The sequence below is a fragment of the Doryrhamphus excisus genome, chromosome 14, assembly GCF_030265055.1.
Source record: "Doryrhamphus excisus isolate RoL2022-K1 chromosome 14, RoL_Dexc_1.0, whole genome shotgun sequence".
Lineage (NCBI taxonomy): Eukaryota > Metazoa > Chordata > Actinopteri > Syngnathiformes > Syngnathidae > Doryrhamphus > Doryrhamphus excisus.
Genome location: NC_080479.1, coordinates 13973285 through 14117463, shown reverse-complemented (window position 1 = coordinate 14117463; position 144179 = coordinate 13973285). Strand labels below are relative to the sequence as shown.

Sequence of the window (144179 nt, the reverse complement as noted above, 5' to 3'; positions counted from 1 at the left end):
GGATTCGATTTTTGACAAAAATCATTATATCTCAGCTTTAGTACGCTGTCTTAGTACACTATAGACAGACTTTGGACAGGGAATCCTTCAATCTTTATTATGTGTGAAGTGTTAGGTGACTACTCTAGGCTTGAGACAGCCTCTGCTATGCAAATAATGCTTGTAAAATAACCTACCATGGGGCTGAAGTGCCAGAATTTTGGTAAAAAAAAATGCCACCGACGTTTGTTATGAAGTGTTTCTGTTGCCTAATTGAATGATAAGTGATCCAAAACAGGAAGTACTATCTGGGAATAGTTAAACTCAGTGTGTATTGTAGTTTAGGTTTTTGTAGGATTTGATTTTTGGCAAAAATCATGATCTCTCAGCTTTAGTACGCTGTCTTAGTACACTATAGACAGACTCTGGACAGGGAATTCTTCAATCTTTATTATGTGTGAAGTGTTAGGTGACTACTCTAGGCTTGAGACAGCCTATGCTATGCAAATAATGCTTGTAAAATAACCTACCATGGGGCTGTAGTGCCAGAATTTTGGTAAAAAACGCTAGGAAAATGGTGGAAAACGATGGAATTCATGAAAGAAGTTGTAGCAAAATATGGAGCTAGCATCTGTTTGTAGGATTGTAATGTAAAGGTTCCTAGGTAACAAAGGTTGCAGGGGGAATACTTTAAGGGAGCTGAATTATAGAAAGCAATCACTAAGAGTCATGTCTTGACATGGAGTCTTCTGCTGGAAAATGTTGAGTGAATTGGCTTGTGAGGCAGCGCCCTCTGCTGGATTTATAGCTGTAGCACCTAGCTGCCATTTGTTCCTCAATGGGTGTTCCGATCAAACTCCACCCGTCCCTGTCTCTACTTAGAGTGGTTACGGTACTGGTGCTCCAATGACTCTATACTCGCCTCCGTTCAGAGCTTGTATAAATCCAACCAGCCTCAATTGGGCAACAGATGCTCTGCACGTGCAACCAGATCTATTGGAGCCTGCTGGAATGCCCCCCCCCCCCCCTCCTGTACTTCCCCGGCTGAGTAGATGGCTTTAACAAAGCAGTGAACTACCAGCGTGCCACGCTCGGCCACACAGGACAAAGAGCTACTGTGCTTCCAATGCCGGCATGTCGCTCTCTGCCACGGTCCGACGGCTAATTGCAGGATCAATAAATAGATGGAGGCGCTTGTGCGACTTTAGGACAGATCAAATGGTCCTCACTCTAATTGACCATACACAGTCATTTCTCATTCTATTTTAATATTATAATAAAGTACTAACGCACTATAATACTTCAATTTGTCATGTCAATGAGAACAAATGTGTTCCATATTCTATGTGTCTGTGTTTTGAGCTTATCGCTAATGAGTTGGATGTGTTTTGTTTCCTTTTTTTTTTGTCAGAGATGTGGTACTGGGTGTTCCTGTGGTGTCTCTTCTCCTCACTCTTCGTCCACGGGGTGGTGGGGCTGCTCATGTTTGTCATGCTGCAACGCCACAAGAGAGGTCGCCTCATCACGCTCGTGCTGGTCAGTGTGGGCTTCCTGGCCTCCCTCTCTGGAGGCGTCATCACCAGTAAGTCACACTTTTTTTTGTTGTATTTTTTTTAGTCTTACATCAGCAGTGTTCAGCATCTGTTGGGCCTGAGGATGACAGCCAAGGGGATTTGCTGGATTATGTCAGCCGCAGGTGGAGCTGACGGGCAGTGGCGGCTGCTTGTGAAAGATGTTTAGATGTAGGACTGATTGTTGTTGGACGATTTTTTTTTTAATGGCATGCGATCGACCCACATTATGTTCAAGATACTTCCAAGAGCAAGGAATGTCTACTTTATTAAGTAATACAAGTATAAAGATGACTATAGGGGTGTTATTTCATGTCTACAGAGCTCTAATAATGTTACAAAAAATATTTTTAGAAGGTCAAACATGCTTTCTGTGTTCCTTTTTTTTTTTTTTTTTTTTAATTTATTTGGGCAAACGCACGAAACACCACAGTGCATCTCCCACACCAATCAAAATACAACTCTCCATAATTTACATTTGTATTCAACTATCTGATCAAAAACCCAAAAGGAGTAGGCTGAAGCAAAAGCTTATAAATGCCTACCCCTTTTTGCAAGATATAATCATGTTCATGCCACAGTCTTGTTTTCCCCTGTTATTATTGTCATTGTAATATTATTATTGTTATTATCATTATCATTATTGTTATAATCTTTATCATTATTACCATCATTATAATCATCATTAATATTACCATTTTCATCATTATAGCTAACAATTTTTTTATTTTTATTTTTTTTAATTTTTCATTTTACAGACTCCATTGCTTCTCGTAGAGTGCTGTATCATTCCATCTGTTATTTTCTGAAATCCACAGTATTTGTGCTTTTATTGTCAATTTATTAGCACACTTTTTTGTGACATTTACATATCATTGTCTGAATTGCATGTGTCTAATCTTGTGCATTAAAAAACAAGAACTTGAGACTTAGAACAAGAACTTGTTCCAACAATACAATTATTCCATCATATTGAATCTTACTCTGCAGAAATTGTCCTGGAACCAATTATCCAGGACAGTTAACGAGGGAGTGGACTCCTGTCCCCACTAGGAAAAATCCTTCATTATCGCATGTTCTTCTTAGGTCTTGGGTGAAAGTGACAAGGAAATGTTGACGTTACCCAGCCAGTCCGAAGGGCATGGAGATAAGCAAGCCTTGACAGTGTCAGTCAAAAGTTATTTTATTTTCTAAGGTAGAATAAATACATTAGCTTTTGTGTAGGTGTGTTTAAAGGGGATCTATTTTGCTTTTTCCATATTTTTGACCTATAGATATTGTTACAATGTTGTATTCTCATGTTAAACGATGCCAAAGCTATTGAGATAATGAGGTTAGATCAGGGGTGGGCAAACTTTTTGACTCGCGGGCCGCATTGATTTAACAAAATTGACAGGGGGCCAGACTATATATTTTACGCATATAATTCTAACAGTCCACCTGGAATGATTGTATCTGTAAGTGTCATGCAACCTGCTATGTATATGTGCTTGTGTCCTTTTTTCAGGAGCACTTTGTAAACAGCAGATCACATCAAATAAACAAATTGATTAAAAAAAAAACTACCTAAACCATCAAAAGGTTGGCTAAAGCCATGATGTCAGGTTGTATGTTAAGTTTGGAAAGAACGTGCGGGCCATATTTAAACACTTGGCGGGCCGGATGTGGCCCCCGGGCCGTAGTTTGCCCACCCCTGGGTTAGATCTTTCTAACTCCTGAGTTCTACTGACATCAATGCGATCCGGACTTCCTTATATGGCCTGCAGATTGCCTGTATTCAGTAAACGTGGACCTACGTGTCCAGAAGTACTTGGGAGCGCTTGGGAGTGTGACCAATCACAGCTCAGTGCGTGTAGCTAGAGGAAAGCAAGAAGGTGGAGTAAATTGAACAGAACATTCGACTCGGAAGCAGGAAGTCCTTGGAAACACAGCAAAAAAACGGTGCAGAATCTGGAAGATCTAGAAAGCCTTATTGTGTAGCTTCTCTATAGGAGGCCACAACTCAATACTAAGCACTGAAAACGAGTATAATAGGTCCCATGGGTTGTGTGTGGAGAGTATATAGTACTGTATTTACTATGTGGGCCTTTTAAAAACAACAAAACATACGGTGATGTCTTCTATTTGCTAGCCTCACTTTTTCAACACAGGAGTGTATTGTGTAAATAAACCTCCATCTATTTGATTGTAGGTGTGCACCGATCGATTGCTTTCATTGATGCAAGCTCCACCCCCACCAAAATAGACAAGACGGTACATTATTAATGTGTAACAATCAGGATGGGCTGACTATTGACCGTCTGAACCCTCCCTTATGTGCACACACAGCTACAACACAGGTTGCTGGTTCCTGTAGAAAGATGTGAGCATGTCGTCTGTGTTTCACTAAATTGATTATTCCCATGCCCATCTATTTATTACCGTATTTTTGGTAATAACGACGGTAAGTCGCACTGGAGTATAAGTCACATTTTTTGCGGGTAATTTATTTTATAAACTATGTGACCAAAACAGACATTATGTCATCTTGGAAGGCAAGTTTTAATAGGCGTAATATATGCTAACACAATGGTTATTCATTCATTCATTCATTCATTCATTTTCTACCGCTTATCCTCACAAGTGGGGGTGCTGGACTGGTCACCAGCCAATCACAGGGCACATACGTATAGACAAACCATTCACACTCACATTCATACCTATGGACAATTTGGAGTCGCCAATTAACCTAGCATGTTTTTGGAATGTGGGAGGAAACCGGAGTAGACACGGAGAAAACCCACGCATGCACGGGGAGAACATGCAAACTCCACACAGAGATGGCCGAGGGTGGAATCAAACTTGGGTCTCCTAGCTGTGTGGCCTGCGTACTAACCATTTCTCACCGTGCAGCGCCACAAAATTGTTCAATAAATTATTTTTAGTGCAAATTAACACAATTTTTTGTATCCTAGCCTTTAAAAGAGTAGCAGCTGTACCTTTACACAATCCCTTTTCAAAATGACTTATCACAAACAGGAAGTCTGGGCCTCATGATTGGGAAATTCTGTGAAATTCTGTGCAATGGAACAAAATGAAAAGGCAGCAGCTGTACAATTACACCACCTGTGTCAATCACTGTGGCATCAGATTTGTCTCTTTCTATCTTGCGAGGGTGGAATTGAACCCTGGTCTCCTAGCTGTGAGGTCTGAGCACTAACCACTCGACCACCGTGCCGCCCTCTGTCATATTATATATATATATATTTTTTCATTTATAAGTCTCAGGAACAGCCCACCTATAGGAAAAAAAGTGCAACTTATTGTACGGGAAATACGGTATATGTAAAGGTCGCAATGATGCATTGGTTTGTAGTACTAAATCACAGTTGGAGCTTCTCCCTGTGTTTGAGTAGCTTTTCCTGACTTCTCCGTCTCGGGCTTCCTCCCAGATTCCCAAAACATATTTGGAGACTCTAAATTGTCCGTAGGTATGAATAAAAATGAATGCTTGTTTATCTGGCAACCAGTCCAGGGTGTACCCAGCCTCTAGCCTAAAAAGTCTGCTGGGATAGGCTCCAGCTCCCCTGTGAGGACAAGCGGTATAGAAACCATGTGGTGGTATCATCCTGTGTGTTGATTGATTGATTGATTGATTCATCCCCAATCAGGTGCAGCAGTGGCGGGCGTGTACCGCGTGGCAGGGAAGGGCATGGCACCGCTGGAGGCTCTCATTCTCGGCGTGGGTCAGACCAGCCTCTCCGTAATCATATCCTTCTCACGCATCCTGGCAACACTATGAAGGACGCAGACTGGGTGAACACGGCCAGTCGGACTTAACGGCGCTCATGTGGACCTCAGCTCATATCTACCTACTGCCACAATTACAGGAGCCCCTTCTTTGCAATGACGAAAGGAACTCGATTCAGTGCAAGACGCGCCGCCATCCTCAGCTGCTGGACTGAAAGCCATGTTGGGGTTGATTTTTCCAGAGGTAACTTGGTGCCAACGGTCTTCTCTGGGATGTCCTTACATGCCTTTGTGGACACTGACTCTTCAAGGTTTTATGCTACCCTTAATGGGAATGATGAATTGGAAGGTTTTTTTTTTTTTTTTTATAAGCGGAAACATGATTACCTGTCCTCTTAATCTGTTGAAACTCGGCTTAAAGAACAAATGTTGCGCACTGATGACTGAACAGTCTTTATACAGTATTAAAATTCTCCTAAGCATTCCAGCTTAGCCAATTCCAGAAGTTAGAGAGGTGTGAATTCAGCAAACATGGAAGAGAAAACAAGTATCAGTGCCATAACGTCTGTTTTTATGGGAACGATGTAATGCCAGTTTGCCTCCCAGAATGTTTTTTTTTTTTTTTTTTTAATAATACTAGTTTTGCAACGGTGAGTGTGAATGGTTGTTTGTCTATATGTGCCCTGTGATTGGCTGGCGACCAGTCCAGGGTCTACCCCGCCTCTCGCCCGAAGACAGCTCGTGAGGAAAAGCGGTAGAAAATGAATGAATGAATAGTTTTGCAACGTAAGTTTCTTTGAAAAAGACTTTAAAAGGCTTGATTGACATCCGACACATCAACAGCAATGCAGTTGTTTGCTTCGTCACTGAGTGAGTGAGTCCTAATTAACACGTCAGGGTCAAAACGTATACTTAAATCAACAATCCCTGTGGTTGGCGGCTGACGGGCATAATGTGAGGAGGAAGTAGAAGAGGGAGGAGATTGTGGTCTTCCAGCCAAAGCATTAGCAACCTTTCTATATTAATTTCATAGCGGCGGATCCTTTCACATGTTCAAGGACATCATCTTCAGCCTTGATTGGAGAGAACCATTTAGGCTCATCGGGTGAAAACGATGTAATACATAAGGCACACCTACGCATGGTGCGGTAAACTGACCCACAATCATTTCTGTTGCTCTCCTCTTTCGTTATTTTTCTTTTTCTTGTCCCTTAAGATCTAAAGTTTTGATTTGGCACAAGTCTGAAAAAGCTAACATGTCATACTACACACTCCAAAAAAGTAGGGGGCAGCATGGTACTACAAGAATGCATAAGAAACATGCTAACTTCCTTAGCATTAGCTTTCTTAGCTGTGTTAGACTGACTGCTGCTCCAAACCAGTATGCGGCAATGTGTTACTACAACACATACAAAACATGCTAACTTCATTAGCATTAGCGTCCTTAGATGTGTTTAGGACTGACTGCTGATCCAAACCAGCAGGGGCAGCGTGGTACTACAAGAACGCATAAGAAACATGCTAACTTCCTTAGCATTAGCTTTCTTATATGTGTTTAGGACTGACTGCTGCTCCAAACCAGTAGTGGGCAGCATGGTACTACAACACATAAAAAACATGCTAACTTCCTTAGCATTAGCATGCTTATCTGTGTTAGGACTGACTGCAGATCCAAACCAGTAGTGGGCAGCATGGTACTACAACACATAAGAAACATGCTAACTTCCTTAGCATTAGCTTTCTTATATGTGTTTAGGAATGACTGCTGCTCCAAACCAGTATGGGGCAGCGTGGTACTACAAGAACACAAAAGAAACATGCTAACTTCCTTAGCATTAGCTTTCTTATATGTGTTTAGGACTGACTGCTGCTCCAAACCAGTAGTGGGCAGCATGGTACTACAACACATAAGAAACATGCTAACTTCCTTAGCATTAGCTTTCTTAGCTGTGTTGACTGGCTGCTGCTCCAAACCAGTAGGGGGCAATGTGTTACTACAACACATAAAAAATATGCTAACTTCCTTAGCATTAGCGTTCTTATCTGTGTTAGGACTGACTGTATGGTACTCTAACAACACACAAGAAACATGCTAACTTCCTTAGTTCCCAGCTGCCTCCTTAGTTGTGTTAGGACTGGATGTGGCTTCTTGATGAACAAAGTGTTTGCAAGGTAAGGTAAACCAATGTTAGCTTGTTCAGGCGCTTACAAATTGACCCTTTAACTAACTTGGCATTATGCACTGAATTGAATCTGCCTTGATTTACACAAAAATGAGTGATATCCGATTTTTTTTGTTTGAAAGAAACTGCTACACTGGTTGAAATATGTGCCTGTTTTACTCAGTTACTTACAAACAGGAACATGTACGTAGAATTGTATTCAAATGCTCACTGAATGCCCCCCGAAATGTCAGCACCCAACTCAAGGAGGAAGGAGACACCAAAGTATCTCATATACTAGCTTTATTTGCGTTGTCACCACATTTTAGATAGAGTTGGTGCTCCCACTTTGGCTGTAAATGTATTGAATGTGTGATTCGCAGAATCGGTATTTATGTGTGAAAGGAGTTGTGTAACTGACATGGCTCCCCTTCACTACCAATTCTCTCCGCAAGAGGGCGGCATTGCACTGTTATTAACGGGATGGACAGCTTTTCCTTAACCCGTGTTGTCCATAGTGCAAAATATCGTATCATAATTGACAAATCCACTCCCAACACCCCTTTTAGTCCACTGAATATTGTACTTAACTGTCCATTTTGAATGTTTTTGCTCTTTTTCAGGGACCAAAACATGACTTGGTAGTGATGACTCACTTGCTTGTCTTTTCATGTGATTGCTACCAATAACAGTATTCATTTTAATATGCTTCACATTTTCAAAAGGTGCCCTAAAACATGAAATCTGGATGCGGACCTAACTGTTAGAGGCTCACAATGGGTTACATAATGTGTTTGTTTTTGTGGCAGTACTGTAAGCCGCTGTTTCTATCCTGACCTGCAGCTTGAAATAGTGTCACATTGTCATTGGATAGCATAATAACACACACATGCATTCACACTGTGCCATGAGAAATTAGGAGTTTTCATTCTGCTGCTGCACCTTGTGTGTCTGTGTGTGCGTTGTGTGTTTACTGCAATATCTAAGGAGACACCCAGCAACTATTAATCCCCTCCAGACATTAAAATATCATTGCGATGCTGTGTGATGCCCATGCAGCTTTAGTATTCTTTTCATGTCATGTCAGCCCTGTTTACCTGCTGTGTGTGTGTGGGTGCAGCTCATACCATGTGATCGGACTATGGACAATCTTAAAAAGAGAGACAGTGTTGTCCCAAAACCCAAAGTGGCACTTGTCAATAATGTACAATATGTTTTTTTTTTTGTTTTGTTTTTAAATTTTGTACCAGCCAAACAGCTGATATTTATAACAATGACCTATTTATGTGCAAATGGTTCTTCTGTAAATATTCAACTGTCAGTTGAAATTAAAAAATCTTTTTAGTATAAATGTTGGACTCCCTGGAGTGTTAGAACAGCTATATCAGGGAAAGTTACAATATTCAGAGAATACACTTGTAATATTATGAGGAAAAATAATGCAATTTTAGTAGCATAGAGTTTAAAAAAAGCAGAAAAATAGACCCTGCGTTGTGCTTTGTCTTCATTGGGCAAGAGGAAGTAGACTGTTTGCATATGGTGGCATGATACCCCCCAAAAAAGCCTCCAGTATACAGTACGTGATCGGTATCATTGTAATGACAGCGACGTGCGGCCTCGCCCTCCTCAACCCAGACACTGGGACTGAACAAAACCGGACCCGATTGTTTGGCGTGGCATTTTGTTTGACATTTTGTTCCTATTTCAGCAGCGTGGTGCATTTTCTGAGACAGGATGTGCGCTTATTTATTTTTTTGAGGTTATTCATACCCTCATCAAAGTGATGACTTTAATACAATGGGACATGGTGGATATATGAATGAAGGTAATGGAATTTAGTCAGCCTGAGTGGAGATTTGATAGGACAAAACCTGCACGTTATCATCAGTGTGTTTGTTGGTGTGGGCCCCTGATTTATGTCCACCATTAAAGTGGCAAGTCAGGTTGAGGCAAGAAAGAAAGAGACAAATCTGATGCCACAGTGATTGACACAGGTGGTGTAATTGTACAGCTGCTGCCTTTTCATTTTGTTCCATTGCACAGAATTGCACAGAATTTCCCAATCATGAGGCCCAGACTTCCTGTTTGTGATAAGTCATTTTGAAAAGGGATTGTGTAAAGGTACAGCTGCTACTCTTTTTAAGGCTAGGATACAAAAAATTGTGTTAATTTGCACTAAAAATAATTTATTGAACAATTTTGTGGCGAACGCACAGTGAAAAATGGTTAACACGCAGGCCACACAGCTAGGAGACCCAAGTTCGATTCCACCCTCGGCCATCTCTGTGTGGAGTTTGCATGTTCTCCCCGTGCATGCGTGGGTTTTCTCCGGGTACTCCGGTTTCCTCCCACATTCCAAAAACATGCTAGGTTAATTGGCGACTCCAAATTGTCCATAGGTATGAATGTGAGTGTGAATGGTTGTTTGTCTATATGTGCCCTGTGATTGGCTGGCTACCATTCTAGGGTGTACCCCGCCTCTCGCCCGAAGACAGCTGGGATAGGCTCCAGCACCCCCTGCGACCCTCGTGAGGATAAGCGGTAGAAAACGAATGAATGAATGACAGTAATATGCTCTTTTAACTGTAACATATACTCTCACACTCCCAAGGACTTCTGGACAGCTGCCGAGCTCATTTTGTCACTGATACTGCTAAATGACACTGACAAATAGTTACTCACACGACCAAGTAACTTCAGCATCAGTTTGAACAGTTCAGCTTCGTATAGTCCAGCTTCGCGCATGTTCAAAAAAATAATCATGTGTGCTGTTGAGAGATGAGCATGTTTTTCTTTTGCTGGCCAGGAATCAAAAACAACTCCAACCACTTCGGCCTGATGTTTGCCTTTTTAGGAAGGCTAAACAAAATGATCTTTCCCTTACACCGGAACAAACATTTCCTCTGTGCTATTGCTAACTAACACGGTGAGACCACAGAAGGGTGAGGGTGGGCCTACTACGTATCTGGGCATGCCCATTAAAGGAAGTGCGGGTTGTATTGACATGAGTAGAACTCTGTAAAACAGAGCTTGCACGTGTGACTAAAATAATGAACGTGGTATGTCTTTCTTTTGAACAACACCCTCCTTGATGCGGTCATCGGAATGTTTCCAGCTGTTTTGCATACCAAAATGACAAAAGTAAAGAAGCCCAACTTAACATAGCATGGTCCCCATCATGCTGACCCGCCGGGCCACTCGCTGCTATTGTCTTATTGTTTCCGCCACAGGAAATACTCAAGAGTTTAGCGTGAGTGCAGACAAGGGGACTGCATGCCTTCTTTGTAAAAAAAAAACACCTCCAACAATGACTGGACGTGGCCCAAGTCTTTTGACCCACAGATCACTTAGCATTATTGACCTTGCCTTTGTGCTCCATGTACAGTATATAAAGAGCAGACAACAGACAAACAGTCCGCAAAGACCGGTCTCCAGTACAGGCTCGGCATGCTTGTCAGATCAGCGCCGGCTGTCTGGACCTCACTGTGATCTCTGAGTCTGGGTTTACTTTAGGAAAAAAAAAAAAAAAAAACTCCATCCCGACCTCCTGCGCTGGAGTATCCTACACATTTTCCAGCAGTGACAACAACACAATGAAATCTGAGTAAAGCCGGGGAGTGGTGATCAGATGAATGCCATACATGACCTTGTTTTCCATTGGTCTAAATTTAGATTCTCATCGGACATGGGTTTTAGACCATTGAAGAGATTTTCCAGGGTGGTAGTGATACGCGCTTGCTGTGGTGTTTCTTTATGAAAACAATTGTTGGGGAATTAACCTGCATGTGTTTTAAACTACAATTCACGAGAATGGTGTTGTAATATAAGGAAAAATAATATTTCAGTACCATAAAGTTGAAACATTAAAGTAAAAAGATGTTTGTTTTTTTTAAGTTGGAATATTATGAGAAATAAAATAATGTAATTTTTGTTAAAAAGTTACAATATTATGGAAAAAAGTAATTTTTAACCACAGTGTCAGAAGTTCTGTCTCAATAGAACTCTGTTGAAATCTGCCCCCCATTGCCCTTCCACTACTTACATCCCCCCGCTGATCTATGCCCCCCCATCACTTCACTGTACTACTTCATTGCACTATTGTACATATTACTGTAATATCTTGTTGCATTCATAGATCATACTGTTTATAATTTATATAATCTGCATTAACCATACTCTAGTCACTTCATTGCAATACTGTACATATTACTGTTATTATATATTGTCACATCCATACTGTTTATAATCTGTATAATCTACAATAGCCATATTATAGTCATTTATATCCCTGTACATATCCTCACTGTATTATAGTCATAGTATTATAGTTTGTACATAGATCTGTCCATTTTTCTACATTTATTTACTACTAAGGTACTTATAAAATTGCACTTCTGGTTGGATGCTAACTGCATTTTGTTGCCCTGTACCAGTGACATGAGCAATAACAATAAAGTTGAATCTAATCTAAAATAGACATTCGGACATGGTGTTCTCTATATGTGCCACAAGAGGGCAGCATCACACCCTTTTTGCAGAGGCACCCAACACATCACTAATAGACTTCCCACAGTGCCTTAAGTGAGATCGGTATCGGCAACACGATCACTCATTATGACAGTCAATATCACTTCCACGCAGAGATGATCCCTTGTAAATTGAGACATTAGCCTCATGTTGACCTGAGGCACAGACGGAAGTCATGGCCTGCTCCCATCTGTAAGCTGTCAGTAGCACCGTGACACAAACTGGATGAATTGGAAATCAAAGTATTGTAGATATTAGAGCCGAATGACCCCCCCCCCCCTTTCCCCTCTCCCAGTCACAAAACAATGCAGGTTCATTTTTAAATGTTCAATAACTTTACAGTTATAGCTGTTGCAACTAAATCATTTCTGTTGATTTGTACTTACTGTATGCAGTTGCCAATTGCAGTAGATTAGCTTTATGTTCCCATGATGCTTAGCGTGCCATAGCAGGAAGTAGGTCCGAATTAGACTCCATTATCATGTTTTGATCTGACAAATCTTAAGTAACTTTGATCAAATGTAGAATTAGTACTTCTTCTTATGCATGGAGCTCAACGTTGAACTCTGGGGGAAAAAAACGGTCTCACATCACGACTTAGTGATGCTGGGAATTTATTCTGTGCTAATGTGCAGTTCCAATCCTGCCTTGCACATGGGCACTTCCATATTACGTGTATTATCATTGCCATAGCTCACAGTCTAATCTCACTACACCAATAGTAGTTATGTTATTTATCTTTGTTGAAACAAGTACTTAGTAGTGTAGTTGTAGTACTGTTGTGAAAGAAAACAGCTCTATAAAGCCAAAGTTCAATTGTTACTTTACTGTAGCTTTAAGTTCCCATGATACTTAGAGTGCCATAGCAGGAAGTAGGTCCGGATTAGACTCTACTATCATGTTTTCATGTTTTGATCTGACAAATCTTAAGTAACTTTGATCAAATGTAGAATTAGTACATCTTTGGGGGGGGGGCGGTCTCACATCATGACTGAGTGATGCTGGGAATTTATACTGTGCTAATGTGCGGTTCCAATCCTGCCTTGCACATGGGCACTTCCATATTACGTGTATTATCATTGCGATAGCCCATAGTATGATCTCACTACACCACAAGTAGTTATCGTATTTATCTTTGTTGAAACAAGTACTTAGTAGTGTAGTTGTAGTACTCTTGTGAAAGAAAACAGCTCTATAAAGCCAAAGTTAAATTGTTACTTTACTGTAGCTTTATCTTCCCATGATGCTTAGCGTGCCATAGCAGGTAGTAGGTCCGGATTAGACTCTACTATCATGTTTTCATGTTTTGATCTGACAAATCTTAAGTAACTTTGATCAAATGTAGAATTAGTACATCTTTGGGGGGGGGGGGGGGGGGGGTCTCACATCATGACTGAGTGATGCTGGGAATTTATACTGTGCTAATGTGCGGTTCCAATCCTGCTTTGCACATGGGCACTTTCCTATTACGTACGTGTATTATCATTGCCGTAGCTCAGAGTCTGATCTCACTACACCAATAGTAGTTATGGTATTTTTCTTTGTTGAAACAAGTATTTAGTAGTGTAGTTGTAGTACTGTTGTGAAAGTACTAGCTCTATAAAGCCAAAGTTAAATTGTTACTTTATTGTAGCTTTAAGTTCCCATGATGCTTAGAGTGCCATAGCAGGAAGTAGGTCCGGATTAGACTCTACTATCATGTTTTCATGTTTTGATCCGACAAATCTTAAGTAACTTTGATCAAATGTAGAATTAGTATGTATTAGTACTGAGTGATGCTAGGAATTTATACTGTGCTAATGTGCGGTTCCAATCCTGCCTTGCACATGAAACAAGTACTTAGTAGTGTAGTTGTAGTACTGTTGTGAAAGAATAAAGCCAAAGTTAAATTGTTACTTTACTTTACCACGTATTTGTTATGTTCTTGTGAAGTATCCACTTGCAGAATGTTGCCATGCGTCCCTTTCTCGGTGAAATGTCGCAACCATTTTTCCTTTCGAAGGGTTGAAAAGTACGACGACGCGGCCGATAAGAATCTTCCATCTAAGTCACAGAAGGTGGCAGAGACATGTTTTACATCAAGCGATAAAGACCGGCCTTGGGTCAGAGCCCAGATAGCATCAGCTCTGCAACACAGCGAGCGCGTCGACTACTTTCAAGTCACAAGACCAAAGGATTTCCTCCTCGGTGCACTCTGCTGCGCTCTTATGTAATGTGTTTGTGTCAGTTGTAACTCTGAGGCGTCTGGGGGTTTCTTGATGCAGATGAGTTTTGATATAAAAAAAAAAAAAAGCTTCTCCTTCATCAATAATGGATTTAGAGTGAAAACGTCAAAACTCGACATACTACACCAGAACAGTTATGTAACACATTAGATGGCGGTCTAAATACTGCAGAAAGGCATGTTGGCATTTTTTTCACCAAGTAGGGGGGGGGGGAGACAATGACAACCTGCAGACCTGGCGGCCTCCCACGTCAGCCTTTACCGCCCTGCCCCCAGGTCGTGACATTTTGATGGAGCACACCAGGTCTGTGGCGGTAACAAGCCACCGCTGAGATGTCGCCGCTCATTTGAGCACCGGCGCTCCATCCTGTGGCTTTCAGTGAACCAGGTGACGGATACGGGCACTTTCATCTCACCCATTACTTTCAGTCTGCTGCCTGGAATGGTGACCTTTTCCACAAATGTTGCTTTGGAAGTAAATAACGCTTAGCTAATTTGTACCGAGCAGGAATGTGACAGTGATGGCTGGCAACCGTTATCCGAGTCCACAGGTTGCTGAGCACTGGATGAGAGCATTTCGGGCAGGTGGAGCATTATGTAATAAAACAAAGGACTAGACTGGTGAACATGCACAACTGTTTTTTTACGTTTAACATCATGAAGTCCTACCAGAAGATCCGACAAGCTAACTGAATCAATTGTTCTGATAAGAAATACATCGAACACAGGACGTTTGTGCGGGATTTGAGTGCGCTGACCGCTCACTTAAAAGCCGGGACTGTCAGCTGAATGTTCAACGCAGCTCTTACAGTAGAGAGAGTGTGGTTTGCTAATGTGCTAATGCTTGCACAGCTTGGCTGGCATTTGTTACAGTAGAAGCAGGTCGGTAGCGTAGAGAGTGGCCGATAGCAGCTCCTGTGCATGTGAGTACAGTATATCGTAAGATGTCCACCATAAACAGCGGCACTAGAGTAGTATTGTACACTGGTCTCTAGGTGTCAGTAACGTTACATTGATTAGATACCAATAGCCACTGGGAAGTACGCTGTCAGGAAGTGTGCTGTCAATGCTAACTCAAATTTATGTTGATGGCTTCATTCATTCATTCATTCATTTTCTACCGCTTTTTCCTCACAAGGGTCGCGGGGGTGCTGGAGCCTATCCTAGTTGTCTTGGGGCGAGAGGCAGGACAAACAACCATTCACACTCACACTCAATTTGGACAATTTGGAGTCACCAATTAACCTAGCATGTTTTTGGAATGTGGGAGGAACCCGGAGTACCCGGAGAAAACCCACACATGTACGGGGAGAACATGCAAACTCCACACAGAGATGGCTGAGGGTGGAATCGAACTTGGGTCTCCTAGCTGTGTGGCCTGCGTGTTAACCATTTTTCACTGTGCGGCGCCACAAAATTGTTCAATACATTATTTTTAGTGCAAATTAACACAATTTTTTTGTATCCTAGCCTTAAAAAGAGTAGCAGCTGTACCTTTACACAATCCCTTTTCAAAATTACTTATCACAAACAAGAAGTCTGGGCCTCATGATTGGGAAATTCTGTGCAATTCTGTGCAATGGAACAAAATGAAAAGGCAGCAGCTGTACAATTACACCACCTGTGTTTGGAGTCGCCAATTAACCTAGCATGTTTTTGGAATGTGGGAGGAAACCGGAGTACCCGGAGAAAACCCACGCATGCACGGGGAGAACATGCAAACTCCACACAGAGATGGCCGAGGGTGGAATTGAACCCTGGTCTCCTAGCTGTGAGGTCTGCGCGCTAACCAATTGGAACAACTAGGGAGACAGGCTATCAGCAAGCCTCTGCAAGAAGGCGTCATCAACAGGTGTCTCCAGTCACACGTTCCACCTGAAACTCCTCATGTGTCTTCATCCAATACGACATACAGTCTATCTCCCTCTCTAGATAGGGTGTGTGTGTGTGTGGGTGGCAAGATAGTGGGGTAAAAATAAGGAGCAAAGAGAATGAGTCACCCTTCCCTCAATCCCAGTCTGGATATAAATAAATCCACGTAGACACGCGTACATGCATACGCTTCCACACGCGTGGCTGGCATTACATAAGCCTGCGTGGGAGGTGTGATGTGAGGCATGAATAATTCATTGACGTGGGATTGAACTCAGGGGAGTGGGGGGGTGTGTGGGTCTTGTACCCCCCGAACACACCACCTTTATTTTGAGAGGATTTCAATCTTAATTGTGTAAAGTGAATTTTAAATCAGCACGGCGGTCTAGTGGTTAGTGCGCAGACCTCACAGCTAGTTCAATTCCACCTCCCTCGGCCATCTCTGTGTGGAGTTTGCATGTTCTCCTCGTGCATGCGTGGGTTTTCTCCGGGTACTCCGGTTTCCTCCCACATTCCAAAAACATGCTAGGTTAATTGGTGACTCCAAATTGTCCATAGGTATGAATGTGAGTGTGAATGGTTGTTTGTCTATATGTGCCCTGTGATTGGCTGGCGACCAGTTCAGGGTGTACTCCGTCTCTCGTCTGAAGGCAGCTGGGATAGGCTCCAGCACCGCCCGTGACCCCTGTGTGGATAAGCGGTAGAAAATGAATGAATGACTGTTGGAGTGCTTTGGTCCTATTGACTCCCATTGGAACCATTGTTATTTACATTTTTCCCACTGGAAAAATATCTGCAAATGTTTAAATATATACAGTATCTACCAGTAAAGTGAAGAATATAACAGTAATATAAGATAACACTTTCATGAGAAGGACCATTTTGGGGCCCAAGGCTAAGAAGTGTAATTGGAGCTTCAAAGATGTTAATATTGAAAGCTCCCTCTTTGCATGTCACAAGACAAAATTTGTTCCACGAGACAAGATGAGGCAATTTTAATATTAATTAAGAAAATTACAATGAAAACATATGACGGGACAAACATTTTTTTTATTTAACCGCGTTACAAAACAATGCATGTGCATTTTTAACTGTTTATTGTCCCACAAATTGATTTTTTTTAGACCAAATTACCGCTAATGCTATGGTAGTACAGTAAACCTCGGATATATCGGATTCAATTGTTCCCACTGGTTTTGTCCGATATAAGCGAAATCCGGTATATGCGTAAATCGGATTTTATCTGTTATAAAAAGGCACTTCCTTGACTATGTTTCCAATGTACCTGGACTGGGCAATGAAAAGAGACGTAAGGTAATGAGAATTGAACTTTATTGGACTCTGAGCATAACAAATTGTTAATTAAGCTAGGCCCTGTTACGCCCGTCAGGCCTACGTTATTTTCCAATAGTGAGGTTAAGATCTCATTCACTGCTGTGCTAGTATTATTGACGTCACTCACTTTTATATTTGTCCTAAATCTGGAGCCAGGAGAAAGACAATAGCCAGTGACATCAACAAGATTAGCATAACGATACGGCCATCCGATATATGCGAGGGAAATTTAATGGAAATGCATTGGAACGGGACTGGAGATTTTGTCCGAAATAGGCGAAATCCGTTATAAAAAATCCGATATATGCAATGAATTTTTATTGGAAATGCATTACAGAAAAATCAGTTATTTTTTATCTGTCCGTTGTGAGCGAATTTCCGATATATCCGAGTCTGATATATCCGAGGTTTACTGTATAATCAATAATAATAGTAAATGATATTAATGCAACATTTCTGTTAATATGCCACCTCACACTCTGTAAAGTTGCAATCCTTACTGTCTGTCAAACTTTTGCAGCATTTCTCGAAATGCTGGCTTTTACACTTAAAGAGCAGCATTTCATTTTGAGCTATCAGTTTGTATTTACTTGTTGAGTGTCGGGAAAAAGGCTCTGCATTTCGATGTGTCTTTTTTTTTCTCAGATTTGAAGTGGGCAAGTTTTGTTTTATTGCCTTTTCTGTTGCTACCACTTTTGAACAAATTTAGCATATTTGTTCATATTGATGCGCTCATCACGAATATTCCTGCGCAGGGATTTGGCATTAGTCTTTGCAAGCATCTTTTTCCCCTCCTAACTGTCACGAGCGGGCTTGCGAGCTTAGTGATGCGACCCCAGGATGCAGAGAGCAGGACCAAAAATGCAGTTAAAAGGAATTTAATGGCACTTAAGTTATGTAGACAGCAACTACCAGGTAAACCAAACACAAAGACAATGACGCCAAACGAAAGAGCACACACCTGAACTAAATAGGGAGTGTGGAAATTAGAGGCAGGTGTGTGAAATGAGTCAGAGAGAAAAACGAAAGGGAACAAGAAAGGAAGGAAGTTACAAGAAGTAGTTACAAGAATAAGAGCATGAAAACCGGAGAACAGAGGCAAAGAAGGAAACTAAAGGAGCTGTCACGAGAGGGAGACACGCCCACATCGTGACACTAACTACATTACCTTGCATCACTCCTCACACAGCTCCACTCGCCCCGCCTTGAAAGTGACTGTATGACTGACAAGAGGTCTCACTCTGTTCGCCGTTGTTCTAAGAAGCATCTAAATGCAGAACCAAAGAGGGCGAGAGACAGGGGAAACAGACACAAAGTTTAATGATGTAAAGTAAGTAGTTTCTACTACAAATCTTAGGATATTAATATGGTTTTTCATGCCAAATGTCTCTGTGTAATCTGTCGGTGTCAATCCCTGCCAGTCAAAGCACATACCTGGAAGACCCAAATATAAACACTTTTTATAGTTAGAGTATAAAAAAAAACTTATTCAGGCCTTTCTAAATACAATCTTTACCGTTATTAGAGCCCAGTAAACATTAAATAGCATCCCTATAGTCACCTTTGCACTCCTGTTATTCTTTGTATACACCACATTGCGTCACTGCAGGTACACACGACGGCCATGACTTATATTAGCAATATTAGCAAACTAGCAAGGTAACCTATTAGCCTCTAACTTATTTACTAAATTCTAAACTTAAAAAAGGGTTTAAAACTTAGTAAGGAAGAAGCCAAACGAAGCTAAAAACGTACCACTTCCACACTGAATGGGAGGAGAACTTTTATCATGTCAGACTTGCCATGGCTGACTCCATTCAGTGCGACGGTAAGCTAATGTCATTTCTCAATGATGGAACATGACTGACACCCAGTGGCCAGAATACTACAGATCAGTCAATCACTAACAGTCAATCATGAAACAGTGACAGTAAAAAAAAAAACAAAAAACGAGAGAGCAAATCGAATCGCAATCTAACGGGACACACATGCACATGTCAATATATGGAGACCGGCAAAATTATTCTTTATTTTCAGTCTAATAGCATCTTATAGAAGGCCTTCCTTACACACACACTCACATAGCAAAATCAGAGTTGTGCAACACTTAGATAGGACGGAAAAATACCGGGACAAAAAGCAAACTCATGAATTGGCTTTTTGTATCATTCATTCATTCATTTTCTACCGCTTTTCCTCACGAGGGTCGCGGGGGGTGCTGGAGCCTATCCCAGCTGTTCGGGCGAGAGGCGGGGTACACCCTGGACTGGTCGCCAGCCAATCACAGGGCACATATAGACAAACAACCATTCACACTCACATTCATACCTATGGACAATTTGGAGTCGCCAATTAACCTAGCATGTTTTTGGAATGTGGGAGGAAACCGGAGTACCCGGAGAAAACCCACACATGCACGGGGAGAACATGCAAACTCGAGGGTGGAATCGAACCCTGGTCCTCCTAGCTGTGAGGTCTGCGCGCTAACCACTCGTCCGCCACTCGACCAACCTCTTTGTATCACTTAAGCTTAACTTTCACTTTCTGGGGGAGGGGCTGCAACCCTTATATACGTACTGTAGACTCTGTGGACTTGGATAGAGTTTAAAAGTTGACACCCTTGACCCTTGACCCTTGACCAAGGTAAACGCTAAAAACGACTAAACGAATGAATGTCAAAGCACTCCATTTCCATAATTGGCGTTTAGTTCGCAGCACTCAAGTTAGAAGAGCTGTGAAGACATGTAATGGTATGCATTGGATGCTGGAGGTGTTCTCCAACATGCTGGCCTCAGGTCCCGTTTCTCTCAGCCTCGGGTGGCGTCTGCACCGCTGTGATATTCCCCAGAGCCCAAGCACGCAGGGACAGGAGAAGGTTTATTAAGTGCTGCATGCAACTCATAAATCAGCTGATGGATGAAGCACCACGGGAGCTGCTTCCGACTCCTTCTCTCCTCCTCACCTCCCTGACTAATACGGAATTTTTTCCAATAAACCCAGTCTTTTTTTTCAACCCCCCCACCCCCCCTCTTTTTTTTTCCAGTTGAAGGTCTTAAAGTAGAAACAATGCAGCTGACTGGATTTTTCCTTGTGCCCCCCCGACTCCTTCCTGCAAATGTTTTCCACGCGTTTAATGTGTAAACAAGCAGAAAGAGTGGAAACTTCATGAAGGTTTTACTTTTACATGAAAGGATCTTAATGGTTTGTGTTTCTTTAAAACGATACGACATAAGAGCGATATTTCACATTGTGCATGAGAAATTCTAAACACCTGTAGGGATGATGCGGTGCAGTTGTGCTCCGACCACCATAATACCTGACAGCTAATATTTCATACAGTTCTTGTATTGTACTTATTATTGTGACGTCCACAACAGTCGCCAATAATAACATTTACATATGCAGAACTATAGATTTGTTTCAGCAGTTCAATAATAACCTTATAAAGACTTGAGAAGAGGAAGTGATGTCACACAGTCCCACTCAGAGCTACGCATGGAATACATTGGTTTCATATTGTTGTGGTGCATTTTACATTTTTTTTATTATTATGCCCACTCTTTGTGTGAAGGGCTCTTGCTCAGATACCCGAGCAGATGGAGTAAGCCTATTCACAATTCTAAAGACGCCATTTGCCACTTTAGATTCTTTGGTATTATATTCGGCACATTTTCAAGACAGCTGTTTTGACACTGTGCCTCAGTTAAAGGAAAGTCGGGGACGGACTGTGTATTACTGCTGAGTGCTTCTACCATCAGACTGTCTTTCTTCGATTATTATTTATTCAAAATTATGTAAATTATGTATTAGTACAAATTACTGTTTACGCTGTACATTGTTGTTCATATTTGATGTCATTTATTTATTCTCCACATTATTATTATTATTTATTATTATGCGGGAGCCAGGCAACGACATTTCATTGGCAATTTCACTGCTATGATATTGTGCAATGACAATAAAGTCCATCTATCTATCTATCTATCTATCTATCTATCTATCTATCTATCTATCTATCTATCTATCTATCTATCTATCTATCTATCTATCTATCTATCTATCTATCTATCTATCTATCTATCTATCTATCTATCTATCTATCTATCTATCTATCTATCTATCTATCTATCTATCTATCTATCTATCTATCTATCTATCTATCTATCTATCTATCTATCTATCTATCTATCTATCTATCTATCTATCTATCTATCTATCTATCTATCTATCTATCTATCTATCTATCTATCTATCTATCTATCTATCTATCTATCTATCTATCTATCTATCTATCTATCTATCTATCTATCTATCTATCTATCTATCTATCGAGCTATCTATCGAGCTATCTATCGAGCTATCTATCGAGCTATCTATCGAGCTATCTATCGAGCTATCTATCGAGCTATCTATCGAGCTATCTATCGAAATCTTTACCATTATTAGAGCCCTGTAAATATTAAATAGCATCCCTATAGTCACCTTTGCATTCCTATTATTCTTTGTGTACACCACATTGCGTCACTGCAAGTACACACGACGGCCATGATTTATATTAGCAAATATTACCAATATTAGCAAACTAGCAAGCTAACTTATTAGCCTCTAATATATTTACTAAATTCTAAACTTCAGAAAGGGTTTAAAACTTAGTAGGAAGAAGCCAAAGGAAGGAAGACAAAAATGTACCACTTCCACACTGAATGGGAGGAGAACTTTTATCATGTCAGACTTGCCATGGCTGACTCTGTTCATTGCGACGGTAAGCTAATGTCATTTCTCAATGATGGAACCTTACTGACACCCAGTGGCCAGAATACTACAGATCAGTCAATCACTAACAGTCAACAGTAAAAAAAAATTAAAAAAAACGTAATAGAGCGAGGGAGCAAATTGAATCGCAATATTGCGAGGGACAATTGTATTGGAATATATAGTAACACTGAAATGAAGGTGCATTTAACACAGGCCTCTGATGAGCACATTTAATGCAAAAAACACATCAAGAGCATTGCTGGACATTTGTCCTCCAACCACAATGATTTTTTTTTCTCACACTGGACTAAAAATGATTTCCTTTCCGCTCCTTCCACTCTTCTCCAAATAATGAGCCAACAGGCTCCTGTCATATAAGCATTTTCCCTTATTAGCACAGCCAGGCCTTCCCAACAGTAGGAATTTTCCTCCCTGCGGTAACGTCACTGGAAATGTTGACACTGAACCAGGCTGCTCCTTCAAAACACTCTCCTGCTAGAATTCCAACCTCCTCTTTCTCATCCTTCATCCAGTTTTGTGATGATGATGAGATCTCATCAAAGCTTAATTCATCACACTGCAACAATGTGTAAAATAATAATAGTAATAATAATATTAAAGACTGCCGTCCATTGCATTTTTAAGTTTGGAGGATATGTGGGTCAAATGAGAACCTACAAAAAATTAATTTCTTTTCCAAAAAGCATATTTCCAATGTCAGGACTGAACCACTTGGGTCAAATGGGGTTACCTCAGTGCCACTTTTCCGAGAAGTACTGCATTTAAAGCTGGCATTGGGCAGAGTAATTTTCTCTGTGCTGGGCACAGGATTCTTCCACTTGGTGTAGTCAATGGAGTGTTTCCATTTCTGCTCCACTCATTTAACCCCAAATACCGCATAAAGCACAGCACCGAGGCTAAAAATGCACTCAAAATGTGCATTTTGGCTTCCAGTGTTAAGCCACATTTACATATGTCATTTTTTTAAATCCAGTTTTTCATCACGATTGTTTTTGAGGTAGGTTCAGTCTTGAACCTGCATACACTTTAGCATCTCTTAGCGCACAAGTGTTTTGTGGTTGATTATAGCCTGTTGTTGTATTGACAGACATTACATTACATCACCTTTTGCATCCATGCAATCCTAGTTCTCCCATTATGTGTGGAAGTGGTAAGTTTTTAGCTTCTATCTCTTGTGTCACTTCAGAGATCCTGTAGCCCACGCACAATGTGATGTAAACAAATGTAGCAGTATTGTCGGAGTTGTCATATCAATCAAATGAGGATGGTTGATAAGCTGATGTCGATCTTTTTTTTTTTAATGCCAGGCGATCGACCCTCATTAAGTTCAAGATGCAAGAAGGAACTAAACATAATGCTGAAGGTGAGTTGTTATTGACTTATTATTGTTTATTATGTCTATAGGGGGGGGTGGCACGGCGGTCGAGTGGTTAGCACGCAGACCTCACAGATAGGAGACCAGGGTTCAATTCCACCCTCGGCCATCTCTGTGTGGAGTTTGCATGTTCTCCGTGGGTTTTCTCCGGGTACTCCGGTTTCCTCCCACATTCCAAAAACATGCTAGGTTAATTGGCGACTCCAAATTGTCCATAGGTATGAATGTGAGTGTGAATGGTTGTTTGTCTATATGTGCCCTGTGATTGGCTGGCGACCAGTCCAGGGTGTACCCCGCCTCTCGCCCGAAGACAGCTGGGATAGGCTCCAGCACCGCCGCGACCCTCGTGAGGAAAAAGCGGAAGAAAATGAATGAATGTCTATAGGGGTGCTATGTCATGTATACAGGGCTCTAATAAGGTCATAAATGGTTTTCTTGTGTTCCAACTATGAAAATATTCAATTTATTAATCCTTAATTTATTATCCTACATCCATTTTCTATGCCGGTTATCCTCACTGGGGTCATGGGTATGCTGGAGCCTATCCCAGCTGTCTTTGGGTGAGAGGCAGGCTACACCCTGGACTGTTGGCCAGCCAATCACAGGGCACATATAGACAAACAACCATTCACACTCACATTCATACCTATGGACAATTTGGAGTCGCATAATTTGGGGATTTGGGAGGAAACCGGAGTACCCGGAAAAAAAACCCACGCATGCACGGGAACGACATGCAAACTCCACACAGAAATGCCCAGGTCTTCCAGACTGGGACCAATTAAACCAAATAAACAGGGTATGACTTTATATCAGTCTGCAAGTAGCCATCTTTTTTTAAAACAATATACACCCCACCAACCTTGTCGTCGAGGAATGTACTGATGCCTGAGCATCAGCGTGTGTTTGTGGGGTTGGCTTGGGGGGGCTGGTGGGTAAAGGGGGGGTCTGAGCATTACCAAGGCAACAGCCCGAGTTATGTAACATCGTACGGTGTTGTGAAAACAAAGCATCCAGCAACGTGTACCCCCACAGCATGTATGCAAACAGAAAAAATTGGCTGGAAACGCAGCAGCTTAATTTCACAGTCGCTGTTGTCATTAATTAACACAAGCATTCTTTATGAATATGAATCACACCAAGTACAGCGAGCGTTATTGCTTCATAATTCACCTTCTCTAATCAGAAATGCCAACTCTAACTGAACAACAATTTGGATCCGCTTACTGCAGAGGCTGTTCCCTCTTCTTTGTTTATATTTACATAAGGTGTTCATCATCACCGGTCCTGAGGAAACATGCTGATGATGATAGGATACTGCATCATAAATATAAAAATATGTGGGAATTAGGACACAAAAGTACCCGATTCCTCGTGAACATTGCATAGAAAAACATGATCACAAGTGCTGTCCCTTCACACAAGAGGCTTTTTGTTCTGCTGGGCAGCTGTGCTTATGTTCTTTAAGATATTATTAGCATGACTGTCATTCAGTCACTGAAAAAGTCCCCCTTCTTATCCAGGTTTGGGACAGATGACTTTTTGATCAGGAAAATCATAAGATCATCCGAAATATTTGTAGCTCACAGATGAAACCCGTAGAAGGGCAATGGAAGAGACACATAATTCCAATGTAAACAACAGCATGGAAAAACAACAGTAAGAAGATAACATTTTATTTCACCAAACTGAGACCTTGGCAGTCCCGGGGATGAAATGCACGCAGTATTGGGTAACTACTCTTTTAGAAAAGCACACACTATACTTAAAGACCTTACACTGATTGGGCCAAAATCTATCGTACACCATACCAGCAGCCGCAGATCCTTTAAACAGTCTCATTATCCAGCCATTTTCTGTAACTCTGTTCAGCGTTTATGAGTAGCTGGAGGCTAGTCCGGCTCGATGCATCCTGCAGTGGTTAGTCAGTCAAGGACAATTGTCCCAAATTTTCTGGAAAATACACACACACACAAAACCTCAGTTTAGCGAACGCCAAAGGAGTATGTATCTTGTGTGATTTGCTATTTTGTTTTTTTTTGTTTTGTTTTGCAAAAACAGGCATATAGCAGCATATATGGTGTATATCTTCAGGGAGGAACTAAATTTGAAACACTTCTATGCTAGGACTACGTTAAAAAGCCATAGCATTTCAGTATGTGGAATCAAACTATGGAATGGATTGAGTAAGGACCTCAAACAATGCACAACGATGAGCCAATTCAAGAAACAATACAAGCAGTTGATGTTTGCTAAATACAAGGATGAAGAGTCTTGAACCAGTCATGATGTGCTATATATATCACTATATTGATACTTACTATGGTACCCATTATGTCATTGGATGGTCATATCACCTTGTACTTCGGTACAAGGTGCATTATTTAAAAAAAAAAAAAAACTTAAAAAATGTATTATGGAAAGCAGGAAGTGAACAAATGTAACAGTTACTGATTGTAAAAGTACCAGATGGAGGGGTAGGATTTAATAAGCTTTGCTTCTTCCTACTCCTTTTGGACATGTGGAACTGTGAACTGATTATGTGATGCATTCAATTGTAATCTGATCCATGTTCAATAAAACCATTACCTTATAAACATGGAAGCTATCAAATGATTAGACTCTCATCTTTCATCAGGAAGAAAAACTTTCTTTCTATCTTCTTCCGTTCTTTAGCAAACAGCAGTAGAACATTGGTGAGTTTCAGGAAAATATCGGCTCCCAACAAAACAACAAAGGGAGAAAAACAGCTTTTTTGTGAAAAGACACATGTCAAGCCTAACTTTTGCTATGACACAATTTTACATAAAGGACACAAAAATATAGATTTACTTACAGATGAGTGACAACAATACATGTTTTGCTAGCAATTCACGTCGAGAACACTTGCATGTGACACCGGCAACCATGTACAAACACAGCAATGATTGCAGGTGAAGACAGTGACTTATACACAACAATAATAACATTCACTAATATTGTATTGTGAGGGGTAGATATAGATGTAGACAACATATACCGCATAAGTCAGTTATGAATTAGCATTGCATAAGGCTGGCTACTATTGAGCATGTTATGGAGCTTTTCTTCTTTTTACACATATAACCTTTACATTACGCCTTCATTATTTCAGTTTTTGAAACTTGAAAAAAATTGCTTTTTAAATGTGCAGAACCTCTGCATCAACCGTTGTCATCTAATATTATTTTATACGATACGAGTCAGATGTATAAAGTCACTGACATCCCTTATTATGTCTGAGAGTGCAAAGACAACCTTGCTCCTAAAAATGAAAATAATCAACTATCTCTGTTATTCAAATGAGCTACTTGAAGCAGGTGAGTCATAAAGTGAACGGTGAGCCAGGAGTCCCACTCTGCAGGCTGCAGGAAGGCAAAAATATGACAGTGGGTGGCTGTCGTACAATGACTTATTAATGGTAATGCCTCACTCGCCACATTGCTGCTTTGAAATGCTTTAAGACTATAAAAATGGATAAAATCATCTTTATTTCTCCAGTGTTTTGAACCTAATTATCTACAGTGGGGTTTTTTGTTTGTTTTTTTTCGATGGATAATCCTAATTTTCCATAGCAACATGCTAAATTATACTTCCACAAATAATAATATTACAAAAATTGTGTATTTTTGCGTTAATATTCAACTCTATGCGACTGATTTATTTTTTTTTAATATGACTTTTTGGAGTTAGAATATTTTTTTTTTCTGTTAATATTTTGACTTTACTCTCACAAAATTACAGCTGGTTTTCAATTTTGTTCCATTTTGCCGTTTTCTTTCTATCCTCATGTAAATTTTCTTCTCATAAGTATGATATATTCCCATTATATTTTGAGACGATAATAATGGCTAAAATCAACTTTATTTCTCCAATGTTTTGAACCAAATTATCTTCAGTGGGTTTTTTTTTGTTTTTTCGATGGATAATCCCAATTTTCCGTAGCAACATGCTAAATTATTCTTCCACAAATAATAATATTACAAAAAAAATTTATTTTTGGGTTAATATTCAACTCTATGCTACTGATTTATTTTTTTATATGACTTTTTGAGTTAGAATATAACTTTTTTCTGTTAATATTTTGACTTTATTCTCACAAACTGACAGCTATTTTTCAATTTTTTCCATTTTGCCATTTTCTTTCTATTCCCTCTTGTAAATTTTCTTCTCATAAGTATGATAGTCAGTTTTGGTATTCTCATGATATTTTCACTTTATTTTTGTAACATTCTAATTTTTCTGCAAACTAATTTTCAGAAAAAAGGACAACTTTATTGATTGTTTTGTATCTCTCTATTTTTTCTTTCTCTTCTCTTAATATTCTAAAAACAGTTTGACTTCATTATTTTAGGGATGGTCCAATCAGGGTTTTATGCTGTTAATTCCCATCATACCTGAGTAAGATCGTCCGATTTTTCAATGTATTTATTTATAATGACTGCAGTTGGCCTGGTCTACCATTAGACAATTCCAATGGCCCCTGTCACATAGGTAATAATTAAAAATGAACTTTCGGGCGGATAGCCTGGCGTAGCTAATGATGTGTGTGTCTGTGTCACCACAAGCAACTCGAAGGAACTTGTGGTGCTTAAGTAAAAGATATATTTTATATATACACTACACATTTTTCTAAGAGGCCGTACTCACAGCTCAATAAAAATAGCCTGACCTTTCTGGTTCTGTGACGTGTCATAGCTGAGCCAGCTCATGGCGGCCATAAACCAATAGGAATACATGCAGAATATGAAAATAAAAACATGACGTCATGGTGCTAAGGAGAGTGGCACAGTGGTGCAGTGTTCAATACTGGACTGCATGTTCTCCCACCGTGTCAGTCAGGTTAATTAGGAGTGTAAAATTATATATTTTTTGTGCTTAATCTATGAGAACTGTAATAAATTATAGTCCAGAGCCTCCAATTTGCTGCAGTGGTCCGTTTTCTTGTTGCCCTCAGTCTCCTCTTGAATAAAATGTGTGTCCTTCCTGCAGTAGGTTTCCTGTTATTATCTTAAAGTGGAAAACCTACCACCACAAATGGAAGTGAATAAAATAAAGATAATCATGATTATAGTCTCTTCATTTACTCTACCATACTTGGTTGACACCAACATTTGTAGTTTCGCCCTTGGTCCTACATAGTCCAGTATAGAGTTTGCGTTGTACAAAAATGGCGGAATAATACTTGCACAACGTAGGCATGTATTTTTGTATTAAGCACTTTTTTTTAAACGATAATGGTCGTTTATAGCACCATCGACAAGGCCCAGACAACCCAAGCAGAAAGGATTGCTGCTGTGTCCCTGCTGCCGGGAGGTTAGTGCATGGGAAAGCCCGGGCGGTGGTGGCGGAGGGGCACAACGTGACCTGACAACAAGGAACCTCCGGGAAAACCGTCAATCCTAAACTATGCAGCGAGGAGAGAGAGAGTAGGGCACCGGTAAGGGGGGTTCACGTTTAACGACGTGGCTTTGTGTCTCTTTCCTGGAGTGTAAATACGAGTAAAAATGCCTCATGTGTGACATTTTGTTTTGTTTGTGTTTCATAAAGGCGGACAAAAACGAGAGCGAATTTTATTTCCGGCGAATGAGCGGAAGGACACGAGATGCTACGGCTGTCGTGAGCCCCCTAAAGGATTATGAGGGCCCCTTGTGGCTGGGAGGCGGAGACGGGACCCCCGGTGACGTCAGTGGGCCTGTCTGTTTCCTGCAATAGAAAGTCAGAGAGAAGGTGAAGGCAGAAAACTGGAGCTGAACCCCCCTTTTTCGTCGCTTTAAAGGTGCGTTTGTTAGCTAAACAATTCCCGTGAGTATGAAGAAGCAACCTCGGGGTGTTCGTGTTGTGTTTTGCTGTGTGTGTGTTTTCCCTGGAAAGACGCGGGGTGGTTTTAGTCAGCGGTGTTACAGGTCGCTTGTAGGCGTGTGGACTCAAATAAGGCTCAACTTTCCCCTTTTCATTGTTTCGTTGCTCCCCCCTCAGCTGTAGGTAAGATAGTAGCTGTTTTTCCTCCTCTGTGTACATGTGTTGACTGCCACTGCATGGCGTTGTGCGCACTGTGCATGCGTGTGCGGGTTTTTAGTTTGGCGAAAAAGGAAGTGTTCTGTTGCAAAGGCAGCGAGGGGTTTTCCCTGGCTCCTCCCTCTCGTGCAGGGCGTTCACGTGTTGCAAGAAAATACGCAATTCCCATCCATTGTGTGTTCCCTCGCTTCATTCAAATGGTGCGTTTTTTTCCAAAAAATAAGAACTGCAATTGTATTTGATTAAACTGCAACGATTTGGTCATCACGAAGGAATCGATTACTTCACCCATCGCAGTGCGGTTTGCGTTTTACATAATGCCTCAGATTGATCCACTAGGATGCGTATTAATCACCCGCAAGTGCATTCTGTTTTCTCTCGCATTGGCACCAGGGTGTTTCCTCAGAAATCACGCACACGCACGCTAGGAGAGATAGATAGAGAGGGAGAGATCGAGAGAGAGAGAGAGGGAGGGAGGGTGAGACAGGCAGGCTTTGCATGCAGACAGACTGACTGACAGGCGTGAACGTCTCCTTCTCCGCCTCGTCCGCGTCGTCGACTCTGCTGTGGAAAAATCCAAAGTGTTGCATCCCCAGGTGAGAGGATTGTTATGTTTGCATGGCGGGGGGGGGCTTGTAAATAAACGTGGTAAAAATGTATAAAGCCAGATGATGCAGCCACAGTCCTGCTCTCATCCGATGATGTCATCGCTCTAGCGCCACATGTAGCAAGTGTATGGAGAAAAATCATCCACTTGTAGTAAGTGTTATGTAATAACGGTGGCGGGCAAACAAAGGATGATTCCTGAAGCAGTGATGCTCACCTTAAGGTGCAGGTGTTAATGTGTCTTACCTTGGGTCTTGGAAGGGATGATGGAAGCGAGAAAAAACAATAACATGTTATTTGGAATTATTTTTAATTTTTAATCTTTACATTTTGCAAGCAGGTGGTTGCAAAATTTGCATCTATATGAGCTTGTTTTCCCCGAAAAACTGCATTGCACCTTGGTTTAATTTTCCCCAAAAAAGACCCTTTCTGCTGTGAACTTAAAGGAGAGCAGACACGTGAAGATGTTTATCCACTGTGTCACCCTAAGCATTCATCGCCTGTCCACACAGAGCTTTTATTGTTTGCGTCTTTCACCCACCCACGTGTCAATCAGCCTCGTTTCCACCTCTGTCAATCCGAAAGTCATGGAGTGACAGATAGCATCTGATGCAGATATGTGCTTGAAAAGTCACACCTCCATGCGACAGTGGCCCGAGCGACACGGCACGCTACCACAGAGGAGCTCTGAGAGGCCGAGGGGCACCTGTTTAAGGACTAACCTCAATCAGCAGCTCTGTCCCACACTAGCACACAGCTGCCAAGTGTGGGAGAGACAAGGCTAGCATAGTGTGGCATTTAGGGTAAGCTCATCCTGAATTGACATGTGCGTTTTCATTTTTTTTTTTTTTTGTAGATGTACGCAGGCGCTGGCATCGTCTCCTCCTCAAGTCTCAGCTCCACTCAAGGCCCGGAACCCGGTTTTCCCGACATGCGCTTGTGAAGTGAAGTGCAAAGATGCCGCGCACTAAGCAAAACAACCCGAAAAATCTAAAAGGTGAGCTTGCATGTGTTGGATTTTTACCTCTGGAGGCTGACGTGCAATCATTGACACGGCATGAGAGTCATCATAAGAGCCGTGTGAAATTAGCATGCTCAGTTTTAAGTGACTTTGAGCATCACTACGTTCACACGGCTTCATACGGTGATGTTTAATTTTACCCCCCATGTGACTAAATCATGTACAGTCAAATCTCGTTTTATTTTGTTCCAAGAAGTCTGATGAAAAGTGAAATGTGTGAAAACTGACTCGAGTATTACATTACATTACATTACATTTGACTTGATTGACTTGATGATGTCATCAAAAACTTGCAACACGACTTGGACTCTGACATCAGTGTGCTGGACTAGACTCAGACTTGAAAATACTTTTCATTTTCAGTGATTGAGTTTTTTTTTTGGGTCATCGCACGTATTCCGGCACTTGTCCCCATGCCAATAAAACACAGACATCTTGTTACTGTGTCAAAGTTCACTGCTGGGTGCACTTTTTTTTTACTTTCACTTTTGTTTTCAGAACAGTTCACATACCGGCACTTGGCATACAAAAACAGCGTGTACTGCTAAAATAAAAGCGAATGGTCAAAATCTGGGCTGTACGGCAGTCAAGTGGTTAGCACGCAGATCTCACAGCTAGGAGACTAGGGTTCGATTCCGCCCTCGGCCATCTCTGTGTGGAGTTTGCATGTTCTTTCACGTGCATGCGTGGGTTTTCTCCGGGTACTTCGACTTCCTCCCACATTCCAAAAACATGCTAGGTTAATTGGCGACTCCAAATTGTCCATAGGTATGAATGTGAGTGTGAATGGTTGTTTGTCTATATGTGCCCTGTGATTGGCTGGCGACCAGTCCAGGGTGTACCCCGCCTCTCGCCCCAAGACAGCTGGGATAGGCTCCAGCACCCCGCGACCCTTGTGAGGAAAAAGCGGTAGAAAATGAATTGAAAATGAATGAATGGTCAAAATCCACAGTTGAGTGTAGATTGGACTGAAACATGTGCATTCACTCGCCGCCCAATGAGCACAAAACTTGTGCTTAATGCCAGGAGACGAGCTGTCACAATAATCAATAAATCGATTAATCACTTAAGCATACAATAACTTGAATGAAGGCCCTGAAGCGATGGTTTCTGAGGCAAACCGACATGCCATTTTGGTCAGCAAATATAAACAAAACAATGCAAAATAGTGCGCGCTCACAGACTGTGTCGCTCACTACATTGCAACCATTCAATTATATGGCAACAACATACATATAGGCAAGCTCACACAGGTACACTGTACCTGAATACCATCTAGTGGTTCAAATGTGTTCAGTTAGTTCTGTCTCCTGACTCTACAACCTGGACTATCGAGTGTTATTTTTTATTTATCAAGGTGCACAGACACACACATCGGTGGCAGCCAACTCTCGACTCCGGTTTGTCACTTCAAGGCATCCGTGTGAAACATAAACAACAGTAACAATTCCTATTGTTACAGACGTGGACACAATGTGTGAAGGCAAACAAAAAAGGAAACGACAGCTGAAATGTACAGCAACCAGACATATGAAGTACTGGCTGGTGGTCTAGTTAAGCGGCAGTGTTATGGTGGAAAAAAATGGCAAGAGTGCATTTCCATAGCTGTGGATGAGTCCACTGCAAATTCTGACAATGTCCATCAAATCAGCATTTTATTGTTTTTACAAAAGCATCATTTTTGATTCAGGTGTATGTGCACCAAACATTGTTTGCCATCCATTATCTTCTTAAGTAGTTCAACAGCCGACAGTACACAAGTGACTAGCGACAGTCTTGTGATGAAACAACTCCCAAGTACCACTTTTCCACTTTTTCAAAGAGGCCACTCAGCCTGGACTAAATGCATATTAATAGAAAAACACCTTCAATCACACTTTGATTAATAGAACCACTTCTCACCTTGGTAATGTCACACAATATTCCCTCATCGCAGTTGCATGACTGAATCGTTCTGGTGAGTTAATGGACATAATTGTTCATGATGATGAGTTCAAATGTGTTCTACAGTAAATCCCTCGCTTTATTGGATCCAGAGTCCTTATTTCTAAAACAAATATTTTCATAGAATACCTGTTTATGGCCTTGTATATATGATTGTTAATATTATTAGAGCTCTCTATACATACAATAGCACCCCTACAGTTATCTTTACAATCATATTCGCCAATATAAGAAATATTCTTGAATTCCTTTTCTACCGCTTATCCTCACGAGGGTCGCGGGGGTGCTGGAGCCTATCCCAGCTGTCTTCGGGCAAGAGGCCGGGTACACCCTCGACTGGTTGCCAGCCAATCACAGGGCACACCAATATAAGAGATATAATCAGAGAAAATAAGCCATTTAAGACACAAATAAGATTATTGTTGTTATGGTGCCTGTTGTGTGATAAGGCACACCTGCAATAAATGGTGCGTGTTAGCAGTGACACCCAGTGGCCACTTCAGACTGCAGTTCATCAACATCCTATAATCCCTTAGACTGTATTTGTATTTTATTTGTTTTTTTATGCATGAAAATGCTAAATTTAGGCCAACAGTAGAAGAGATTAAAGCAGAAAAAAGTGTATTTAATAAGATCTCGCTATGCATCACTCCATCACCATAGATATCCATGATCCATGGCAACCAGGAAGTGAAAAGGAATCTCACTGTGTAATTCGAAGGAGGTTCGGCATTGCAGGGAAATGTTAACAGCCAATCACAGGGCACATATAGACAAACAACCATTCACACTCACATTCATACCTATGGACAATTTGGAGTCGCTAATTAACCTAGCATGTTTTTGGAATGTGGGAGGAAACCGGAGTACCCGGAGAAAACCCACGAATGCACGGGGAGAACATGCAAACTCCACACAGAGATGGCCGAGGATGGAATTGAACCCTGGTTTCCTAGCTGTGATGTCTGCGCGCTAACCACTCGAACACCGTGCAGCCTGTAAATAAGTTTAATAGTTCAAAAATATTTTCATGTTGCATCATTGTTTAGACATTTTGGCTAAATATATATGGCTAAATTTGTGTCAAAGTGAAAGTTATGAAAGTTTTTCACAGTTTTCCCCCTTTTTTTGTTGAGAACTGATATTTTTTGAAACTTACCTTTGTTCTACTGCTAATCAGAATCAGAAATTGTTTATTGCCAGGTATGATCAAACACATACTAGGAATTTGTTTTGGTGAAGTAGGTGCAGACACATCTATTAAAAATGAAAATACAAAATATACAGAATAAACTGTATAAATATATGTATACACAGTCTGTTTTTTGTTTGTTATTCCGGAAGCACAGTCTGATTGTTATTTCAAAAGAGTCCAAACTGAGCGTTAATGTAACGCATAGAGTGATTACTAAAGAACGGTAGAAAAAGGTAGAAAAAAACTTTTTTGATGAGTCTAATCTTTTTTTGGTGTGTATATATATATATATATATATATATATATATATATGTGTGTGTGTGTGTATATATACTATATCATTTCGATATATCCCAAGAACACAATATTCCGTGTGCCTTGAAAAATCAGTCAAAATGCTAAAAAAAAACCCATATAATTCTTCACATCAGCATAATTCTTAATACTCAATTATGCCCATCCCTAACGTGGGCATTTCCTCTTCCACTTGTCTGGTCGTTTCCTGACTCTCCTCCTACGAGTCTCTCCCCCCTGCTTCCTCTCATGCCAGCAGTTCTTTTATGTACAGCAAGATATGGATATTGTTAATCTGTAAATGAAACAGCAGCGCCTATCAAACATATTCCGTCTGACGGAGCATATGGAAGAAACAGCAGCAACCAATTGGCTTGAAGGACTTGTGTGTTATGTTGTGAACTGACAGATTCACGTGTCAACAGACGTTTGCAGTTCGCAGAGCTGGGATTTTGCAGCGCTACATGCTGGGTGTGAAAGTATGCATCTTTGCCGTTCCCCCTGCAGTCGATCGGCGAATGACTCTGAGCACCTCTTAGTGGTTTGTCTTATGAACAGATACTTGGCCAAACAGTGGAAATAATTATGATTTTAGAGGGAGGTCCGGCTGCTGCAGTGGTTTATGATTTTTACATTTGATTGTGATTCATCTGGACTTGGAAACACATGACGTGAACAGGATGGAGTTTCCACAAGTTTGACTTTTAAGCTCCTTTTCTGTATAGAACAGTGAAACAGATGTTTTTTTTTGTTATAAATAGCCCTATCATTAAATTTAAATAGCTTTTCCCCCTTTCTTTATTTTTTATGAGCTCATCACAGACTCCCACTTTATTCCTGCGCTTCATTGGAATAGCATTGCTTTCATTAAGCAGCAAATGCTAATTGAAATGCTTGCTATCATGTTGATAAAGTGTCTCTTCCTGGACAATCCTTCTCATAATCCCACAAAATATTAGCTTGTGACCCCGTGCATGGATAATATGACCCCACAACTCATAGTACAAAAAGAGTCTTTTATCAGCTCGTTACATCTCTACTGTATAACGGGAACTGTACCTTTTGCAAACCAACAACTTCTGAGAGAAACTGAAAGCAAAAAGACCCCCAAAGTGAAGCTGAGAATAAACCTGAATCATTCCACAATGTTCCTAAGCGGATTCGAACCGCCGTGAAATGAGCTGCTGTTGGATTGTTACAGCTCTTTTGTGGTGAGATGCATTGCGGTATTGTGCACACTATATTTTTGCATGCTTTTTCCAGGTGAGCACCCCCCTCCCCTCCTCGCCCCCCCTGCATCTCAGCAGCCTCGGCCTTTCAGTATACTGATGGTTGCTCCACTACTGAGCGAGCATGCCCCGTTTGTGGTTATAAGACGTTTCCTGCTGTGTCTGAGGCCTGGTAAGCGGTTTCATAAACCACGGGGGCTGCAATTGCCCAGATCACATAAATTAAAGTTGCACTTATAATGAAAGTGCTTATGAAACTTCTTTCCTTTTATATCACTCAAAGCTGCATCAGCTCCTGGAGTCAGCTCATTGAGAAAGTTAGGTAACGAGTGCTTTTTATTTGTTATTGTTGATGTCTTATATAGATAATGCAAGTTAACTGTTGGCTATGTGTGTGTGTGTGTGTGTTTGAGGACTTGTAATAGGTCATTATATAAAAGAACAAACGGGAATTGCCATCAAAATACGCAATAAAAAGTTATTTAATTGGTTATTATGTTTATTTGATGCTTGTTGCAGCTGGTTTGTACGTGCAGAAAGTCAATTGCATCCCACTGCAGACTGCTTCCTGTCTATTGTTGAGGTGCCCTCATGGTTTGGGTCAACACCTGCACGCTCCCGGACGTCACTTTGTAGAACTCCTCCTTGCACAAAATTGCAGGTCGCTGTCCTGCTGCTGTGAGAGTTGTTGCCCTCCCAAATCCCCCCTGCAGCTCTCTTAGTGCTACCACTTTTGACACTGTGGTGGGAGACAATTCTTGACGGGAAAGCTTATCTGGGCTGCAGATGCCTACTAACACTTTGACATTCATGCAAACTGTTTGACAGAACATATGGCGTCCTCGAACGTGAGTGTAACTGATTCAACAGTATAAATGCAGCATTTAAAAGAAAAAATTGGTGGTGAGTCTCTGACCTACTGACTTGTGCACAATTGGCGCCGTGGAGGGGGGGTGTGTGTGTGTCTGTCTTAGGATCATAATAAACGAACACATACTGTAAACACCACCATTAGTGGAATTGTCCGCCAAATTTCTAAGGAAGGAAAATCCCAGTCACGGCCTACAAAGGACTCATTTACCATCATTTATCCACGGGGCAGCTAAGCAATATTAAAGATGAACGGGGTGGAAAAGGCAAAGAGAGTCTCACCTACTTAAGAAAATAATTTTAGCTGTATTTTTTACGTTTTTTTTAAATCATTTGTAAAGTGGCCGACGAGGGCAAACATGGAAATAGACCAGCCTTGTTTCTTCAGTTTATTTTTTTCATTGTAATCCCTAGTCCAACTAAAGGTCCAATTGTTTCTACAAATATAACAATAACAGCAAAAGTAGCTTATATCTATCAATTTCCGTAGTTTTCATGCTAATAACCCAAATCACTTCAGTTCTTAACTCAATAGCTTTGGCATTGTACTGTGCCTTAAAGGCATTCCATGTTGTCTCATTCATTGTGTTCTTCAGGTAACATACCTGTAGTAATACCAGTCATTAGAACTAATAATAAATTGAAGAAAAAAGTGTGGAATATAGTTTTCCATGAGTGCGGCTCAAGTACTGCAAAAGAAAAATTCTGCAAATGCCAAAAACACACTGCTGCAACTTGATGGAACAAAATGGATGCCTTTTCATTCCGTCGTCTTTTTTCCTTGGCTACTGCTGAGCGTACATTTTTAGGATGTCATTATTTTTGTTACAAATAGACTATTTTGATACAAAATCAGTTTAATTTGTGTTAATGCATCCCCCCACCCTGGCAGTTCACGTTGCTCCACTATTTGAGAAGCACTGGCTAACACCCGACTGATGTGAAATTTTGGACAAAATATAGAATTCTTCTGGAAAAATGCAGCAAAAATCAGTGCTTCAAGATTTCTCAAAAAAAAAAAAAATAGTAAGCAAAATTCAAAAATTATCCATGCCCTCCTTTGTGTGCGTGATTTGGCCTCCACACTTTACGATAACAATTTCAGAACTTCTGTCGTCCCTCTTTTGCTCTTGTGTGTTTACTTTTCTCAAACAGCTGGTCTCCAAGCAGCTCAGGCCAAATACACAGTGGTTTCCCCCCTTGCTCTCTTTTTCTCTCTTCCCCTTTGTGGACATTAGCAAGCAACACTTAGCTCATGGCTGGCAGGAAAACTTCAAATGGGTGAAATAAGTGTTTCCCAAAAATGAGCAGAGCAAACACCAGTTTATGAATTTAGCAAAGCTTTTTGTGAGAGGAAACGATATTTCTCAACATATCATCCATGCATAATATACAGTACGGGTTGCACGGTGGATTAGTGGTTTGTGCACAGTCCTCACAGCTAGGAGACCCGAGTTCAATTCCACCTTCAGCCATCTCTGTGTGGAGTTTGCATGTTCTCTCCGGGTACTCCGGTTTCCTCCCACATTCCAAAAACATGCTAGGTTAATTGGCGACTCCAAATTGTCCATAGGTATGAATGTGAGTGTGAATGGTTGTTTGTCTATATGTGCCCTGTGATTGGCTGGCGGCCAGTCCAGGGTGTACCCCGCCTCTCGCGCACAGACAGCTGGGATAGGCTCCAGCACCTCCGTGACCCTCGTGAGGATAAGCGGTAGAAAATGAATGAATGAATGAATATAGAGTACATGGCTTTGCATTGACAGTAATGCAACTGTTTCATTTAATATGGTTATTATTGGCCATTTTTCAAGGTCATGGAATTATTTTGTCTTTTTTGCTTTTTAATTTGATGAATAAAACACGACAAAGACTATAGGCAAATAAAAAAATATTTAGATGTAAAAAGAAAGACAAAAATAATAATTTTATAATTTATATAGATATATATATATATTTTTTATAACTAAAATATTATACCCTATCCAAGAGCAGACCAACTTGTTGACATCGGATTAATAAGAGGTCGGTTTAGGTATGTGATTCTACGTCACATTCCGGCTGCCAGTACGTCAATGTGGATGTGGTTCGGATCAACCTGGGTGGTCTGGGTTTTTTTTCCAGACCGACTGCAGAGGAGTTGCCTTTCATTCTGGAACCATTTGGTTAGAACCTATGCCCCATTCTCACGCAGGTGGCTTTGGGCGGAGACATTGAAGAATTCAAGAATGTAAAAACATGTTTTAATTTTGGGTCCAGGTAGTAGTAGTATTTTGTATGGAGAGTTGTTTGAATCTGTACATCCCTGATGCTGCAATACCCAATTACAAATACCCCCCCCCCCCCCCCCCCCCCACGCCACACTGTGGCTGAAGTGCCCCTGAAAATGCCCAGACTTGTTAGCGATGCCATTGTTTATGGAACGGACTCTGCATTCCACTTGTCGTATAAAAAGCTTCCCGAAAGCCCAACAGGTCTGCTGCTGCCCCCAGCTTTAGCAGGGAGTATGCTGCGTGATGAATGCCCAACCACTGCAGTGAAAGGGCCTGCATTTAACAAGGGGGGGTGGGGGGTATGGGGGGGGGGGTGTCGGTAAAGCCAAAAACAGGGAGATGCTCTGTAAACCTTCTCAAGGGTATTTATGCATATAAATTATCTTTGCGTTTTATGACACAAATCTGACGGCTGTTAATATTTATAGCAATAATTTACTCTTAAGGTGAAACATTAATCCTGACTGAAAATAGTGCGGATGTTATGGTTTCTGCCTTAGTGGGTTTTTCTGTTAATAACAAACTGATTAGTCGACCGTGCAGTGTTTCCCACAGGACTGCACTGTGTTCATAGTGTGGGATGTTTGGGGTGCGGGGTAAAACTGAGCTTTTTGGTTTTATCCCATGAGGTTAAAGAACATTACACTTTACACCAATTATGGTATGTACAGACTTACAGTTTTTTATTAGTTATAATAACAAGCTGCACAGACTGTCCTGTTAATACAAGGAAAGGTAGATGGCCACATCTAAAAAAAAAAAAAGTGGAATTTGCAACACATTTTATCTGTGGTGGTCCAAATTTATCTGTATCGGCCAGCCACAAATGCGGAATGAACGTCCATTTTTTTCCCAAATCCTTTTTTGTTTGTTAAGAACTGATATTTTCTATGTTCTACTGCTGATTACTAAAGAACGGAAAAATTTATAAACAAACTTTTTTTTTCTTATAAACGACGGGAGTCTAATCTTTCTTTTGGTCCATGATTACATAACCATAGAATGTCATATTCTGTGTGCCTTGAAAAATCAGTCCAAAATATCTTGTAGTGAAGGGCTTTTCTTTTGAAAAATGGCTGAGATTTAATGACTTAACTGTTTAAAAATAAGTTAAATACTCTTGAAGGGGAACGCTGCCATTTTGGGGGAATTTTGCCCATCATTCACAATCCTTATGTGAAACATGAGCACATATTTCTTTCCCTTTTCTGTGCATCATAACACCAGAAAATTAGTTAATATTAGCTAGCTTACAATGCATGTCATTGGGATAAAACTATTTTCATTCTGAATTAAGATATGCCTTTATTCGTCCCTCAGTGGGGAAATTTGTATTGCACAGCAGCAAGAGTACATAATCAGTTAAGCAATACAAAATACACAATATAGAAAAATAAACAATATAAACAACCCAAGTATTGACAAAATCAACAGTTTTTCCCAGAGTTATATACAATACAGTATGTAGATAATATGAAGCGAGATGAGATATATGACCAGTCTATACACTGAGATCTTGTTAGAGAGTTAATATGAGGCATTATGGAAAAATCCCTCTAACAGAGTTTTAATATACATGCTGTGATCATACATTAACACTACACTGATGATAACATGTAATAGTTGCCGTATTTTGATGATTCAAAACATTTTCGTGCCATTTTTCTGAATTGTACGACTTAACTGGAAACCACCAGAGTTGTACGCTAACCAAAAGACGGCCCTACAGTGGATGCATTTTGCTTTTCTGACCTTGGCCGCCCCCATATGGATTATTAAGGACATTGGGAAGGTTTGTTTTTTTGGCTCGAACCGGTCCAGAATTTGGCTAATTTGTTTTTACTCAACACATCAGGTCATTTATGTAAGCAAGCAAACTTATGTAAATGTCCCAAGGATGGGAAAGAGTTAACAGCCTGGCCTCCGCCAATGGATTTTTACATGTTGTGTCATGCTCAGGCAGCCAAACCAGTGTTTCCGTACGGGCCCTTCAAATTACAGTGTGTGAATGCAGAGAGATTCACACAAAGGGAAGTTCTCTCCCAGGGGTAGGAATAAACCTGAGTTTTAGCAACAGTAACTACAACAGACGGGGCCGAAACTAGTTCAGGGAAGTCTGCTCCGTGCGGAGGTGTAACCTCCACAAAAGCTTTCACTTTGTCAGAGAGGCAGAGAGCCAGTGCAAGGGAGGTTGGAATTTTGATGGCCATACTTTTTTGAGTACATGACACATGAACATGATGGGGGCTGCTGCTCGCTTTTCCATCCTGAAATGTGGGTTAATGTCTCTTCATACTTAGTAATGGAGCTGAAGTAGTCTGCAGCAAATGTGTGCTACCCTTTTTAAAAAGTGCATTTATGCATCACTGCAAACCATAACTTCGATAATAAAATTAATGAATCAACTTTTCGGGCGGCACGGCGGTCTAGTGGTTAGCGCACAGACCTCACAGCTAGGAGGACCAGGGTTCAATTCCACCCTCGGCCATCTCTGTGTGGAGTTTGCATGTTCTCCCCGTGCATGCGTGGGTTTTCTCCGGGTACTCCGGTTTCCTCCCACATTCCAAAAACATGCTAGGTTAATTAGCGACTCCAAATTGTCCATAGGTATCAATGTGAGTGTGAATGGTTGTTTGTCTATATGTGCCCTGTGATTGGCTGGCGACCAGTCCAGGGTGTACCCCGCCTCTCGCCCGAAGACAGCTGGGATAGGCTCCAGCACCTCCCGCGACACTCGTGAGGATAAGCGGTAGAAAATGAATGAATGAATACTTTTGTAGTTAGAGAATAGAAAACCTGATTGCGGCCTTCTAAATACGTTTTTTAAGTATGTAAGTAAGTATTACAGCCCTCTGGACAGGAAGTAACACCCATATACAATCCTTCACAATATCGCCGTTCTGTTATGACTCCATGGCTGTATCACGTTTTTTTCAAAAATGTATCAATAAATGATCGGTGTTTCGTGGTTTACTATACCGTATTATTTGTCAAAGCGGTCAAAATCAACTTGATATTGGTTTTCATTTTGCTCTTGTGAGGATGAGGTCATTTAGTGGACATGCCGGAACACTATTCCTAGCTTTAGCTTTATTAGGATTTGCATGTTTGCATGTTCTCCCTGTGCATGCGTGGGTTTTCTCCGGGTACTCCGGTTTCCTCCCACATTCCAAAAACATGCTAGGTTAATTGGCGACTCCAAATTGTCCATAGGTATGAATGTGAGTGTGAATGGTTGTTTGTCTATATGTGCCCTGTGATTGGCTGGCGACCAGTCCAGGGTGTACCCTGCCTTTCGCCCGAAGACAGCTGGGATAGGCTCCAGCACTTTCCGCGACCCTCGTGAGGAAAAGCGGTAGAAAATGAATGAATGAATGAATCAACTTTTCACAAAAAATATGGTGTTTTGTTTTATATATTACAGGCATTAATTGTGTGACCGTCAGGTAATTATGTGTGTGTGTGTGTCTCAGGCCACATCTCGGTCGGTAACAAAGGACGGGCGGCCCCATTAGTCAAATTATTTGGCTTAAACTTTTCAAACTGAACCATTAGTGAAGGGCTCAAGGCAAGCCGAGTCAAATTGGAGCTAACGAACGCTGACCTTCTCATTCTTGTTAGTCTCATATCCCCGAGTGTGCACAAAGCACACACACCTTCTCCCTCCCCAGGTGAGCCGCTCCCGCCTGGAGAGCCACTTCCTGGAAAAATTGCTTGAGCCGCATTGATGTTGGCAACTCGGAAAGGTGAGCGCTGGCATAGGGGGAAAATTGAGTTCGGGGCCAAACAGGATTTGTCTGCACTGGCGTCAGCAAAGAGGTCGGGGAGTGGCGGTGGAAGAAATTCTCCCCGTGGTGCGATGCTGGGCCTGGCATGATTCGGAGATGTGTGCACGACACATTGAGGGGGTGGGAAGCTCCTACACGGGGATGTGTGTCATCTGCGGAGAAATACCCCCAACAAAACCTTTCTCTGTTAGAATGAGGCTGCTAAATCCAGGGGGGTCCCTTTTATTTATGATTGAGGGGAAAATGTTGAGTTTGGAGGTTAACAGGAGAAAAAAAAACATTCGGAAAAAGTGCAAATTAAAAAAAAAAAAAGAGCAGTAAAGCTAGAGCCGGAAACCCTTAAAAGGGTGATTGTGTGGGGGCGCCTTTCTATGACTATGTGTGTGTATGCAGAGCTGGCATTGCTTAATGGCTTGCACAAGCAAAGCCCAATGAAGGGGTTGCTAGGGAAACAGAGCAGCATGAGTCTCGGTCTGCAGGTGCTGTTCCTTGTGTCCTACTGCTGGAACCTCCGACGAGTAAGGGGGGGGGGGCGAGAAGGAGAGGGATGGTTTAAAAGATAAATGAAGTCATTATAACAGGGGTCTCAAACATGCGGCCCGCGGGCCAAATGTGGCCCGCAGGACACTAGTTCGAGGCCCCCCCGCTTTGATATGAAAGTTTAATGTTAGGGCGGCCCGCGCAAGTTTGATACCGATGCTGTATGGTATCATGTACCCAGAAAAAATTATTACGTTTGGTTAATGTTCATGTTAAAGGTTAAATAACTGTTAATAGTTATCCTCCCTATCCGTGTGGAAGTGGTAAGTTTTTGGCTATTTAAGTTTAAAGGAAATAACTTGAAGGCTACCGTTTAGGTCGCTAGTTTGCGAGTTGGCATGTGTCTCAAGACCCTGCAGTTGCGCAATATGTTGTAAATAAAAAGAGTATAAATGTGACTATAGTCGTGTTTTGTCATGTCTACAGGGCTCTAATAATGCTTTGTTAATTTTAATCTGAAAAAAATAATTTGTCTACCCATCAACTATATGTGGTTTCTTAAGTTTATATTATTTGCCGTTTTATTATTATTATATTTATTTATTACTGATTGATTTTCTTTATTCTTGATTTGTTTATTTATTTTCATCTTATTTTGTGCAGAAAAATAAAAATTAAGATATTTGAGAACAGTGGAATGTTTTATCAGAGCTTTTATTGTAGAAAATCGGAACCAAAGCACTGAAAAAGTTTGTATATTTTTCTGTTTTTAATAAAAGCGTTTTTTTTGGGGGGGGGGAACCTGATGCGGCCCATCCTTGCCCATACCCTAGCTCCAGTGGCCCCCAGGTAAATTGAGACCCCTGCATTATAACAACATAAAGTGATTCATAGGGCAGTGATCGGATGATGTGGATATTTGAAGGGATGCATGCATGCATTGGCAGCAATGTGGTCATTTCACACAGAGAAGTACTGCGGCAAGGCACCAAAGACGACTCCTGCCGTCAGTGAAGGTTAAGGAAAAGGCTCAGAAAGGCAACAACAATACCGTCAATTCAAGCCACAGTGGCTGGCACTGAACGGCGCAGTGAGGTCTGAGGGTTGACTGAGCCCGCTCCATAACAATCGCTCAATGTGTCCATGTCAGTTTCGATGGAAGAGGGGGGAAAACCACATTATTCCCGCTCTTTCGCCGTCAACCACAGTGGGAGTGACGATCCCAGAGGTACATTTGGACATTCCTAGCTGGTTTTAAACACATGCCTCGCTGTGAATCCCCATCACATCATTTTCAGTCACATTGCAGGGTGATTCATCAGATCGTGTTTTCCACTGAGCGGCTGTTCAAGTTCAGTTCGCCGTGGCACAGTTTGGAACGATACACCTCAATCATGCTTGTGTTTTCCTACTTCAGAACCCTAACAGGACGGTCTACACGAAAACATCCTTGCACCGGCCTTTAGACGCCGCGCCACTTTTACCGCTTTTCCACTGTATCACCAGCTCAGCTCAGCTTTGCTTGGCCGAGCTATAGTTGACTCGGGTTTTTGGGCGGTCGGTTTTCCAGCTCAGAGAAAAAGGAAAGGGAAAACCACGCCGCATTGAAAGAAACGGTCGGAGCAAACCACACTAACAAACAACAACAACAATGGAAGAGAAGGAGTGCCTCCTATGTTTACTTCTCGGCATGTGGCTGTCGGCCATGGTAGGGAGACATTTCTTTATTTATTCAAGAAGAGACTGAGGGCAGCAAAGTGTGTAAAGTATGCTAGTACTATACTGTATGTGTGATTTTTAGAAAACACATTTTGGACAAGGCTGAGTGGTTAGCGTGTAGGCCACACAGCTAGGACACCCGAGCTCCATTCCACCCTCGGCTATCTCTGTGTGGAGTTTGCATGTTCTCCCTGTGCACTTCGGTTTCCTCCCACATTCCAAAAACATGCTAGGTTAATTGGCGACTCCAAATTGTCCATAGGTATGAATGTGAGTGTGAATGGTTGTTTGTCTATATGTGCCCTGTGATTGGCTGGCCACCAGTCCAGGGTGTACCCCGCCTCTCGCCTGAAGACAGCTGGGATAGGCTCCAGCACCTCCCGCGACACTCGTGAGGATAAGCGGTAGAAAATGAATGAATGAATACTTTTGTAGTTAGAGAATAGAAAACCTGTTTGCGGCCTTCTAAATATGTTTTTTTTAAAAGTATTACAGCCCTCTGGACAGGAAGTAACACCCATATACAGTCGTCCTTCACAATATCGCCGTTCTGTTATGACACCATGGTTGTATCACGTTTTTTTCAAAAAATTATCAATAAATGATCGCTGTTTCGTGGTTTACTATACCGTATTTGTCAAAAAATATTGAAAGATACAGGTACATGTAGGCGTAGGTAGTATTCTATTATTATTATTATTATTATCCTTCACAATATCGCTGTTCCGTTGCTGTTCCGTTGCTGTTCCCTTGCTGTTCCGTTGCTGTTCCCTTGCTGTTCCGTTGCTGTTCCCTTGCTGTTCCCTTGCTGTTCCGTTGCTGTTCCGTTGCTGTTCTGTTGATGTTCTGTTGCTGTTTCATTGCTGTTTTGTTGCTGTTTCGTTGCTGTTTCAAAAATGTACCAATAAATGATCGCTGTTTCGTGGTTTACTATGCCGTATTATTTGTCAAAAAATAATAAAATATAAAATAAAAACAAAATATTGAAAGACAAAAGGTACAAGTAGGCGTAAGTAGTATTCGTAGTAGTAGTAAATAAATAAATGACATTTTGGACACCCCTGCCCTACACTACCCGGAATATAATCTGAATATAGTTCAGATACCTTAAACGGAGTAGAAATATGTGTTTATTTAATCCTGCCCCATCTCCACGTCTCAGCAATCACTGATTATCTGCTCACTTCCTGTGTTGCACGTTGTTCTAGTTTATTGGTAACAACGAGGCTTCATTTCTGCACGTTTTGTGAACTGTACTAAAGTAACCCTGATGCCTTCTCCGCAGTAATGAAGTATTTAGGGTGCATTTTCGATAATACGACATTATTAAAGTTTCATCGTGTTAGTTCTGTCTGCCTTCAGTAGACCTTGACTTGAACAGACTGCTGTTGTGCGACCAGATGTTGAGCGCAGGTGGAGGCAGATGGTTGCCGAGTGCTGCCTTTAAGGTCAGGTCGTGGGCTGTATTTATCAACACTGACACTTGCTGTGTCTCTGCTGACTAGGACGGACGTCTGGCATCACGGCCAATCAGAACTCCGGTCGTAGCGGTTTGTGCTACTTAACGGTCGCATTAAACAGGCGGGGTTAACTTTCAGGACTCATGAGGAAAAAAAGCTGCAGTTTCGCCTTTTTTGCACACAGCGGTTCTACACATTATCCCGTCACCTCGAGTGTTGATTTGATGTTCTTCCTCCCTCTAAACGCTTAGTGATCTATGCAGTGTGAAGGCGCTCAGTGGGGACATTTGAAGAAGGCTTTTGCATTTAGGAGAACGACAAGCAATTTTGAATGATTAGAGGAAATTGCAGCAAGGCTTTTTGTGGTGTGCTGGGAGGGAAAGTGTTTTTTTTTTTTTGTTGATATAAAAACCGTTGAGACAATAGCTGTTTACAGCGGTGCCACTAACATTGTGTCTGCTATTTTTGACAACTGCAATTATAATGTTACGGTGCAAGTTTGATTTTTGGGGGCTTGTGAAACCGAAGCATCACATGGTGCTTCCGTGCTGCTGTGACAGCCGTGGGACGGTCGTGTTGTCATTCTTGGAGGTCTAATAGCGCTGGATTAAATGGAAGGGTTTGGTTAAAAAATGTTTCACAGATATCAGCTTTGGCTTTAAATAGTGCTTCTCAGTTTCTGTCATGCCCCCCTTGAAGGAAACAATGAGACGGGACTGAGTGTCGTTCTTCCTTCATGTTAAGGTTTCACAACATCAGATCCTCTGTTACATTTCTTTTTTCTCTATGGGTTTTTCCCTTCAGGGGTCGCCACAGCAAATCAATCTTCTGCATCTTTCTCTGTCACACCAACTACCATCATGTCCTCCTTCACTACATCCATAAACCTCCTCTTTGGTCTTCCCTTATGCCTCCTACCTGGCAGCATCCTTCTACCAATATATTCACTATCTCTCCACTGGACATGTCCCAACCATGTCTAATATAATGTCGCTCTGGGGGACTCGGTCCTGATCCTATCCATCCTGGTCACTCCCAATGAGAACCTCAGCATCCTGATCTCTGCCACCTCCAGTTCTGCTTCCTGTCTTTACCTCAGTGGCAATGTCTCTAGACCAAACAACATGGCTGGTCTCACATGAATTAATTTTAGTAGTTGTTACCTACTGACTCCCCTCAGGAACAATATGCTTTGTTTGCTATGATGTTCGGCGTTCCGAAGTGTCAGTGAATGTACTACCTCACATGGTGGAGAAGTGTTGTGCCATGGAGCAACGGAGAGACACGTTTGTGAGTTGGAGTGTTGGAATTGAGCGCTGCTGTTGATGTGTTAAGATAGGAATATTAAAGTTGCAGTGATGCACTAATTACGCTATTGCGTTAATAGCACCATCCATCCATTTTCTATGCCGCTTATCCTCACTAGGGTCACTGGGGCATGCTGAAGCCTATCCCAGCGACCCTAGACTGGTCGACACCCAAAATCCTTTAGAAAATATGTCGATTAGTCAAGTAATTTTTGACAGCCCTATTAAATACCATCTTGACTTTAATTTTTCATGCTCAATGATTTCACCCCATTTAGCTGTGTGCTAATGAAGCCTGCTCTGCTTTGCAACTTATCCTCATTATCTAGATGTACTTTGCTGATGTAAATGTCCTCTTGGACGTGCATACAGGCTTCACCGGTTAGTCATCACAGAGCAGGATGTGGAATAATGCAGCTGAACTCCACACAGGGACTGACTTACAGGAATTAGTCGGTCCTACGCGTAGCAGGAGACGGCCTCTTAAAAAAAAAAAAAAAAAAAAAACAGAGAGAAAAACAAACCACATCACGAGGCCGCTGCATGTTCATTCACAAAGTCTTTGTTGTGATAATTTCCTTGGTCTTTGTGTAGGCTCGCTGCCATCAGAAGGAAATCTGTTGTTTCCTCTGAGCGATCGGCGTGTTATTGACTGAGTGAGGAGGCGGTGGAGTTAGAGGCAGGGAATGCGTGTGCCTCCAAGGGTCAGGATTGGGGGGGGGGGGGTGGAAGGGACTAAAGGGGTGAGGAGTGTAGGCGTTGGGGGAAGTAGGGTTGTCCTTAGCTGTCCAGACCCAGTGTAATCCAGCAGGTCGATAATGGACCACTAAAAGCCCTCCGAGAGCCTATGAGTCACCGGGATTGTAGGGAAGGGTCACTGAGGTTGGGTCAATATTTTAAAGACTAGCAGTATAGTGTATAAGTGCAAACACGTTTAGAGTCGGGTCAGGAGGTGCGCGGTTGTCCCCTTCACAGCAGTGATGGTGGCCAGTCAGGTGGGAGAACATCATGCGTTGCTTGATGAAGGCTTTACGATGGGAAATGTGTGATCTTTGTGGTCAAGCAGTACCCCCTTTCTACAGCGCAAGTACAGTTTGGGTGGTCATTTTTTTGCAATAAACGTGCTAACTTTACTTTTTAGTGTGGTTCCTTAAGTGTAGAAAAAGTAGGTCATATTTGATGTGTTTTGTTTACTGCCACTTCTTTGTCCAATTTGTTGGAGGATTGCGCTGTATTGCACTGGTATGACGTCATGCTATTTGCATTGCTGATGCACGGCTGACGCACCTATCGCCATCCCACCTACAGTGCGCACCCCCTCATCCTACATCAGAGTTCGCCTTTCCAAAATGTACTGTTGCCAGCTGACTTATTTCAGTCGTCTTCCTGGCTTGTTGACAGTAGAATCCCTCAAAGAGGGTGCAGTGCATGGGACGGATAGATGCCTTCCACCTTTGTCAACAACCGTGGAAAAAGTCTCAAAGAGGATGAAGAAGGGCAAAGCTAAGACTTGGCGGCGGGGAAAAGGACGGCGGATAGAGATTGGGGGCGGATGGCAGGGATGAAGTACACACCAGTGTGAGAATGATGTCAAACAGGCAGTTTTGAGTTGAAAATGGATACAAACAGATTACGATTGCATGAATGTGACTACTTGGAACGTGAAGACGAACATTTGGACATTTGTAATGGTCTAGTCCAGGGGTCTCAAACACGCGGCCCGCGGGCCAAATGTGTGACACTAGTTTGAGGCCCCCGCCTTGATATGAAAGTTTAATGTTAGTGCGGCCCACGCAAGTTTTGATATGGATGCTGTATGGTATCATGTACCCAGAAAAAAATGATTACGTTTGATTAATGTTCATGTTAAAGGTTAAATAACTGTTAATAGTTATCCTCCCTATCCGTGTGGAAGTGGTAAGTTTTTGGCTATTTAAGTTTAAAGGAAATAACTTGAAGGCTACCGTTTAGGTCGCTAGCTCTCTAGTGTGCGAGTTAGCATGTGTCTCAAGACCCTGCAGTTGCGCAATATGTTGTAAATAAAAAGAGTATAAATGTGACTATAGTCGTGTTTTGTCATGTCTACAGGGCTCTAATAATGCTTTGTTCATTTTAATCTGAAAAAAATAATTTGTCTACCCACCAACTATATGTGGTTTCTTAAGTTTTTATTATTTGCCGTTTTATTATTCTTATTATATTTATTTATTTATTACTGATTGATTGATTTTTTTTATTCTTGATTTGTTTATTTATTTTTCATCTTATTTTGTGTAGAAAAATAAAAAGTAAGATATTTGAGAACAGTGGAATGTTTTATCAGAGCTTTTCTTGTAGAAAATCGGAACCAAAGCAAAGTTTATTCCTTTTTCTGTTTTTAATAAATGCATATTTTTTTTTGGAAAACCTGATGCGGCCCATTCTCACCCAGACCCAAGCTCCAGTGGCCCCCATGTAAATTGAGTTTGAGACCCTTGGTCTAGTCAGTAAAAACATGCAGGCATGCCTGTTCAGTGTTCACCACAAAATCAATGGAACTAGGCCGCTGGTTTTTAATGCCTTTCCACCAAGCCACACCACCAACTGCGACCAACGGACTCGTATTACTTCCATACATCAAATTAGTGAGTATGGACATAACAACATTACTAACTATTAGCTTGGCATGAATATTATTACAGATCAGACATTCGTAAACAAAACTTTTCAAAGGTTTGAGTCGAGACAGACAGGAAACTTGAAAGTATGTGTAGACAGAAGTTAAAAAGTCTGAAATAGGGGATGGATGGGAAAGGGGTGATTGCCTGCTGGCAAGGCTTAGTCCTGTTGCATAACATTGGTCATCTCTTCCTTTTAGCTGCTGTTTCCATGGGGAGAGATGGTAGGGATGAGAGGGAGAGGCTCTCTGGGATTTAAAGTTGTAATTTGTCTAGGAAATAACTAGCCTTCGGCTTGAAAAAAATACCCCCCACACACACCTACGGCTTGTTTGTAAATAAGGAAGGTATTTTTCCATCTTCAAGGAATGGGCCCAAGGTCATTACAGCTAGAGCGCCTCCAATTGGCCGACTTATTTAACCAATAAAAATAATTGCACTCATTGCCTTGAAAAAGGGAACTTCCCAGACATACTGCAACAGTTAATCCTAGGACATTTTCAAAAAAGAGTGTGAAATACCCAACTCACCACAAGTCAGTGAATGCATCTTTCCTGTGTTTTCACAGTCTCATTGGAGAGAAAAAAAAGTTGAGGGAGTTTTGGGTCCGAGGCAGGAAGTGTGCCACTGACAATTTTTGACTGATGTGAGGCGGGGCGGACCTTTTGGCAGCAACCGTGCTTTCACTTTTAAGTCTCAAAAATCTCCCGACATTGGACAGTCGCCAAAATATGGCAACAGTCGGTCAGGGGAAGCCGCACACAGATGGAGAATAGATTGAAAGTATCATTCCTAAAAATACCTCTATCCTCTGAATTAAAAAACCAAACAGGACATTATTCATTTTATTGATATTATTAATTAAGGACAGGACCAATAGAAATGGTCATTGATGACAAGTCAGCGCAGGTGTACAAAAATATGTTAATGCCAAATGACTTGGTGTAAGAACGCGATAAACACGTTCTTGATATCAATTTTCATCTACAAGATAAAGTGCTCAAGCCAAAATCAGTATACGGATCAAAAGATCCGCTGTGGCGATTCCGAAATCAGGAAAAAGCTGAAACAAACAAGCAAAAACATGAACTGACACGGAAGATAAACCTTCTCCTTCACTTGATTGCTTTGTATTCAACTATTTCATGTCTTTATGCAACACACCATGCACACTCACACAATTGGAACCAATACTTTCAACGGCATTCATGCTTATTTCATAATAACCTGCCAATCATTATACAAAGATACAGAGCGTACATGTGGCCGTATTGAAATGTTTGCTCCCTGGACCCGGACTCTGGAAGTGAGGCGAACTGCCTCTGGGTCACGTGGTCGCAACCCAGCAACGATGCAACAGCAGAGGGTCAGTGTATGGAAAGGAATGTGAAAAACAGAAAGGGAAGTTGCAGGCATTTTGCAAGCGAGTCTGTCGTCGCGTGTGGGTGTGATTTATGACTCGAGGGCTGTTTCAGGTGTGCCTTGCGAGGTGAAGGTGTCTTAAACATAATTGTATCACGCTGTCCTCATGTACGAACATAGCATGACAAAGTGCCAAGTATGTGTTTGTATTGTCTGTGTACATGTGCTGCTGGGAAAAAAAATGGGGAAGTGAAAATTAAGATTTTCAAAAAAAAAAAAAAAAAAAGTTGATATGAGGAAAAATCTATAGTTTAGTACAGTTGGAAGTTCTTCCATTTGCATGAGCATTTTCGAATTCCGACATCATTTTAGTTTTTTAATACTTTAAGTATCAATATTGCTTGTTGACGTCAGTCAGACTGACAAAGCAAAAAAATAAATAAATCCCTGACTGTAGGGCAGGGGTCTCAAACACGCGGGCCGCGGGCCAAATGTGGCCTGCAGGACACTAGTTTGAGGACCCGCCTTGATATATGCGGCCCGCGCAAGTTTGATATGGATGCTGTATGGTATCATGTACCCAGAAAAAATTATTACGTTTGATTTAATGTTCATGTTAAAGGTTAAATAACTGTTAATAGTTATCCTCCCTATCTGTGTGGAAGTGGTACGTTTTTGGCTTTTTTAAGTTTAAAGGAAATAACTTGGAGGCTACCGTTTAGGTCGCTAGATTTCTAGTTTGCGAGTTAGAATGTGTCTCAAGACCCTGCAGTTGCGCAATATGTTGTAAATAAAAAGTATAAATGTGAAAAAAAAGAAAAGAAAATTAAGATTTCATTTTTTGTCCTGCAATGATATTCACCAAAAGAGATCTTATTCTTCTAAACCTGATATTTGGTATTAATGGCTGTCCTTTTTCTGGGTGTTGATGTGGAGGCGGTCCATTACACCTCCTACTTGCTGTCTGACTGCGTAGATAATTTGTCTTTCAATTTCTTCCTCTATTCCTTGCCTTTTATTAGTCCCAAAATGCTCATTGTGGTGGTCTTGCTCGACTCAAGCGGGATCAATGCTCTGGGATAGATGAGTATTTATAGCTTCTGTGAGGACGTCGGGTGTTGTGGGCAACAAGTAGGTTAGTGGCTAATCTGATGTGTGTGTGTGTGTGTGTGTGTGTGTGTGTGTCAGAACGAATTATGCATATAGAGGAATTTTATCGTATTTTTAGCGCTTCCATTATGGTTTGTTTGTTTTTCTTTTGAGAGGAATTGCTGCCTCTCAGCTTGGGGGAAGTCTGCATAAATATAGGCGGGCAGGGCTTTCCCTCATTTTTGGGAAGGGATTTAAAAAAAAAAAGAGGTGGCGGGAGAAGAGGAGAGGAGGTGGTGTGAGAAGGAACACAAAGGCAAGCAAGCAGGCAGGCAGGCAGGCAGGGAGGAGAAAGAAGCGTGGCTGCTAAACCGACAATAGGCAGAAGTGAGGAGTGAAATCTCGGCGCAGACGCATCTGCGTGTTAGTGAGGGTTTGTCTCGTGTGGCAAATCGACGACAGTTCTCAGCTCCGGTGGCGTTTCAACTCGCTCCTCTTTTTTTGTTATTTATTTATATATTCTTGCCGGAAGACGCAGCCGGGCCCAGGAATGTCAGAGACTATTGGTCGGGGAAGTGGTCAGGAATGTCAGGTGTTCCCCCTGTGAGTACGACTCTGGGAGGGAGGGAAAGTCAGCAGCCAGACATCCAGTTGCTATCCATGAGACACCAGACGTCTTTCCCGACTAAACAGGTATTTGGAACGACTTATGTATTTATTTATGTTGTCTTCCTTTAAGTCCTGATTTTGTTTTGTTTAAGTTTCTCTTAATTCTCCTGAATTGCAGTTGTTTACTCATTTTGCTGGTTGTAGTTTACGGGTTTTTAAACATCAATAAATATATTTTTCCAGTGCCAAAAGTTCTGACATCCTGGTAAATGAGACATTTCTGATCTCATCCGTAACATTTTTAATATTGAAACCATAGGTACTTTATGTCATAAAGTTTATGAAGCGTCTTGTCTTACTGAAAAAAGAATTATGGCATGCACCAGACAGGAAATGACCCCTCCTTTGCTCGTTCTTCCTCTTGCCTCATCTCCCCCGTGTGGCAATAATGTCAGTCAGCGGACCGACGGCCGCGGCCACGCTCTCTCTCGCTAACCCATCTCAGCCTCGGCAGGCATCTTCCCGGCTGACGTGTGAGCGGGAGGACAGGATAAGCCTTGCGCGCCGCAGCCTACCGGGGATGAGCTGCAGGCGTTATGCAACAGCTCGGACCCAGAGATAGAGCAGATCCGAACTTAGACACCAATGACTTCTTCCACACTCCATGACATCATTAGGCTCACTTAGCATCTCCCTGCTGGGTGGTTTAATGTAAGCACAGATGTCGTTGTTGACCTGTTGCAGCGTGGCTTTGTTACCTGTTTTTGTTTTATTTTGCCCATCTTTCCTACTTTGTCAACTGCTGCTTGTAACATCTTTTGGACTCTACGTCTAACAAAAGAGTCTTTGCTGATGGGAACATTTCCTGTGCATTTTCTTCGACTAATTGAAGTTGTCATGATGCGTATCTGTTGCCACATCTGATGTGATGAAGCCCCGAGGAGGGGCAGTGCTGCAGTTCTGGAAGCATTCGTAGGGGTAAATACTGGCAGTAATGAGGCAAAGTCGCTAAACAAGGTTGATGGAAACGAGCAGAACAGTGGGAGGGAAATAGAACCGGTGAGGGAACGCCATGTCTCCCCCCTGTGCTCATAGCGTTATGTAATGTTACCTCAAGCCCACTGGTGGTGTGGAGGTGGGCGGGCGGCAACAGCATCACTGAGGAAGATGAGTTACCCAAGAGGACCATGGCAAAGGTCAAAATTGGCTTTTTTTTTTTTCTTTTGCGTAACTCTCCGCATAACCCCCATACATTGGCATGCTGTGAATGTACCCTTGCCTGCAGGAAAGCATAGTGTTCATTTCACTACCATTGCAGATAAAGGCAGAGCAGTTTTATTATAACAGCGAGGAAATTACAAATACAATGACAGGCCCCCATTTTTTGATGTTATTCTTATTGCAGTTGTCCACAAGAGGGCGCAGACTGCAATGACTTTAATGCCTCGGACACATATTTCGATTTAAATACTGTTTTTAAATATTCGTATTGTAAGTGATGTTTTTATTGAATGGGTGTGACACATAGAATTAGCAAAAGACTACATAGAATAAATAATAACCAAAGTAGAACAACATTTAATCAGTTTTCCTATTAATTTTAATGAATATTAAATTGTTTTTTATGAGCAATGAGGGGTTACGTTCAAAGACACCGCATCGTTTCAGTTGAATTCAAATGTTTTGAGTGTATTTTCTGAAATTTCCCGGCCTAATTAAAGAGTTACGCAGTGCACTTGAACACATCACTATGTGAACAATGCATGCCCAGCACAGAAAACACAGTACTTGTCAGGTGCTGCTCTGTTTTTCTTTTTCTTTCTGTTTATTTAGAGCACACACACACACATAAAAATCACAGAGTGTCCTTGAATGGAACTTGTGTAGGTGTGTTTGCGATTTGGAGGAACATGCTGTATATGGTGCTGGAATTGCAGTGATATGAAGTTATACAAAAAAAGTGTCGGACTGTGTGATGTGGTGATGCTACACTGTGACTCCATCAGCTGTCATATGCGCATGCGTTAATTTTATAAAAAATGTTTATGCAATAAAATAATGCCATTACTGTCGTTAACGTGTTATTTTTGACAGTCCTGTAAACAGTAATTCATTTTTTTGCCGACATAGCAACTTGTTGTCGATGTTCTAATAATTGAGGTTGCAAGTTTCCTGTATATTTTCCTCAAAAATTCTCAGCTTTTGACACTTTCTTCACCCCCCCCCCCCCCCCCCAAAAAAAATCAAATCGAATCCCTTGAATTCTATACTTCGACAATGTATAACTTTAGGCTTAACCATAGCATTTCAGTATGTGGAATCAAACTATGGAATGGATTGAGTAAGGACCTCAAACAATGCACAACGATGAGCCAATTCAAGAAACAATACTATATGTACAATACTAGATGTGCTATATATATCACTATATTGACACTTACTATGGTACCCATTTTGTCATTGGATGGTTATTTCACCTCGTACTTTGGTACGGGACAAAATAAAAACAAAAAAAACCTTAAACTATATTAGAAAAGCAGGAAGTGAACAAATGTAACAGTTACTGATTGTAAAAGTACCAGATGGAGGGGTAGGATTGAATAAGCTTTGCTTCTTCCTACTCCTTTTGGACATGTGGAACTGTGAACTGATTATGTGATGCACTCAATTGTAATCTGATGCATGTTCAAATGAAATAAAACCATTACCATAACTGTAATTGTCCAAGCCACCAAGAACAGCCATGTATACGTGAAAGGGCGATGCTGCTAAATGAACTATGGAAGCAGATGGATGTGTGACGGCAACCGCAGAGACACAAAGCAGTGGGAGCCTCCGAGCAACTGCAGGGAAGCCCTGTGGGAGTCTACAGAGCAGGCTGTGGATCTCTGTAGGCAGGATGACAGCGACGTTGTCACAATACATGACACGTATAGGTAGGAAATCACCAGAGGCTCCCCCCCTGTGCTTTACCTGTTCACTGACTACTTTGTTTTTTTTGCACGCAAATGTTGCTGTATGCACGGGCAATGCACACTTTTTAAACTCGGACCCATGAAAAACATTCTTTCGCTCTTGATTTCTAACTGGGGGGAAAAAAACCTGGTGATGTAATGGTGATGTCATGAACGTTGTTGAGGCTATAATCAGTAACAGTTAGCGATGGTACAAACCGATGCATAGCATAGAGATGAAGTATGAGCAAAGGTTTTTCTCTTTATGAATGCACTTTGCTTCTCTTAACATTGAAACAACAGTTCTAATCACCGCGGCAGATGTTAAAGGCACGGCAATTAATAACAATAATTAAAGGAATACAAAGCAAGACGCACCGTGAAAAGTATGAGCTGGGTTCACAAATGTCTTCAATTTGCATTAAACCAAAGAAGGGGGGTGGGAAACGAAGGACATTTACTCGAAATTAAATCATAGCGGGATTTTGATGTTGACGCGTGTCACATGTTTCCATGTGCAACACTTGCAGTCGTCGTCCTAACCGCCTTGATTAACATCTTAGCTCTTCCCCCCGAGGGCGGGCAGCAGGAGGCAGTTGATGGACGAGAGCTTGATGGTTGAGAGAGTCTTGTTTCGTAATCTAAACAGAGGAGATGAGGAGAAGATGGTGGTGGTGATGGCGGTTTGTGGAGAAGCCGGCTCCAAGATGCAGGAGCTGAAGTGAACTGAATCCGACGTCTGTTTTGTAACTTGATCAATGACCTTGCAACATTTAGATCCTTATTTCCTGTGTAGCCTCATTACCTTGTCTTATTCTCACTACTTCCCAGGCTCATAAGCTCTCGATCTAATTAAGAGTTCTCTCGCTGTAGCTGTAATAGTCTCTTTCTTCCATTCCGAGGATGGCACCGCGATTAGATTCGGAGATCAGAGCAGCATCTGTCGACCGAATAAAATCCTACTGTACTGACCAGATACTGTTTGTGTTATAGACCGGGCCCGCGGTTGCGTCATGGACCCGGAATTAGAAATCTGTCGATGACAAATGACCATCATCAGCTGTTGGCTGCTTGCAAAGCATAGTTGGATATTTCAGTTTGGTGATGAATTGAACATTCTAACTTGTTCCAACTTTTTCTTAGTCGGAATGTTTTTTTTTATGTGTATGCAGGTCACTCAGTATTAGTCAACTTAAACATAATGTGTACAACTCATAGTTTTTTTTTTAAATCCTTTTTCTTTAACTGCTTATGCGAAAACTTTGAGAATGAGATCGGGAGCTTGGTGAACCTGCTTACCAGTGACAAGCCTGTTGGCGTCTCTGGCTTAGAGAATGTTAATTTAACCTACTCAGCCTCCCAGGTATGTTCATTATGCCATTCTGTAGCTGTTCTAGGTGCTATTGTATAGTTTTTCCAGATTAAATATCTTCTTATTGGTCTTGAATGCTGTGATATCAATTTCAGTGCAATTTACATGTAGCAGAACCTTGGTTAGCATCAATCTGTTACAGAATTTGCACATATAGACAAACAACCATTCACACTCACATTCATACCTATGGACTATTTGGAGTGGCCAATTAACCTAGCATGTTTTTGGAATGTGGGAGGAAACCCTAGTACCCGGAGAAAACCCACGCATGCACGGGGTGAACATGCAAACTCCACACAGAGATGGCTGAGTGTGGGATTGAACTCGGGTCTCCTAGCTGTGAGACCACAAAAGTATTCAGTTTATTAAAAAAAAAAAAGATTCCTACTTTGCAGAAATTGACTTCAAGGTCGGGTCTGGATCCAAGTAACGGCGATAAACAAAGTACTGATGTAAAAATGTACATAGAAAGTGTTATATTTTGGTCTGACAATGAGCATAAAAAGAATGCTTAGCTCCCAGAACTGCTATGGGAACAGAAAAAAGAATTCATACTGTGGTAAACATGCCAGGGGCCTCTTACCCAGTGAGTAGGTCATTCAGTATTAGTCAACTTAAACATTATGTGTGCAACACAAATAGTTTTTTTCTTTAACTGCTTATGCGAAAACTATGAGAATGAGATCGGGAGCTTGGTGAACCTGCTTACCAGTGACAAGCTTGTTGGCCTCTTTGGCTTAGGAATGTTAATTTAACCTACTCAGTCTCCCAGGTATGTTCTCTATGCCTTCTAGGTGCTATTGTATAGTTAAATAACTTGACTTTCCATATTAAATATCTGGAGATTAATTATAATTATCCAGATTAATTATGATTAATTGTCTTCTTCTTGGTCTTGAATGCTGTGATATCAATTTCAGTGTAATTTACATGTAGCGGAACCTTGGTTACCATCAATCTGTTACAGAAGATCTGACCCGACTGATTTTACAGTTATGGTTTTACATATAGAGAACACTTTCAAATGCAATGCATTTGACAAAAATGGTGACGACTATGAGTTATTTCCCGAATCCAGTTATGTTGAGCAGGTTCTCTATCAAAACTCTGATCCTTGCAACCTTCTTTGGCTCCATCACAGCGTAGGTTGGTTCCAGGATTAAAGGAAAGCAAAGACCTGTGGTGTAACTGTGCTAGTTAGCAAAGATCTACGGTGTCAACTACTGATGGAGTCACCAAAGGGCGACATAGCTGACTTCCGTACTTCCAGGTTTAGGCAGTTGGCGCATGTTCCAAATACACTTCATGCTCATTATAAAGGGCTGCAAAAGGAACCCTTTGTAGACTTTTTGTCACTGATGTTTGTACCTTAAATTCGCCAACAACAACCCAATGTGCTTGCTTTGGTCGGCATAATTACAGAGCGAAATGTTGCTCCTGATGTTTTTCTATGAACATGTATAATATTTCTTGGCAATGATAGAGCAAAGCATATTTGTTGTTTTGACCCTGGCCTGAAAAAAAAAAAGTTTTCTAAAGTTTTTTGCAGGCAGCTTGTGAAAGCCGCACAATTTCCCATAATGACTCATCCAAAAATAAAGTGGAGGGTTCTTCCTCTTTTTTTTAGATGGACTCAGCATAGTTGTGTGAGTTCAAGCGTAGAGGTCAGCATCACAGACTGACTCGAGTTCAAACTTTTGTTCTGCCGATGATTCTCCGTAGCTACAATTTAGTGTTTGCAATGTACAGTGCATCGCTGTACTAGTGCCAACCGTCCTAACAGTGGCCTAATGGGCTTTTCCGTTGGCATCAACCCCTGAAGAGTCCACTCTTTCCACCCTGATTTGCATTTCCATTACCAGTTTAAACACGACAAGCTGTGCCAAGTCGTATGCAGGACGCGCGCCGTCTTTGAAGTCTTGCCAAAGCACACTACGAGATGGTTATGTGACGTCTTTCCTACTGCGGGCTGCCCTTTTTGCCTTTTCCTTTTTCCTCAAGCATGTTGCCAGAGAGGAAAATGTTTTTACAACTCTTAGTGTGTATTCAGCTCTTTGTATTTCTATACCTTCTAAAGGGAGGAGAACGTATTTTCGCTGTACCATGTCGGACATGTGATGGCTCACTTCTCGGTAATAGAATACTACTTACGCCTACTTACGCGTACATGTACCTTTTTTGTCTTTCAATATTTTTTGACAAATAATACGGTATAGTAAACCACGAAACAGCGATCATTTTTCATCATCAAATTTTTGAAAAAACGCGATACAGCAATGGAGCCATAACAGAACAGCGGTATTGTGAAGGAGGGCTGTAATACTAAAATACTTAAAAATACTTAAAAATACTTAAAAATACTTAAAAATACTTAAAAATACTTAACCATATTTACAAGGCCGCAAACAGGTTTTTCTATTCTCTAACTAAGAAAGTATTCATTCATTCATTCATTCATTTTCTACCAGTTATCCTCACAAGGGTTGCGGAGGGTGCTGGAGCCTATCCCAGCTGTCTTTGGGCGAGAGGCGGGGTCCACCCTGGACTGGTGGCCAGCCAATCACAGGGCACATGTAGACAAACAACCATTCACACTCACATTCATACCTATGGACAATTTGGAGTCGCCAATTAACCTAGCATGTTTTTGGAATGTGTTTGGAAACCCAGGTATGCACGGGGAGAACATGCAAACTCCACACAGAGATGGCTGAGGGTGGGATTGAACTCGGGTCTCCTAGCTGTGAGGTATGCGTGCTAACCACTCGACCGCCGTGCAGCCCACGAAAATATTCAGTTTATTAAAAAAAAAAAGATTCCTACTTTGCAGAAATTGACTTCAAGGTCGGGTCTGGATCCAAGTAACGGCAATAAATGAATGATTGACATAAAAATGTACATAGAAAGTGTTATATTTAGGTCTGACAATGAGCATAAAAAGAATACTTTTAGCTCCCAGAACTGCTAAGGGAACAGAAAAAAAAGAAGTCATACTGTGGTAAACATGCCAGGGGCCTCTTACCCAGTGAGTAAGCCGTTGGGCAACCAGCAGTTGGCAGGGAACTTTAAGTCCCTCCCCCCTCCAGGACAAACACAACACAGGAGGGAGACCAAGCGAAGGATCCCCTGGAGGGTGCCAAAGCCGGTTTAAGTGACGTCACCTAACCCTGCTATGTTCAAGCCAAACCTCCTCCCCTCGCTTTCACCTCCTGGCTCCACCTCCTCTCTTGCCGGGCCTTACAGGAATTCCCCTCCTCGTCACATTATTCTGAGGAAACCGCTGGCAACGCCCCAAAACCACTGCAGCGCTCCAGCTGATAGGGCGGAAACACAGCTGTGACTGTTTTGACAGAGGAGCATGTATGTACTGACTTGGCTTGGTCATGACCAAACGGACCCACTAAGTGTTTATTTCCATGAAAAGTCAACCAGAGTGTGCGGTAAGAAGTGAACATTTTGTTCTATTTATGAAATGCACGAATTTTGTCTGCTCAGATAGGGGGACCTTTGTTTTTAGTTCATTTGCAACTCACCAAGGCGGTCAGAATCAACTTGGTTTTGGTTTTCATTTTGCTCTTGTGAGGATGAGGTCATTCAGTGGACATGCCGGAACACTATTCCTAGCTTTAGCTTTATTATGATTTGCATGTTTGCATGTTCTCCCCTGTGCATGCGTGGGTTTTCACCGGGTACTCCGGTTTCCTCCCACATTCCAAAAACATACTAGGTTAATTAGCGAGTCCAAATTGTCCATAGGTATGAATGTGAGTGTGAATGGTTGTTTGTCTATATGTGCCCTGTGGTTGGCTGACGACCAGTCCAGGGTGTACCCCGCCTCTCGCCCAAAGACAGCTGGGATAGGCTCCAGCATTTCCCGCGACACTCGTGAGGATAAGCGGTAGAAAATGAATTAATGAATACTTTTGTAGTTAGAGAATAGAAAACCTGTTTGCGGCCTTCTAAATACGGTTTTTAAAAGTATTACAGCCCTCTGGACAGGAAGTAACACCCATATACAGTCGTCCTTCACAATATCGCTGTTCCGTTATAGCTCCATTGCGTATCGTGTTTTTTTTTCAAGAATTTATCAATAAATGATCGCTGTTTTGTGGTTTACTATACCGTATTATTTGTCAAAAAATATTGAAAGACAAAAGGTACATGTAGGCGTAAGTTGTATTCTAGAAAATGGCGGTAGAAAATGAATAAATGAAATTTTCGACAACCCTGCCCTACACTACCCGGAATATAATCTGAATACAGTTCAGATACCTTAAACGGAGTAGAAATATGTGTTTATTTAATCCTGCCCCATCTCCACGTCTCAGCAATCACAGATTATCTGCTCACTTCCTGTGTTGCACGTTGTTCTAGATTGTTGGTAACAACGAGGCTTCATTTCATGACCCTCGTGAAGATAAGCGGTATAAAATGAATGAATGAATATGTTTGAAATGTGTTTATTGATGTATTTACTTGACCTCCTGCCCAAAAGTCAGCTAGGGTAGGCTCCAGCACGCCCCCACAAAATGGGTGGATGGATTTACTTAACGTTGTCAGGTTTTGACCCAGCGGGATACGCGATAGAAAATGAATAAATTAATATATTTTTGTTGTTGTTGCCAGGCGTCTTTTACAGTTATTTAGCAGCATGTATTTTAAATTAAAGCCAAAACAAAACACTGACAGGCAAGTATTGGTAAAATTACACAATATACAGTCAAATCAATATTAATGATGAAAAATATTAATTATGACACTAAACCAGCTTTCATTTGCTGACCTACCACTCATTTTTTATACTGCTTATCCTCATTAGGGTGGCAGGGGTATGCTGTAGCCTATGCGGACTTACCTAGGTTTCAGGTTCAACTTCAGTCTGTACAGCACAGATCAATGAATAAATATTATCGTTTTTTAGTATTTCAAATACTAATACTAATACTGCACTAAACCAAATGGCTCAAATTGTACTGCAATACACACAGAGGATGAATCCATTTACATTGTATGCTACTAGATAATTAAATTTAAACCGACATAACATCTGTTTGAATGTCAACAACATTAGCACCGACGCTAGTGCTAACGACACAAGACATATCCAAATGGATGTGTTTCTGATTGTGATGAAAATGACTGATGTGGCAACACAGCCCCCTCCCTCTCCCGATTCCTTGGCTCATGTATAGGGCTCACAATTTGTTTTCTCACTTAACCACACTGACACATGCTTCCTGTCAACGCATCGCTCGGCGACACACCGGCCGTCACTCGCTTAGCTCAGCGAAGGGGAATCGCCGATGTTCTGTTATTTCGGTGTCACCGTGCGCAACCTAGAGGGAACTTGAGATGCTGACTGGATGGAGTTTGACGTGCGGCGTGTTTTTTTTTTTTTTTTCAACCGCCGCAAAGAAGGAAGTGGGTGTGTGTACATTTTCATGTTTCACCTCTCATTTGAAACAGAAATGAGAAAAATGTACCCAGGTTCAGTGTTTTTCCATAAAATTTTTTTGTATTTATTTTAGGAAATATGCATATCGCGGGGCGGCATGGCGGTCTAGTGGTTAGCGCGCAGACCTCACAGCTAGGAGACCAGGGTTCAATTCCACCCTCGGTCATCTCTGTGTGGAGTTTGCATGTTCTCCCCCTGCATGCGTGGGTTTTCTCCGGGTACTCTGGTTTCCTCCCACATTCCAAAAACATGCTAGGTTAATTGGCGACTCCAAATTGTCCATAGGTATGAATGTGAGTGTGAATGGTTGTTTGTCTATATGTGCCCTGTGATTGGCTGGCGACCAGTCCAGGGTGTACCCCGCCTCTCGCCCCAAGACAGCTGGGATAGGCTCCAGCACCCCCCGCGACCCTCGTGAGGAAAAAGCGGTAGAAAATGAATGAATGAATGCATATCACGAGATAGTAGATCCTCACTATTTGCAGGGATTTTGTTACTTTGAGATGGCAACATTTGCAATAAAAAAGTCGTCATACTGTACTTTATATGTTAAATTGTAATTGCAGTCAGCTTGCATTGGGTGGAGTTGCAGTGCTGTGCATTATCGCCAGCTACCGGACTAAAGTAGAAGAGCAGATATTGATTTTTCAATAGCATGTGAAGGATTGATCACCTGCTACTGTAGTTGTTCTGTCCCGTGATTACAAGTCTGAATTTGGAGGTTTTAAGTAGGTGTGGTTTGAAAAGGATGCAAGAGGTTCTAGTCATCCACTTTGCCAGCACCAGTAAGCCCTGGGTACACTAACATGCTTCTTCTACCCACCCAGTAGTTTTCTCGTTATATCAATTTTTCACAAGGGTGCCCACGCAGACCCAATAATCAGTGGCCTCCAGTCTGCTGCTTCTTCCACCTACAGTTTCCTGCGGGGGCAGCAGCGCTATACATATACTGCAACACACCACTGTCTTTGTCTGTGTGTGTGTGTGTGTGCAGCAGAGAGAGACTGATCAATGTATTAGCTGTTGATTGGCTTCGCAATCTTTCTCTAAGAAGCATGGTATACTAGTTATATGTATGATTATATTTGGGAATGATTCTTTCATTAGAAATGCGACAACTCCAATTCCCCAACTGCATTGCATATCTACACCGCCCCACATACATTATTTAAACGCCTCCTGTCAATCCTATATTTTCTTAAAAACATCCCCGCCTTTCTCCATCGGTAGCATCAAGCATGCTGTTTCATGCTACACTTAAGCAGTCTTTTCCCCAGCGGAAGGTACACAAACAGCCAGATTGTTGAGTTCCTCTGTCGGTGTGTCCTTCCCGCCACCTTGTCGCATCTCACCAGTGGGATGCTAAACAGTCAGCAGCCCGTCTTCAAGATGCACAACTTGTTTGAGTACTTTGGTTGTACATCCAGTGTCAAATCTGCACAGCCCCGTCTGTCTTATGTAAGCTAAGAGAAAGTAAATAGCTGGTGTTGACGACTAAACAGACTTTGCAGGCTCAGAGTACAATATAGTGAAATCACTGAATGCACTGAGTACATTTGGTTTTTTAAGTAAAACTAAATTGAATCATTTAACTTGAAATTTAGGACGGCGCAGCGTTGGAGTGTTTAGCGCACAGACCTCACAGCTCGGAGACCAGGGTTCAATTCCACCCTCGGCCATCTCTGTGTGGAGTTTGCATGTTCTCCCTGTGCATGCGTGGGTTTTCTCCGGGTACTCCGGTTTCCTCCCACATCCAAAAACATGCTAGTTTTCTAATTGGCGACTCCAAGTTGTCCATAGGTATGAATGTGAGTGTGAATGGTTGTTTGTCTATATGTGCCCTGTGATTGGCTGGTGGCCAGTCCAGAGTGTACCCCGCCTCTCGCTCAAAGACAGCTGGGATAGACTCCAGCATCCCCCACGACCCTCGTGAGGAAAAAGCGGTAGAAAATGAATGAATGAATGAACTTGAAATTTATATTTGTAATTAAAAATCAAATAGTTATACTACATACTGTAGTACACACATGATTTTGGGGTTCTGTAATGACTTTTCATCATATACACTATAATATTTAGTGTATATTTGTGTATATTTATAATATTTTTGGAAATGATTGTTATTGGATTTGTTTACAATACCGATATCCACCAATACCGATCTCTCAAACTCACATCTTGTGTAATAAATAAACTCTTTATTCATCTTTTACTGTGGTGCCACTGTGTGCATTTCACAAACAAGCACTGTTTGTGCAAAATAAGAACTGTTATTGACCAAGTGCCTTATTTATTTTTAACATTTTGCTTCAAAAAGTCTTAAAAAAATGACGACCAACTAAAATAGCCATTTCCCCTTACAGCAACAAGTTAAACAAAGGACTTGTCTTAATAAATTCTTCATAATCAACTCTTTATTCATCTTTTACGGTGATGCCACTGGGTGCATTTCACAAATAAGCACTGTTTGTGCAAAAAAAGAAAAGTTATTGAAAAAGGGTTATATATCTTTTTAACATTTTGCCTCAATTAGTCATTAAAAAGTTACGACAAACGGAAATAAGTTCCCCCAATAGCAACAAGTTGAACACCGGTCTAATTAAAAAAAAAAAAAAAAAAAGAAAATCAGAATCCAATGAAATAGTGTTTATACAGTTTGTAAAGCTGCACAGCAACACAAACACAAGAGGTGGATAAAAACAGACAATACACTACCAACGTATAATGCAGAATATTAACCAACTGCTATGTTTTTTTTTTTTTTTACAAAAACTGTACTGCAAAGCACTCTAGGAAACAGGAACTACTACTCCCAGCGACACTACATTATAAAGATTGTCTCTGTTAAGAAAAAAAAAAAAACCTTCACACACACAGTTGAACACCGGTCTAATTTAAAAAAAAAAAAGAAAATCAGAATCCAATGAAATAGTGCTTATACAGTTTGTAAAGCTGCACAGCAACGCAAACACAAAAGGTGGATTAAAACAGACAATACACTACCAACGTATAATGCAGAATATTAACCAACTGCTATGTTTTTTTTTTTTTTTTACAAAAACTGTACTGCAAAGCACTCTGGGAAACAGGAACTACTCCCAGCGACACTACATTATAAAGATTGTCTCTGTTAAGAAAAAAAAACACTTCACACACACAGTTATGTAGTACATAACATTGTAGCAATGCCGCTGACTTATTTAGCTAGCAAGCTTGTTGCTTTGTGGAGCACATCATCACTCGTACTCCTGTTTTTTTCCTTATTGACACAATGTTCGTTCTTGATTGTTTAAGTCACTGAATATGGTTTCTCGCTACAGTTACAACATCTAACTTTATCAGACAAGCCAAGGCGTCACATCACAAAATCCTTTCCTGTTGTGTTTTTAATCCTTTAATCATTCCCTCACTCCCTTATTGTCTACGACACTAGACAGGGCGAGTCATTCCAGCTCCCAATTTGTAAAATTCCATGCAACGCCGACTGATGATGAACTACATCGTAATGGGACACTCCTCTTGTCGGGGATTCCTAAGCATTGCATCATCTGACCTCAGTCATGGATGGAGCGACAGACATCATGAGTCCTTAGCACCCCCCTTTTGAAATTGCTTTGAGCTTGGGGAGTCTGCAAAGATAAAGAATGTGTCTGGTGCTGACACTAACTATTATGATGGCTTATTGCACGGGTCAGCAGCTGAGGTCTACAAAACCACTGGGTCTTTCACCTCAACACGCTATAGCAACAAAACTTCGATATGATCAGCAGACTTCCTTAGAAGTTGGCGAGGGATTTTGCAGAGCTCGCACGTTTGCTGGAGTGCTGGAGTTTTGTATTGTCTGAATCTGGGATGAAGATAAGAATATTTGAACTCTGAAGCCATACAATCAAATGTGAGGCAGTTTTCCGAGACTTGTCAAAAGGAAATTAACATTTCATTCATTCATTCATTCATTCTCTACCACTTATCCTCATGAGGGGCGCGGGGGTGCTGGAGCCTATCCCAGCTGTCTTCGGGCGAGAGGCGGGGTCCACCCTGAACTGGTCGCCAGCCAATCACAGGGCACATATAGACAAACAACCATTCACACTCACATTCATACCTATGGACAAGTTGGAGTCGCCAATTAACCTACCATGTTTTTGGAATGTACCCACTACAGTAATCCTGTAATATTACACAGTTAGAGTACCTTCTACACACTCAAGACATGAAAATAACACACCTATAGGCACCGTTACACTCATATTACCCAATATAGTACACATAATAACATTCATTCATTCATTGATTTTCTACCGCTTATTCTCAGGAGGGTTGCAGGGGTGCTGGAGTCTATCCCAGCTGTCTTCAGACGAGAGGTGGGGTACACCCTGGACTGGTGGCCAGCCAATCACAGGGCACATATAGACAAACAACCATTCACACTCACATTCATACCTATGGACAATTTGGAGTCGCCAATTAACCTAGCATGTTTTTGGAATGTGGGAGGAAACCGGAGTACCCGGAGAAAACCCACGCATGCACGGGGAGAACATGCAAACTCCACACAGAAATTGAATTGAACTCGGGTCTCCTAGCTGTGTGGCCTGCACGCTAACCACTCGTCTACCGTGCAGCCGAATTAACATATCAATGAGTGGCTATTTATTGTAATTGTTAGGCCAGCAGAGAAGGCCTTGCTGGCCTTGACTACACACCACTGACATTTTGATACGTATATAAAATGACTAGATTCGGAGGACCAGCCAAACTGGAAAAAAATGGTGTTTTATCGTCTGGATAATATTGTACTCTTGAAAGGTAGACATAACTTTTAAAGAGGTATAATGTCCACCTGCCTGTGTCATTGTTGTCTTTGCAAATGTCCTTGACTTTTCAAAGAATGCATCAATCTCTCTGAGGGTGTGTGTATATATGTGTGTGTGTGTGTGTGTATTTGCACAAAGCCAGGCGTGTACAGAATGCTGGTGAAGGTGCTGGAGTTACATAATCTCCCTCTCGCGCTGTGACAAGGAAGAAGGGGGCAGCTGCCGACTACCATCTCGTCATCTTCATCCCTCTACTGTTCTTCTCCTTTCTATTGAGTTAGGATGCTACAAAGCGTGCGCTGACTCTTGATATCTTCACAAGATCAGTCCAAAAAAAAACAAAAAAAAAGTGGCTTTCACCTTCAACTTGTCCTCTACCTTTTGGTCCATCTGCTCACACGCTGTTTTTAGTCAAAGTGTACTGGCTGCTGTGCTGGTGTGGTGTAGCACATACTAATGATATCACAACCTCTCAGATGATCCCCTATCAGAAGCAAAACAAGTAGAGCATGTATCTTGTCATGCTAGCATGAGCAGGAGCAGCAGCAGCTTGACAAAGAAAAGCCGGCAAGAGCCTCCTGAAATGAGTAAATATTGTGCATATGGACTCTTCACGCTGCCTTGAAAAGCCGCCACGATGTAGCTGATGGCGTCCATTTGGCGTGGTGAGGCCAACGGTGCAGACTGTTTAGCAAAAGATGGATTTTAAGGGCGACGAGGGAGGGTGTCTTGCCCAGCCTGTTGGGTAATTGGCTGGCCGAGAGACGCGGTTGTGATGCTACAGAATTTTACCTCATGTTTTTTTCCTAGCCGTTTCTTTGTTAGGATTATGCAGAAAAAAACTGAACTGATTTTCACAAAAATATTTTGTGTGCATGATCAACATGAGATTAAGGTGTGAGCCATTAATATAATCATGTAGTCTGACATTTATGTTTATGACGTTTATGAGTTTATGACGTGATTCTTACTGTTTGTAACATTTGCAGCATATGAAGGCTGAACAATACAGGTCGTAGCATTGAACTCTGTGGGATGCCAGTTTTTTACTAATGGACAGGCCATCTGCAAATAGTAAAATCATTAAAAAAAATAATTGTAGTGCACTTTATGTAATGCCAAGGGCATGTTCTAATCCCTGTATTACAATTTGGTGCTGAATTGAAGGTGAGGAGATAATTTGTAATTTTTACGAGTGCTGTTTCTGTGCTCTGGTGCATCCTAAATTCTGACTGAAATACCTCAAGTTGATGAATGTTTTGAAGGGGGCGAAACACAAGAAAAACAGACACTCATGTGTTACGACCTCAGGGAATCTGGACCAGGCGTAAAGGTTACACAGGGTTTGGAGCACTGTGTAGCTAATAGAAATGAAAGTAAAACAATATAGACAGATCCAAAGTTAGCGTAAGCATCTTATGCAGTGCTGGTGTCAAATGAAACACATAAAAAATAGTCGTTAATAAGGTTTGATTATTAACGAAAACTGTGTGGTGAAGTTACCGTTCTGGATGTAGCGTTATATGCATGTGGCAATGTATGGGGACCGGCAAAATTAGCCAATTCATTTTCATTTGCGATTGATTGATTTAATTAATTATTTGTTTGATACCCTCGGCCATCTCTGTGTGGAGTTTGCATGTTCTCCCCGTGTATGTGTGGTTTTTCTCCCACATTCCAAAAACATGCTAGGTTAATTAGCGACTCTAAATTGTCCATAGGTATGAATGTGAGTGTGAATGGTTGTTTGTTTTTTTAAGTAAAAATAAATTGAATCATTTAACTTGAAATTTAGGGTGGTACGGCGTTCGAGTGGTTAGCGACCTCACAGCTCGGAGACCAGGGTTCAATTCCACCCTCGGCCAGCTCTGTGTGGAGTTTGCTTGGTCTCCCCGTGGATGTGTGGGTTTTCTCCGGGTAGTCCGGTTTCCTCCCACATTCCAAAAACATGCTAGGTTAATTAGCGACTCCAAATTATCCATAGGTATGAATGTGAGTGTGAATGGTTGTTTGTCTATATATGTGCCCTGTGATTGGCTGGCCACCAATCCAGGGTGTACCCCGCCTCCCGCCCGAAGACAGCTGGGATAGGCTCCAGCACCCCTGCAACCCTCATGAAGATAAGCGGTACAAAATGAATGAATATGTTTGAAAGTGTTTTATGTTTGAAAGTATTTACTTTACCTCCTGCCCAAAAGTCAGCTAGGGTAGGCTCCAGCATGCCCCCACAAAATGGATGGATGGATTTACTTACCAGCGGGATCTAATGACTTGAGATGACATGACTGATAATGATGACATGAGATCACTTTAGTTTTCAGTACCTCCTACATGAGCCATGTTCCACCACTCGCTTTCAACAGCCTGCAACCTTTACGTTTTATTGTTTACTTGGGGCTACATGACAATTGCACGCTTTGCTGATGACATAATTGATGCATAGCCCCTGTAGTGAAATATATGACCATCATGAGCACTTCAGCAAACCCCAGCAACATAATAAGGGAAATTTGAGCCCATATAATTGTTCCCTGCTGTCTTAATAACTTGGCTCACGTGGATGGAATATTTTGTCCCTATTAAGGGTGAGGGATGAAGGGGCCGCAGCCTTGTCCCTTACTACTCATTGTTTCCTGCATGACTTCATGAGTGTCAGCATGAGGGGTCTTGTTTGTGGTTTTGTTATATAAGGAGAGCAATTAGATTCAAAACACAACCGCTAATGTAATATATGTTGGATCGTAATCACTTATGCCATGCAAGCTCTTCAAACAATGAAGTCCAAGAAAGTTTTGCTATAGCATAGTTGTTTACTCGAGGAAGTCATGCAATCTGCTACTGATTACGCTGAGAGAAGCATTAGGATTCTCCGCTAGTGGAAGTATTACGCCGAGCGTCGTTGCCGGGAGGATATAGCGGAGGAAAAGGGAATCCACCATTTAGGCGATACATCATTTTTCTTTTCTTTGATGGACATACACTAAACAAACATGCTGCCCTCTCGCCATGCGCTTCGGTTGCTGTGTTTCTGCTGGCAGGGTGCCTTTGTTTTGCTCCGCGGCAGCTCCGGGATGGGAACACATTATGTAATCTGTGGCGTGTGCCTGGGATAGAAAGAGAGCGACAGAAGAGGGTGTGACTTGTTAGCGCACACACAATGACATAATCCACTGACCTCCTCCAACCGGCCCACTCGTGTCCACCCCTCCTCTTGTGTTTTCCCGCCATGGAATTAGTGTGATTTTGGCAACCAGAGGAGAACATCCTTTTTTTTTTTTTTTTTACCCTTCAATAGCATTTGTGTGGTCTAAAACTAAACTGCTGCAATTGGTCCTCAAGGACTCGCCTCAAACTATGATGTCATTGGTAAGGCAGAAAAGCCGTGGTTGGTTTATTTTTCCATCTCGTTTCCATGGCCATGAGTGGAAAGCTCATATTTTCCCCCCTAAGATTATGAATGACTAGCATGATTATTGGTAAAATAATCAGGATTAAAATTGACAGGAGCTGAAATTTTCATGGTCAATGGTAAAATAGGGAATATTGAAATTTGGAGAAGATGATATTTCTGTATGGCAGCAGCAGCACCTTGCACGGAAAGTACAGTACCTTGGTTAATTCATTCCAGAAGGTCCGACTCTAACCAAATCGTACAAGTGCAATACCTGCTTATGGCTTTCTAAATATAATGTTATTATTAGAGACCTGTAGACATGAAATAGCACCCCTATAGTCACCATTTTACTCCTGTTAGTATTTGTTTGCACCGCGTTGTACGACTCTCATGCACAGGCAACAGGATAACTGCAGGGACATAAGAAACAGCCACCGCTTTAAACAAAACATGCCACTGAGCTAATTACTTATAGTCTCCAGTATCTTTATACAAAACTTAAGTAAGGATTTCAAACGGAGTGGCTGAAGAAGTACAAAATAAGAAGCCCAAAACTTACCGCTTCCACAAGAAACGGGAGGACGTGTCAGAATACCACATATAACTTGTCAATCAATATTTTTTGGCTAATAATAGGCCATAATTGATCACAAAACGGCAGCCAATTAGTCATTTACCTAATTTGTCAGTATATATTTAACAGTATAATCTATTTTTCATGTCACCCCCCCCAAAAAAAATCTGAAAAATCCATTCTAGAAAGCCAAAAATGACGACTTGTTTCCATGCATTAGCAAACTAATAGGCATAATTGTGATTATTGTGATAAAAAATACATTAAGACTTAACAGAGACTGTTTGACTCCACTGTGACTAACACACACTACACTGAGCAAGTGTATTACTTGACGTATAATACCATCAGAGCTGATTCATAAGCAATGTATAAGCAATGTGGTGTATGTAAACTGCCCATGCAGAGTTAAATCATTTTAAGTTCAATTATATATATATATATTGAGCTTCTGCGAGACAACCCGATGACATTTTGAAAGCATAACCCGAACATCGAGCATCTACACTTATTTTAAAAATGTGGGTGTGGCTGTGTAGTTATATTATGCAAGCATGCTGATTCCATAATGACAGCAGTTTCCATTATGGAGCAGTGCACTCTCTCGGCTGTGGAAGAATATGCTTTTCATTTTACAGATGCTGCATGGGCCGTGCGGGAGGAATTCCCTCTAACATTGCTTTTATTCATCCGCATGCTGCTGTTGTTCTTGTGATGAAAATTGTATTTTTTTTTTTTTTGCATTGCAGATAAAATCGAAGAGGCACAGAAGGAGCTTAAAGATACAAGTTCAACGAAAGGTAAGCGATTCGTTGGGCAAAATGTATTATTTTCCAAGAAATAGAATACATGTAATTAAAGTGATTTTGAAGCAAACGCTCAACAATTAAAAAAATATACAAACATTCAGGTCAATAAGACGCAGATTTTTTAAATTTTTGTTGAAATAAATGGTTGGTTTTTTTGTTTTTTTACAGTAAGTGTAACATGACTAGTTAAACAGTAGTCTAGTCCTCCTCCTACTGGGAACTAAAACCACTCAAGTGGTGTTGACAAGCATCACAATTGAACAGCCTCATAATTTTTTTGTCACACACTTTGTCGGTCTCTCTCTCTTTCTCTTTCATTGTGGCTCTTTGTTGTCTCCAAAAATTAAATTAAGACATTTAGCTTAAGCTATCCTCTTCATTCACTTCAGCCTTTTGAAACCTTTCGAAGACTTCAAAATGTGATATTAGTTTCCACTTCACTCATTCATGTCACTACTTCCTGTAACTGCACTCTAAGTATGGAGGCGTATTCATACTGAAATGGTTCAAATAGATTATTGGAGATGGGTTTTGAGCTGGGCAGTGACTACATAATAATAATAATACACTTTATTTGTATAGCGCTTTTCAGAGTACTCAAAGACGCTTTACAGTAGAGAAAAAAATAAAAATAGAATTGAGTAAAATCAGAGTAAACGATGCATTAAAATTCAATATCCAAACATTCATTCAGAGCTAAAAACAAGGCTAAAAGCGGGGCGGGGTGGGGCTGTCAGGTATAAAAAGTTAGACATTAAATACATGTTCAAAGATTTTGAAGTTAAGTTGGAAATTGTCCAAAGGTTGTCCATTGTGTCAGGGTGGAGACCAGGTATTTGTGACCCCTGCTTTAAGCCTATCGTAACGCGAGATGCAAGGCAGTGTTACATCCGTTGGCCCTGGTTTATCTGCCGGAGATGACCTGACCAAGTGCTGCGTCACCCTTCTCAAGAAAAAATACCCAGCTAATCTGCCGGTCATTAGAGCATTGACTTGTATCGTCATCCTTAATGAGATTGTGGGGCAGCTCAATGGACAAGATATAAATAACAGTGTATATACTGTATTTTTAGTACATTATACAGTTTTGTTTCACTTTATATTAAACTAATGTATTTATTTATCCTTAATCAATGTTGAAATGAACTATGGTAATGGTAATGGTTTTATTTCATTTGAACATGCATCAGATTACAATTGAATGCATCACATAATCAGTTCACAGTTCCACATGTCCAAAAGGAGTAGGAAGAAGCAAAGCTTATTAAATCCTACCCCTCCATCTGGTACTTTTACAATCAGTAACTGTTACATTTGTTCACTTCCTGCTTTCCATAATACAGTTTAAGGTTTTTTTTTTAAATAATTTACCTCGTACCGAAATACAAGGTGATATGACCATCCAATGACATAATGTGTACCATAGTAAGTGTCAATATAGTGATATATATAGCACATCATGACTTGTTCAAGACTCTTCATCCTTGTATTTAGCAAACATCAACTGCTTGTATTGTTTCTTGAATTGGCTCATCGTTGTGCATTGTTTGAGGTCCTTACTCAATCCATTCCACAGTTTGATTCCACACGTAGTCCTAGCATATAAGTGTTATTATAAGCATATAACTATAATATATGAAAATAGTTTTCCAATGGAAAACCTGACGTTGAAGTCCACTGAGCCCGCCGCTCAGCACTGTATGTGTAATTTCGAGTTTGCTATTCATTTTGACTTATCTTTTCTAGAAAATAATAATCACAGGGTTGCTTTGAAGGCTGCATGGTTTGCATGGATAATGGATTAACAAGGACAAGGCATTTCTTGCTCGGTCTAATTATACCAAATCCCCCAGAGGAACCATGACCTAATCTTGGGAAATACCTTTGCAAGGCAGAAAACTGTGACAGGTTACTATTAAACTTATGTAACATATGTTGAGTCACTTGCGTCGCCCAGACCCATGATGATGAATAGTCCGGCATGTGAACTGGTATGGGTGTGCCATCTTACAGTACCAATGCCGTTAGCCACTTTCGACTGCTCAGTCATAAGTCATAAAGAATTTGTGATTGATTTTTTTTTTCTTATGGCTTTTCATTTTTTCAAATGAATTATTATACTCTATATCGCTGAATTATTTCAGATTTTGGAAATATGTTCCTTTTTCATCCATAGGGACATCCGGAAGCAGTCGACGTATTGAAGATAACATCAAAGGCCTGAAGAGGAAAAAGGTCGTTGCGGAGAACAAGCTGAAGAAAATTCCTAAATCTCCAGTGAAGAAACCTCTGCAGTTAAAAACTCCTGATACTGTTCACCAAGGAGGATCCCCTAAGGAAAATAGACCCTCTTGTTCCCCTGCTTCCCACAGTCCTTCCCATCATCCTTCAGCATCGCCGAATGGGAAAAGCGAATCACATGATGCTCAGCCTGTTGAACCATCCCCTGACAAAGGGGCATCTGTCACTGACCATGAAAGGCTGAAGCAAGAGGAAACTAAGTCATCGCCTCTAACGCATGAACCAACCAATGAGGAGGAGGTTTCTTTGAAAGTGGCGCAACCTACAGACGGTAACACCCAAGACCGCGGCATTGATAAAACTGATAAAGATCCATACCACACCAGTGCTCCACTTGATGTCCTGCTGAAAGCAATGGAGCCTGACATGCTCACACTTGCCGAGAGGAAAAATTCCTTCCAAGTCTCAGGTCAACCCACTGGTGAATTTTCCAACATGCCAGCTGTCAATATTGGTCTTCAAACTCAATCGCCTCCGATGCAGACTTATTATATTGACAAACAGGGTAATTTCATTGGCATTGCGGCACCATTACAGGGAGGAGTACAGGCATCGACGCAGGGTGAGGCTTTGCAGCCGCTGTCGTTTCCGAATCAACATTTTATTCCTGTTGTTTCTAATCCAGAAAAGCCAAGCATCCACATGAGTTTCAATACCGGACCGTCAACAATAACTCATACACCCGTTCCCTCGGGCTCAAATGCTTTGCCAAAAAGTCAACCCCCAATTGTGCAAACCTGCCGGTCGCTTTCAGCAACTGTTCCCAGCACCATTCAGGTGCCGGTCACACCTGGAAACAACCATGTTCAGATCACGACTGTAATGAACTTTGGTGCTGAGCATATTTCCAAGGACCAAAAGCCCAAGAAGCCAGGAAAGTATGTTTGTGAATACTGCAACCGACCATGCGCAAAACCCAGTGTGCTGCTCAAACACATCAGGTCCCACACAGGAGAAAGACCGTACCCTTGTGTAACCTGCGGCTTCTCTTTCAAAACCAAGAGTAACTTGTATAAGCACAAGAAATCCCATGCTCATGCTATAAAACTCGGTCTCATTGCACGCTCTGAATCAGGAGGTGGACTTCTACCTCAAGAATCAGACAAAGCCCTTGGAACTCATTCGGAGGTGGAGGAGAGTGGGGACAGTGACGAAGAAGGTAGCACTGTAGACCTGGATCCGGACTCATCACAGAGCAGCGCGGCAGCCTTGTCTGAAAACAGCTTACAGAGTTTGGGTACGTCGCAAGCAATCTACGGTGAAGCGGACTCATCAGCCGTGTTCGATTCCGTGAAACCGACCCCTGCTCAGAGAAATCATGAGCCTAAAGTGACGGCTGCGCTGCCAAAAGTTGTTGTTTACCCAGTTAATGTTTCGCCTCTAAGGGCGGATAGTCCGAGAGTTACGGGCGCGGCGCCTGAACAAGCTGCTTCACAACGCCAACGAGAGTTTCCGACTGCCAATGTTAGATCAAACATCATGGTCCTGTCGTCTCTGAAAGAGATAGTTGCCACAAGTCCCTCACTGGATACGGTGAGCGAAGATGAAGATCAGCAATGTAAATCTCCACTTTTAAGCGGACATGCTCAGCTTCAGAGGCAACAAGCTACCGACTTTTCTCTGCAGCAGCAGGCTAAGTGTCTACTCAGCCCTCGTAGTTTGGGAAGCACGGATTCCGGCTACTTCTCTCGCTCTGAAAGTGCTGACCAAGCAATGAGTCCACCTAGTCCATTTGTGAAGATCACACCACCAGCTGACATTGACCTACCCAAAAAGGATATCTCTAATGCCCCTCCTGTTATTTCTACAGTCATGCGTGTGGCGACAGAGCAAAGATCCCAAGGAACAGAGGGTCAAATGCGTCCCCCATTAGAAACAAAAGCCCTCTCTTTGGAAGAACGAATCTCAAAACTGATATCTGACAACGAGGCAGTGGTTGACAACAAGCAATTGGACAGTGTTAAACCAAGGAGGACCTCTCTGTCAAGAAGGGGCAGCATTGACTCCCCCAAGTCGTACATATTTAAAGATTCCTTTCAATTTGATCTTAAACCAATAGGACGGAGGTCAAGTTCAAGTTCAGATATCCCAAAGTCGCCATTCACGCCCACGGATAAATCAAAACCGGTTTTTCTTCTCTCTGTACCTTCTCAATATCCCCCAATGGATTGTTTGCCCATAACGAGGAGTAACTCCATGCCGACAACACCGGGACACTCTGCTCTTCCGCTTAATATTGCTCACCTGGCTCACCCTTTGCGAATATGTCATTCTTTTGATGAGAAAGCTTCAATAAACGATGATGTATTTTCATCCGCACCATCAACCCCCAATCCGGCAATACATTCCCGGACATTAGTCAGACAAGCAGCAGTGGAGGACTTTTCCACCAGCGAAGGGCACAGACTTCCGACCGTCCGTTCAATGGATGATGGATATCATGCGTTAAACAATAGCACAGAATTGATGCAAAGAAGCCGATCTTTTGAATACAGTCAAGAAAGACAAAGAAAATTTCAACAGAATAAAGGCACAATGTATGAATGTGAAACTTGTCGAAATCGGTACAGGAAGTTAGAGAATTTTGAAACTCACAAGAAATTTTACTGCTCGGAACTTCACGGACCAAAAAACAAGCCTGTTGTTGTTAAGGAAAGTGATCAAGATGTTTTTCATGTGACCACACAGCCACATTTAACGTCCAAGTCGATTACCGGATCAGGCGTTATGGACCAACAGACGTCGTTCAGGAAGAGACGGAAAATGAAAAGTGTCGGAGATGAGGATGATCAATCGCCGACGGACACAAATCCACCGTGTTCGGTTAGTTTTGATTCCGGTCAGCTACCCGCAGCCCTGGCAAGTCAAAGTTACCCCCAGCATGGTGTCATGGTCGATATACAACCCAAAAACAACCAGGCAAAGCTACCTCAAATTCAACTCGTAGCACGAGGTGCAAGTGCTTCAGATTCCAGACTGTCACCAATTCGAGAAACGCAGATCAGCACTTCTTCTAAAGGAGAAATACAACGGCAAGGCAGTGGTACTTCAGTTATCAGACACACCAACTCTCTCAGCAGGCCCAGTTCATTTGAGACAGAATCTACAGATAAGGTTTCTCCGCTGGACGGCAAGGACAAGGACCCTGTGAAATCCAAAACGGATCTATCAACAGCTAACAGTTATCATGACAAGTTATCAAACCAGAAGATGATAGAACCTGATTACAGAAATCAAAGAATTGACCATTGCACCGATGGTACATTGGCAGCAACCGGAGAAACCTCTACCCCTGCCCATCAGTGTCGTCTGGTTCGTCAAAACAACATCCAAGTCCCTGAGATTTTGGTCACAGAGGAGCCTGACCGAGAACACGAATCACAGACTTCTGAACCAGCGGAAAAAGCCGCAGATCAATTCAGCTGGCCACAAAGAAGCGAGAGTTTGTCAAAGCTACCGGCTGAAAAGCTTCCGCCAAAAAAGAAAAGAATTCGTCTTGCCCAAATGGACCACTCTTCAGGCGAATCCAGCTTTGAGTCGAGCCTCTCACGAAGCCTGAGCAGAGACAGTACTCTCTCACATTGTTCCAGCATTTCAGCCTCCTTTGACAGAGAAGAAGCTTCACGATCGGAGAGTCCATCAAGAGTGGAGTGTACCAACCCAGGTCAAGCCAAAGTATTCAGTACACTTGGCGTTCCTGGAGCAATGAGGCGCGCTGCATCCGAACAGATCACTTATACTCAACCCTCAGTGGAAATTTCATGTGACTACCGTAGTAAGTCTTTTGACTGTGGCAACGTATCCCCCAGCCGGGGTCACTCACCTGTTGGACAGCCTAAAAGTGGACAAGTCACCCAAGGGGCTCAAGTTCCACTGATTGAAAGGAGGCGAGGGCCATTAGTTCGTCAAATGTCTTTAAAGATATGCCCGGATAATCAGCAGCCTGTTCGGAAAGTCTTAACTCTTGACAAAGCTCCGATTACAAATACAAACTCCATAAACCAAAATAGATCCCAACAGATTCAAATTATCAGTCGATATCCTATAGCACAGATTGCTGGCCTGCAATCTGGAGAAGTACCGCTGCATAGAAATGAGCAAATGATCCAAAGTATTAATTTGGGGAGTCCGACACAGCAACCCCAAATCTACGGCCTTCCACACCCTTGGCATCAAACATCTAGAGTTCAAGTATGCCAAAAGGTTCAACAACCAGTGAGCCAGATCATAGCTGTTGGTGAGAAGGCCCATAACAAGTCGTCGGACTTAGAAGAAAACAAATGTTATGTCCCCAAATACCAATTACCGTGTCCGACCCAAAGACCAAGTCAAACATTTTCATTCACAAACACACAAGGATCTCACAAAGCGTTGCCTGTTTTACCGATGCCCTTGACCAATCCTATTTTGAACACTTCAAAATCATCAGATGCACTCAGAAATGTTTATACTCCTCAGCCCGGTCAGCAGGCCTCTGATATTAAGAACAAATCTGTTCTTTTGCCTGTTGAGCAGCACAGGGACTCGAACAATCAGACCCAAGCAGGTGGTATTCCATTGCCACAAATCCTGATAACTCATGAGCAGATGCACACTTCTCCCTCTGTCTCCGGGAAAAACACCCATCCATCCAATCATAACGTAGATGCTGAAACTCATGCTGCACCAATGATAAAGAAGGATTGCACTCAGTTTGTAAATATTCATAACAACGCTGGGGAAAGAGTGTCGTCTCTGGGGTCTTTGCATTGTACACAGAAACTTGCATCAGTGACTCTTTGCCCACAACAGGAGCCCATTGCATCAAGTAAAAGAATGCTATCACCTGCTAACAGTTTGGATATCTACATGGAAAAGCATCAAAAACGTGCCAAGGATGAGCACGGTGTCGCCTGCCTTACTGACGGAAGATCGGTCAATTATCTTAATTCCAATTTGTCGGAAGTGACCAGACAGCGGAAACTGACACTTGTAAGGCAGGTGTGTACTACGGAGCCGGTGGACAGTCCCATTGAAACAGAGGCCCCTCCTTTGCCTCAGGTTAAAACGGATACTGAGAAGGACCTCGATGATGTTAAGCCCATGTCACCTGACAGTACCGGTTTGGAAAAAAGTACAAGCACAATTATTCCTGAAGAAGCAGGCCCTGCTATAAATACTTCGCCCCATCGCCAGGGTTCCTGTACACCAGCCACTAACTCTCACAAAAGTCAAGAGAAAGCGGATGAGCAGAAGTGGAATTCCGTGAAATCACCAATAAGACCCTCAAGTTTCCACGGTGGTCAAGTAAAACTGAGCACATCTGTTTCTGTGGTTAACACCAAAGACAGCCATCGCTTGTCCTTCCCCAGCCTAAAAACGACCACCACTTTCACGTGGTGCTTCTTGATGAAAAGAAAATCACTTCACAAGCTACAAAGTGACCTGAAGACTTCCGCTTATGCTGCCTGGGCAGTGAACCCAAATAATCCAAACCCGCTCGGGTTGCCCACAAAGGTGGTCATGTCGCTCCTTGACTCCAAACACACCTCCAAGAAAATCCACTACACTTCAGCTATAAGAACAACAGGAAAATCTGATATCTTGTCTTACTCGGGCAAGCTCAAAGATGTCATGCCGAGGGTAAGACCGAGTCCTACTTTTGATCTGGTTTGTTTTTTTGGAAGCTGATAAATACATGAAACTATTGCATGCCCCTACAGGTACCACTGACCCAGAAGACTTTATCAGTCGAAGCCAGAAGTAAAGTACAAACAGAAACTCATTCTAGCAATGACTCAGACAAGGAGGTGGCACCAAAAACAGAACCAAGGCGTATCAAAATCTTTGACGGCGGGTATGTTTTCCTAAGTCTTGTTTTTTTTTGGAAAAGTATTTGTCTTTTTTCCCTAACCTCTTCCAACCCCACAGATACAAATCCAATGAGGAGTATGTTTACGTACGTGGGCGAGGGCGCGGTAAATACATCTGCGAGGAATGTGGGATCCGCTGTAAGAAGCCCAGCATGTTGCGCAAACATATTCGCACCCACTCTGATGTTCGGCCGTATCACTGCATCCACTGCAACTTCTCCTTCAAGACTAAAGGTGAGAGCTCAGGGATTGAAGGGCTAAAGCCACAACTTTGTTAGTTGTGTATACATTCATTCATTCATTCATTTTCTACCACTTATCCTCACAAGGGTTCTGGGGGGTGCTGGAGCCTAGCCCAGCTGTCTTTTTAGAAGATTTTAGAAGTCTATCTATTTTAGATAGATAGACTTCCTTTATTGTCATTGCACAATAACACAGCAGTGAAATTGGCTCCCGTATAATAATAAATAATAATAATAATAATGTGGAGAACAAATAGATGGCATCAAATATGAACAACAATGTACAGCATAAACAGGAAATTCATTCATTCATTCATTCATTTTCTACCGCTTATCCTCACGAAGGTCGCGGGGGTGCTGGAGCCCATCCCAGCTGTCTTTGGGCGAGAGGCGGGGTACACCCTGGACTGGTCGCCAGCCAATCACAAGGCACATATAGACAAACAACCATTCACACTCACATTCATACCTATGGACAATTTGGAGTCGCTAATTAACCTAGCATGTTTTTGAAATGTGGGAGGAAACTGGAGAAAACCCACGCAAACCCATGGAATCGAACTCGGGTCTCCTGGCAGCCGGTTGTGTATACATTTTAGGCATTTTTTGACATGAAGTTGTACTCTATGACATCCCCCATCAGCAGTGTAGTGCATCAAATGTGACTTACCCCTCCCCTCGAAACAGTGCCAAACTGGTCAAACAGTAGCTTACCAGGTCATTGTTCACGGTCCCCCTCTTCCATAAAAGATGTTCATCACTTCATAAACTGCAGGGTTCGAAGTGCGAGAAAAAAGTATAAGTTTCTGCACCTGAAAATTCTGATATATCAACAAATATTTCAAAGTAAGAATACTGTCCTATACTTACCTGCCCGAGATGCATACGTATGAATGATTAAAGTATACTCTGCTGTTGTCAGGGAAGTTAAAAAAACGAGGTTTCAGCATCCCTCAAGTGAAGACGTGATATGATTCACCCTTCATTATCAAACATGCCTACCCACGCACCGCTGCGGAACAGTTCTTTGTGTCAGAACAGCCCACGTTCATTTAAAAATGTCTTTATCAGTTACTCACCCTTTTGCATGCATCTCGCCCAAAGACAACTGTCTTACGTAAAAGTCTTTCCCGCGATACTTTTCAAGTGCTTTACCCGCCAGTAAACACCTTTTTTTGTTTTTTGCAGGAAATCTCACCAAGCACATGAAGTCCAAGGCACACAGTAAGAAATGCATGGAAATGGGGGTGCCCAATGGACTCATCGAAGACCAGGATGCAGAGGATTCAGGTACAGGAGATGATATGCATTGGGTTTTTTTTGGGGGGGGGGGTCTTCTTTGATTGCGTAAGATCAGTCATCTCCGCTTGTCCTCTGTTGCTATGTCATTCAGCTTTGCCGTGGTCTAATTAGACATTCTAAATGCAGCTTCATCCTCTGTTAACTCCAAGTGCATGTGGGCGGCAAGCACAACATTTACAAAGAGGAAATTGCTGCGCCTAATTTTAGAATAAAACAACGGGAGAGAGAAGCAGCCTGAAAGAATTCTACGGTCCCGGTCTCGAAGAAGAGAATATTTGTTTTTCCACTTCTACAAGTGCTGGAGGTGTGTGATGGTCTGAGGGGGAAACACCACTGCTGCAGAATAAAACCTCACTGTTTTTATTTTTAGTGGAGCATTTTGACACCCTGCTGAATAAGCTAACATTTGAATGATTATCATCGCTTTCATCTACAGGAGACCGCAGTCAGGTGAGCAGCGCTGACCGCCAAGATTCAGACGGCGACGACTCCGATGGCCCCGATGAGGAAGAGAATGAAGACAACGACGAGGAAGAAGACGACAGCCAAGCTGAGTCGGGCCTGTCCACGAACCCGTCTGTGTCTGCCAGTCCGCAGCATATTCCATCTAAAGAGGCCGAGGTCCCGCCCAGTGCCCTCCTGGCACAGATGTCAATCAGCTCCATTTCACAGCCTCTGGTTCCCGAAGCCCACACATCAGACTCTCACTCTGTACCCATCGTCAACCCGTTGTCCCTGAGCAAGCAGATGTCTATCTCGGGGTCCTGTCCGAGCTCAGCGCCCTTCTCTTTTAGTTCACTACCCGCCACGACGGACTGCAACATCTCGGACACGGAGTCGGTGCACATGATGAGCCCCGTGTCACCGTGCAGGCAGATGTCCATCGACTACCCGGACTGTGATGTGCCTCCGAGTCCACCAGTGTCAGGGATGGGCTTTCGACCAAGTCAGGTGAGGTTCATGTACTTTGTAGTACAGCCTATTAGGCAAAATGGCCACTCTGGGGCCTCATCCTGGACCCACCGCCTTCAGGGGACATAAGGGTCCGGTGCATTGTGTTTTAGATGGTGATCGAGGGCGGCGGCCAAATCTAGTTCTTGGGACATGGAAATCTGCAATAATTTTACCCGAATAAAGTAAACTATTACGGAAAAAAAAAGTTGTGACGTTCTAAAGAATAACGTTATTTTATGCTAGGAGTCCACTGGGCCGGCGCCAGTTGGTGCCAGTTTGCGCCAAAGATTATGTGATTGGTGTGTAGTGGCGCCGAATTAATGTTCTCTCGGCATGTTGCCGTTATTTGCCGCCACAGCGAGCCACTATGCGGCAATCACATAATCTTGTGATTGGCACCAACTGGCGCCGGCCCAGTGGACTCCTATAGCATCATTGGCGCAACTTGGCTCGTGCCATTACATTCCAGTGGATTCCAATAGGAGGATTATTTGTGACATTTGGTTCCACTTGGTGGACACTTTGCGCCAATTGCTTGATGCAAGATTTTCAACATTTTTAAATTTTTTTGACGCCAAACTAAATTTTTGCCGTCATTACGGGCCACCACGAGCCAGTTGGGAGGCATTTTGAGCCACTGCACGACACTAGGCACCTTATTGGCGACGCTAGGCGCAACAGCAAATTGCATTGGCACAAACTGGCACCAACTGGCACCGGCGCAGTGGACTCCTCGCATCATTGGCGCAACTTGGCTCGCGCCATTACATTCCAGTGGATTCCATTTTGAGGATTATTTGTGACATTTGGTTCCACTTGGTGGACACTTTGCGCCAATTGCTTGATGCAAGATTTTAAACATTTTAAAAAAATTTTGCCATCGTTACGGTCAACCACAAGCCAGTTGGGAGGCAGTTTGAGCCACTGCACGCCACTAGCCACCTTATTGGTGACACTAGGCGCCGCAGCAAATTGCACTGGCGCGAACTGGCACCAATTGGCGCCGGCCCAGTAGACTCTTAGCATTACATTGAACATGATCAAAAAAACAAATTATAATGAGGAAATAACAAAACAATAAACAAAGTTCTAATTTTGGAAAAATAGGTTGCCTACTTTTTTTTTATTTGAATGTTACATAATAAAGCCAAAAGAAATTTAAATAGCAGAAATTTAACGAGATTAATTATGAAGAGAAATATTGTCGTTTTCATAGTGTAGAGTTGAAATATTAGGGTTAGTAATAAGAAAAACAAAAACAAAACTGTATTTTATTGCTTTGTGGGATTGGAAATGATTGCTTTAAAATCCTCGTCATCAAAGTAATACCCTCCATTTTGTCTTTTTTCAATAGGAGCCCCTGTTTGCTGCTCATCCCATGGCAACAACTGAGTCTGGATTACCAGTGGACCGCAGCACTCAGACCTCCACTTCCCAAAGTCCGACACATGTTCCCCTACAAGGTGTGTCCCAGGCCCCAAGAATGGAGACACAGACCCACCTCTTCAGTCACCTGCCTCTGCATTCCCAGCAGCCTTTTCGCTCCCCTTACAGTATGATTCCTGTCGGGGGAATCCAACTGGTGCCTGCTGGCCTGGCAGCTTATTCTACTTTTGTGCCAATTCAGGCCGGTCCTGTGCAGCTCACCATCCCAGCCGTTAGCGTTATCCACAGAAACTCAAGCCCGGCACCGAACTCTTCGCCCCAGCCGGACTTGCAGCCGCTTGTGGTCCAGGAGCCGATCAGTAACGTGGTGCCCTGCTTCCCCGTCAGCCAGGTCACCACCGATTTACAAGGTCAGACATTGCAGCCGCTAGGTTTGGAGACACTCAACCTAATGGGCTTGACCAACGCAGGGCTCACACCCGCTCAACTGCTCCCCCAGCAAGGGGTCGCCCTGCAGGTTTTAGCCGCTAGCCCCACTTCCCAAAGCAGCACCAGCACCCAAACGCATGTCCCGGGCCTGCAGATAGTAAACATCGCCCTCCCTGCTATCATCCCCTCCCTGAGTCCACTCCCTGCCCTCAGTCCTCTTTCAGGGTCGTGTGAGAGACAAGGGAGCCCGGACACACTCGGAGCACAATCATCTCAAACTGAAAGTCCTTCAGGTTGCATGGCCACCTCCCCGCCTGCACCTTTGACACTCTTCACCTCATCGGAGTTGACCCCGAGCAGCCTAGGAGAGCACCTCACACAGACTTTGGAGAGGACAGAAGGGTCCCCACGGCAACAGCCGCCCCCAAAAAGTCCGGCACATTGCGTGGCATCCCCCGAGGGAGGCGGCGGCGGTGATGCCGCGCCGATGAGAGCACCGCCGGTGTCCACCTGGCAGAAGGTCATGGATGACTATAATGAGGTTTCCAGTGACGATGAAGACAGGCTGGTTATTGCCACCTGAGAAGACCCCTCAAGTAGAACGCTCTTTTTTTTTTTTCTTTTCGAATTGGAGTCACTTTAAGACTGAAAACACTTTTTCAGGGGTTTGTATCTTTTACAAATCACCTTTCAGAGCACAGATGCTGACATTCATATTGTACGTGCAATCATATGGCAATTATAACGAAGACCAATACTTTTATTTCTACTTTTTTTTTGTACATGTTGTATAGACAATTGTGCCTTTTATGGAGTTTGTTGAACCTGTACATAATTCCTGATCAATTCAATAGTCGCTTGTGTTTATATATATATATATACATATATATACACCAATATATATATATATATATATATATATATATATATATATATATATATATATATATATGTAAACAAAACAAAAAAGGAAGTTTAACAATGGAGGATATCAGTTTTATTTTGGAGGATTTCTCATCGGTAAATTGATGGATTTGTTGTACCAGTATACTATGTACATTTCTATGGATTATGGGGCAATGTTTATGTGTACAAATGTTGTGTTCAGCTATTTATTATATTCCAACTAGTGCCCTATTATGATTTATTGCTCCATAGGTAATGTGCACTTGGTAGCTTTACATCGCTGTATCAATATTCTCAACTGTATGAGTAAAGATTTCGTTACCTTCATTATTATTATGTCATGTTGTTATTATAATGGTACACTGTAATTATTGTAATATTATTGCTCAACGTTGAGAGATTATTTAGGGTCTCGCTGGGAGAACAACCTCATGTTCTTCTCTAAAGCACTTAATTAACAATCATTTGTTTATCAGCTGAATAGCACTTGGTGGAATATTAAACGGCTTTTATTTTTCCTACAGTGGCCAGTCATAGCTAAAGAGCTCTCAGAGGAGCAGGAATCGGGTCTGAATGAGGAAAATCTTGAGTCGAGTGTCTTTGCAAGGATAAGCAAGTGTTGCAGCCCATCCACAAGGTGACTCATCCATTTACAGTGCAGCACCGCATTTCCTTTCAACGTGGAGGAAGCCTGGGGAAGGCGAACAGTGACACCTAGTGGTTAAAATGTGTAAAGTCAAGCAGCGCACATCCATTCATTTTTCTATATATCGCTTGTTCTCATTAAGTTCACGGGGTGAGTTGATTCCAGAAAAAAAAACACGCAAGCTCTTAGGAATACTTATGAACTCCACACAGAAATGTCCCAACAGTGATTCGAACCCTTTCCTAACATGCTAGCATGCTAACCACGAAACAAACATCCCAACTACATGTCACCTACATATTGTATCATAGCAGCCGCCTCGTGTCCAAAGTGTAAGTGTGACGTAACAGTGCCCTCTAGACAGGGTTGCCTTTGACCTACATGAATAAGCACATCCTTAAAGTAGCTGATATCTATGTACACACACACACACACACACCGCCAGGAGCGGTTCCATGCCCACTGCATGGAAACTCTGATTAGGGGTTCCGGATCTTCACCATGTCAGGATATTTTACACAGAAACATTACTACCAATTACTACCACCTCCATACAGTATAATAGTTTTGGGTACTGTTTACTCAGGAAAAAAGGTAAAATAGTAAAGAAAGTAAATATTAGAAACTATGAAAAACATGAAAATATTCAGGACCGTGTACTTCCTGTCAGAATAAAATTTTGTTTAAAAAAAAAAAGTAAATATACGTTTATTAAATTACATTTCATTGGGAAAAATGACTGTATAAAATAATACATCAAATCAAATCAACTTTATTTAGCACTTTTCCTGCAAATACATGCAACACAAAGTGCTTTACAGAATTAAAAACAATTACCACAATTAAAAGGAAAAACAAATACTAAAAAAGCCCCTCCCTCCCACCCTCCATACTAGACACACACACACACACAATCACAATCACATCATCACAAAATAATTTATTTTTGCTATTTTTTTATTTTTATTTATTTTTATGTATTTATTTATTTAATTTTCCTATTTTATTTCAGTTAAAAATAATTCCTGTATTATTCTACACTGGTCACTAGGTGTCAGTAACATTACCGTAATATTCGGTGAGACACACAAGCACCAGACTGAATTGTCTCACTACAGCCAACGCTTTCACAACCCCCCCCCCCCCCCCCCAAATTGAAACACTATTGAGAAACTGATAATACCCATGTTGCACAGACTCAACTTGAAACTGTTATACTAACAATTATATTCAAGAGTCAAATTGAATTATGAGTACAATAAATGTGTACATGTTGGCAGGTCTGCACTAACATTGAATGTATTTCCTTCCTTTCCTCACTCTACTGTAACCCAGCACCAAGCTAAAAGTGATTTAATGCTATAACTTGTTAATATTACTCATAATTTAGGACTAATATCACTTAAGCCTAAAAAATCGACTATCATAAAGACTAAATAGACTATCATTAAGCAGTTCAGTAAATAACCACCGTAAGACTGAATTTAAAGCGCCGCTGTAATACATTGTGCCTCTTTACTGCCGCCTGGCGGACAGTTAGTGTAAGCATATCAACGCCAAGTCGTAGTCATTCTCCCCGCCTGCTTATCAGCGCTGACACAACATTGAAGACACAAAGTAGGAAGGAGGAAGGAGGAGGCGGAGAAGGGAAGGAGGGAAGGCCAAGCTCTTGTATAAAGCCAAAGGGGTTGAACATGTGGGGCCACATTCACCAACACTTTGACACTACAACTGAAGCTTCTTCACGCACCTTTTTGTTATTTTTTTTTTTGCAAAGAAGGGACACCCTTTTGTATTTTTTATACCTCGTCTGCTGGATTATTTATTATTGTTGGCGCAACTTTAGAGTTATTAAATGATGGATATTTACATTTGGATCGTAATGTATACCTGGATTTCAAGCACAGGTGAGAATGGGAAATCAAATTCGGTGTTATGTGATGTAAAATTAGACCACACGCATACATATCTTGCGATAACAAATGTTTGTTTTATTTTTTTTATTTGATGTTGTTTATTGCAGTCCTATCAGCGCCAGCTGCAGAGTCGCAAACAGTCTCCCGTGTGCGCCATGTGAGGAACAAGCGCTGCTCCTGCGCCACTTTTTTGGATAAAGAATGCGTATATTTCTGTCACCTGGATATCATATGGGTCAACACACCTGAGTAAGTATCATAGTTGACTTTAAATAGGGAAATAAATGGGGTTAAAAATGAAAAAAAAAACAAAAAACAATATTCATATATATATATGTATATGTTTGATTCTAAATATTGTTCTCATTTCAGGCGGGTGGTTTCTTATGGATTGGGAAATGCTCCCAGGAAGAGGCGCTCCTTGAGTGAGAGTCGTCCCCGCTGCCGATGCCAGCATCAAGGGGACCTCACCTGCACCAACTTCTGCCAAAAACTGGACAACAACATCAGGTTAGTATTTTTTTTTGCATCTTTTATGACATAATATTTACCTGTTATACACTAAAATTCCATATTGACTGTAAACGTTGCGTGTAAGGACATGTTTGAGTGCTTAAATGCTTTTAATTGCAACTTTTCTTCATGTCGCTTGTAGTGATGAGACATCAGCGGTGGTCCGCATTGTCGAGGGAAATGACACAAAAAGTGAGACAAAAAGGTAAAAATACAAAAAAAAACATGTATATGTGTATTCTTTCTTTAAATAACATTTTGCATAACACACCAGATATCAATCATGTCTATAATTGCCTTCACCGTCTTTTGTTTGCAGGATGAAGAACGCCCATCACAAACGGGTGACGCCTCAATGGCTCAGGACTTTGTCCAAAACACGTCTTCTTCTGGAAAAATGGAGACACAGGATTCGAACACGGAAAACCGAGAGTACGAGCGACTGAAAAGGACAAAGGAGGTGTCGATAAAACTGCAAAAAAACGGACATACCGTGTGGATGCTCGGTGCCCGGCAACGTGACGGGGTAAAGCATCCGTCAGCATCATCACCTACTATGTGGACTCCATGAAGCATTTCAAAAACGTGGGAGAAATCGACCACTAATAGATATGGATTATGACCATTCCCAAAAAAAACAAAAACAACATGGATCAGGATAATGTCATTCCGACTGAGCCGCTTCCTGTCACTATGTAGCCATGCAGTACTGTAGCTCCTGGGAGTTATAATTTAAGGATTTTCTTACTTACAATGTGATAGGGCTTATATATTGTCATATTTATTTGTATGACGGCCATATTGGTTGTACGTTGAATTTCATTTCTATGAAATGTTTTGTCGCCGAGACGCCAAATAACGGCAAAATCTTTTAATAAATTTGTACACATTTATTTAAAATGATGCTTTTTTTTCTCGTAATTTTCCTGGAATACTCGACACCGCTTGACACCAGAATAACGGGAAAATAGTGTGATAGTAAAGTTTTTAGCATATAACAAAATAAATAAATTTTACGAGACTTAAAATAAAAATGCATTTTTTTAAATGTAAAAAATCTATATCTTTTTGTTGATTCTCAAAAAAAATTTAGATAATTTTTTTTTTCCTGAGCTAACTATTTCATTTACTCAATTTCAATGATCCTAAAATCTGAAATAATATATAAATCCCTGATAATACAGCTAAAATGTCTTAAAAAGTCCACAATTTTTACACATTTTTTCTTTACGGCTAATTGATTTCACACTGTGTTGGGTGATCCTTGAACGCACCGTAGTTGTACACTGTGAAAGGCAAACGTAAACTTGTATATATCTTTCTTTGATGCTGTCACGGTTGAATGCACTTTTTGGGGGAATTTTGCCCATTATTCACAACGTAAACATATATATTTTTTCCCTTTTAATATGCATTATAACATGAGAAAACTAGTTAATTTCAGCTAGCTTACAATACTGTAATTGCGATACAGCTATTTGGACTGTGAAGTCGTGTAAAAATCAAACCCTCTAATAGTTTGTTAAACTTGCTTTTATCATGCATTAACACGTACACTAATGATAGCATGTAATTGTTGCAGTATCTTGTCGTATTTTGATTTAAAACACTACTGAAACTTCTTTGCTCGGGGCATTGATACTAACTAATACGACACCTAGCTAACCGGTCGTCTTAGCGTCATTCACAGACATAAGAGTGGATACCTAGCTCTCAATTACAACGACTGAACACGATGTTTGTTTGCCGTCAGTATTTTTTACCTGAGGATTGGAGCACGTATGTCTCGTGCTGGAAGACACAGCCATCTCAATGAGAGTGTTGTTGTTGTTGTTGACGGAACTAGCATGTGTATGCTATGCATCCGAGGAAAGAAGTTTTGATATTGACAAAATGTTTTAGAATTCAGGATTGTCGCATCTTCCTTTGATTCAAAGTGACTCCACAAAATTGACTCCTACGCCATCGCTAATGATGACCTTATTTTTCAGCCGTTGTCCCGATGTGATACTTTAAGACTCCTCCCCCTTATCACGCCACCTTGCATCTGTTTCTCGGGGAGTTTTTTTTTTTTTTTTTGATAGTCATCAAAAAGTTTTACACGTCTTCTCAAACACACGTATGGGTCTTTACATTCAAAAAGAGTGTTGCACCAATCCTGCAGATTCCCTCTTATTTACGTAGCGTGTGGTGAGTGTCATACAAGTTGTTCTTGGGTTGAGTTCAAACGGCGGTGCGCCTAAATTCCCTCCCATCACTCATTGCTGAGTTGTTTGAACTGGCAGCAGGCAGCAACCCAGCGCAAATTGGTTCAAAAGTCTCAACTCTGCAGGCCGTGTGGCACAATTGTTCTTACTCTGCGCCCTCGGGCCCATGGCAATAAATACTGTTACTGTGTTACTGTGTACTGCGCTCTGCATAGGCTAATAACGTGAGTCAGGCTAGTGGCAAAGTTCCACGTCAACATGGTTTTTGTTTGCAAACATTTTGTTAGACATCTCAGGTACAGACGTCAGTTCGAGATGTAGTGAAGGATTAAATATTAATTAAATATTAATAACAATTAATTAATAAATTAATAATGATTTAATTATGAATTAAATAATTACATATGAATTAAATATTAATAAAAAATTAATTTGTAAATATATAATTATTTATTAAATAATTAAATATAAATTAAATATAAATTAAATATAAATTAAATATAAATTAAATATAAATTAAATATAAATTAAAGACACACACATATACAGTATTACTGTCATTTCCAGAGTGATGAATAAAGTGTTTTTGAACTTTGAACATCTCCTTTACTTCGGAACTAGTGCTAATTGTTTAAATTCTGTGCCGCTCAGGTGTCAGCGAGGAAACGGTAGCGCTGTCTTTGGCAGGAGTGCAGTAACAACAAGCTTGTCAACCCATTGGAAAAAGCAGGAGGTCATGATACGTATCTATATAACAACAGTCTGACTTATGGTATCATCTTTCTTAGACTACTTTACTAAAAAGTAAAAAAAATCCTCACACAGCAACTTAATGTCATTTTTGGATGCTCTGGGGCCCTTTTTGAGTGTGTGTGAGGTTTCCTCTTTTTTTGACTAGAAAAGTGCATTAGAAGCAAGTTGAAAAAAAACCTGAAAAAAACCGACATACTAACCCCTTACGTTTTTTGTCAGAAATCACAAAATTCAAACACTGGCATTTTATGCCATTTTTGGATGCTTCTGGGGCCCCTGTTGAGTGTGTGTGAGGTTTCCTCTTTGTTTTGACCAGAAAAGTGCATTAGAAGCAAGTTGAAAAAAAAACAACAGAAAAAAACAACATACTAACCCCTTACGTTTTTTGTCAGAAATCTTTCTTAGAACACTTTACTAAAAACAAAAAAAAAAATCCTCACACATCGACTTAACACTCCGATGGTATACCTCAGAAATAGACCAACATGTACCAAAACACGAGGTTCTAATGAAAAAAAATCTACATCTAAGTTTTCCCAATAAGGTAACACTTTTAGTGGGGCACTGCATTGACATCAGCCTCCCTCTGGGCTCCAGAGCCTTTAGCTCCCTCTGGTGGACAAAGTCACCATTTTCTATGTTGCCAGTCCTCCAACAAAATGTTTTTCATTCATTCATTCATTTTCTACCGCTTTTTCCTCACGAGGGTCGCGGGGGGTGCTGGAGCCTATCCCAGCTGTCTTTGGGCGAGAGGCGGGGTACACCCTGGACTGGTCACAAAATGTTTTTCTGAAATGAAATACATTTTTGAAATTTAAAATATTAGTCATTTTCAAATGCATGCATGCAATAATAGAAAATGCATTAATTTGTACTACAATGTATGTTGCAAATAGAATGTAATGGGTATATATACAGTACAATACAATAGTAGTAGCGGTTAAAAATAGTGATGGTGGTCATTAGACTTACATAGACTTAAGATAAATGTCGACTTGGCTTTTTCAACACAATCGCACGGCCTTTACATCATGAGTCAGCCGTGCCTTCATGAAGCTTTCGCTTCTGCAAGAGCATCGCTGCAACAACACGCCTCCTTTGCACAGAGGCTAACGTGCACAGACCGGCGCTGACCCGGCCCGGCGTCGCGACACAATGGCACTCACCCTCTGAACTATGCACTTCAATGCAAGCGACTCCCCTGAGACCTTTTTTTTTCTTTTGACATAAGTCATTAGTCTATTGAATAGCGTGCGAGCTAGCATAATAGCCCATTACACAGCGAGGAATCTCCTCCGCTCGGCAGGAATTCTCCAGCTAAGGAGCCAACAATAGAGAGGGAATGTCTGGGCGGGGCTGACGGGCCTTGACTTCTGACGTCCGACCGACGCTGACACCACACACCCAATTTTCCATCGTTAGCGACTTATGCAAGCTTTGTATTGAATTAACCGTGTCACTAACGGGCGAGTGGTTAGCATGCAGACCTCACAGCTAAGAGACCCGAGTTCAATTCCACCCTCGGCCATCTCTGTGTGGAGTTTGCATGTTCTCCCTGTGAATGCATGGGTTTTCTCCGGGTACTCCGGTTTCCTCCCACATTCCAAAAACATGCTAGGTTAATTAGTGACTCCAAATTGTCCATAGGTATGAATGTGAGTGTGAATGGTTGTTTGTCTATATGTGCCCTGTGATTGGCTGGCGACCAGTCCAGGGAGTACCCAGCAGCTGGGATAGGCTCCAGCACCCCTTGCGACCCTCATGAGGATTAGCGGTAGAAAATGAATGAATGAATGATATAGCTTATAGTACAATAGTACAATATACATTGATAGAAAGGTCTCACTTTCCATGTGGAAGTGGTACATTTTAGTTTGTCCTTCTTTGCCCACTCTGTTTTTTTTAAACATTTTAAGTTTAGAACAAATAAATTGGAGGCTAAATAGTTAGCTAGTTGCTTGCTATATGCAACGAGCAACGGACTTCTTTTATGTCAATGCAGTGATCCCTTAGTGTTGCGCAATGTAGTGTAAACAAAGAATAATATGAGCGTAAATATGACTATAGGGGTGTTGTTTTATGTCTACGGTGCTCCAACCGAGTGTCTCCCTACCTGTGAAGAATGACAGCATGAAGCAAGGCAGGAATATCCCCTGCATACTATGAATTACGCTTTGTTGACAGACATGAATGCGAGTTTGGCTTGACTTAAATTTGCTGGCAAAGTGTGGAATGAGGGGGCTTTCACCTGTTCCCCATTTTATAAACTCACGATGTGTGCACATTTGAATGGAATGTTCACAATGCTCGGAATTGTACACTTGGTTTCATAAACGGGACACCGTTTTTTCCAAATTGATCTCCATGAGGTCATAAATGGATGCTTTGTATTACATAACATGCTAACATTTTTGTACTTTTGTGTTTTCTTTTCCGTTTAATAACAACAAAAATGACTTTTTTCTTTGTTTGTTTTATTTTAATCGGCTAGCTATGCATTGATTTAGCACCCTGAGTCATTGTTAGCATTTTTGTTCGAGTGGTTTACATTCAATAGAGCGCCGTCACTATGGAATGTCCTGTTTAACCATGATTGCATTTACATGGACGGCAATTATCTGACCTGATTGTAAATGAAGTCGTTTAGTATTATGAATCTTAGAATTGCAAACTGTTTTAAATAATTGATTACTATATGCCAAGTGTTTATAATTTATCGTTAATAAGCACTTAAAACACAGTACACATACAGAAAGCTTCATGAGCGTAATCCTGAAGTATTATAATGCACAGAAAAATGTATTTGTGTTTCACATGAGGATTGTAAATGATTCAAATTATCAAAATTTCCCAAATTAGTCGATGTTTTTTCTGTTTTAGTACAGTATTGAACAGTATAGACACTTACCCTGTACTGTAAATCAAGTTCTCAAACTGTTTATGCATTTTCCAATAATCAAATAACCAGCCATGGGGGCAAAAAAAATTGTGAGTGTTAGCAGTTTGACAAAAAAGGTGAGAAACAACTGTAATTATTCCCTATTAATTTATCATATATGTCATATATATTTTGGGGTGATTTGATTTACATTATTTCCAATGGCAAAAATTGTCCTGGTTTTTGTAAGTTTCAGTTTTTGTCATGGTTAACAAAAACAAGGTGTCACTGTATACCATTACCATTCTGTTATAATACCATCCTGTGTAACTCAGGATGAAAAAAAAAATAAGACAAGAAACACAAGTTTGTTGTATGTGTGGCAAAACAATAGCAAAAAGTACAGTAACTTTGTAGTGTTGACTCCAAATAATGACCTTGTTTGTGTTAAAGTCACCAGCAAAAATATGTTGACACGGTGTCTTGGTATTGCAGGTATTTCAGTCATCATCTGGTTATTTCAAATATTTAAAATGTTTGGTATTATCTCATCGTTAAAAACAAAGTTTTGTTGATGGGATTGTGTCTTTGGGCTTTAACACCTAATACATCTTAGCTATTGTCACACGATTAGACTAAATATTAAGACAAGCTGCTAAACTTGTGTGTTCTCAGGGCTGAATAAATTGGGTCACGGCTTTAAGGTCGCACACACATTTGTGAGTTAAGAGCCTTTCTATTGCTTTTTGCTTTTCTCCCTTGTGTCGCCATGTTTGTTTACATTGCTAGGCGGGTGGCGTGAGATTCTTTTTCCCGTCCTTTATGTGCACAGACCTTGCATGCATACACATAATGCAAATCCCTTATTATGAAGGTCAATGTTGATAGACAACACAGGTGTGTGTAAAGCTCTGAAAGTGATGGAAAAATAAATTTCATCCGTGATTGATACCAACTTTGTGTCATTTTTTTGTTGTTTAAAGAGGCCCGTGTTACAGAAACTGGTCAAGCTGGTTTTATTCCATTATCCTCCTCTAGAGGCAATAGTCAAAAAACAGAAAAAAAACGACATACTGACCCCTTACGTTTTTTGTCAGAAATCACAAAATACAAAATCTGGCATTTTATGCCATTTTTGGATGCTTCTGGGTCCCCTGTTGAGTGTGTGTGAGGTTTCCACTTTTATTTTTGACAGAAAAGTGCTTTAAGAGCAAGTTGAAAAAAATGAAAAAAACGACATACTAACCGCTTACGTTTTTTTCAAAAATCACCAAATTCAAAATCTGGCATTTTATGCCATTTTTGGATGCTTCTGGGTCCCCTGTTGAGTGTGTGTGAGGTTTCCACTTTTATTTTTGGCAGAAAAGTGCTTTAAAATAGAGTTGCAAAAAATGAAAAAAACCACATACTAACCCCTTACGTTTTTTTCAAAAATCACCAAATTCAAAAACTGGCATTTTATGCCATTTTTGGATGCTTCTGGGTCCCCTGTTGAGTGTGTGTGAGGTTTCCACTTTTATTTTTGACAGAAAAGTGCTTTAAAAGCAAGTTGAAAAAAATGAAAAAAACGACATACTAACCCCTTACGTTTTTTTCAAAAATCACCAAATTCAAAACTGGCATTTTATGCCATTTTTGGATGCTTCTGGGTCCCCTGTTGAGTGTGTGTGAGGTTTCCACTTTTATTTTTGACAGAAAAGTGCTTTAAAAGCAAGTTGAAAAAAATGAAAAAAACGACATACTAACCCCTTACGTTTTTTTCAAAAATCACCAAATTCAAAATCTGGCATTTTATGCCATTTTTGGATGCTTCTGGGTCCCCTGTTGAGTGTGTGTGAGGTTTCCACTTTTATTTTTGACAGAAAAGTGCTTTAAAAGCAAGTTGAAAAAAATGAAAAAAACGACATACTAACCCCTTACGTTTTTTTCAAAAATCACCAAATTCAAAATCTGGCATTTTATGCCATTTTTGGATACTTCTGGGTCCCCTGTTGAGTGTGTGTGAGGTTTCCACTTTTATTTTTGACAGAAAAGTGCTTTAAAAGCAAGTTGAAAAAAATGAAAAAAACAACATACTAACCCCTTACGTTTTTTTCAAAAATCACCAAATTCAAAACCTGGCATTTTATGCCATTTTTGGATGCTTCTGGGTCCCCTGTTGAGTGTGTGTGAGGTTTCCACTTTGATTTTTGACAGAAAAGTGCTTTAAAAGCAAGTTGAAAAAAATGAAAAAAACGACATACTAACCCCTTACGTTTTTTTCAAAAATCACCAAATTCAAAATCTGGCATTTTATGCCATTTTTGGATGCTTCTGGGTCCCCTGTTGAGTGTGTGTGAGGTTTCCACTTTTATTTTTGACAGAAAAGTGCTTTAAAAGCAAGTTGAAAAAAATGAAAAAAACGACATACTAACCCCTTACGTTTTTTTCAAAAATCACCAAATTCAAAACCTGGCATTTTATGCCATTTTTGGATGCTTCTGGGTCCCCTGTTGAGTGTGTGTGAGGTTTCCACTTTTATTTTTGACAGAAAAGTGCTTTAAAAGCAAGTTGACAAAAATGAAAAAAACGACATACTAACCCCTTACGTTTTTTTCAAAAATCACCAAATTCAAAATCTGGCATTTTATGCCATTTTTGGATACTTCTGGGTCCCCTGTTGAGTGTGTGTGAGGTTTCCACTTTTATTTTTGACAGAAAAGTGCTTTAAAAGCAAGTTGAAAAAAATGAAAAAAACAACATACTAACCCCTTACGTTTTTTTCAAAAATCACCAAATTCAAAACCTGGCATTTTATGCCATTTTTGGATGCTTCTGGGTCCCCTGTTGAGTGTGTGTGAGGTTTCCACTTTGATTTTTGACAGAAAAGTGCTTTAAAAGCAAGTTGAAAAAAATGAAAAAAACGACATACTAACCCCTTACGTTTTTTTCAAAAATCACCAAATTCAAAATCTGGCATTTTATGCCATTTTTGGATGCTTCTGGGTCCCCTGTTGAGTGTGTGTGAGGTTTCCACTTTTATTTTTGACAGAAAAGTGCTTTAAAAGCAAGTTGAAAAAAATGAAAAAAACGACATACTAACCCCTTACGTTTTTTTCAAAAATCACCAAATTCAAAACCTGGCATTTTATGCCATTTTTGGATGCTTCTGGGTCCCCTGTTGAGTGTGTGTGAGGTTTCCACTTTTATTTTTGACAGAAAAGTGCTTTAAAAGCAAGTTGACAAAAATGAAAAAAACGACATACTAACCCCTTACGTTTTTTTCAAAAATCACCAAATTCAAAATCTGGCATTTTATGCCATTTTTGGATGCTTCTGGGTCCCCTGTTGAGTGTGTGTGAGGTTTCCACTTTTATTTTTGACAGAAAAGTGCTTTAAAAGCAAGTTGAAAAAAATGAAAAAAACGACATGCTAACCCCTTACGTTTTTTTCAAAAATCACCAAATCCAAAACCTGGCATTTTATGCCATTTTTGGATGCTTCTGGGTCCCCTGTTGAGTGTGTGTGAGGTTTCCACTTTTATTTTTGACAGAAAAGTGCTTTAAAAGCAAGTTGAAAAAAATGAAAAAAACGACATACTAACCCCTTACGTTTTTTTCAAAAATCACCAAATTCAAAACCTGGCATTTTATGCCATTTTTGGATGCTTCTGGGTCCCCTGTTGAGTGTGTGTGAGGTTTCCACTTTTATTTTTGACAGAAAAGTGCTTTAAAAGCAAGTTGAAAAAAATGAAAAAAAACGACATACTAACTTACGTTTTTTTCAAAAATCACCAAATTCAAAATCTGGCATTTTATGCCATTTTTGGATGCTTCTGGGTCCCCTGTTGAGTGTGTGTGAGGTTTCAACTTTTATTTTTGACAGAAAAGTGCTTTAAAAGCAAGTTGAAAAAAATGAAAAAAACGACATACTAACCCCTTACGTTTTTTTCAAAAATCACCAAATTCAAAAACTGGCATTTTATGCCATTTTTGGATGCTTCTGGGTCCCCTGTTGAGTGTGTGTGAGGTTTCCACTTTTATTTTTGACAGAAAAGTGCTTTAAAAGCAAGTTGAAAAAAAATGAAAAAAACGACATACTAACCCCTTACGTTTTTTTCAAAAATCACCAAATTCAAAATCTGGCATTTTATGCCATTTTTGGATGCTTCTGGGTCCCCTGTTGAGTGTGTGTGAGGTTTCCACTTTTATTTTTGACAGAAAAGTGCTTTAAAAGCAAGTTGAAAAAAATGAAAAAAACGACATACTAACCCCTTACGTTTTTTTCAAAAATCACCAAATTCAAAATCTGGCATTTTATGCCATTTTTGGATGCTTCTGGGTCCCCTGTTGAGTGTGTGTGAGGTTTCCACTTTTATTTTTGACAGAAAAGTGCTTTAAAAGCAAGTTGAAAAAAAATGAAAAAAACGACATACTAACCCCTTACGTTTTTTTCAAAAATCACCAAATTCAAAATCTGGCATTTTATGCCATTTTTGGATGCTTCTGGGTCCCCTGTTGAGTGTGTGTGAGGTTTCCACTTTGATTTTTGACAGAAAAGTGCTTTAAAAGCAAGTTGAAAAAAATGAAAAAAACGACATACTAACCCCTTACGTTTTTTTCAAAAATCACCAAATTCAAAATCTGGCATTTTATGCCATTTTTGGATGCTTCTGGGTCCCCTGTTGAGTGTGTGTGAGGTTTCCACTTTTATTTTTGACAGAAAAGTGCTTTAAAAGCAAGTTGAAAAAAATGAAAAAAACGACATACTAACCCCTTACGTTTTTTTCAAAAATCACCAAATTCAAAATCTGGCATTTTATGCCATTTTTGGATGCTTCTGGGTCCCCTGTTGAGTGTGTGTGAGGTTTCCACTTTGATTTTTGACAGAAAAGTGCTTTAAAAGCAAGTTGAAAAAAATGAAAAAAACGACATACTAACCCCTTACGTTTTTTTCAAAAATCACCAAATTCAAAATCTGGCATTTTATGCCATTTTTGGATGCTTATGGGTCCCCTGTTGAGTGTGTGTGAGGTTTCCACTTTTATTTTTGACAGAAAAGTGCTTTAAAAGCAAGTTGAAAAAAATGAAAAAAACGACATACTAACCCCTTACGTTTTTTTCAAAAATCACCAAATTCAAAACCTGGCATTTTATGCCATTTTTGGATGCTTCTGGGTCCCCTGTTGAGTGCGTGTGAGGTTTCCACTTTGATTTTTGACAGAAAAGTGCTTTAAAAGCAAGTTGAAAAAAATGAAAAAAACGACATACTAACCCCTTACGTTTTTTTCAAAAATCACCAAATTCAAAATCTGGCATTTTATGCCATTTTTGGATGCTTCTGGGTCCCCTGTTGAGTGTGTGTGAGGTTTCCACTTTTATTTTTGACAGAAAAGTGCTTTAAAAGCAAGTTGAAAAAAATGAAAAAAACGACATACTAACCCCTTACGTTTTTTTCAAAAATCACCAAATTCAAAATCTGGCATTTTATGCCATTTTTGGATGCTTCTGGGTCCCCTGTTGAGTGTGTGTGAGGTTTCCACTTTTATTTTTGACAGAAAAGTGCTTTAAAAGCAAGTTGGAAAAAAATGAAAAAAACGACATACTAACCCCTTACGTTTTTTTAAAAAATCACCAAATTCAAAATCTGGCATTTTATGCCATTTTTGGATGCTTCTGGGTCCCCTGTTGAGTGTGTGTGAGGTTTCCACTTTTATTTTTGACAGAAAAGTGCTTTAAAAGCAAGTTGAAAAAAATGAAAAAAACGACATACTAACCCCTTACGTTTTTTTCAAAAATCACCAAATTCAAAACCTGGCATTTTATGCCATTTTTGGATGCTTCTGGGTCCCCTGTTGAGTGTGTGTGAGGTTTCCACTTTTATTTTTGACAGAAAAGTGCTTTAAAAGCAAGTTGAAAAAAATGAAAAAAACGACATACTAACCCCTTACGTTTTTTTCAAAAATCACCAAATTCAAAAACTGGCATTTTATGCCATTTGTGGATGCTTCTGGGTCCCCTGTTGAGTGTGTGTGAGGTTTCCACTTTTATTTTTGACAGAAAAGTGCTTTAAAAGCAAGTTGAAAAAAATGAAAAAAACGACATACTAACTAACCCCTTACGTTTTTTTCAAAAATCACCAAATTCAAAATCTGACATTTTATGCCATTTTTGGATGCTTCTGGGTCCCCTGTTGAGTGTGTGTGAGGTTTCCACTTTGATTTTTGACAGAAAAGTGCTTTAAAAGCAAGTTGAAAAAAATGAAAAAAACGACATACTAACCCCTTACGTTTTTTTCAAAAATCACCAAATTCAAAATCTGGCATTTTATGCCATTTTTGGATGCTTCTGGGTCCCCTGTTGAGTGTGTGTGAGGTTTCCACTTTTATTTTTGACAGAAAAGTGCTTTAAAAGCAAGTTGAAAAAAATGAAAAAAACGACATACTAACCCCTTACGTTTTTTTCAAAAATCACCAAATTCAAAACCTGGCATTTTATGCCATTTTTGGATGCTTCTGGGTCCCCTGTTGAGTGTGTGTGAGGTTTCCACTTTTATTTTTGACAGAAAAGTGCTTTAAAAGCAAGTTGAAAAAAATGAAAAAAACGACATACTAACTTACGTTTTTTTCAAAAATCACCAAATTCAAAATCTGGCATTTTATGCCATTTTTGGATGCTTCTGGGTCCCCTGTTGAGTGTGTGTGAGGTTTCCACTTTTATTTTTGACAGAAAAGTGCTTTAAAAGCAAGTTGAAAAAAATGAAAAAAACGACATACTAACCCCTTACGTTTTTTTCAAAAATCACCAAATTCAAAATCTGGCATTTTATGCCATTTTTGGATGCTTCTGGGTCCCCTGTTGAGTGTGTGTGAGGTTTCCACTTTTATTTTTGACAGAAAAGTGCTTTAAAAGCAAGTTGAAAAAAATGAAAAAAACGACATACTAACCCCTTACGTTTTTTTCAAAAATCACCAAATTCAAAATGTGGCATTTTATGCCATTTTTGGGTGCTTCTGGGTCCCCTGTTGAGTGTGTGTGAGGTTTCCACTTTGATTTTTGACAGAAAAGTGCTTTAAAAGCAAGTTGAAAAAAATGAAAAAAACGACATACTAACCCCTTACGTTTTTTTCAAAAATCACCAAATTCAAAACCTGGCATTTTATGCCATTTTTGGATGCTTCTGGGTCCCCTGTTGAGTGCGTGTGAGGTTTCCACTTTGATTTTTGACAGAAAAGTGCTTTAAAAGCAAGTTGAAAAAAATGAAAAAAACGACATACTAACCCCTTACGTTTTTTTCAAAAATCACCAAATTCAAAATCTGGCATTTTATGCCATTTTTGGATGCTTCTGGGTCCCCTGTTGAGTGTGTGTGAGGTTTCCACTTTTATTTTTGACAGAAAAGTGCTTTAAAAGCAAGTTGACAAAAATGAAAAAAACGACATACTAACCCCTTACGTTTTTTTCAAAAATCACCAAATTCAAAATCTGGCATTTTATGCCATTTTTGGATGCTTCTGGGTCCCCTGTTGAGTGTGTGTGAGGTTTCCACTTTTATTTTTGACAGAAAAGTGCTTTAAAAGCAAGTTGAAAAAAATGAAAAAAACGACATACTAACCCCTTACGTTTTTTTCAAAAATCACCAAATTCAAAACCTGGCATTTTATGCCATTTTTGGATGCTTCTGGGTCCCCTGTTGAGTGTGTGTGAGGTTTCCACTTTGATTTTTGACAGAAAAGTGCTTTAAAAGCAAGTTGAAAAAAATGAAAAAAACGACATACTAACCCCTTACGTTTTTTTCAAAAATCACCAAATTCAAAATCTGGCATTTTATGCCATTTTTGGATGCTTCTGGGTCCCCTGTTGAGTGTGTGTGAGGTTTCCACTTTTATTTTTGACAGAAAAGTGCTTTAAAAGCAAGTTGAAAAAAATGAAAAAAACGACATACTAACCCCTTACGTTTTTTTCAAAAATCACCAAATTCAAAACCTGGCATTTTATGCCATTTTTGGATGCTTCTGGGTCCCCTGTTGAGTGTGTGTGAGGTTTCCACTTTTATTTTTGACAGAAAAGTGCTTTAAAAGCAAGTTGAAAAAAATGAAAAAAAACGACATACTAACTTACGTTTTTTTTCAAAAATCACCAAATTCAAAATCTGGCATTTTATGCCATTTTTGGATGCTTCTGGGTCCCCTGTTGAGTGTGTGTGAGGTTTCAACTTTTATTTTTGACAGAAAAGTGCTTTAAAAGCAAGTTGAAAAAAATGAAAAAAACGACATACTAACCCCTTACGTTTTTTTCAAAAATCACCAAATTCAAAAACTGGCATTTTATGCCATTTTTGGATGCTTCTGGGTCCCCTGTTGAGTGTGTGTGAGGTTTCCACTTTTATTTTTGACAGAAAAGTGCTTTAAAAGCAAGTTGAAAAAAAATGAAAAAAACGACATACTAACCCCTTACGTTTTTTTCAAAAATCACCAAATTCAAAATCTGGCATTTTATGCCATTTTTGGATGCTTCTGGGTCCCCTGTTGAGTGTGTGTGAGGTTTCCACTTTTATTTTTGACAGAAAAGTGCTTTAAAAGCAAGTTGAAAAAAATGAAAAAAACGACATACTAACCCCTTACGTTTTTTTCAAAAATCACCAAATTCAAAATCTGGCATTTTATGCCATTTTTGGATGCTTCTGGGTCCCCTGTTGAGTGTGTGTGAGGTTTCCACTTTTATTTTTGACAGAAAAGTGCTTTAAAAGCAAGTTGAAAAAAATGAAAAAAACGACATACTAACCCCTTACGTTTTTTTCAAAAATCACCAAATTCAAAATCTGGCATTTTATGCCATTTTTGGATGCTTCTGGGTCCCCTGTTGAGTGTGTGTGAGGTTTCCACTTTGATTTTTGACAGAAAAGTGCTTTAAAAGCAAGTTGAAAAAAATGAAAAAAACGACATACTAACTAACCCCTTACGTTTTTTTCAAAAATCACCAAATTCAAAATCTGACATTTTATGCCATTTTTGGATGCTTCTGGGTCCCCTGTTGAGTGTGTGTGAGGTTTCCACTTTGATTTTTGACAGAAAAGTGCTTTAAAAGCAAGTTGAAAAAAATGAAAAAAACGACATACTAACCCCTTACGTTTTTTTCAAAAATCACCAAATTCAAAATCTGGCATTTTATGCCATTTTTGGATGCTTATGGGTCCCCTGTTGAGTGTGTGTGAGGTTTCCACTTTTATTTTTGACAGAAAAGTGCTTTAAAAGCAAGTTGAAAAAAATGAAAAAAACGACATACTAACCCCTTACGTTTTTTTCAAAAATCACCAAATTCAAAACCTGGCATTTTATGCCATTTTTGGATGCTTCTGGGTCCCCTGTTGAGTGCGTGTGAGGTTTCCACTTTGATTTTTGACAGAAAAGTGCTTTAAAAGCAAGTTGAAAAAAATGAAAAAAACGACATACTAACCCCTTACGTTTTTTTCAAAAATCACCAAATTCAAAATCTGGCATTTTATGCCATTTTTGGATGCTTCTGGGTCCCCTGTTGAGTGTGTGTGAGGTTTCCACTTTTATTTTTGACAGAAAAGTGCTTTAAAAGCAAGTTGAAAAAAATGAAAAAAACGACATACTAACCCCTTACGTTTTTTTCAAAAATCACCAAATTCAAAATCTGGCATTTTATGCCATTTTTGGATGCTTCTGGGTCCCCTGTTGAGTGTGTGTGAGGTTTCCACTTTTATTTTTGACAGAAAAGTGCTTTAAAAGCAAGTTGGAAAAAAATGAAAAAAACGACATACTAACCCCTTACGTTTTTTTAAAAATTCACCAAATTCAAAATCTGGCATTTTATGCCATTTTTGGATGCTTCTGGGTCCCCTGTTGAGTGTGTGTGAGGTTTCCACTTTTATTTTTGACAGAAAAGTGCTTTAAAAGCAAGTTGAAAAAAATGAAAAAAACGACATACTAACCCCTTACGTTTTTTTCAAAAATCACCAAATTCAAAACCTGGCATTTTATGCCATTTTTGGATGCTTCTGGGTCCCCTGTTGAGTGTGTGTGAGGTTTCCACTTTTATTTTTGACAGAAAAGTGCTTTAAAAGCAAGTTGAAAAAAATGAAAAAAACGACATACTAACCCCTTACGTTTTTTTCAAAAATCACCAAATTCAAAAACTGGCATTTTATGCCATTTGTGGATGCTTCTGGGTCCCCTGTTGAGTGTGTGTGAGGTTTCCACTTTTATTTTTGACAGAAAAGTGCTTTAAAAGCAAGTTGAAAAAAATGAAAAAAACGACATACTAACTAACCCCTTACGTTTTTTTCAAAAATCACCAAATTCAAAATCTGACATTTTATGCCATTTTTGGATGCTTCTGGGTCCCCTGTTGAGTGTGTGTGAGGTTTCCACTTTGATTTTTGACAGAAAAGTGCTTTAAAAGCAAGTTGAAAAAAATGAAAAAAACGACATACTAACCCCTTACGTTTTTTTCAAAAATCACCAAATTCAAAACCTGGCATTTTATGCCATTTTTGGATGCTTCTGGGTCCCCTGTTGAGTGTGTGTGAGGTTTCCACTTTTATTTTTGACAGAAAAGTGCTTTAAAAGCAAGTTGAAAAAAATGAAAAAAACGACATACTAACTAACCCCTTACGTTTTTTTCAAAAATCACCAAATTCAAAATCTGACATTTTATGCCATTTTTGGATGCTTCTGGGTCCCCTGTTGAGTGTGTGTGAGGTTTCCACTTTGATTTTTGACAGAAAAGTGCTTTAAAAGCAAGTTGAAAAAAATGAAAAAAAACGACATACTAACCCCTTACGTTTTTTTCAAAAATCACCAAATTCAAAATCTGGCATTTTATGCCATTTTTGGATGCTTCTGGGTCCCCTGTTGAGTGTGTGTGAGGTTTCCACTTTTATTTTTGACAGAAAAGTGCTTTAAAAGCAAGTTGAAAAAAATGAAAAAAACGACATACTAACCCCTTACGTTTTTTTCAAAAATCACCAAATTCAAAACCTGGCATTTTATGCCATTTTTGGATGCTTCTGGGTCCCCTGTTGAGTGTGTGTGAGGTTTCCACTTTTATTTTTGACAGAAAAGTGCTTTAAAAGCAAGTTGAAAAAAATGAAAAAAACGACATACTAACTAACCCCTTACGTTTTTTTCAAAAATCACCAAATTCAAAATCTGACATTTTATGCCATTTTTGGATGCTTCTGGGTCCCCTGTTGAGTGTGTGTGAGGTTTCCACTTTGATTTTTGACAGAAAAGTGCTTTAAAAGCAAGTTGAAAAAAATGAAAAAAAACGACATACTAACCCCTTACGTTTTTTTCAAAAATCACCAAATTCAAAATCTGGCATTTTATGCCATTTTTGGATGCTTCTGGGTCCCCTGTTGAGTGTGTGTGAGGTTTCCACTTTTATTTTTGACAGAAAAGTGCTTTAAAAGCAAGTTGAAAAAAATGAAAAAAACGACATACTAACCCCTTACGTTTTTTTCAAAAATCACCAAATTCAAAACCTGGCATTTTATGCCATTTTTGGATGCTTCTGGGTCCCCTGTTGAGTGTGTGTGAGGTTTCCACTTTGATTTTTGACAGAAAAGTGCTTTAAAAGCAAGTTGAAAAAAATGAAAAAAACGACATACTAACCCCTTACGTTTTTTTCAAAAATCACCAAATTCAAAATCTGGCATTTTATGCCATTTTTGGATGCTTCTGGGTCCCCTGTTGAGTGTGTGTGAGGTTTCCACTTTTATTTTTGACAGAAAAGTGCTTTAAAAGCAAGTTGAAAAAAATGAAAAAAACGACATACTAACCCCTTACGTTTTTTTCAAAAATCACCAAATTCAAAACCTGGCATTTTATGCCATTTTTGGATGCTTCTGGGTCCCCTGTTGAGTGTGTGTGAGGTTTCCACTTTGATTTTTGACAGAAAAGTGCTTTAAAAGCAAGTTGAAAAAAATGAAAAAAACGACATACTAACCCCTTACGTTTTTTTCAAAAATCACCAAATTCAAAACCTGGCATTTTATGCCATTTTTGGATGCTTCTGGGTCCCCTGTTGAGTGTGTGTGAGGTTTCCACTTTGATTTTTGACAGAAAAGTGCTTTAAAAGCAAGTTGAAAAAAATGAAAAAAACGACATACTAACCCCTTACGTTTTTTTCAAAAATCACCAAATTCAAAAACTGGCATTTTATGCCATTTTTGGATGCTTCTGGGTCCCCTGTTGAGTGTGTGTGAGGTTTCCACTTTTATTTTTGACAGAAAAGTGCTTTAAAAGCAAGTTGAAAAAAATGAAAAAAACGACATACTAACCCCTTACGTTTTTTTCAAAAATCACCAAATTCAAAACCTGGCATTTTATGCCATTTTTGGATGCTTCTGGGTCCCCTGTTGAGTGTGTGTGAGGTTTCCACTTTTATTTTTGACAGAAAAGTGCTTTAAAAGCAAGTTGAAAAAAATGAAAAAAACGACATACTAATCCCTTACGTTTTTTTCAAAAATCACCAAATTCAAAATCTGGCATTTTATGCCATTTTTGGATGCTTCTGGGTCCCCTGTTGAGTGTGTGTGAGGTTTCCACTTTTATTTTTGACAGAAAAGTGCTTTAAAAGCAAGTTGAAAAAAATGAAAAAAACGACATACTAACCCCTTACGTTTTTTTCAAAAATCACCAAATTCAAAATCTGGCATTTTATGCCATTTTTGGATGCTTCTGGGTCCCCTGTTGAGTGTGTGTGAGGTTTCCACTTTTATTTTTGACAGAAAAGTGCTTTAAAAGCAAGTTGAAAAAAATGAAAAAAACGACATACTAACCCCTTACGTTTTTTTCAAAAATCACCAAATTCAAAACCTGGCATTTTATGCCATTTTTGGATGCTTCTGGGTCCCCTGTTGAGTGTGTGTGAGGTTTCCACTTTGATTTTTGACAGAAAAGTGCTTTAAAAGCAAGTTGAAAAAAATGAAAAAAACGACATACTAACCCCTTACGTTTTTTTCAAAAATCACCAAATTCAAAACCTGGCATTTTATGCCATTTTTGGATGCTTCTGGGTCCCCTGTTGAGTGTGTGTGAGGTTTCCACTTTTATTTTTGACAGAAAAGTGCTTTAAAAGCAAGTTGAAAAAAATGAAAAAAACGACATACTAATCCCTTACGTTTTTTTCAAAAATCACCAAATTCAAAATCTGGCATTTTATGCCATTTTTGGATGCTTCTGGGTCCCCTGTTGAGTGTGTGTGAGGTTTCCACTTTTATTTTTGACAGAAAAGTGCTTTAAAAGCAAGTTGAAAAAAATGAAAAAAATGACATACTAACCCCTTACGTTTTTTTCAAAAATCACCAAATTCAAAATCTGGCATTTTATGCCATTTTTGGATGCTTCTGGGTCCCCTGTTGAGTGTGTGTGAGGTTTCCACTTTTATTTTTGACAGAGAAGTTCTTTAAAAGCAAGTTGAAAAAAATGAAAAAAACGACATACTAACCCCTTAGGTTTTTTTCCAAAAATCACCAAATTCAAAACCTGGCATTTTATGCCATTTTTGGATGCTTCTGGGTCCCCTGTTGAGTGTGTGTGAGGTTTCCACTTTTATTTTTGACAGAAAAGTGCTTTAAAAGCAAGTTGAAAAAAATGAAAAAAACGACATACTAACCCCTTACGTTTTTTTCAAAAATCACCAAATTCAAAACCTGGCATTTTATGCCATTTTTGGATGCTTCTGGGTCCCCTGTTGAGTGTTTGTGAGGTTTCCACTTTTATTTTTAACAGAAAAGTGCTTTAAAAGCAAGTTGAAAAAAATGAAAAAAACAACATACTAACCCCTTACGTTTTTTTCAAAAATCACCAAATTCAAAACCTGGCATTTTATGCCATTTTTGGATGCTTCTGGGTCCCCTGTTGAGTGTGTGTGAGGTTTCCACTTTGATTTTTGACAGAAAAGTGCTTTAAAAGCAAGTTGAAAAAAATGAAAAAAACGACATACTAACCCCTTACGTTTTTTTCAAAAATCACCAAATTCAAAATCTGGCATTTTATGCCATTTTTGGATGCTTATGGGTCCCCTGTTGAGTGTGTGTGAGGTTTCCACTTTTATTTTTGACAGAAAAGTGCTTTAAAAGCAAGTTGAAAAAAATGAAAAAAACGACATACTAACCCCTTACGTTTTTTTCAAAAATCACCAAATTCAAAACCTGGCATTTTATGCCATTTTTGGATGCTTCTGGGTCCCCTGTTGAGTGTGTGTGAGGTTTCCACTTTGATTTTTGACAGAAAAGTGCTTTAAAAGCAAGTTGAAAAAAATGAAAAAAAACGACATACTAACCCCTTACGTTTTTTTCAAAAATCACCAAATTCAAAATCTGGCATTTTATGCCATTTTTGGATGCTTCTGTTGAGTGTGTGTGAGGTTTCCACTTTTATTTTTGACAGAAAAGTGCTTTAAAAGCAAGTTGAAAAAAATGAAAAAAACAACATACTAACCCCTTACGTTTTTTTCAAAAATCACCAAATTCAAAACCTGGCATTTTATGCCATTTTTGGATGCTTCTGGGTCCCCTGTTGAGTGTGTGTGAGGTTTCCACTTTGATTTTTGACAGAAAAGTGCTTTAAAAGCAAGTTGAAAAAAATGAAAAAAACGACATACTAACCCCTTACGTTTTTTTCAAAAATCACCAAATTCAAAACCTGGTATTTTATGCCATTTTTGGATGCTTCTGGGTCCCCTGTTGAGTGTGTGTGAGGTTTCCACTTTTATTTTTGACAGAAAAGTGCTTTAAAAGCAAGTTGAAAAAAATGAAAAAAACGACATACTAACCCCTTATGTTTTTTTCAAAAATCACCAAATTCAAAATCTGGCATTTTATGCCATTTTTGGATGCTTCTGGGTCCCCTGTTGAGTGTGTGTGAGGTTTCCACTTTTATTTTTGACAGAAAAGTGCTTTAAAAGCAAGTTGAAAAAAATGAAAAAAACGACATACTAACCCCTTACGTTTTTTTCAAAAATCACCAAATTCAAAACCTGGCATTTTATGCCATTTTTGGATGCTTCTGGGTCCCCTGTTGAGTGTGTGTGAGGTTTCCACTTTTATTTTTGACAGAAAAGTGCTTTAAAAGCAAGTTGAAAAAAATGAAAAAAACGACATACTAACCCCTTACGTTTTTTTCAAAAATCACCAAATTCAAAACCTGGCATTTTATGCCATTTGTGGATGCTTCTGGGTCCCCTGTTGAGTGTGTGTGAGGTTTCCACTTTTATTTTTGACAGAAAAGTGCTTTAAAAGCAAGTTGAAAAAAATGAAAAAAACGACATACTAACCCCTTACGTTTTTTTCAAAAATCACCAAATTCAAAACCTGGCATTTTATGCCATTTTTGGATGCTTCTGGGTCCCCTGTTGAGTGTGTGTGAGGTTTCCACTTTGATTTTTGACAGAAAAGTGCTTTAAAAGCAAGTTGAAAAAAATGAAAAAAACGACATACTAACCCCTTACGTTTTTTTCAAAAATCACCAAATTCAAAACCTGGCATTTTATGCCATTTTTGGATGCTTCTGGGTCCCCTGTTGAGTGTGTGTGAGGTTTCCACTTTTATTTTTGACAGAAAAGTGCTTTAAAAGCAAGTTGAAAAAAATGAAAAAAACGACATACTAACCCCTTACGTTTTTTTCAAAAATCACCAAATTCAAAACCTGGCATTTTATGCCATTTGTGGATGCTTCTGGGTCCCCTGTTGAGTGTGTGTGAGGTTTCCACTTTTATTTTTGACAGAAAAGTGCTTTAAAAGCAAGTTGAAAAAAATGAAAAAAACGACATACTAACCCCTTACGTTTTTTTCAAAAATCACCAAATTCAAAACCTGGCATTTTATGCCATTTTTGGATGCTTCTGGGTCCCCTGTTGAGTGTGTGTGAGGTTTCCACTTTGATTTTTGACAGAAAAGTGCTTTAAAAGCAAGTTGAAAAAAATGAAAAAAACGACATACTAACCCCTTACGTTTTTTTCAAAAATCACCAAATTCAAAACCTGGCATTTTATGCCATTTTTGGATGCTTCTGGGTCCCCTGTTGAGTGTGTGTGAGGTTTCCACTTTTATTTTTGACAGAAAAGTGCTTTAAAAGCAAGTTGAAAAAAATGAAAAAAACGACATACTAACCCCTTATGTTTTTTTCAAAAATCACCAAATTCAAAATCTGGCATTTTATGCCATTTTTGGATGCTTCTGGGTCCCCTGTTGAGTGTGTGTGAGGTTTCCACTTTTATTTTTGACAGAAAAGTGCTTTAAAAGCAAGTTGAAAAAAATGAAAAAAACGACATACTAACCCCTTACGTTTTTTTCAAAAATCACCAAATTCAAAACCTGGCATTTTATGCCATTTTTGGATGCTTCTGGGTCCCCTGTTGAGTGTGTGTGAGGTTTCCACTTTTATTTTTGACAGAAAAGTGCTTTAAAAGCAAGTTGAAAAAAATGAAAAAAACGACATACTAACCCCTTACGTTTTTTTCAAAAATCACCAAATTCAAAACCTGGCATTTTATGCCATTTGTGGATGCTTCTGGGTCCCCTGTTGAGTGTGTGTGAGGTTTCCACTTTTATTTTTGACAGAAAAGTGCTTTAAAAGCAAGTTGAAAAAAATGAAAAAAACGACATACTAACCCCTTACGTTTTTTCAAAAATCACCAAATTCAAAATCTGACATTTTATGCCATTTTTGGATGCTTCTGGGTCCCCTGTTGAGTGTGTGTGAGGTTTCCACTTTGATTTTTGACAGAAAAGTGCTTTAAAAGCAAGTTGAAAAAAATGAAAAAAACGACATACTAACCCCTTACGTTTTTTTCAAAAATCACCAAATTCAAAATCTGGCATTTTATGCCATTTTTGGATGCTTCTGGGTCCCCTGTTGAGTGTGTGTGAGGTTTCCACTTTTATTTTTGACAGAAAAGTGCTTTAAAAGCAAGTTGAAAAAAATGAAAAAAACGACATACTAACCCCTTACGTTTTTTTCAAAAATCACCAAATTCAAAACCTGGCATTTTATGCCATTTTTGGATGCTTCTGGGTCCCCTGTTGAGTGTGTGTGAGGTTTCCACTTTTATTTTTGACAGAAAAGTGCTTTAAAAGCAAGTTGAAAAAAATGAAAAAAACGACATACTAATCCCTTACGTTTTTTTCAAAAATCACCAAATTCAAAATCTGGCATTTTATGCCATTTTTGGATGCTTCTGGGTCCCCTGTTGAGTGTGTGTGAGGTTTCCACTTTTATTTTTGACAGAAAAGTGCTTTAAAAGCAAGTTGAAAAAAATGAAAAAAACGACATACTAACCCCTTACGTTTTTTTCAAAAATCACCAAATTCAAAATCTGGCATTTTATGCCATTTTTGGATGCTTCTGGGTCCCCTGTTGAGTGTGTGTGAGGTTTCCACTTTTATTTTTGACAGAAAAGTGCTTTAAAAGCAAGTTGAAAAAAATGAAAAAAACGACATACTAACCCCTTACGTTTTTTTCAAAAATCACCAAATTCAAAACCTGGCATTTTATGCCATTTTTGGATGCTTCTGGGTCCCCTGTTGAGTGTGTGTGAGGTTTCCACTTTGATTTTTGACAGAAAAGTGCTTTAAAAGCAAGTTGAAAAAAATGAAAAAAACGACATACTAACCCCTTACGTTTTTTTCAAAAATCACCAAATTCAAAACCTGGCATTTTATGCCATTTTTGGATGCTTCTGGGTCCCCTGTTGAGTGTGTGTGAGGTTTCCACTTTTATTTTTGACAGAAAAGTGCTTTAAAAGCAAGTTGAAAAAAATGAAAAAAACGACATACTAATCCCTTACGTTTTTTTCAAAAATCGCCAAATTCAAAATCTGGCATTTTATGCCATTTTTGGATGCTTCTGGGTCCCCTGTTGAGTGTGTGTGAGGTTTCCACTTTTATTTTTGACAGAAAAGTGCTTTAAAAGCAAGTTGAAAAAAATGAAAAAAACGACATACTAACCCCTTACGTTTTTTTCAAAAATCGCCAAATTCAAAACCTGGCATTTTATGCCATTTTTGGATGCTTCTGGGTCCAATGTTGAGTGTGTGTGAGGTTTCCACTTTTATTTTTGACAGAAAAGTGCTTTAAAAGCAAGTTGAAAAAAATGAAAAAAAACGACATAGTAACCCCTTACGTTTTTTTCAAAAATCACCAAATTCAAAATCTGGCATTTTATGCCATTTTTGGATGCTTCTGGGTCCCCTGTTGAGTGTGTGTGAGGTTTCCACTTTTATTTTTGACAGAAAAGTGCTTTAAAAGCAAGTTGAAAAAAATGAAAAAAATGACATACTAACCCCTTACGTTTTTTTCAAAAATCACCAAATTCAAAATCTGGCATTTTATGCCATTTTTGGATGCTTCTGGGTCCCCTGTTGAGTGTGTGTGAGCTTTCCACTTTTATTTTTGACAGAGAAGTTCTTTAAAAGCAAGTTGAAAAAAATGAAAAAAACGACATACTAACCCCTTACGTTTTTTTCAAAAATCACCAAATTCAAAACCTGGCATTTTATGCCATTTTTGGATGCTTCTGGGTCCCCTGTTGAGTGTGTGTGAGGTTTCCACTTTGATTTTTGACAGAAAAGTGCTTTAAAAGCAAGTTGAAAAAAATGAAAAAAACGACATACTAACCCCTTACGTTTTTTTCAAAAATCACCAAATTCAAAATCTGGCATTTTATGCCATTTTTGGATGCTTATGGGTCCCCTGTTGAGTGTGTGTGAGGTTTCCACTTTTATTTTTGACAGAAAAGTGCTTTAAAAGCAAGTTGAAAAAAATGAAAAAAACGACATACTAACCCCTTACGTTTTTTTCAAAAATCACCAAATTCAAAACCTGGCATTTTATGCCATTTTTGGATGCTTCTGGGTCCCCTGTTGAGTGTGTGTGAGGTTTCCACTTTGATTTTTGACAGAAAAGTGCTTTAAAAGCAAGTTGAAAAAAATGAAAAAAACGACATACTAACCCCTTACGTTTTTTTCAAAAATCACCAAATTCAAAATCTGGCATTTTATGCCATTTTTGGATGCTTCTGTTGAGTGTGTGTGAGGTTTCCACTTTTATTTTTGACAGAAAAGTGCTTTAAAAGCAAGTTGAAAAAAATGAAAAAAACAACATACTAACCCCTTACGTTTTTTTCAAAAATCACCAAATTCAAAACCTGGCATTTTATGCCATTTTTGGATGCTTCTGGGTCCCCTGTTGAGTGTGTGTGAGGTTTCCACTTTTATTTTTGACAGAAAAGTGCTTTAAAAGCAAGTTGAAAAAAATGAAAAAAACGACATACTAACCCCTTATGTTTTTTTCAAAAATCACCAAATTCAAAATCTGGCATTTTATGCCATTTTTGGATGCTTCTGGGTCCCCTGTTGAGTGTGTGTGAGGTTTCCACTTTTATTTTTGACAGAAAAGTGCTTTAAAAGCAAGTTGAAAAAAATGAAAAAAACGACATACTAACCCCTTACGTTTTTTTCAAAAATCACCAAATTCAAAACCTGGCATTTTATGCCATTTTTGGATGCTTCTGGGTCCCCTGTTGAGTGTGTGTGAGGTTTCCACTTTTATTTTTGACAGAAAAGTGCTTTAAAAGCAAGTTGAAAAAAATGAAAAAAACGACATACTAACCCCTTACGTTTTTTTCAAAAATCACCAAATTCAAAACCTGGCATTTTATGCCATTTGTGGATGCTTCTGGGTCCCCTGTTGAGTGTGTGTGAGGTTTCCACTTTTATTTTTGACAGAAAAGTGCTTTAAAAGCAAGTTGAAAAAAATGAAAAAAACAACATACTAACCCCTTACGTTTTTTTCAAAAATCACCAAATTCAAAACCTGGCATTTTATGCCATTTTTGGATGCTTCTGGGTCCCCTGTTGAGTGTGTGTGAGGTTTCCACTTTGATTTTTGACAGAAAAGTGCTTTAAAAGCAAGTTGAAAAAAATGAAAAAAACGACATACTAACCCCTTACGTTTTTTTCAAAAATCACCAAATTCAAAACCTGGCATTTTATGCCATTTTTGGATGCTTCTGGGTCCCCTGTTGAGTGTGTGTGAGGTTTCCACTTTTATTTTTGACAGAAAAGTGCTTTAAAAGCAAGTTGAAAAAAATGAAAAAAACGACATACTAACCCTGTACGTTTTTTTCAAAAATCACCAAATTCAAAATCTGGCATTTTATGCCATTTTTGGATGCTTCTGGGTCCCCTGTTGAGTGTGTGTGAGGTTTCCACTTTTATTTTTGACAGAAAAGTGCTTTAAAAGCAAGTTGAAAAAAATGAAAAAAACGACATACTAACCCCTTACGTTTTTTTCAAAAATCATCAAATTCAAAATCTGGCATTTTATGCCATTTTTGGATGCTTCTGGGGCCCCTGTTGAGTGTGTGTGAGGTTTCCACTTTGATTTTTGACAGAAAAGTGCTTTAAAAGCAAGTTGAAAAAAATGAAAAAAACGACATACTAACCCCTTACGTTTTTTTCAAAAATCACCAAATTCAAAATCTGGCATTTTATGCCATTTTTGGATGCTTATGGGTCCCCTGTTGAGTGTGTGTGAGGTTTCCACTTTTATTTTTGACAGAAAAGTGCTTTAAAAGCAAGTTGAAAAAAATGAAAAAAACGACATACTAACCCCTTACGTTTTTTTCAAAAATCACCAAATTCAAAACCTGGCATTTTATGCCATTTTTGGATGCTTCTGGGTCCCCTGTTGAGTGTGTGTGAGGTTTCCACTTTGATTTTTGACAGAAAAGTGCTTTAAAAGCAAGTTGAAAAAAATGAAAAAAACGACATACTAACCCCTTACGTTTTTTTCAAAAATCACCAAATTCAAAATCTGGCATTTTATGCCATTTTTGGATGCTTCTGTTGAGTGTGTGTGAGGTTTCCACTTTTATTTTTGACAGAAAAGTGCTTTAAAAGCAAGTTGAAAAAAATGAAAAAAACGACATACTAACCCCTTACATTTTTTTCAAAAATCACCAAATTCAAAATCTGACATTTTATGCCATTTTTGGATGCTTCTGGGTCCCCTGTTGAGTGTGTGTGAGGTTTCCACTTTGATTTTTGACAGAAAAGTGCTTTAAAAGCAAGTTGAAAAAAATGAAAAAAACGACATACTAACCCCTTACGTTTTTTTCAAAAATCACCAAATTCAAAATCTGGCATTTTATGCCATTTTTGGATGCTTCTGGGTCCCCTGTTGAGTGTGTGTGAGGTTTCCACTTTTATTTTTGACAGAAAAGTGCTTTAAAAGCAAGTTGAAAAAAATGAAAAAAACGACATACTAACCCCTTACGTTTTTTTCAAAAATCACCAAATTCAAAACCTGGCATTTTATGCCATTTTTGGATGCTTCTGGGTCCCCTGTTGAGTGTGTGTGAGGTTTCCACTTTTATTTTTGACAGAAAAGTGCTTTAAAAGCAAGTTGAAAAAAATGAAAAAAACGACATACTAACCCCTTACGTTTTTTTCAAAAATCACCAAATTCAAAACCTGGCATTTTATGCCATTTGTGGATGCTTCTGGGTCCCCTGTTGAGTGTGTGTGAGGTTTCCACTTTTATTTTTGACAGAAAAGTGCTTTAAAAGCAAGTTGAAAAAAATGAAAAAAACGACATACTAACCCCTTACATTTTTTTCAAAAATCACCAAATTCAAAATCTGACATTTTATGCCATTTTTGGATGCTTCTGGGTCCCCTGTTGAGTGTGTGTGAGGTTTCCACTTTGATTTTTGACAGAAAAGTGCTTTAAAAGCAAGTTGAAAAAAATGAAAAAAACGACATACTAACCCCTTACGTTTTTTTCAAAAATCGCCAAATTCAAAACCTGGCATTTTATGCCATTTTTGGATTCTTCTGGGTCCAATGTTGAGTGTGTGTGAGGTTTCCACTTTTATTTTTGACAGAAAAGTGCTTTAAAAGCAAGTTGAAAAAAATGAAAAAAAACGACATAGTAACCCCTTACGTTTTTTTCAAAAATCACCAAATTCAAAATCTGGCATTTTATGCCATTTTTGGATGCTTCTGGGTCCCCTGTTGAGTGTGTGTGAGGTTTCCACTTTTATTTTTGACAGAAAAGTGCTTTAAAAGCAAGTTGAAAAAAATGAAAAAAATGACATACTAACCCCTTACGTTTTTTTCAAAAATCACCAAATTCAAAATCTGGCATTTTATGCCATTTTTGGATGCTTCTGGGTCCCCTGTTGAGTGTGTGTGAGCTTTCCACTTTTATTTTTGACAGAGAAGTTCTTTAAAAGCAAGTTGAAAAAAATGAAAAAAACGACATACTAACCCCTTACGTTTTTTTCAAAAATCACCAAATTCAAAACCTGGCATTTTATGCCATTTTTGGATGCTTCTGGGTCCCCTGTTGAGTGTGTGTGAGGTTTCCACTTTGATTTTTGACAGAAAAGTGCTTTAAAAGCAAGTTGAAAAAAATGAAAAAAACGACATACTAACCCCTTACGTTTTTTTCAAAAATCACCAAATTCAAAATCTGGCATTTTATGCCATTTTTGGATGCTTATGGGTCCCCTGTTGAGTGTGTGTGAGGTTTCCACTTTTATTTTTGACAGAAAAGTGCTTTAAAAGCAAGTTGAAAAAAATGAAAAAAACGACATACTAACCCCTTACGTTTTTTTCAAAAATCACCAAATTCAAAACCTGGCATTTTATGCCATTTTTGGATGCTTCTGGGTCCCCTGTTGAGTGTGTGTGAGGTTTCCACTTTGATTTTTGACAGAAAAGTGCTTTAAAAGCAAGTTGAAAAAAATGAAAAAAACGACATACTAACCCCTTACGTTTTTTTCAAAAATCACCAAATTCAAAATCTGGCATTTTATGCCATTTTTGGATGCTTCTGTTGAGTGTGTGTGAGGTTTCCACTTTTATTTTTGACAGAAAAGTGCTTTAAAAGCAAGTTGAAAAAAATGAAAAAAACAACATACTAACCCCTTACGTTTTTTTCAAAAATCACCAAATTCAAAACCTGGCATTTTATGCCATTTTTGGATGCTTCTGGGTCCCCTGTTGAGTGTGTGTGAGGTTTCCACTTTTATTTTTGACAGAAAAGTGCTTTAAAAGCAAGTTGAAAAAAATGAAAAAAACGACATACTAACCCCTTATGTTTTTTTCAAAAATCACCAAATTCAAAATCTGGCATTTTATGCCATTTTTGGATGCTTCTGGGTCCCCTGTTGAGTGTGTGTGAGGTTTCCACTTTTATTTTTGACAGAAAAGTGCTTTAAAAGCAAGTTGAAAAAAATGAAAAAAACGACATACTAACCCCTTACGTTTTTTTCAAAAATCACCAAATTCAAAACCTGGCATTTTATGCCATTTTTGGATGCTTCTGGGTCCCCTGTTGAGTGTGTGTGAGGTTTCCACTTTTATTTTTGACAGAAAAGTGCTTTAAAAGCAAGTTGAAAAAAATGAAAAAAACGACATACTAACCCCTTACGTTTTTTTCAAAAATCACCAAATTCAAAACCTGGCATTTTATGCCATTTGTGGATGCTTCTGGGTCCCCTGTTGAGTGTGTGTGAGGTTTCCACTTTTATTTTTGACAGAAAAGTGCTTTAAAAGCAAGTTGAAAAAAATGAAAAAAACAACATACTAACCCCTTACGTTTTTTTCAAAAATCACCAAATTCAAAACCTGGCATTTTATGCCATTTTTGGATGCTTCTGGGTCCCCTGTTGAGTGTGTGTGAGGTTTCCACTTTGATTTTTGACAGAAAAGTGCTTTAAAAGCAAGTTGAAAAAAATGAAAAAAACGACATACTAACCCCTTACGTTTTTTTCAAAAATCACCAAATTCAAAACCTGGCATTTTATGCCATTTTTGGATGCTTCTGGGTCCCCTGTTGAGTGTGTGTGAGGTTTCCACTTTTATTTTTGACAGAAAAGTGCTTTAAAAGCAAGTTGAAAAAAATGAAAAAAACGACATACTAACCCTGTACGTTTTTTTCAAAAATCACCAAATTCAAAATCTGGCATTTTATGCCATTTTTGGATGCTTCTGGGTCCCCTGTTGAGTGTGTGTGAGGTTTCCACTTTTATTTTTGACAGAAAAGTGCTTTAAAAGCAAGTTGAAAAAAATGAAAAAAACGACATACTAACCCCTTACGTTTTTTTCAAAAATCATCAAATTCAAAATCTGGCATTTTATGCCATTTTTGGATGCTTCTGGGGCCCCTGTTGAGTGTGTGTGAGGTTTCCACTTTGATTTTTGACAGAAAAGTGCTTTAAAAGCAAGTTGAAAAAAATGAAAAAAACGACATACTAACCCCTTACGTTTTTTTCAAAAATCACCAAATTCAAAATCTGGCATTTTATGCCATTTTTGGATGCTTATGGGTCCCCTGTTGAGTGTGTGTGAGGTTTCCACTTTTATTTTTGACAGAAAAGTGCTTTAAAAGCAAGTTGAAAAAAATGAAAAAAACGACATACTAACCCCTTACGTTTTTTTCAAAAATCACCAAATTCAAAACCTGGCATTTTATGCCATTTTTGGATGCTTCTGGGTCCCCTGTTGAGTGTGTGTGAGGTTTCCACTTTGATTTTTGACAGAAAAGTGCTTTAAAAGCAAGTTGAAAAAAATGAAAAAAACGACATACTAACCCCTTACGTTTTTTTCAAAAATCACCAAATTCAAAATCTGGCATTTTATGCCATTTTTGGATGCTTCTGTTGAGTGTGTGTGAGGTTTCCACTTTTATTTTTGACAGAAAAGTGCTTTAAAAGCAAGTTGAAAAAAATGAAAAAAACGACATACTAACCCCTTACATTTTTTTCAAAAATCACCAAATTCAAAATCTGACATTTTATGCCATTTTTGGATGCTTCTGGGTCCCCTGTTGAGTGTGTGTGAGGTTTCCACTTTGATTTTTGACAGAAAAGTGCTTTAAAAGCAAGTTGAAAAAAATGAAAAAAACGACATACTAACCCCTTACGTTTTTTTCAAAAATCACCAAATTCAAAATCTGGCATTTTATGCCATTTTTGGATGCTTCTGGGTCCCCTGTTGAGTGTGTGTGAGGTTTCCACTTTTATTTTTGACAGAAAAGTGCTTTAAAAGCAAGTTGAAAAAAATGAAAAAAACGACATACTAACCCCTTACGTTTTTTTCAAAAATCACCAAATTCAAAACCTGGCATTTTATGCCATTTTTGGATGCTTCTGGGTCCCCTGTTGAGTGTGTGTGAGGTTTCCACTTTTATTTTTGACAGAAAAGTGCTTTAAAAGCAAGTTGAAAAAAATGAAAAAAACGACATACTAACCCCTTACGTTTTTTTCAAAAATCACCAAATTCAAAACCTGGCATTTTATGCCATTTGTGGATGCTTCTGGGTCCCCTGTTGAGTGTGTGTGAGGTTTCCACTTTTATTTTTGACAGAAAAGTGCTTTAAAAGCAAGTTGAAAAAAATGAAAAAAACGACATACTAACCCCTTACATTTTTTTCAAAAATCACCAAATTCAAAATCTGACATTTTATGCCATTTTTGGATGCTTCTGGGTCCCCTGTTGAGTGTGTGTGAGGTTTCCACTTTGATTTTTGACAGAAAAGTGCTTTAAAAGCAAGTTGAAAAAAATGAAAAAAACGACATACTAACCCCTTACGTTTTTTTCAAAAATCACCAAATTCAAAATCTGGCATTTTATGCCATTTTTGGATGCTTCTGGGTCCCCTGTTGAGTGTGTGTGAGGTTTCCACTTTTATTTTTGACAGAAAAGTGCTTTAAAAGCAAGTTGAAAAAAATGAAAAAAACGACATACTAACCCCTTACGTTTTTTTCAAAAATCACCAAATTCAAAACCTGGCATTTTATGCCATTTTTGGATGCTTCTGGGTCCCCTGTTGAGTGTGTGTGAGGTTTCCACTTTTATTTTTGAAAGAAAAGTGCTTTAAAAGCAAGTTGAAAAAAATGAAAAAAACGACATACTAACCCCTTACGTTTTTTTCAAAAATCACCAAATTCAAAACCTGGCATTTTATGCCATTTTTGGATGCTTCTGGGTCCCCTGTTGAGTGTGTGTGAGGTTTCCACTTTGATTTTTGACAGAAAAGTGCTTTAAAAGCAAGTTGAAAAAAATGAAAAAAACGACATACTAACCCCTTACGTTTTTTTCAAAAATCACCAAATTCAAAAACTGGCATTTTATGCCATTTTTGGATGCTTCTGGGTCCCCTGTTGAGTGTGTGTGAGGTTTCCACTTTGATTTTTGACAGAAAAGTGCTTTAAAAGCAAGTTGAAAAAAATGAAAAAAACGACATACTAACCCCTTACGTTTTTTTCAAAAATCACCAAATTCAAAAACTGGCATTTTATGCCATTTTTGGATGCTTCTGGGTCCCCTGTTGAGTGTGTGTGAGGTTTCCACTTTGATTTTTGACAGAAAAGTGCTTTAAAAGCAAGTTGAAAAAAATGAAAAAAACGACATACTAACCCCTTACGTTTTTTTCAAAAATCACCAAATTCAAAACCTGGCATTTTATGCCATTTTTGGATGCTTCTGGGTCCCCTGTTGAGTGTGTGTGAGGTTTCCACTTTGATTTTTGACAGAAAAGTGCTTTAAAAGCAAGTTGAAAAAAATGAAAAAAACGACATACTAATCCCTTACGTTTTTTTCAAAAATCACCAAATTCAAAACCTGGCATTTTATGCCATTTTTGGATGCTTCTGGGTCCCCTGTTGAGTGTGTGTGAGGTTTCCACTTTTATTTTTGACAGAAAAGTGCTTTAAAAGCAAGTTGAAAAAAATGAAAAAAACGACATACTAACCCCTTACGTTTTTTTCAAAAATCACCAAATTCAAAACCTGGCATTTTATGCCATTTTTGGATGCTTCTGGGTCCCCTGTTGAGTGTGTGTGAGGTTTCCACTTTTATTTTTGACAGAAAAGTGCTTTAAAAGCAAGTTGAAAAAAATGAAAAAAACGACATACTAACCCCTTACGTTTTTTTCAAAAATCACCAAATTCAAAATCTGACATTTTATGCCATTTTTGGATGCTTCTGGGTCCCCTGTTGAGTGTGTGTGAGGTTTCCACTTTGATTTTTGACAGAAAAGTGCTTTAAAAGCAAGTTGAAAAAAATGAAAAAAACGACATACTAACCCCTTACGTTTTTTTCAAAAATCAACAAATTCAAAATCTGGCATTTTATGCCATTTTTGGATGCTTCTGGGTCCCCTGTTGAGTGTGTGTGAGGTTTCCACTTTTATTTTTGACAGAAAAGTGCTTTAAAAGCAAGTTGAAAAAAATGAAAAAAACGACATACTAACCCCTTACGTTTTTTTCAAAAATCACCAAATTCAAAACCTGGCATTTTATGCCATTTTTGGATGCTTCTGGGTCCCCTGTTGAGTGTGTGTGAGGTTTCCACTTTGATTTTTGACAGAAAAGTGCTTTAAAAGCAAGTTGAAAAAAATGAAAAAAACGACATACTAACCCTTTACGTTTTTTTCAAAAATCAACAAATTCAAAATCTGGCATTTTATGCCATTTTTGGATGCTTCTGGGTCCCCTGTTGAGTGTGTGTGAGGTTTCCACTTTTATTTTTGACAGAAAAGTGCTTTAAAAGCAAGTTGAAAAAAATGAAAAAAACGACATACTAACCCCTTACGTTTTTTTCAAAAATCACCAAATTCAAAACCTGGCATTTTATGCCATTTTTGGATGCTTCTGGGTCCCCTGTTGAGTGTGTGTGAGGTTTCCACTTTGATTTTTGACAGAAAAGTGCTTTAAAAGCAAGTTGAAAAAAATGAAAAAAACGACATACTAACCCTTTACGTTTTTTTCAAAAATCAACAAATTCAAAATCTGGCATTTTATGCCATTTTTGGATGCTTCTGGGTCCCCTGTTGAGTGTGTGTGAGGTTTCCACTTTGATTTTTGACAGAAAAGTGCTTTAAAAGCAAGTTGAAAAAAATGAAAAAAACGACATACTAACCCCTTACGTTTTTTTCAAAAATCACCAAATTCAAAAACTGGCATTTTATGCCATTTTTGGATGCTTCTGGGTCCCCTGTTGAGTGTGTGTGAGGTTTCCACTTTGATTTTTGACAGAAAAGTGCTTTAAAAGCAAGTTGAAAAAAATGAAAAAAACGACATACTAACCCCTTACGTTTTTTTCAAAAATCACCAAATTCAAAACCTGGCATTTTATGCCATTTTTGGATGCTTCTGGGTCCCCTGTTGAGTGTGTGTGAGGTTTCCACTTTGATTTTTGACAGAAAAGTGCTTTAAAAGCAAGTTGAAAAAAATGAAAAAAACGACATACTAACCCCTTACGTTTTTTTCAAAAATCACCAAATTCAAAATCTGGCATTTTATGCCATTTTTGGATGCTTCTGGGTCCCCTGTTGAGTGTGTGTGAGGTTTCCACTTTGATTTTTGACAGAAAAGTGCTTTAAAAGCAAGTTGAAAAAAATGAAAAAAACGACATACTAACCCCTTACGTTTTTTTCAAAAATCACCAAATTCAAAACCTGGCATTTTATGCCATTTTTGGATGCTTCTGGGTCCCCTGTTGAGTGTGTGTGAGGTTTCCACTTTTATTTTTGACAGAAAAGTGCTTTAAAAGCAAGTTGAAAAAAATGAAAAAAACGACATACTAACCCCTTACGTTTTTTTCAAAAATCACCAAATTCAAAACCTGGCATTTTATGCCATTTTTGGATGCTTCTGGGTCCCCTGTTGAGTGTGTGTGAGGTTTCCACTTTTATTTTTGACAGAAAAGTGCTTTAAAAGCAAGTTGAAAAAAATGAAAAAAACGACATACTAACCCCTTACGTTTTTTTCAAAAATCACCAAATTCAAAATCTGACATTTTATGCCATTTTTGGATGCTTCTGGGTCCCCTGTTGAGTGTGTGTGAGGTTTCCACTTTGATTTTTGACAGAAAAGTGCTTTAAAAGCAAGTTGAAAAAAATGAAAAAAACGACATACTAACCCCTTACGTTTTTTTCAAAAATCAACAAATTCAAAATCTGGCATTTTATGCCATTTTTGGATGCTTCTGGGTCCCCTGTTGAGTGTGTGTGAGGTTTCCACTTTTATTTTTGACAGAAAAGTGCTTTAAAAGCAAGTTGAAAAAAATGAAAAAAACGACATACTAACCCCTTACGTTTTTTTCAAAAATCACCAAATTCAAAACCTGGCATTTTATGCCATTTTTGGATGCTTCTGGGTCCCCTGTTGAGTGTGTGTGAGGTTTCCACTTTTATTTTTGACAGAAAAGTGCTTTAAAAGCAAGTTGAAAAAAATGAAAAAAACGACATACTAACCCCTTACGTTTTTTTCAAAAATCACCAAATTCAAAATCTGACATTTTATGCCATTTTTGGATGCTTCTGGGTCCCCTGTTGAGTGTGTGTGAGGTTTCCACTTTGATTTTTGACAGAAAAGTGCTTTAAAAGCAAGTTGAAAAAAATGAAAAAAACGACATACTAACCCTTTACGTTTTTTTCAAAAATCAACAAATTCAAAATCTGGCATTTTATGCCATTTTTGGATGCTTCTGGGTCCCCTGTTGAGTGTGTGTGAGGTTTCCACTTTGATTTTTGACAGAAAAGTGCTTTAAAAGCAAGTTGAAAAAAATGAAAAAAACGACATACTAACCCCTTACGTTTTTTTCAAAAATCACCAAATTCAAAATCTGGCATTTTATGCCATTTTTGGATGCTTCTGGGTCCCCTGTTGAGTGTGTGTGAGGTTTCCACTTTGATTTTTGACAGAAAAGTGCTTTAAAAGCAAGTTGAAAAAAATGAAAAAAACGACATACTAACCCCTTACGTTTTTTTCAAAAATCAACAAATTCAAAATCTGGCATTTTATGCCATTTTTGGATGCTTCTGGGTCCCCTGTTGAGTGTGTGTGAGGTTTCCACTTTGATTTTTGACAGAAAAGTGCTTTAAAAGCAAGTTGAAAAAAATGAAAAAAACGACATACTAACCCCTTACGTTTTTTTCAAAAATCACCAAATTCAAAATCTGGCATTTTATGCCATTTTTGGATGCTTCTGGGTCCCCTGTTGAGTGTGTGTGAGGTTTCCACTTTGATTTTTGACAGAAAAGTGCTTTAAAAGCAAGTTGAAAAAAATGAAAAAAACGACATACTAACCCCTTACGTTTTTTTCAAAAATCACCAAATTCAAAATCTGGCATTTTATGCCATTTTTGGATGCTTCTGAGTCCCCTGTTGAGTGTGTGTGAGGTTTCCACTTTTATTTTTGACAGAAAAGTGCTTTAAAAGCAAGTTGAAAAAAATGAAAAAAACGACATACTACCCTTACGTTTTTTTCAAAAATCACCAAATTCAAAACCTGGCATTTTATGCCATTTTTGGATGCTTCTGGGTCCCCTGTTGAGTGTGTGTGAGGTTTCCACTTTTATTTTTGACAGAAAAGTGCTTTAAAAGCAAGTTGAAAAAAATGAAAAAAACGACATACTAACCCCTTACGTTTTTTTCAAAAATCACCAAATTCAAAATCTGGCATTTTATGCCATTTTTGGATGCTTCTGGGTCCCCTGTTGAGTGTGTGTGAGGTTTCCACTTTAAATTTTGACAGAAAAGTGCTTTAAAAGCAAGTTGAAAAAAATGAAAAAAACGACATACTAACCCCTTACGTTTTTTTCAAAAATCACCAAATTCAAAATCTGGCATTTTATGCCATTTTTGGATGCTTCTGGGTCCCCTGTTGAGTGTGTGTGAGGTTTCCACTTTTATTTTTGACAGAAAAGTGCTTTAAAAGCAAGTTGAAAAAAATGAAAAAAACGACATACTAACCCCTTACGTTTTTTTCAAAAATCACCAAATTCAAAATCTGGCATTTTATGCCATTTTTGGATGCTTCTGGGTCCCCTGTTGAGTGTGTGTGAGGTTTCCACTTTTATTTTTGACAGAAAAGTGCTTTAAAAGCAAGTTGAAAAAACCCTACCCCTACCCTACCCCTCCATCTTACGTTTTTTTCAAAAATCACCAAATTCAAAATCTGGCATTTTATGCCATTTTTGGATGCTTCTGGGTCCCCTGTTGAGTGTGTGTGAGGTTTCCACTTTGATTTTTGACAGAAAAGTGCTTTAAATGCAAGTTGAAAAAAATGAAAAAAAACGACATACTAACCCCTTACGTTTTTTTCAAAAATCACCAAATTCAAAATCTGGCTTTTTATGCCATTTTTGGATGCTTCTGGGTCCCCTGTTGAGTGTGTGTGAGGTTTCCACTTTTATTTTTGACAGAAAAGTGCTTTAAAAGCAAGTTGAAAAAAATGAAAAAAAAAACGACATACTAACCCCTTACGTTTTTTTCAAAAATCACCACATTCAAAATCTGGCATTTTATGCCATTTTTGGATGCTTCTGGGTCCCCTGTTGAGTGTGTGTGAGGTTTCCACTTTTATTTTTGACCGAAAAGTGCTCTAAAAGCAAGATAAAAAAATGAAAAAACGACATACTAACCCCTTACGTTTTTTTCAAAAATCACCAAATTCAAAATCTGGCATTTTATGCCATTTTTGGATGCTTCTGGGTCCCCTGTTGAGTGTGTGTGAGGTTTCCACTTTTATTTTTGACAGAAAAGTGCTTTAAAAGCAAGTTGAAAAAAATGAAAAAAACGACCCTTACGTTTTTCTCAAAAATCACCAAATTCAAAATCTGGCTTTTTATGCCATTTTTGGATGCTTCTGGCTCCCCTGTTGAGTGTGTGTGAGGTTTCCACTTTGATTTTTGACAGAAAAGTGCTTTAAAAGCAAGTTGAAAAAAATGAAAAAAACGACATACTAACCCCTTACGTTTTTTTCAAAAATCACCAAATTCAAAACCTGGCATTTTATGCCATTTTTGGATGCTTCTGGGTCCCCTGTTGAGTGTGTGTGAGGTTTCCACTTTTATTTTTGACAGAAAAGTGCTTTAAAAGCAAGTTGAAAAAAATGAAAAAAACGACATACTAACCCCTTACGTTTTTTTCAAAAATCACCAAATTCAAAATCTGGCATTTTATGCCATTTTTGGATGCTTCTGGGTCCCCTGTTGAGTGTGTGTGAGGTTTCCACTTTAAATTTTGACAGAAAAGTGCTTTAAAAGCAAGTTGAAAAAAATGAAAAAAACGACATACTAACCCCTTACGTTTTTTTCAAAAATCACCAAATTCAAAATCTGGCATTTTATGCCATTTTTGGATGCTTCTGGGTCCCCTGTTGAGTGTGTGTGAGGTTTCCACTTTTATTTTTGACAGAAAAGTGCTTTAAAAGCAAGTTGAAAAAAATGAAAAAAACGACATACTAACCCCTTACGTTTTTTTCAAAAATCACCAAATTCAAAATCTGGCATTTTATGCCATTTTTGGATGCTTCTGGGTCCCCTGTTGAGTGTGTGTGAGGTTTCCACTTTTATTTTTGACAGAAAAGTGCTTTCAAAGCAAGTTGAAAAAAATGAAAAAAAAAAACGACATACTAACCCCTTACGTTTTTTTCAAAAATCACCGAATTCAAAATCTGGCATTTTATGCCATTTTTGGATGCTTCTGGGTCCCCTGTTGAGTGTGTGTGAGGTTTCCACTTTTATTTTTGACAGAAAAGTGCTTTAAAAGCAAGTTGAAAAAACCCTACCCCTACCCTACCCCTCCATCTTACGTTTTTTTCAAAAATCACCAAATTCAAAATCTGGCATTTTATGCCATTTTTGGATGCTTCTGGGTCCCCTGTTGAGTGTGTGTGAGGTTTCCACTTTGATTTTTGACAGAAAAGTGCTTTAAATGCAAGTTGAAAAAAATGAAAAAAAAACGACATACTAACCCCTTACGTTTTTTTCAAAAATCACCAAATTCAAAATCTGGCTTTTTATGCCATTTTTGGATGCTTCTGGGTCCCCTGTTGAGTGTGTGTGAGGTTTCCACTTTTATTTTTGACAGAAAAGTGCTTTAAAAGCAAGTTGAAAAAAATGAAAAAAAAAACGACATACTAACCCCTTACGTTTTTTTCAAAAATCACCACATTCAAAATCTGGCATTTTATGCCATTTTTGGATGCTTCTGGGTCCCCTGTTGAGTGTGTGTGAGGTTTCCACTTTTATTTTTGACCGAAAAGTGCTCTAAAAGCAAGATAAAAAAATGAAAAAACGACATACTAACCCCTTACGTTTTTTTCAAAAATCACCAAATTCAAAATCTGGCATTTTATGCCATTTTTGGATGCTTCTGGGTCCCCTGTTGAGTGTGTGTGAGGTTTCCACTTTTATTTTTGACAGAAAAGTGCTTTAAAAGCAAGTTGAAAAAAATGAAAAAAACGACCCTTACGTTTTTCTCAAAAATCACCAAATTCAAAATCTGGCTTTTTATGCCATTTTTGGATGCTTCTGGCTCCCCTGTTGAGTGTGTGTGAGGTTTCCACTTTGATTTTTGACAGAAAAGTGCTTTAAAAGCAAGTTGAAAAAAATGAAAAAAACGACATACTAACCCCTTACGTTTTTTTCAAAAATCACCAAATTCAAAATCTGGCATTTTATGCCATTTTTGGATGCTTCTGGGTCCCCTGTTGAGTGTGTGTGAGGTTTCCACTTTTATTTTTGACAGAAAAGTGCTTTAAAAGCAAGTTGAAAAAAATGAAAAAAACGACATACTTACGTTTTTTTCAAAAATCACCAAATTCAAAACCTGGCATTTTATGCCATTTTTGGATGCTTCTGGGTCCCCTGTTGAGTGTGTGTGAGGTTTCCACTTTTATTTTTGACAGAAAAGTGCTCTAAAAGCAAGATAAAAAAAATGAAAAAAACGACATACTAACCCCTTACGTTTTTTTCAAAAATCACCAAATTCAAAATCTGGCATTTTTTGCCATTTTTGGATGCTTCTGGGTCCCCTGTTTAGTGTGTGTGAGGTTTTTTATTGTATTTTAATTCCACTTTCCACTCAACCTAGCACAGAGTGTGTATAGTTCTGTTGTTGTTTGGATAGGAAGGCTGCCAACTGATAAACTGATGTGTCGGAGTCATTGTGTCAGATCTTTTTATGCGCCATCATTGTGTACGAACATGCCACTGTGATTGTTCATGTCGGGGCCTGGGACTTTACATTCCTCACTATTGTCAACACACACAAAAATCCTGCGGTTATACATGAGGGCGCAAAGTGTGACAACGACAACACAAGTCAGACATAAAATGTATTTTTTGGTTAACACCACTGGATGTTAACTCTTTAATCATCTTTTAATCTTTTTCAGAGCGTAGGCTGCACCCCGTCACCCAATCAGATTACATAATACTAATATATGGCCCTGAAATTACTGTGGTTTGCAAGAGTTTTTCCTTCTTGCGTTGGATCAATTTAGTTCACAGCAAGGTCAGAGATTTACAGTAATCCTATCCCGAGGCGAGGAATAAGGGAGCGACAATAGTACGGGAAGAGATTTTGAAAAGACTTCTAAAAATAAGAACGGCAACAACAAGGAGGAAGGGAATGGCTGACAAGTGAGTACTCGTATCACATGGATGTGAATGAGAATCAGTATAAGCGTATATAGAGTATGTACCATTGTAATGTATCATTTCTGGTGTCACTTCAGAATACTACTACTTGTTTAAATACTGTGCTGCTTGCTCAAGGTTGACAATATTACTACATTTTTTTTTACAGATTTAGAACATAACACAAACACAACACAAAATAATTGGAGGAAAATAGAAGTTTTACCCCCTGCTGGGACAGAAATACATTTCCTACAAGTCTGAAATTCATACACAACATGCATAAAACTTTAATCTGTTGCTCCCGCAAAAAAAAAAAAAAAACGTTGATAGACGTCTTTGTCAGTCAAAGTTAATTTTTTTCTATAGTTAAAGTTGTCGGGCTGCACGGTGGTCGAGTGGTTAGCGCGCAGACCTCACAGCTAGGAGACCAGGGATCAATTCCACCCTCGGCCATCTCTGTGTGGAGTTTGCATGTTCTCCCCGTGCATGCGTGGGTTTTCTCCGGGTACTCCGGTTTCCTCCCACATTCCAAAAACATGCTAGGTTAATTGGCGACTCCAAATTGTCCATAGGTATGAATGTGAGTGTGAATGGTTGTTTGTCTATATGTGCCCTGTGATTGGCTGGCGACCAGTCCAGGGTGTCCCCGCAACCCTCGTGAGGAAAAGCAGTAGAAAATGAATGAATGAATGAATGAGTTAAACTTGTATTGGAACCTTGTAGCTTTTGCGTGTTAAGTTGATGTGTGATGAGTTTAGTGTTTTTTGAAATATGACATATGAATATTTCATAACATTTAGTGGGTGTGGCTTAAACATCGGTGCATCTTATACACTGGGAATGTACAGATTCAAGTTCAATGCCAACAAAACACATACACTTCAAGTAGGAATTTAAAAGGGGTCAAAAAGGCTTTGGTACTGCACTGGTAGACCAAGGAAGAGCTACAGGTCTACACCGCTACACCACTGCATGCCATCAAAATAGTAAATGACACAACTAAATCCAAAATGTTAGCAAATATTCCGTCACTGATAAGATTAACGTAATACTCAGCTGTCAGTCTTTTTATCTCCTTTTTTTTTGTTTTTGTCACTGACACATTCCACTCATGTTTTCTACAAGACCCATTTCCCTCGGACAGTTGTGTGTCGCCACAGAGGGCCCCCGCATGCCCACGCAATGCTGATTAGCACACGGAAAATGTGCGCAGTGACGAGCAGTCTGTGGTCCCATCACGTCATGGGGCATTGTTGTCTGTTTGTGGAAGAAGCGTTAGAGGATACATACTTTTGTCACCTGCTGCTAAAAACACAATTGCATAACAATGCATATAGGGTCATGTGACATGGAGCACTTATGGAAAGCCAATGTAAAATGACGGTTCTGTGTAATATGTCTGAATGACCCATGTCCTCATTTTACTTATGCAGTGGAGAGCATCATGTTACATTCAAGTATTCATGTTGAATAGTATTTATTTACTTCAATTTGCTAAACATTTGGTTAAATGTTTTTTCATGGGCAATTAATAATGGCATTAATAATGATTATTTTTTTTATAATTTTTTAGAATTATATGCAATTACAATTATTATTTTTTGCCTAAATGCAATTTATTTTCGCAACTGAAAACAATAATACATAACTAGGCAAGAGCAGTTTCAATTAAAAAAATATGTCTAGAGCTAGAAAAGCTACAAATAATAATTCAAAATAATATCAATAATATAATCAATAAATAATATAATCAATAAATCATAAATCATGAATAAAGAATATATAAAATTTATATAATAAAAACAAATAAATAAAAAAATAATGAGTTCTCGGAAATTATGTCACTGTATTGACACTGTAACACAAATTTGACATTTATTTTGCCAAAATAAAAATTTCAAGCTAAATTAAAAGCTAAAAAAAACTATAATATCAATAAACTGTAAGGCATTCATAAGACGCATTCAAATACAACATGTAGTATTTTACACTGGTCACAAGGTGTCAGTAATGTTACTGTGAGACACACAAGCATCAGACCTGGAACAACAGGCTTGAATTATCTCACAGGAGGCATGAAAATCCCCATCGTGAGCTACAGTTATCCACACTGAGCTAAAACTCAACTCTGAACCCCCGACATCACTTCCTGTCTGCCCCCACTCAGCTCCCTAAGAGTCAGAACACATTTACCACATCACACATAAGCTTCTCACTTGTCTTATTTATGTCTTAAATGGCTTATTTCAATTATTATGTCTACTATAGGGGTGCTATTCCATGTCTAGAGAGCTCTAATAATGTAAACAGGTTTTCTATGCTTTTAACTATGAAAATATTCAATCTGTAAATAAAGAATCATACTTTGTGCAACCAGCTAACCATGATAATTTGATTTCATCTGCGATTTCAAAAATGATAGAATTTTGATCATGGATATTGAGGGTAAAATGCATAAATCAGTGCAGTGTATGAATGCATTCTTGTTGAAATGTGTTTACGTGTGTGTCTCAAGGGTGAAAGTTGTCCTACTAGAAACCTTGCACTGCGGCGTGTCACAACAAGCAATGACTACTGACTTTCAGATAAACGCACACACACACACACACACAACAAAGAAGTTGACACACGTGATATCATTCTATCATCTTACCCAATCCGTCTGCTACAACTGTGCTAGAAACAGCATATGTACAGCTCAGCAACTGGGGCTATATAATGTCGCTTTGCCCTGTCACTGACTCATATTGTGTAGCCTCCTCCCGCTTCTGTAATCTACTGGAAACCAAATAAGATTGTGAGCACCTGCCGCACACTGAGGGACACTTTTTCCTAAACAACAGTCCAGCTCCGTCAACAGTCAGATGACAACAAATACATTACCACACATGTCTAACCCAAACAGGGATCACCACCCAAAATGAACCTTCCGCTACATTCAGTCGGAATGATTTCTTATAACTGTTGGGATATTATGTAACATTGGTTTCAATGCTGGTCAGGTTTTCTTGTTCCAACACATGCCCTGCCCGTGATTTCTTTTTAGAATTGTTTGTTTTTGCCACATCATTGCTGAGTTGTTTTTTTTCCACTGTAGTTGTTGTTTGTTGATAATAATTATAATGACACCCACCAACACTTGGACAGCACCATAAGGTTCACTCCTTAGTCCTGAAGTCGTTCAGTCATTATAAGCATGTGAGGTATTTTACAACTACTATTAACCACCAATGAATATATATGTGACAATATTAGAGGCTGCACGGTGGTCGAGTGGTTAGCGCGCAGACCTCAAAGCGAGGAAACCAGGGTTCAATTCCACCCTCGGCGATCTCTGTGTGGAGTTTGCATGTTCTCCCCGTGCATGCGTGGGTTTTCTCCGGGTACTCCGGTTTCCTCCCACATTCCAAAAACATGCTAGGTTAATTAGCGACTCCAAATTGTCCATAGGTATGAATGTGAGTGTGAATGGTTGTTTGTCTATATGTGACCTGTGATTGGCTGGCCACCAGTCCAGGGTGTATCCCGCCTCTCGCCCGAAGACAGCTGGGATAGGCTCCAGCACCCTCCGCGACCCTCGTGAGGATAAACGGTAGAAAATGAATGAATGAATGAATTGGTTCCAGACCCAAATGTGATAAGTGAATTTCCGCAAAGTAGAATTCCTTATTAGAATCCTTATTAGAATAGAATGGAACATTTTTGTAGTTTCATAGCGCATAAAATCCTTTACAACCTTCTAAATATGGTTTTAAACATTGTTAGAGCCTTCTAGACATGATCTAGCACCCCTATAGTCACCCTTACACTCATTCCTTAGGCTCCAGCACCACTCTTGTGAGGAAAAGCGTTAGAAAATGAATGAAAGAATGCATGACAATATTATCAATAATGTATGTATTAAAGTAATAATTCATTAATACAAGCGATATCAGCATAAAAAGGTGATACCAGTCAAGAACGATTTTTTTTTCCTCATCATGAAAACATATGTTATACATATCGGTATCGGAATTTGAGAACGGGTTTTCTTTTATTTAATATATTTGAATCATATATGTTCATATACATCATATATTCATATAAAATAGATGAACTAAATACAAATTTGTATATATTATGTAGTTTATGTATGTGGTGGTGTAATGGTACAGTTGCTGCCTTTCGTGCAGATGGGCACCTCAAGATAAAGCCATTAGATAAATGGGAAGGTTGTGGGAAGGTTGTGGGCATCACTGGTGCCTTCAAAATACGGCGGCGCACGACTGGGAAAGGGGTCACATGAGGTGAAAGTGTTTTTTAAACAACTAAAGACGTCACATGACAAGCATTGCGGTTTTATCTCCACATGTGTGTGATATGATATGCACTTTAATGCTACACACGGCGACAGCTGCAACGTGCAGATGTAGCGCCTCCCATCTACTGTACCACCTGCACGCTCACACATGTTACAGTAGCACATCGCAGGTGTGACCCCAAACGCAAACACTGACATGAAAATAAACGCTGATATTAGAATTAGTTATCATTATGTTTTCGTCTGGAACAGAAACAAACACAACGATGGTGTTTGTTTGGGTGTTGTAATAAACTTAAATATTGAATGTCCCCAACCGACATTGTTGTCTTTGCTTGGGAGATAGAAAATGAGACTGTTGCTTCTTGTCAGCTTGTAAACACTGAACTGCCTGTTCCATAATAGTCAAATATTTCCATGTCTCTAGTATACACACGTCATGCTCAAAAGTGGTTATCAATTACATGGGACGAGTTGTCTAAATATACAAATATTAAAAGGATCCAAGAGGACTATTGAGGCTGCAGTTTGTGGTAAATCTAACAAGACATTAACCTTTTTGGCAAAAAAGTACACAGGAATTTATTATACCGCCAAACCTCAGTTTTTCTACATCATACATTTTTGTATGATTGTTGAAAGTCCGTATCATTCTGCGAATCGAGCGCCCAAAAAAAGCATTGCCCGTGCTTTTTTAAATTGAGTATGTGAGATAAAAGTAGTTGTGTTTGCCAGCAATTTGATAAAGAAGGTGAGAAATACTATCGAACGAGTATGAATGGGAAATCCCATTCATATTTAGCATTGTTTTCTGCTCGTAAAACAATTATTCTTTGTTAATATTTTTGGGTGTCTGGAACAGGAAGTATAAAAACAAAACAACAAGGAACTTCCCCAATGCTAATGCGTGAGTATATTATGTCTTATTTACGTCTAATGCTGTATGCCTTATTCTCTATTTTTATATTTATTGGGTAATACAAGTGTGAGTGTGACTATAGGGGTGCTAGATCATGTCTATAAGGCTCTAACAATGTTAAAAAAACATATTTAGAAGGTTGTAAAAGGATTCTATAAGCTATGAAACTACAAAAATATTCCATTCTATTCTAATAAGGAATTCTACTTTGCGGAAATTCACTTATCACAGTTGGGTCTGGAACCAATTTATTCATTCATTTTCTACCGCTTATCCTCACAAGGGTCGCAGGGGTGCTGGAGCCTATCCCAGAGGCAGAGTACACTCTGGACCGATCGCCAGCCAATCACAGGGCACATATAGACAAACAACCATTCACACTCACATTCATACCTATGGACAATTTGGAGTCACCAATTAACCTAGCATGTTTTTGGAATGTGGGAGGAAACCGGAGTACCCGGAGAAAACCCACGCATGAACCAGGAGAACATGCAAACTCCACACAGAGATAGCCAAGGGTGGAATTGAACCCTGGTGTCTTAGCTGTGAGGTCTGCGCGCTAACCACTCAACCAACGTGCAGCCCCTGAAACCATTCATTCATTCATTTTCTACCGCTTTTTCCTCACGAGAGTCGCGGGGGTGCTGGAGCCTATCCCAGCTGTCTTCGGGCGAGAGGCGGGGTACACCCTGGACTGGTCGCCAGCCAATCACAGGGCAGCCCCTGGAACCAATTAACCGCAATAAACAAGGATTACTGTAATCAAATATTTGAATTGTGACTTTTAAATACATCTTTGGTATATTTTCCAGTTTTCACGAACAGACTAATTCCAATGGGAGCTAATCAGGTACCTTCTACTAAGCTGTAAACCACCATATTTCTTGTCTGGTGGCCTTACAGAGAGAAACTCTGACAGTTCTAGTCAAGGGAAGGCCATCAGTTGAACATAAGTGTGCAGTTTTATTAAGAACAAAGCTCAAATGTCCTCCTGGTCCACTATGACCTCCTATAACGTTCCCATTGGAGAAGCAATGTCAGTACACATGTAGACTAGACTTCTTAAATGACTTCTCTGGCAATCTCATCCAACTTGGGCACTATCAGGAGTACAATGTACTAATACTACTAATGTACGTCACGGGGCTCATTACAGAATCCAAGGCTGAGCGTGTGTATTTTATATTTTATATGTTCCTCATCTCTAAGTTAAGCGTCAAGGGAACAGAGTCAGTAGCCTTGAGGGTACCCAGACAGTGTACCCCTAAGGTTACAATGTACTTCTCAAAGTGTTCTCAGAGCCACCTAATGGTGTCCTTTATCAAGGACAGCAGTTTTCATACGCAACTATGCTAAGCGGGGTACACACATGAAGATAATTATACTGATTTTGAGCCTGATTTTACCACCAAGGTAATAAAAGAAATTGTGGTGATTTCTCTCAATTATCAGATAAGGTAACAACTAGTCTGGATGCATCCAAAAGTTGCCATACAAAAGACTTTTCTTGTACCCTATACCAGAACTTGAATAAATTTGTAGACTAATCAGTCTTTAAAAAGGGGAAAGTCACAAGTTTTGTTCCGACTGTTAGAGTTCTGACAAAGGGCAGGCTGTTTGGTTCTGTGTCCACGTTTTTTTTTTTTAGTGATAACAGCTCAGACAACTGTATCTGCTCATTGTCTTCTTTCCAGTCACTGTAGAACACATGGACTTTTTTTTTTATTCTTCATGTTAAAAAGCCATAGCATTTCAGTATATGGAATCAAACTATGGAATGGATTGAGTAAGGACCTCAAACAATGCACAACGATGAGCCAATTCAAGAAACAATACAAGCAGTTGATGTTTGCTAAATACAAGGATGAAGAGTCTTGAACCAGTCATGATGTGCTATATATATCACTATATTGACACTTACTATGGTACCCATTATGTCATTGGATGGTCATATCACCTCGTACTTCGGTACAGGACAAAAAAAAAAAATTAAAAATAAAAAATAAATTAATAATTTAAATAATTATAAATTAAAATATTATTATAAATTAATAATTAAATTAATATTAATATGTTAATATAGTATATAATAATAATATATTAGATTTAATAATACATATTTAAATTAAATTAAATAAAAAACAAAAAAATTATATTAGGAAAGCAGGAAGTGAACAAATGTATCAGTTACTGATTGTAAAAGTACCAGATGGAGGGGTAGGATTTAATAAGCTTTGCTTCTTCCTACTCCTTTTGGACATGTGGAACTGTGAACTGATTATGTGATGCATTCAATTGTAATCTGATGCATGTTCAAATGAAATAAAACCATTACCATGTTTTGTCACAGTGTCGCGGTCATGTACATACATTGCCTCGCCTAGCCAATTTTCAAGACCCTAGTGAGGATAAGCGGCATAGAAAGTGGATGTATAATAATTTGTATTTGTACAATAATAATAATAATATGTAATGATAATTTAATATAATGATATAAAGTAAACTAGAAATTTTGAGTGGGCCTTCCTATTGCTTATCTGTGGTCTGGTGTTGCTCACATGTCATATGCATGTTATGTCCTGAAGGGTCGGTAACTAATAAAGTTTGACCATCGATTACATTGCCATGGTTACATACAATGACAAAAGCATTTGGAGGTTCTTTGCACGGTACGGCTCAAATGTATTTTTTAATTACGTGACCAAAGCTATACTAAATGTTACAAGCTATAAATAGCACACTACCTATGTGGGGGTTGTTTGTCCCGCATTAGTTGCGGCAGTTGCGCTTTAATTTGCAGGCCCATAATAATATTATTTCTTGTAGCAAATCTAGCAGAGTCCAGTAGTAGTAGTGGTCGTCGTATCTTTAGATATGGAACAAGACTAAAGTCTACGAGCTTGAGTGTCGTAGAGGATGGAGGTGACATTGGCGCTGTGACACATTTATCAATGATCAGTATTTATTTAGCAGAGTGCATCCTGTCCGTTGCTCCTGTTTGCTAGTGTTGTGTCCAAGTACAACTTTTTTTTATCTCGTTAGTAAAACACCTCATTATCAACATGCTGTCTACTGAATTGCAGACATCCAAACAAATCAATGTAAATATCCCCCTCGGGCTCATTTGCCAAAAAGCCACAGATAAGAGGCCGGCTACGTGTGTGTGTGTGCATGTGTGTGTGTTAGGCCAATGGACACCTCACTTTCCGCACATTCTTCGTCTCGTTGACCCTTTTATCTTTCTGAGGAACTCCACTGCGAGGATGACAGAATCATGACTGAATGGCAGCCTGAAAAACATGGCTTGATTTATCTTGGCAGCTTGTTTGTTATTCTTAACAAGACATTATATGACCGTGTAGAGGAAAATGCTCCTCTTTAGCAGGAACCTACTTCCACAATTAAGAGTGAGTCACAAGGAGAATGCGGTCATCTTGTCTCTCAGCCAAAAGAGGTGAGGTGCATACATATTTCCAAATGTTTCAGATCATCAAACAAATGTAAATATTAGTCAATGACAACATAACTGAACACAGCATGCAGATTAGAAATGAGAAACAAAAATCCAAAGCTACATGGCCCCAGAATTCAAGCAGCAAAATAACCCCAGACCATCACACTACCACCACCATATTTTACTGTTGGTAGGATGTTTTTTTTAACTGAAATGTGGTTTACTTTTAGGCCAGATGTAATGGTACACACCTTTCCAAAAACTACAACTTTGGTCTCATCAAACCACAGAGTATTTTCCCAAAGGTGTTCTCGCCCAGTGTCTTTCTTATGGTGGAGTCATGAACACTGACCTTAACTGAGGCAAGTGAGGCCTGCACTTTGGATGTTGTTGTGGGGCCTTTTGTGACCTCTTGGATGAGTCTTCGCTGCGGTCTTGGGGTCATTTTGGTTAGCCGAAAACCCCTGGGAAGGTTCACCACTGTTCCATGTTTTCACCCTTTGTGGATAACGGCTCTCACTGTGGTTGGCCGGAGTCCCAAAGCTTTAGAAGGGGCTTTATAATGTTTTACATACTGATAGATGTCAATTAATCTCAGTGAAGTTTTAACAGGGGGTGCAATCACTTTTTCACAGGCGGCCTTGTAGGTTTGGATTTTTTTCGCCCTTGATAATAATATGTTTCATTTCAAAAATGCATTTTGCATTTTTCACGGCAATATTTGTTATTCATTCATTTTCATGCACTTTTCCTCACGAAGTTCGCGGGGGTGCTGGAGCCTATCCCAGCTGTCTTTTGGCGAGAGGCGAGGTACACCCTGGACTGGTCGCCAGCCAATCACAGGGCACATATAGACAAACAACCATTCACACTCACATTCATACCTATGGACAATTTGGAGTCGCCAATTAACCTAGCATGTTTTTGGAATGTGGGAGGAAACCGGAGTACCCGGAGAAAACCCACGCATGCACGGGGAGAACATGCAAACTCCACACAGAGATGGCCGAGGGTGGAATTGAACCCTGGTCTCCTAGCTGTGAGGTCTGCGCGCTAACCACTCATCCACCGTGTCGCCTCAATATTTGTTATATTATGTTTAAAAAAAAATGATCAAAAATGTCTCATTAATTAATGTATTTCTCTGCACAGTGGCCAATTTAATGGGATGCAGGATGTTTGTAAGACAAAATGATCAGATATCTGTAAGAAAGCACCTCTACTATTGGATGAAGTTCGGATCAGTGCTTTCAGACAATAGTGAGAGTACCTCTTTGTTGCGCTAACTATCTAACATCAGCAAGTCTCATGTAGCACGTGCTAGAAGCCTCGAAAGCCATGATTTCAATCTGTACATTTGTTATCGTAAATATTCTATCCACATTCTTCATCTGGCCTGATGCTGGTGTCAGTCGCCCGGTGTCTCCCCTCCAACTTTACAGTATCAAGTTTCACTTCCAGAATAAGCATGGCTAACTAAGCAGGAGATATTTTGGAATTGTCATGATTTTGATTTTGATTGACATCAAAGCTGGACACAAAGGTCGTAGGGATTAACAGCAACGGCATATGCAATAAACATTTTCTCATTTTACTCTGCCGTCTCCTGTGCTAAAGTGATTCATGTGGCTAACTAATGACACGCAACGTGTCTTCTCCTCTGACAATGAGGTCACCCATTCAGCTCATATATGAGGAAACTCCTCCATGGCTTCCCAGTCACGCTAATCCCAAAAGCCATGAGCCTGCACATCGCCTGACAGATACGCACCCCAAACTGCTCCATTAGCTCCATGCCACGGGCCGCAGGCGTCGACAGACAGCTTTTTACTGTGGTAATCCCGGAGTTCACTGCAGGGTGTGGAGTGGGGGGGGGGTCCGATGGAGAGAACTTGAAGGCACCGTTGATGCCCAAAGGGAGTAAGGTGACTCTGTGAGATCATTGTAAGACATGAAATGTTCAAAGCAAATTACAGGTGGTCCTCGTTGTACTTTTACTTTCAGTGCAGCCATGTTTTGTGGTTACAACAAGGGCGCGCCCATAAATTATTCATAATGTACAAAAAGAAAAAGAGAAGTCATAGTTCCGTACAGTAGTCGCGCAAAAGTGAATGGTACTCATATTGGTGCTTGTCTTGTATAGTTCATACATAGCCTTTTATGTTAAGTCGCTGCATGATGAGTTTAGTGTTATTTCCAAGATGGCACCGTGAGTCAGACTGTTATGTTAAGTAATGCCCTCCTGCGATTTCCGGTGGGTTGACCAGATTGTTGTGAGGTTCCTCATGGACTTGTGCGCATCACAATCTTCTAATTTATGACGTCAGGTGCAGCTTACATATATACAATATACAATATACGGTTATATAACATTTCATATTAACTATATAACATTTCATATAAACTATATTGTGGGCTGCATGGCGGTCGAGTGGTTAACGCGCAGACCTCACAGCTAGGAGACCAGAGTTCAATTCCACCCTCTACCATCTCTGTGTGGAGTTTGCATGTTTTTTTCGGGTACTCCGGTTTCCTCCCACATTCCAAAAACATGCTAGGTTAATTGGCGACTCCAAATTGTCCATAGGTATGAATGTGAGTGTGAATGGTTGTTTGTCTATATGTGCCCTGTGATTGGCTGGCGACCAGTCCAGGGTGTACCCCGCCTCTTGCCAGAATACAGCTGGGATAGGCTCCAGCACCCCCATGAGGGGGGTGAGGATAAGTGGCAGAAAATTAATGAATGAATGAACTATATTCTATCAAAGAAGGTGTCTGTTATGCCACATAAACATGTTGAATGTGAGGACAGAAAGGGCGGAGCAAACAGGTTGGAACTGGACCTCAGCAGCATGTGGGGTCTGTCCAGTGCAGGAGGCACCTGGCATCATTCATTCAGCACCAAACAAGTGAACAGAATTCTCTTCCTCAAGACTGCCGTATTCCAGTTCACTCGTCTGTGCAGGCAGGAGACGGACCTCCCGGAATTCCTGCACAAAAAAAAAAAGAAAAACCTCCATGAAATGCTGCAAAGATTGTTGATAGTTGACTCTAGAAGTTATTCTGTCACTAACTGTGGTTTAATGTTTCATGGAGATGCTGGGAGGGCTCAGGTGAAAGAACGACATGACTAAGACCTGCGTGCTATCCTAACCGCCACAGTCTCCTTTGGGAAGATTACGTGTGCATGAAGTATGCTTACAGACACCTGCTAAGAATCGTCAAACTGAAAATTCCTTGCATTAATGTGCTCATGAGACACACCAACATTCCAGAGGAGCTACTAGACCAAGAAGTGATGATTTTTTTTTTAGCATTTAGCTGATGTAACACACCTCAGACTTTATTCTTTACCACCCAGGGTGAAAATGTGGTTTCAGGCAGCTGATTACGTTTAGGCACTACAAATTCATACATGAAAGGCGGCTGACAAATCGTCTCCATAGCCGCAATAGATTGATTGTGAAACAAGCAGCTCAGGTTGCACTTTCCTGGCTATGCAAGTGGTTTATCTTTGTAATGAGATGTTGATAAGAGTCAGTATGCATAAACTATGCATCTCTATGCATTTCACCCTCATTTTCACTGGGTTCGTAGTTAGGGACCGTATGAAAATGGAATGGTCTTTATTGTCATTATACAAGATGTACAACGAGATTGGAGAGCTTCTCCTTTCGGTGCAATAGTCAAGGTTCAAAAGTATACAAAAAGTAGAGTAAAAAAAGACAGTATAACAATATATATACAAGATATCCAAAATATACACATAATATTGCACAGGAGCATATACAGAGCAGACATTCATTCATTCATTCATTCATTTTCTACCGCTTTTTCCTCACAAGGGTCGCGGGGGTGCTGGAGCCTAGCCCAGCTGTCTTCGGGCGAGAGGCAGGGTAGACCCTGGACTGGTCGCCAGCCAATCATAGGGCACATATAGACAAACAACCATTCACACTCACATTCATACCTATGGACAATTTGGAGTCACCAATTAACCTAGCATGTTTTTGGAATGTGGGAGGAAACCGGAGTACCTGGACAAAATATTATTTTAGCAATTAGCAATTAGCACTCAATAACATCATCAAATCTTAGCTTCACATCGTATCACTACACACGGCACGGTACATAACCAATTGTTCTGTTTTTAAAATCTTGACGCATATCAAATCAATCATATCAATCAATAAAAATGTATTAACACTGGGTTAATTCTGATTATCACACCTTGATTAATTCTGATTAATCTCACATTGGATCAGATCATCATACTTTGATTAATCAGAATTAACTCAACGTTAATCCCCGATAGAAGGAGATTTTTAGATTAAATATTTAATCTATTATTATCATCGAATGATTAATCGATGGACAGCCCAAATCTTAACAAATGAATGCCATACATTTTACCTGTATTATAAAGTATTATCAACTTTGAGAGCATTTCTGCAGGAAAAAAAGAAAAAACAATTTATATGCGATGATCCACTTTATATGCATTATTGGAATGTCCAATATAGAAGGTTCATGTTTCATCTTATATATTTGCTATGAAATATATTCATCAGCTCACTCCATCAGTGGTTCACAATTGCAAAATTCTCCAAAAGCTCCAAAATCTAAACAGGTAAATTAGAAACATAAATGACTTTTATGTGACAAGGCATGACTTTTTTTTCCTTTGAACCCAAACTTTTCTCTCATTACACTTTTGTTTGCATACAGACGTTGTCACTCACGTCCAATAGCATTGACCTTTGACCCATGGAGAAGTACTTCCAGGTGGGCCCTCTCTGGTCTCATCCTGACACCGGTGCAGGGGACGTCCTGCAGCTACGCACACGCACACGCACACGCACACACACACACACACACACACACACACACATACAACATATATTCCAACACTAAACAAACAATGACCTGAGGACTCAGAAATGTTGCGTCCTTCTTGTATTAGCCGGAGGTCATCAAGGCTGTCCGACATCTTTTATATACTCCGCGTGTACCAAATAACCTGAAAATAAAATAGCAGAAAAGATCCCAGAGATAAAGATAAGTCGGTCATGTTGTTCGTTTGGGTTGCAGCGTCTTGATGAGCAGGAATCCGAGCTAAACCACAGAACTCGACAGGACTGTACAGTCATCTTACTGGCTATTTGCCACCTGTTATATAAAAGTCATAATGCAGCTTTCACTTTTATGTCTGTATCATTTTTTTAATACGCCACAACATCAAATTCTGGGTCAGAATTCATTTTCCAAAGATTGCAGCTATATTTTTTGTTTTGTTTCTAATATGTCTTTACGTTTCAAAAATGATTTATTTTCCATACTATTGTGTTTGTTTGTCTATATGTGCCCTGTGATTGGCTGGTGACCAGTCCAGGGTGTACCCCGCCTCTCGCCCGAAAGTCAAGTGGGATAGGCTCCAGCATAGCCCCTCGAAAATAGATGGATGAATCACTTGATTAGTGATATATATGTGTGAGGATCCATTGTATTTATGACTGTATTTCCCAGACTATAAGTTACTAAGGAGTACAATACTCACCAGTTAAACTATCCATCATCAAGAGGGAAAAAAAAACATATGTATGTAAATTGCACTGGACTGGATTTACTGGTATTTATGATCGAGCCATCATCATGGTGCCGCTCCTAACATTAAATTCACAAGAGAAGAAAACTAAGCCAAAGACAAGACGCCTGTAGAAACGTATCAAACAGTTGTTTTAAAACCCAAAATATATGGACTGAAAGTTTAGTTAGTTCTTATTAAACAAAACTGCCGTCTAAAATACAACATTTTTCACTTCACACAGGTGAAAATAAATAAATGAATGAATGAATGAATGAATGAAATAATACTCATTATAATAAAAATAAT

The 144179-nt window shown here is 39.7% G+C and overlaps 3 protein-coding genes across 6 annotated transcripts in view; all 3 read left to right on the top strand.

The window, feature by feature from the left end:
* Positions 1 to 10752, top strand: part of tmem170b (transmembrane protein 170B) — an 88353-nt gene extending 77601 nt beyond the window's left edge. Inside the window, 2 exon segments of the mRNA XM_058046250.1 lie at positions 1391 to 1561; positions 5201 to 10752. Of these exon segments, the coding sequence (XP_057902233.1) occupies positions 1391 to 1561; positions 5201 to 5331 (302 nt within the window). The 3' untranslated portion in view covers positions 5332 to 10752.
* Positions 10753 to 29179: 18427 nt separating this feature from the next.
* Positions 29180 to 86268, top strand: hivep1 (HIVEP zinc finger 1). Of its 4 annotated transcripts, none has more exons than XM_058046203.1 (9): positions 29180 to 29347; positions 31049 to 31189; positions 72808 to 72858; positions 75044 to 80790; positions 80871 to 81004; positions 81079 to 81254; positions 82451 to 82552; positions 83001 to 83515; positions 84873 to 86268. In XM_058046203.1, the coding sequence occupies exons 2-9, from the start codon at positions 31150 to 31152 to the stop codon at positions 85914 to 85916; spliced, it is 7809 nt and encodes a 2602-aa protein (XP_057902186.1). In that variant the 5' UTR covers positions 29180 to 29347; positions 31049 to 31149; the 3' UTR covers positions 85917 to 86268. The 4 variants fall into 4 exon arrangements, with proteins under 4 accessions (XP_057902186.1, XP_057902188.1, XP_057902187.1 ...); XM_058046205.1 differs by having other exon boundaries at positions 29261 to 29553; XM_058046204.1 differs by lacking the exon at positions 29180 to 29347 and adding an exon at positions 29579 to 30182.
* Positions 86269 to 88578: 2310 nt separating this feature from the next.
* On the top strand, positions 88579 to 90739 carry edn1 (endothelin 1). Its single transcript, XM_058046246.1, has 5 exons — positions 88579 to 88792; positions 88909 to 89050; positions 89174 to 89311; positions 89457 to 89519; positions 89634 to 90739. The coding sequence occupies exons 1-5, from the start codon at positions 88741 to 88743 to the stop codon at positions 89758 to 89760; spliced, it is 522 nt and encodes a 173-aa protein (XP_057902229.1). The 5' UTR covers positions 88579 to 88740; the 3' UTR covers positions 89761 to 90739.
* Positions 90740 to 144179: the final 53440 nt, after the last annotated feature.

Coding starts and splice junctions, on each gene's coding strand:
- hivep1 (XM_058046202.1), top strand. CDS start 61,177: ATGTATGTACTGACTTGGCTTGGTCATGACCAAACGGACCCACTAAGT. Junction 82,553..83,000: donor CCAGGATGCAGAGGATTCAG/GTACAGGAGATG, acceptor TTTCATCTACAG/GAGACCGCAGTCAGGTGAGC. Junction 83,516..84,872: donor TGGGCTTTCGACCAAGTCAG/GTGAGGTTCATG, acceptor TTTTTTCAATAG/GAGCCCCTGTTTGCTGCTCA.
- edn1 (XM_058046246.1), top strand. CDS start 88,741: ATGATGGATATTTACATTTGGATCGTAATGTATACCTGGATTTCAAGC. Junction 89,051..89,173: donor ATATGGGTCAACACACCTGA/GTAAGTATCATA, acceptor TTCTCATTTCAG/GCGGGTGGTTTCTTATGGAT. Junction 89,312..89,456: donor AAACTGGACAACAACATCAG/GTTAGTATTTTT, acceptor TGTCGCTTGTAG/TGATGAGACATCAGCGGTGG.